General features: G+C 48.2%; 1 protein-coding gene across 1 annotated transcript; it reads left to right on the plus strand.

The window, feature by feature from the left end:
* The first annotated feature begins 14,127 nt into the window (after positions 1-14,127).
* SH3PXD2B (SH3 and PX domains 2B) lies at positions 14,128-114,679 on the plus strand. Its single transcript, XM_080804401.1, has 13 exons — positions 14,128-14,337; positions 45,130-45,210; positions 56,096-56,171; positions 62,357-62,433; positions 73,940-74,031; positions 77,996-78,021; positions 86,084-86,218; positions 90,893-90,997; positions 95,198-95,315; positions 98,146-98,372; positions 100,277-100,326; positions 101,212-101,337; positions 108,428-114,679. The coding sequence occupies exons 1-13, from the start codon at positions 14,263-14,265 to the stop codon at positions 109,970-109,972; spliced, it is 2,733 nt and encodes a 910-aa protein (XP_080660527.1). The 5' UTR covers positions 14,128-14,262; the 3' UTR covers positions 109,973-114,679.
* The last annotated feature ends 24,102 nt before the right edge of the window (positions 114,680-138,781 follow it).

Here is a 138,781-nt window from a genome sequence, read left to right on the forward strand (position 1 = left end):
CAATATGGACAATATGGTTCCTGCCTTTAGTGTTTAATTTAACTGTTCTTTTTTTTTTTTTTTAAGACTTTGTTTGAGAGAGAATGAGAGAGAGAGAGCACATGAGATGGGGGAGGGTCAGAGGGAGAACCAGACTCCTTGCAGAGCAGGGAGCCTGATGCAGCAACTCCATCCTGGGACTCCAGGATCATGACCTGAGCCGAAGACAGTCGCTTAACCAACTGAGCCTCCCAGGCATCTCCTAATTTAACAGTTCTTAGTGGCTTCAGGTAGGATCCATTTTTGTAGTTGGTAGAAGATATATTCTTCATTTGCAAAGTAGAAAGTTCCATGTATGTCCATGCTACCAGTAGTAAGAGCCATCCTTCATGGAGCGCTTGCCATGCGCCAGGCTCTGTGCCACGCCCTTTCCACCTGTTTGCTCATGTAACCCCCCCTGCAAGAAATGTCTATTGTGATCCTCACTTCCTGATGGGAAAACTAGGGCTTAGAGGGGTTTAATAACTTGTTTAAGGTCACACAATGAGAGGCGCAGAGCTGAGATTCAAATTTAAGTCTGATTGCTAAACTCAGGCTGTTTTATGATTGAAGTCTTCCCTATCAGGGACTCATGGAGCTCCTGGGAGATGTAAAGAACCACCCCCCAAGGTTACATGAAAAATACCAGTGTACCTACAGAAGTGCATTTTTCTGAAGCAAGGGTTCGTTGAGCTCATTAGATGCTCCAAAAAGGTCAAGAATCACTGTTCTGTGTCTGTGTGTATTTTTTGTCTATTTGAGCCGTCAAAGGTAGAGATGGATGTTGTCACATGACCCTCCTGTCCTGGGTTTCTTTCTATGTCTTTCTATTCCGCTTTATCTATTTTGCTGCAATGTTTTCCAGCACATCAAGGCCTAGGACTCATATCATCAATGCAAATTCTACCTCTTTCTCAATATCAAATGACTGTCTACAACTAAATAACTACTTTTGAGAATCCAAGCTTACTAAGCCCTCCTGGCTATATACCTCAGACCCCACATTTTCCTTCTCTGAACTTTGGTTCTGTAAAGCATGAGCCCTCTTCCTGCCATTAGGACCCTGGTTTGACTCAGCAGAAACCTCAAGCCCATGAGGCCAGAAACACACGTCTACAAATGAATTCCTCCTTCCTATCTATAAACATGCTTCCTCTCTCTAATTCAAGCAGACAGTAGGCTCCGGACTTCCCTGCCTCTTAGGAGATTTGAAGCAGGGCTGTTTCCTTCCCAAACCCAAGGAAGAACAGAGTTTCCCTAATGAGAACAGATTTGAAGAAGAGGATGAAAAAGCAAGAAGCGGTTCTGATGGTCCCCTGCTCCCAGCCAAGGTATGCTGGACCATCCTGAACACACAGAACCTCCCAGAACACCAGTGTCACATAAGAATGTTCTGTGATGGTGACAGAATGGGACCAGAAAGTCCACACCCAAGGAGAGATAAAATCAGAGACCCTCAAGCAATCCCTTAAATGAACAAACATCCCCTCCCACCTCACCTGAGTGACTACCACCTCCTAGGAGCAAAGTATTACCCAATCACCTAATGACCCCACTTCCCAACAGCACCTGATCCAAAACAACCCCCCCCCCACGTCCCCAAATATAGACCCTGGCTCTCTAATAAGCCCCCCTAACCTCTCTTACCCGGGTGCCACAGCTCCCCATGGTGTGTGTCCCGCTTGATGCGACAGGTGATACAGCCAACTCTGTTTGCCCACAGGTATGTGCCTGGGTTCTCTGGCTGGTGGGCATCACCAAGGGATTTCCCCCAGGGCAAATGGAGCCCTCCTTCCCCCACCCCCCCACTCCCCACCCCGGCTTGGGAGGAGCAAGGGTCTGTGGAAGGAATCTGTGTCTCCTCTCGAGCTCCACCTTGAGGAGGGATGGGTGTTCTGCAGAGACACTGGGGATTAGACTCAGAGACTCCAGAGAAGGTGGACCCTGGCCTGCAGTGTCCTCTAAGGGCCCCCAGAGATCCTATACCCCCAGCAGAGTGTGGACATGCTAAGCAGGGGACATGAAAGGACCATGTGGGCCAGAGCCATGAGCACCTTCACAAGAATGGCTGGATACGACAGCTGGAAAGAAGCTGCCCGTTAGAGCCTAGGGAAGGGGTTGCCTCGAGAGTGGCTGAGATTAATTCACCCAACACCCACCAAGTTAGAGACCATCAATAATTAGTTGATTTCAGAAAATTAAGAAATTAGGTCTTTCTTGGATACCTAGCGTCTGTGGCCTGAGTTTCATACCTACTACACTGGATTAAGTACAAAGGGGGACTAAAGGAACACCGGGTGTCTTGATTAACTACAGGACAGAGATAAGTCAGGGTTCCAGAAGACTCTGAAGCCAGGCCTGAAAGGAAGCCAGGACTCTGTGTTCACCTCCCATTGCTGCTTCTTTCCGGAGGTCTGTCTGACCCTTTTCTGTCATTTCACATGATCGGCCGCCATTCAGTGCCCCAGTCAGAGATGCTGCCTCCCAGTTCCAGAATGGACCCCTTCGTCCAGCCTGGGGTCCTGGGAAAGCAGAGCTTGAGGCCAAGGAAGGCACTTTGCTGGAGACCCAGATTCAGGGAGCAGGTGGGAGGGGCAGGAAGGGAGCCATTCAAAGATGCGTCTCCAAGTGCTCAGAGCTTCAGGTGACTGGCTTGATCCCCCAGACCCAGGGGAGGAGTCATCCTTCTGGGAGAAGGGAGGGAAAGCATCTCCAATGCCTTCCCACCATTCCTTGAAAGTTCCATCTCTGGACCTGTGGTCTGCCACCCAATCCTCTGATTAGGTAAGTCCTGCTTATCTGTCAATTCTCCACTTCAACATGACCTTCTCAGGGCAGCCAGCAGACAGCTGGTCACCTCATACACTAGTCACCGTGGTGGCCACAAATTCACATCCAGCCATGGACATGATCACAGGAACTCTGCAGACAGACGGCTTCGGTTCAAATTCTGGGTCTGCCACTCATCAACTGTGAGACCTTAAGTCCTCAAATCTTTCTGTACTTCAATTTCTTTGACTGCAAAATGGGAACAAAAACAGTATCTGCCCCATAGTCCTGCTGTGAGGATTGACTTGTATATAGATACTGCTTAGAGGTGCCTGGCCCACAGACACAAGAAAAAGTGCTCCACATTTCTCAGCATCAGGGAAATACAAATCAAAACCTCAGTGAGATACCACCTCACACCAGTCAGAATGGCTAAAATTAACAAGTCAGGAAATGACAGATGTTGGCAAGGATGCAGAGAAAGGGGAACCCTCCTACACTGTTCCTGGGAATGCAAGCTGGTGCAGCCACTCTGGAAAACAGCATGGAGTTTCCTCGAAAACTTGAAAATAGAGCTACCCTACAACCCAGCAATCGCACTACTGGGTATTTACCCTAAAGTTACAAATGTAGTGATCTGAAGGGTCACATGCACCCAAATGTTTACAGCAGCAATGTCCACAGTAGCCAAACTATGCAAAGAACCTAGATGTCCATCAACAGATGAATAGATAAAGAAGATGTGGTTCATATATACAATGGAATACTATGCAGCCATCAAAAAACCAAAATCTTGCCATTTGCAATGACATGGATGGAACTAGAGGGTATTATGCTGAATGAAATAAGTCAATCAAAGAAAGACAAATATCATATGCTCTCTCTGATAGAGGAATTTGAGAGGCAGGGAGGGGGGTCGTGGGAGGTAGAGAGGGAAAAAATGAAACAAGATGGAACCAGGGAGGGAGATAAACCATAAGAGACTCTTAATCTCAGGAAACAAACTGAGGGTTCCTGGGGGGTGAGGGAGTATGGGGAGGGTGCTGGGTGATGGACATTGGGGAGGGTATGTGCTATGGTGAGTGCTGTGAAGTGTGTAAGCCAGACGATTCACGGACCTGTACTCCTGGTGCAAATAATACATTATGTGTTAATAAAAAAAAATGCCTGGCCCAAGGCAAGGGCAATATAATCTTTGTATAAATAAGCAAATTAACAAAATGCAAATGTGATATTAATGGCAGGCTAATAGTAATATAAGTTTTTTTAAGTCTGAAATATTTTTAAATCTCCCAAAAAGCATCAAAGATGTAATAAATATATGTGTCCTGGGCCAGGAGCCCAAGTTGGTGACCAAAGAAATTAGGGCTAGTTTTATTCTGGAGGTATTTGCCATGTGACCAATTGAGAGGTTAAACCGCACTTTCGTCATGCCCAGGGTGCTATGTAGGCACAACTTAGAATCCCTGACAAACCTAGGGATCTTCGTAAAACACTTTTGGGCTGGAATTCTGATAGGCTCCCTTCTAGGAATAAGCATGGATCAGAAGGAAGCCAGCCATGGAATAGACTACAGCCTGACTTGGCAGGACTAAGCCTGGAACCCTAAAGTCCTTTATGAACGAAGCTAATATCATGTTAGGCCTCGGACTATTTCTACAGATACTTTCTCAGATAAAATGTCTAGGGAAAAAAATGAAGATATGAGGAGACAAGTCAAAAATAAACTAGAAACAACAGAAACAACAGACCACAGAAATGGTCCCATAGGATTCCACATGCTGGACTCCTCAGACACAGACGGTGAAATGTAATGTTTCATCAACTCCAAAATGCCATTAATTACTACAGAATGCATCATTTGATGTCCTACCAAAAGAAGAAAGTTAGGCTGCCAATAGGTCATATGCACCTCTCATTGCTTTGAAATTGATTTCAACCATGTGAAGAGATCAGCCAATTTCTCCTGCCTTCTATAGCATTGTTTCATGAATCATGGGCAATCCTTTGCATGGTTTCTGTATCAAAATGCAATACGGGGCTTCCGGTCAAGATGAACGAACAGAGACCAGATTTAGCCTCCCATCTACAGTAACTCAAAAGTGGGATAAGATGTATGAAACAATGGCATTCGAGATATTGGCCATCAGCAACAAAGGACAGTGACTCCGGGGAGGCAAGGAACAATTGAGGGAAGCCCCATGATGCCCCAACCACAGCTCAAGGAGGAGAAACCTTGGCAGCCTCCGTGAGTTGCAGAGTAGTTGGGATTATAGGGAAGCCAAGGCAGCTAAAGTTTTTAGGGAAAAGTATTGGAGAGAAGGAAGATTCTCAGAGAGAATTCTCCAGAGATCCAGACGGTCCGCTTTGAATCTTCAGTTGATAGTTTATCAGCACATGCCTGTGAGGAAACTACCCAAGGCCAGGTGAAGCACTATCTTCAAAGGTAAGAGGAAAAGGTGCCCAGAGCTCACTCAGGGGTAGGAGTAGGGCCTTTCTCTAACAGCAAGAGCAGAAAACCTCACAGTGAGTTTCCCACCCATTTCTTTATTTTTTTTAAACATATATTGTATTATTTGCTTCAGGGGTACAGGTCTGTGATTCATCAGTCTTACACAATTCACAGCACTCACCACAGCACATACCTTCCCCAATGTCCATCACCCAGCTACCCCATCCCTCCAACCCTTTCTCCTCCAGCAACCCTCAGTTTGTTTCCAGAGATTAAGAGTCTCTTATGGTTTGTCTCCCTCTCTGGTTTCATCTTTTTTCATTTTTCCCTCCTTTCCCCTATGATCCTCTGTCTTGTTTCTCAAACTCCTCATATCAGAGAGATCATATGATAATTGTCTTTCTCTGATTGACTTATTTCACTTAGCATAGTACCCTCTAGTTCCATCCACTCCATAGCAAACGGCAAGATTTCGGGGTTTTGATGGCTGCATAGTATTCCATTGTATATAAACCACATCTTCTTTATCCATTCACCTGTTGATCGACATCTAGGTTCTTTGCATAGTTCGGTTTTAGTGGACATTGCTGCTATAAACATTGGGGTGCACATGCCCCTTCAGATCACTACATTTGTATCTTTAGGGTAAATACCCAGTAGTGCGATTGCTGGGTCATAGGATAGCTCTATTTTCAACTTTTTGAGGAACCTCCATGCTGTTTCCCAGAGTGGCTGCACCAGCTTGCATTCCCAGCAATAGTGTAGGAGGGTTCCACTTTCCGTGCATCCTTGCCAACATCTGTCGTTTCCTGACTTGTTAATTTTAGCCATTCTGACTGGTGTGAAGTGGTATCTTATTGTGGTTTTGATTTGTATTTCCCTGATGCTGAGTGATGTTGAGCATTTTTTCATGTGTCTATTGACCATTTGTATGTCTTCTTTGCAGAAATGTTCAGTCTTCTGCCCGTTTCTTGATTGGATTATTTTTTGGGTTTTGAGTTTGATAAGTTCTTTATAGAACTTATTGGATATGCTATTTGCAATATCTTCTCCCATTCAGTCAGTTGTCTTTTGATTTTGTTGACTGTTTCCAAATGACCTCTGGACATCATTTAGGTATCTGAGAAGGATCTTGCCAGTAGTGGGGAAAAATTAACCCTAGATTAAATGCAGCTCTGCTATTTCCTTATAAAGCTCTGAAAGGATCAGATTATTTCCATATAACTTAACTGTATCCCAGAACAAAGTTCAACAATATTTATAGGAACATAAAAATATCCAGCACCCAACGGGATAAAATCACCATATCCACAATCTACCATCCTCAACATCTCCACTGCCAGTGCTCCAGACTGGGCCACCATCATCTCTCACCTGGATAATTACAGTGACCTCCTAGCAAGTCTTCCCCATCACCCCTGGCTCCTAGCAGCAGTCAGGATAGACCAGGTTATGCTGCAGTAACAAAGAACACCAAACAGCCCAGCCACTTAACCAACAATGGTTTTGCTCCACACTCACATTCAGCACAGATCTGGAGAAGGGCTCTGCTCATCTGTCTTGGCCCAGTTGGGCCACTGTAACAAAATACAATCAATAGGGAGGCTTATAAACAACAAATTGATTTCTCATGGTTCTGGAGGCTGAGATGTCTGAGATCAGGGTGCCAGCACAGTTGGAAGCTTCTGTTGTGACTTCACATGGTGAAGGGAGCTCTCTCGGGTCTCTTTTACAAGGGCACTAATCCCATTCATGAAAGTTCTGCCTCCTAAAGTCCCCCCTTCCTAATATCATCACCTTGGGGGCTCATTTTTCACCTGTGAATGTGGGGGGTGGGGGTCACATTCAGACCATAGCATCATCATGGTCTCTCCAGGATCCAAGCTGACAGAGCACCCACCCTCTAGAGCGTTGCCAGGCACAGAGTAGGTAGGGGTGAACTTGCCTATTGGCCCTTCTGCCTGGAAGCGATAACACTTTACTTCTGTTCACATGTCAATGGCCAAGCAAGACACATAACCCACCCTGGATAGGGGGTGGAAGACCGCAATCCAAGCACGTGTCCAGGAGAGCTAGAATCTATTCTCGTGCTCACAACAGAGCTATCTCTGTAAGACAAACGTCAGATCACGCTGCCCCTCAGGGTCAAAACCAGTATTCCACGGTCCCTATAAGGCCCTCTGGAAGTCAGTACCCCATTACCTCTGTGACCCCATGTGTCCTGTTTCTCTTCCCTTTCCCTGCTCCCGTCCAACCACACTGACTTCCATTCTGCTCTTAGACATGCCAGCCATGCTCCTGCCTTTGCACTGGCTGTTTCCTCCTTCTGGAAGGTTCCTCCCCCAGGCACAGGCATGGCTCACTGCCTCACCTTCAAGTTTGTACACAAAGTCACCCCCTCAATAAAGTCTACAGGTTGCACCCTATTGAAAATTGTTTCCTGCTCTCCTGACCCCCCAGCCTCCGAGTCCCCATTAGCCTGCACTACTTTTATTTTGCTCCTAACACTTTATGCCTTCTAATATGCAATACAATTATCCTATTTCTTATGTTTATTGCTAGAACATGAGTGTCACAAGAAAAAGGATCTTTACCTGTATAGTCCCAAGCAGCTCAGGCAATACCTGGTACATACTAGGAACCCATTAAGTACTGTGTATGCAAGTGATAAATACTTGTATACAAGCAATAAATAAATACGAGTGAATATATAACTAGGCTCTCCAGGCTACCTGTACTCCGGGATCATGCTCCCACACGCTTTAAAAGGCTGAACCTCAACCTTCATATTCAGCGCAACAAACTTATAGGGTAACCAAGCAGTTAGTCTCAGCTGGCTGATATGGGGTGTGAGAAGCATTGAGGATGATCAAAGGTAATTTTTTTAAAACCTTTATTTATTTTTTAAAGATTTTATTTATTTGACACAGATCACAAGTAGGCAGAGAGGCAGGCAGAGAGAGAGGAGGAAGCAGGCTCCCCGCCGAGCAAAGAGCCCAATGCGGGGCTCGATTCTAGGACCCCGGGACCAATACCTGAGCCGAAGGCAGAGGCCTTAATCCACTAAGCCACCCAGGCACCCCTCAAAGGTAGTTTTTGCTCCTGGGACCAGAGTTTGGGGGCGCCCTGGCCACAGTGACAAGCTGGCTGCCACCCAGTGGCTAAATGAGGAAATGCACCCAGCCTGATCTGGGGAATCTCTTAGAGGACCGGTGACCTCTACGTTTTAATTCCTTTCTGGGAGTTTGTCTAGGCTCTGTGAACAAGATGAGAGTCACCGGGCTTGGTCCCCTCTAAGGTCTCTGGCATCAGTGCCTATTAACCTAAAATGTGGCCCAAACCCTTTTTGCGATCAACGTGATCTTTCACACACATCCGTTTGTTCATCCATTCAGGCCTTCAACAAATATTTGCCGAGCCGTGCCAGGGGTCCAGACACGGTGGGGAAAAAGAGGCCCTGCCTTTCTTGTGGAGAGGAAAGCCATCCATTTATTCAACAGATGTTTACTTACTGCAAGCCCACAAGCGCTGTACTGCGTTGCAGGGGAGAGCTAAGGAGACAGACTGAACTGACCTCAGGACGCCAGTGTTCTATTGGCAGATCAGTAAAATCATGCAATAGTGATAGGTGCTGTGAAGGAAATGCGCATGGGAGACAGATAAGGGGGGCTGCTTTAGGGAAGGTCTCAGAAGAGAGGAGATTTAAACTAAAGCCTGAAGGACAGGAATGGACCAGTTGAGGGGAAAGCCTTCCAGGAAGAGGGAGCAGCATGTGCAAAATGGTGGACATTCTAGGAATGGAGAGAAGGCCAGAGTGACTGGAGAGGAGTGGCTAGAGGCCCACTGGGCCCCATGAGGCCCAGAGGGCAGCAGAAGTCAGACCCTGCTGGGGCTTGGCTATTGTGAGGCCTTGGCCTTTATAGATATTGTCTAACTTGTCATTTCTTTTTTTTTTTTAAGATTTTATTTATTTATTTGACAGAGAGAGAGAAATCACAAGTAGGCAGAGAGGCAGGCGGGGTGGGGGGGAAGCAGGCTCCCCACTGAGCAGAGAGCCCGATGCGGAGCTCGATCCCAGGACCCTGAGACCATGATCAGAGCCAAAGGCAGGGGCCCAACCCACTGAGCCACCCAGGCACCCCTAACTTGCCATTTCTAAAGACCCATCTAGCTGGAGACAGAAAATGGAAAGTGTCAGTCCGTTTGGGCTACAATAACAGTATTACAGACTCGCTGGCTTATAAAAACAGAAAGTTATTTCTCACAGTTCTGGGAGCTAGGAATTCCAAGCCCAAGGTGCTGATTTGGAGTCTGGTGAGAGCCCACTTCCTGGTTCACAAACAGCTGCCTTCTCACTGTGTCCCCACATGGCAGAAGAGGTGAGGGAGGTCTCTGGAACCTCTTTCATAAGGGCTCATTCGTGAATCTCCACCCTTATGACCTAATCAATCCTAGAGACTCCCACTTCCAAATAACCTCAAATTGGGAATTAGAGTTCAACACAGGTTTGGGGACACAAACATTCCATCTGTAGCAGAAAAGCATCTACTTAATGAAGAGGAGTGGATTACAAACATTAAGAAAACATCAGTCCTGTCCTCAAGGGGCATCCTGCTTCTGGAAGGAACATGGGTCAGGCACCCAACAGGTCTGAGTTTAGATCCAAGCTTCCTCACTTTTCTGTGCTATGGTACTAGGCAACTTCTCTGAACTTTGCTTTTCTCACTTGAAAATGGGAAAAAGTAACACACACTGTGGGTTTCTTGGATAAATTAGATAGAGAAATGGGTGTGGAATGTCTGGTGCTGCACATAGCTCCTGGTAGTTGATCAGACACACATCCATCCCTTTACACACATCCCTTTACAAAGTGAGGGAAGGACAGGTATAGGCACAATTTAGAAGCACAGAGTATGTAGGGCTGAGAGCAGCACTAAAGGACCCAGGTCGTGGAGGACTTGAATGCCGATCTCCAGCACATGAATATCGATGAGCAGTGGGAGCCAGTGAGGGTTTCTGAGCAGGGGAGGATTATGGACAGAGCTTCCTTTGAGGAGGAAGATAATTATGGCAGGAAAAGGGAGAAGATGCAAAGAAGCTATGCTTTCCTTCTTCCAGCTCCTAAAATGTCACTTTACCCAAGCTCCTCCCGACCCCCAAAGCTCTGCCCTGCAGCCTGGGCCCCTGGAACTTTGCTCTAAGGCCCACTTCCTTGTAGCCTATGATCTATTTCACGGGACCACAAGTGCCTGGCTGCTGAGCATTTGTAGGTTCGGCTGTGTTCATTGTGAGCATCTTGCTGTGCCAGTCAATCAGGCAACAGCCTTGGTGGGAAGAATCTCTTTCAACGTCCCCTCCCTGCCTTTGTTCTGGAAGAGGCCTGATTCCATCTCAGACAGCTGACAGAGAGAAGAAGAGAAAGATCAGGGCCTCAGCTCTCCGGGCCGGGCTCTCTGTCCCGGGGACATGGGATTTGGGAGAAGTACAGCCTGACAGTCAGGCAGACATCAAAAATCACAAAAAGACCAGAACCTGAATCAGGATGATGGACTCAATGCCCCTTGGATGGGTAGCCCTCCTCCCATATAAACCAGCCATATGGAATTCTGCGGTCCATCAGCTTTGGCATTGATTTTCTATGGTCTGCAGCTCTCAAGCTTGCAGAATGCACTTCTAGGACAGAAATTTAGAAGAATAAAGTCAGCTAAGGCAGCAAACTTACCTTTTCCTCTGCCCTATTCTCTTCACAGCCCAATCAGGGGACATGCCAGTGCTCCCAGGAGTGTGAACACAGTGAAGCTTGGTGTGAAGAGGTCTCTGGGGAGTGGGTAGGGACAAAAGCAAGCCCAGCCCTGGAGAGAACTTAGGTTCAAGTTAAGGAGATGGAGATGGATTCATTCATTCCCATAGGCATTTCCTCGGGGCCTCTCAATGCTAGTTTGTGCCAGATGCTGGGGGACTTGAGACAAATAAGACCCATTCCAACTCCTTGGGGGCTCAGAGTCTGGCAAAGGAATCAGCTCTATATGAAGTCAGTAATGGCTGTGACAAGACACAGTGATAGCAGGAGGGGGGATGGAGAAGCAATTATGTATCTGGGATGCAGGGCTTCCTGGAGGAAGTGACATCCAAGCTGGGCTTTGAAGGTTGAATAAGAGGTCACTGGCAAGGTGGGGAAATGAATCACTTACACTAAGGTATACCGGTAGGAAAAAACAGAATATACATCCTTCTAGAGATCACAAGTCGTATCTATTTTGGGGATGTGGGGAAAACAGAGGCAACTGGTGGGAGCTGAGACTGGACACAAAATCAGGGGAGAGGATCAGGACTGGGAAGGAGTAGATGTTTAATACTAATTCATGGAGAATCAGTATTAAAATTAGGTTTGAGATTTGGATGCACTTAAAGGGAGATGTTTAGCTATCTCAGATCAGCTAATAGAAAAATAACAAAAATACATGTACTTTATGTGTATTATCACATTTAGACTCTAGAACAAGCCAATGAGGTCAGTGACTATTCCTTTCCCATCTTACACATTAGGAGATAGAGTACAGAGAAGTCACATGACTTGCACAAGGTCACATACTTGGTAAATGGTGGTTGCCAGCCACTGGGGAAAGAGGTATAGGGAGTTTATTGCTTAAAGGATACAGAGTTTCAATATGGGAGTATTTTTAAAAAGTCCTATAGATGGATGTTGGTGATGATTGCACAACAACACAAATGTACTTAATGCCCCAGAACTGTACGCTTACAAATGGTTAAAATGGTGAGTTTTATGTCATGTGTGTTTTATTACAGTAAAAAGGAAGACAAAGAAAGATAAAGGAAAGGCATGGAAAGATGCAAGCATTGCATCTTCTGCTACAGGCAAATGAGAGGAAAGTCTGTCTCCCTGGGCCAGACCTGCCACAGAAGAGGCGAGCCCAGGATGGCTGAAGCCCCAACTTGGCCACTCCGTGTACAACTCGGCCAGGTTGCATAGCCTTTCTGGGAAAACCGAGGAAGCTGGCTGATTCACAGATTTCCTCTAGTGTCGGCCTTCTGTGGTTCTGCCTTATTAGGAAGGCTTGGCTCATTCAGAGGACGAGGTAAAAGGAACAGAAAACCCAGGTCTTCCACATACTGGACATTTCCAAGTAGCTTGACTTATAGCGGTTCTTCAGAAGAACATGCCTTACAGAAACGTTATCAGTGAGTGTCCTGGTATAAAACAGATGCCTCTCTCAAACCAGGGCACCAGGGAAGTTTACTAGAGTCCACTTACAAAGGTGTGAGCAGGGCTTGGGGAACCCCGGGGAGATGATACAGTACCTAGGCTTTGCAACAGCAGGACTGTTAACACCCTTAGTGGAAAAAAGGTGGTTCCAGGAACCCTGAGGGAGAAGGCATGTGGAAGGCTACCTTTGGTAAGCACAACCCTGCAGGGAGAGAACTCAGGAAATTAGACTGAGACCTCTCTCTTCTTCTGCCCTTAGTCTCCTGCTGGGGGCCTCCCATGGGCCAAGCCCAACAGGAAGCTGAGTACAGGGAGCCCATCGGTGAAATCCACACAGGCCATCCCCTGGAGCCAGAGCAGGGCGGTAAAACCTGGCAACGAAGTTGGAGGGGCAAATGGATGGGTGGCTCCAAAGTGGTCGGCACCCTGCTATCCAGGAACCTGGCCAGGGCTGCTGGGAAGTACCCTCCCCTGGAGGACCCTTATGGTCTTTCAAAGGATGACCTGGGATCCAGGGTGGGAAGGAGCCTCGGTTCTTTCTGGCCTGGAGGTGAGTGATGCAGTTTGTTGGACAAACGACTAGTGTTGTTCGTAGCGTGACAGTATTGGCCAGGCTCCTATCCATGCACTGATGTGTACATTTGTTCAGACATTTGTTCAGCGGCCACCTGAAAATGACTCTGAGCCAAGCCAGGGCTAAGCCAGGGCTAGGAGGCACTAGACTAAGAAATGTGAAACAGCCCCAGCCACCTTAGCTGGTGAAACATGCCCAGAGCCACACAGGGATGGGTTCTTTTCACCAGTTCTGTGAGTCTGGAGGCTGTTCTCAGGCACCCCATCTGTAGTATGGGCCAACCACCTTTTCGTCCCAGAGTTGTCTTGACCGTTCAAAAGGAACATTTCAGAAAAGCAGAAGGCAGTGCCTCGGCACGGAGGAAGAGCTCCACGTTTGGGAATCAGCCGCCTCTGTTCCAAGCACACCTCTGCCCCATGCTCCCATCCACAGCCCTATTATGCTGCCCTGCTACTGTTGTTGCAATTATATTGTACTTGCATTTGTTGCGATTTTTATCTTCCTCTCTCCCCATCTCTGAGTGTACACCTAGCAAAGGAAGCTCCTGGCCTCTGGCTACTCCCTGAATCCCCAAGGCTTGGGTCTGAGTTTAAAACTGCCAACATTTTATACAGTGGGCAGACATTGCCAATGGCTTCACATGCATCGTCACATGGGAGGACAGTCCTGGTTGGCAGGTGGTCGTACAAGACCTGTTCTACTGATGAAGGAACTGAGCCCGGAGAGGTGAAGCAACTTGCCCAAAGCCGCGGAACAGATAGCGGCAGAGTCGGAATTTGAACCCGGGAGCCCGGCCCGCAGATCCGGCGCTGGACCGCGGCTCCTGAGCTGAACGAATGCGGGAATGAATCCACCGATCAGTCAGTGACTGGCCAGCGGATGCGCGCCCGTCCCCTCCCCCGGACTCCGGGGCAGGGCGCCGGGACAAAGGCGCGGCGGAGGCCGGACGTGGGCCAGCCGGGTCCGCGCGCCGGAGGCGGGAACGGGGCCGGGCCCTTTAAGGGGGGCGGGGCGGCGGCGCGGGGGGCGGGCCTGGGGGCGGGCCGGGGGCGGGCGACGGCGGCGGGCCCGGCCCGAGGGCGCGCGGAGCGAAGGGCGGCGGCGGCGGCAGCGGCTCGTGCTCGGCCCGTGATCTGCCGGGGCTCTCGAGAGCGCTCAGCCCCTCGCTTTCCGCCCGCCGCAGCGCGCCCCCCGCACCCGCGCTCGGCCCCGCGGAGGACGGCCATGCCGCCGCGGCGCAGCATCGTGGAGGTGAAGGTGCTGGACGTGCAGAAGCGGCGGGTGCCCAACAAGCATTATGTGAGTGCCGCGCGGCCCCCACGCCCCCTCGAGTCCGTGCCCCGCCGGGGGCGACCGAGAGCCCCTGGGTTCTGAAAACTTCCGAACCGTCTGCTCTTTCCCCACCCTCCCCTTCTCTCCCCCCTTGGCCCTACTGCTGCGTGCCCGGGTCTCTCCCAGCTCCTCCCCCTCCCCCTCCTCTCTTTTGCCCGGGTCTCCTCCCCTCCTTCCCGTCCTCCAGCCTCGCGCCCCTGCTCGCCCCTCTGCAGCTCCTCTCCTCCTTTCCGTCTCCCCCTTATCCTCCCCCCCCAACTCCTCCTGCCCGTCTGTGGAAAAGTCTGGCCCCAGCCAATGTAGGGGACAGAGAGACAGAAAGGGGGGGAGGGGGGAGGAGAGACACAGAGAGAAGCTCCTGTTCTCAGGCTGCCCGCCCGGTTCCTCCTTGTCCAGAGACACTCAGACCCGCAGTGCCTAGCCACAGGTAGACCCTCTGGGTATCGCCAAGTTTGGCTCTGTTCTTTCGGAGGATCCAGCCGGAGCCATCTCCAAGAATGGCTCCTTTGAGTGCCTGCACCGTGAAAAGGTTTTAAAAAAAAAAAAGTCCCTGCCCTCTTTCTCCAATAACTTCTGTTTAAAAATGTAGGAAAGTTTTCTCCTGGTACCTCCCAGTGTAAAATGAGAATTTTGTTTAGAGCTGGTGAGAATGGGCCAGCAGCCTCATTTTGCAGATGGGAAGCCTGAGGCTCAAGGAAACTGCAGGTTCTAGAACGTGGAGCTGCATTCAGGCCTTCCCTGCCTCTGGAAGGTGTGCCAGGGCAGGCGGTGACCCCAAGATGGGAAATGGATTGTGCAGCAGTCTAGGTACCTGAATCTGGGCTCAAGGGGCCCTGGGATCACCTCAGAGGTTTTGGGTGGAGGTGTTCTGCGTCTGTGGGATATTGGGCCTGAGTGAGGCCTTGGGGAGGCCTTTTTCCTGGAGGGAAGGGGGCTGTGGTGTCTGTGGTGGTGAGAGGGGGGCAGTGGCAGCGCCTAGCTGCAGAGAAGTTAACCAGGAAGGAAAAAAGAGCAAGAGGGAGGGAAAAAATCCTAACAAAGAAGTGTAGAACAATGACTAGCAAAGGGCGTTGGCTGGCTAAATTCAGCTCCGTGGCCTCCCTGCAAGTCTTCTCTGGATCTATTTTCTTAAGAGGCTCGTTCTTATAAAGCAGATCTACATGCCCTCCGTGAATAGCCTATAAAATTCTGAAAGGAGATAGCCGGAATCCACTCTGCACTCTCCACGAGAAAGGGTGTGCTGTGTGAGTCGGTATTGTTATTGGCTGAGGCAGCCAGTTACTCAGCCCTCAGCCAGGCGGTGGGAAGCTATTTCCTGGACCTGTGGCATCTTTAAATAGAGTGAAGTTTCCCTTGATTCCAGAGTGGAGCTGAATTGTCTTTTTTTTTTTCATCCTTTTTTTTTTTTTTTTTTTTTGGTTAACTGCTTCAAATGCTGCCAAATCTTGGTTTCTTGTTTGAGCTTGTTGAGTGTGTAACTGAGTTGCCTTTTGGGTATGAAGACAGTTTTCACCAACATGGCAACAAGAGAAAGTCTAAAATTCTCCATGCTGCTTCCCACCCAATCTGTGAGCTGGCAGAACCAGAATAGACACAGGCACCACAAACCAGGCATCAGCATCCAGTCACTCTCTCCTCTCTGCTCCCAGCACATTCATATGAGGTTCATATGCATGAAGTTCTTGAGCCCGTTTGACAGATGAGGAGACTGAGGCTCAGAAAGGTGAGGTCCTATGCCTGAGGTCACAGTCACGGGCAGAGCAAGGGACATCAGTCCAAGTCTGTTGGATCCCCAAAAATGGTGTTCCACTGGAGCACACCCTTTCCTAGATCCATACCTTCCTAATTTCCTTAAGCAGAGTCCCCTTAAGAACCAGGAAGTCTGCCGTCATTGGTGATCCCCCTGACTAAGCTTTTCATCCTCTGCTTAGTCAGATCCATCCCCGCCAGCTTTTTGAAGTTTCTGCGGCTTTAAGGGACATCTTGCTTAGCTTTCCATCACTTTTTAGGGGCCCCTTGAGACAAGTTAAAAATACGGATTTGGGTTCAAATCTTGGTCTCCACTTGGGTGGCTGTGTCACCTCTCTGAGACTCAGTTTTCTCATCTGTACCTGGGGGGTGATGGTGCCCACTTCCTAAGGGAAGGAACCATGTGACATCTGGGCTGGTGTGACATAGCTTTGTGAGCCTACCTCCCTACTCCGTGATGTCCATGTCACTCTGATTGGGAATGTGCCAAAGTCATGTGTGGAGGGATTTCACCAAAAACTTGTTTTTCTGCATGTGGGTTTAGTCACTCTTGTTGCTCAAGGTGGCTCCCTTCCTGGTAACCAAGCTTTTGGTTCACCAGATGAAGAGGGGCAATGAGCTAAAGTGAAGCCTGAGTCGTCCACAGAAACAGGGCAGATATAGTGCCGTGATGGCAGGGGACCGGAACCCAGCAGAAAGTACTGGCACCTCCCTTTCCTGTTCTCAAGACATGGCCACCCCACCACTCTGGAATAAATGGGCACAGAGGCTGCTCTTGGTGTGGGCCTAGGCTTTCATCCCATTTGGTGTCCTCCTCTCTGAACCTGACCCAGCCACCCTGGAGAGAAAGCATGGCAAGGGGAGTTGGACAGTCCTGAGCTTTGCCATTTCGTGCTGTATGTGTGACCTTAGGCTGGTCGACCCAGCTCTCTGAACTCCATCTTCTACAATCTGCAAGTTGTAAATACTGTTCCTTCTCTCTGGGACAGAATTTCTCAACCTCAACACTGCTGACAGTGTGAGCCAGATCCTTCTTTGTTGTGGGGGGGGCTGTCCTGAGCATTGTAGGAGGTTTAGCAATATCTCTTTGTCTTCTACCCACTAGGTGCCAGTAGTGTCCCCCTCCCAAATTGTGACAACCAAAAACATCTCCTGACATGTCTCATAAGAGTTTAAAATCACACCCCCCACCCCCACCACCCCTGCCTCAACCTAACTCTGTGTTAGAATATACAAATCAGTTACAGAGAATTGTTAGCCACACCCCCTAATTTTCCACCACCCCCTCCCCCATTTGCAGCTACCTTGGCCACCACCTGTTTGCCTTGGAAGGAACTGGTCTCAGGTACTGCTGATGTCATGGAGAACTGCCCCTCAGCCCAGGGCTGGATCACCAGTTCCACCCAAAATGACACCTGAAATGCTCCATGATCAGCCGTGCCCCACCCTACCCTCCTTTACCTGTGGGCACAGATGTCATCAGTGGGCCCAGGGGCAGAGCCACAGGCCCGGTCTGCAGAATATAGGGACAGAAACCCCCAGGACCTGTGAGATCCAAACCGTTGGGTAGGGATTGTTGTGGATGATAATATCAATGATACTGTGATTCAGAGAGGCTCCCCTGAAGCCGCCTACCTCTGTCAGAGGCTGGGAGAGCGAAGGCTTGGGGAGCTGCTCCCCTTCTGTGCTAGCAAATCTCCTTGCCCAGAGCCTAGGGCTTTCGGAATGAATGGAAAGGGGGCTTTCTAGGGTGATGCCCTGGGGAGACCCTCCCTGGCTGGGTTATCTTCTGACTTGAGAGGAGGAGGAAGTGTTCCCTGGAGGTTTTGCAGGATCACCCCATTTCTTGCACTGAAGTGGGATATACAGAAGCCTTGGATTCAGAAGAGAGTCCCTGTCTGCAAGAGCCAGGAGGGGCTGGCTTGCTCTGCCTTGAGATCTTTAGATGTTAAGAGGAGCAAGGTGGTGGTAGTAGTAGTTAAAGCAGCAGTCATAATAGCTGAAATCTGATCACCTCTTGTGGGCCAGGCACTGGATGAAACTCTGTATAGTTAGTCCTCACAACAGTCCTTTAAAAATAGGTACTTTTGGGGGCACCTGGGTGGCTCAGTGGGTTAAAGCCTCTGCCTTTGGCTCAGGTTCGTGATTCCAGGGTCCTGGGATCGAGCCCTGTGTCGGGCTCTCTGCTCAGCAGGGAGCCTGCTTCTCCGCCTCTCTCTGCCTACTTGTGATCTCTGTCAAATAAATAAATAAAATCTTAAAAAAAAATAGGTACTTTTTAATACACTATTTCAAATATACAAATACATAAGATGGTATAACACTCCACTGGGCAGCTCTGTCAGATCTTCGTATTTGGCTGTTTCAGATCGTTATTTTTGGTTTTTAAGAAATGTAGCAGAAGCAAAACCCTTATGTACCCTCCCTAACTCTCCCTCTCCCCAAAATGAACTGGTGTCCTGCAGTTCGTATTTATCATTCCTGTGTCCTTTTAAAAAATAGACTATTAGTAGGGCGCCTGGGTGGCTTAGTCAGTGAAGCCTCTTGCCTTTGGCTCAGGTTCATGATCCAGGGTCATGGGATAGAATGCCGCATCAGTCAGTCTCCTTGCTCAGTGGGGAGTCTGCTTCTCCCTCTCCCTCTGCTCCTCCCCCTGCTTGTGCTCTCTCTCTCCAGATCTGTCTCTCTCTTTCTCAAATCTTGTTAAAACAATAGACTGTTAGGTCTGTTAGGATTTTTTTTTTCCTCTCACAGCTTTATTGAGGTATAATTTATAAGCCATAGAATTCACTCATTTTAAGTGTATGGTTTGCTGATGTTTTAGTAAATTTATAGAGCCATGAGGCCACTACTGTAATGTGGTTTTATAACGTTCGCATTACCCCCAAAAAGGTCCCCGGGGTTTATCTGCAATCAGTCCCCTTCCTGCCCCCCCAGCCCTGTGCACCTTTTAATGTTTTTCCCTTTTTAACACTGGCCCAAATCTTGCATGAATGTTTTAGAACTACATAAAAACATTGCCCTTTTGAGATCGATGCTGATACATGTGGCCCCAGTTGATTTTAACTGCTGTTTAATATTTCACTTGACTAGAGCACTGTTTCTTTTAGCTCCTGGTGGGGACTCCTAGGGTGTCCCAGCAGTGCAGGTCCGCACAGCTGCTACCTGCTGGTGTACCCGAGGTGGGGTCACTGGGACACTTATATCCCCCAGAGCAGTGTCTGTCTGTGCACCCCTTTGCTGTGTGTCCTTTCCAGCACCTCACATGGTCAGACTTTATAGCTTAAGCCAATCCGCTGGGCGCAGAATAGGATCACACCATGCTGTTCCTGTCTCCCTGCTCACCGGCAAGTTGAGCATCTTCTGCCTCCGTCGACCATTTACATTTCCTCTTCTGTGAATTGCCTGTTTGATCTTTTGCCCCTTTCTCAACAGATTGAGTTATTTGTCTTCTAGTAAATGGTGTGATTTTATATAGGCAAGATCCTAATCCTTCAGGTAGTTACCGTGGCGTTCCCATTCTCCCCTTGTGACTGGAGGCTCAGAGAGGGGAAGGCTTGTACCTGAGGTCACACAGCAAGGAGTGGCCACATGGGGACTGAGCCAGATGCATATGTGGTGTAGGACAGGTGGCAGCCCGGTAGCCCTGTGATCCCACCCCTGTGCCAGGCAACCTCGGGTGTGTCACTTGCCTTCTAGACCCCCGTTTCCCCTTCTTGGCCCTGCCCTCATCTCACTGCTCCCTCAGCCTGGAGGCGGGCAGCCATACCCCTCATCATTCTCACCCCCGGAAGCTCTAAGTTGATTGCCCCCCTGGAGTAATGGGGTGGCAGATGCCATGCCACCAGCCTTGAAACCTGTTTTCTCCATTCGCCAGGTGCTAGAAGCCCAGGGTCGCCATTCTGAACTGTTGGGTTTTGCCGGGTAGATCACACCCTTATTAGGTGTGACCAGCATTCTCATCTCAGTCTATAGGAGGCCTCTGGCAGGCAGGCTCAGTGGTCTGGCACAAAGCGTGCATCCGCTGCCCAAATTAGCTGTGTTCTGTGTCCAGCCCCTGGTTGCCTAGCCCCGCTTCTTTTGCAGGAACATGCAGGGCAGGGCAGCAAACTTGGATGTTGGGGATACACATGGCCTTCGCCGACGCCACTGCTAGCCTTAGTTTCTGCATCTGTAGAATGAGTACAGCGTCGTCCACCTGAGAGGAAGTGTTGTTGTGTGGTTTACGGATAACGTAGACACTCAGTGCCTTCTGCTGGAGGGATAGACGCCAGCTACTAGCACACTTCTTTCGTGCTGAAAATTCCCGACTTTGAGGCCTGCTGAAGCACTTTTGAGCTGGGCGACTTTGTTGGCGAACTACCTGAAGTTCTATAAAATGAGAGCAGGAGGGTGTACTAGAACTTATGGACGAGTGTAAGGCGATTGTGAAGATGAACTCTTGTCGCACAATATTCAGCCTGACGCGTCGTGTATTTAAGGCACTTAATCAATGGTAGTAGTCATGAAAAATAACATGGACAGTAATAATAACCACGATCCAAATCTGTGCCTCTTCCCCTGCCTGCTGCTGTGAGGCTACGCTATGTGTTCTCCAAGCTCCTTTATTCAAGAGGCACACTTGGACTGCTCGCCCCAGGCTGGACACCCAGCAGCCTCGGGCATGGGTCCTCCAGCACAATGGAGACTTCCTGTCTCCCCTGCAGATGGGTTCTTGTCACACACTCCATCTACGTCCCAGAGAAATAGTGCATTAGGTAGGCATTAAGGCCCCTTGGGTAGGTTGGGTTTTTTTAAGGACTGTTGCTTTCTTCTGACTGAAAAGCAGTGGACCTTATCAGGCACCACCCTTAGGGCTCTGGCCTTTGGATGCAAGGAGCCAGATGGGTCATCCTCAGCAGGAGATCTCAGCCTGCTCCTTGTGCTCTGGGCTCCCACACAGGCTCAGGATAAAGGCAAATGGAACTGTCATAGCTTCCGGTTACTTACGGGTCACTTTAGTTCCGACTTTGAATCTGTGTCATTCCATGCTTCTGGTGAGCAAAGAAAGCACACCAGACGGTGTGGGTTCAAATCCCTGCTCTGCCACCAACCAGCAGTGTGACTTCAGAGAAGTGGCTTATCTATCCTCTCTGCACCTCTATAAAATGGGAATAGTAACAGTTCCAATTTCATAGGACTGTTGGGGGGATTCAATGGGCGCAGCATATAGACAGGGCTCTGTCATTGCGAGCTATATTAGGAACATACAAACATAGTATCGTTTATGATAGTAAGAAGTCTGTAACCACTTAAACACTCTTCAGTGGAGAACAAGATAAATGAAATGTACTCTAACCACATACGAGGGTACCATCAAGATGGTAAAAATGTCTTCTGTCTTCTGTCATGGGAATATTAAATAGTAAAAGCTGTTTGCAGAATAACATGCTCAGGCTGATTCCCGCCTGATTACAAATCAAGGAGGAAAATATGTGTCTGTGTAAGCACAGAAATACAGCTGATAAAACATGTTCTTTCTTTCTTTTTTTCTTTCTTTTTTTTTTTTTTTTGCTCGTCTGTGCTTTTCTGTTTCCCAAATGTTCTGCAGTGAACACAGATTCCTGTTTTTAGTGAAAATTAAAAAAAAAAAAAAACCAGCAAATGCTCATTTTCAAAAAGAAGCTGTGCCAAGCTGTGGGTGGCTCCAGCCAGGTTCCCACATCCTGCTGCCCTGTCCCGTCCCAAAGCAGTGGGATTCTCCAGCTCCTCAGAGAGCCCGTCCTCGCGAGGTAGGCGTCGGCCTCCAAGCCTCTTCTCCCACTCCCGCTGCAGAGGGAGGTCTCTGGATGTGGCTTTCCAGCATGAGCCCAAGAAGTGGAAAGAAATGAGTTTAAAATACCTCGAGGGAAGGCCGGAGCAGATGCTTTCCGAGTTAAAATGCTGCTTGCTCAGCGGGTCCAGGTCCCCCTCCCCTAACGCCTGCCTGCTGCGGAAGAGGGTTGGAAAGAATTGTGGGCCGGAGTTCTGCGGTGGGCTCCGAGGTCACAGGGCACAAGAAAAGCCATCCAGATGAGAGGTTCGCCCCGCACCCCGCTCCCTGGGTGTTCAGGCGGTCACTGTTAACCTACCCCGAGGTGCACGGGGGTCAGCTGAAGGCCAGTTGGCTATCACACTGCTGGAAAAATACTAGGGGACCGACGGCACCATTCATGGTACTTCTGAACATCCAGGACACTCATATCCTGATCGCAAATGGTGCATGCTTTCTCCCTGGAAGAAAGGGCTGTGGTAGGGGGAGCGGTCTTGCTTGGTGTGACTCAGTTTTTTCCCTCCCTTTGGAGATGAAGGCCAGCTGTGTGGGTCACTGCAGCTGCAGGAAGCAGAGCCACTGGCCGAGTACCATGTCAGCCTGGTGGGCGCAGCAGTGAGTCGTGGGCACCCGTCCTTGGCCGAAGGAGAGAAAATGAGGCTTATTAAGAAGGCCATGTGGCTGCAGGGTTGTGAGTGTGGCTTCTGCACTCGGAGGCCAGGTTCTAGTCTGATTCTGTCATTCACTCTCTGTTGGCCCTGAGCCTTCTCCTCTGGGAAGTATGTGGCTTTGGTGGCTTTGCAAATTAAATGAGCTTTGATGCAGAATGCCTGAGGACAGTGCTGCTGGGACAGTTGTCCTTGGTGCTTCCTGGCCCCGGGGTAATGCCCAGAAACTGGGGCCCTGTGGTCCCCTCCCCAGAGCCCTTATCGGTGGGGTTAGCCAGATGCTGGGTGGAGCTGGCCTCACTGCCCCTTGCCATGACATGGGGACTGGCTGATGTGATAGACTCAGGAAGCTCAGCATCTTACAGCAGGCGGGTGGGCAGGGGCTAGTGTGGCTCACTCCTCTGCGACTCTCCCGGAAGCTCACAGGTCCAACCTTTGTCACATGTCCTTCATTCCTCCACCCCTTCTCCAAACCATGGGGTGTTTTCCTCCCGTACTCCCATACTTGCTGGCTCAGATGCAAACCTGCAGGTGGGCCGTGAACCCAAGCCCAGGGCCTTCTTCAGGAGGTGAAGGGAGAAGGGACTAGTGGTGCATCTTTTGTGTGCAGGGGGGCAGAGCTCTGCTGCCTGCTTCTGCGGACCTATGTCAGGCTGTCCCAGGGCTGAGGGTTGCCAGATTTACCAAATTTAACAGGATGCCCAGTTAAATTTGAATTTCAGATACACATGTGCTATTTGGGACATACTTAGACTACAAAATTATTCCTTGTTTATTTGAAATTCAGATTTTACCAGGCATCCTGTACTTTGGCAAATCTACAAAAACCACCGCTTTCCCAAAAAAAAAAAAGCTAAGAACCTTTGGACTTTGTAGTAGTGGTAATGTTTCTTGAGAATTCAGAACAAATACAGTTCCCTCCCGGGACCAGGCACTTTGAAGTGCAGGGATGATCTACAGATACACAAACCAGGAATTCAAACTTGAAGGAGGTCAGTGTCCTGAGAGAGACAGGCAGACGGGGTGTTTCAGAGCTAGTCTGGAACTTGGGGGAGTAAGCAGAGGCCTGTGCACTTGGGTTCTGGGAAACTTGGACTTGGACAAGGCAGCATGGCGGAGGTGACCCAAGGCTGATCACAAAGCTGGGGAGGGATGCCGCAAGTGGAGAAAGGGAAGGGAATTTCAGGCAGAGAACAGGAAGGCAAAGAAGTGGAAACCCCGGTACGTGGTGCTGCAGTATGTGGTGCGTTTGAAAGAAGCGGGAGAGATTTGAGTGATGCAGATGAAGCTTGGCAGGTGGGGGCTGGAAGGACCCAGGGGCTCCTGAGTGGGCTAATAACCACAAAAGAATAGAAGGCACGAACCCCACCCTCAAGATGGGCACAGCCCCAGGACACATGGGTGGGGGGCAAGGGCTCGGGCTCGGAGGTGTCCAAGAGGAAATCACTGGAATAGCTGGGGAGCTGATACTCAGGGGCCCTCCTGCTGGCTGGGTGGGTAGAAAGGCCTTCCACGGGAGAATGGAGGGGGCAGAGCACAAACAAAACATGGGAGGTGGCAGGGAGGGAGAGCACCTGTCCACAGGGCGGCTATGTGCACATCACGAAGATGAAGTCTGGCAGGAGGGCGGGGAGGGAAATATTAGAGGGGGTTGCGAGAGCCAGTAGGGATTCCAAAGTTTGGGAAGGATTAAATAACTCCAGACTTGTTTTGTTCTCAAGACTTAATAATAATTTTTTATTCTTTTTATAGAAGAGGTATCATTTATCTGAGTGCTTCTTAGGTGCCCAAGGCTTTTCATACTTTATGCCACTGAGTCCACTCGGCACCTCTATGAGATGCAAATGGCAGAAATGAACCTGGCTAACTTAGGCTGTCAGGAATGTATGAAAAGATGGCTCCGGCAGAACGTGCGGGGAAAGGACCTGGCCAGCTGGGGCTCCCCGGGGAGGAGGAGCTGCCAGGGGGCATCAGAGCATTACCAGAGGCAGGCAGCTGCTCCATTCCTCAGGCCTTTGGCCACTCAAGAGTCCCGTTCCAGAAACAGAGAGTTTGACTGGCCCAGCCAGATCACCTGACCATCCTTTGGCCAGGCAACGGATGGATATTGGGATCCGTAGTCCCCCTGAATTGCAAGTAGCAGTCGAAGAGTCATTGGAGGAGATTCAGGGTGCTGTTGCTGGAAGAAGGGGCAGGTGGAAACAGTTGATGTCTACTACATGGATACTATTATTAGCCCATTTCACAAATGTGGAAACTGAGGCTTGGGAAGGTGGAATAATTTGCCCAGGATCGCACTCAGCTCTGTGCCTGTCGTTGGCTATATAAGGGTATAGTCAGTTCTCTCCCCACAAATGAAGGGAAACATTGCCTTAAAGCACACAAGGATAATATTTTCTAGTCTGCTTAATTAAGCAGAATTGCATGGACCCCCTGCCCACTCCATTGGCAAAGAAAGCTAGAAACCCACGCAGTGGCGTCACCATTTCCTCCTCCCCAGCCAAGGTGTGAATCAGCAGCCTTTGGCTTCGGGCCACCCTTGGCTGGCAGTCCGCTGCACAGATGTGGGTTTATTGTCTGCCCTGGGCCAAGCCTGGCCCGGAGCCAGAGAGAGGCTAAGATAGCCAGACAGCCTTTGTCCCCATGGAGGTCACCATCTGTTTGGAACACATCCTCACAGCCTTAGGGCCATGATGGAGCCTGGTGTGGGGCCAGGAGAGGGTCTGAGGCCTGGGTGGCCCCTTCCTCATTGAGACAGAGAGGTGTGCTCTGGAGGGGGAAGGCTGACTAGCAGAGGAGTTCTCAACACAGGTAGAATTCAGAGGGCCCTGAACTTGGAAGGGGAAAAGTTCATCTTTATTTTCATCAACCTCCGACCCTAATCTAGCACTGCCTTCTATAGTGAATGACAGCACCAACCCTCAATGATAGTAGCAATACCTGGGACTCTGTCACCAGTAGAAATTCGCCTGTTGCTGGAGGGGAGGGGGCTGGTTGATGGGCATTAAGGAGAGCACTTGGTGTAATAAGCTCTGGGTGTTCTATGCAACTGATGATTCACTCTACCCCTGAAACTAATACTACACTGTGTGTTACCTAAATTGAATTAAAAAAAAAAAAAATTCCCTTCTATTTTCATATCCCCTTACAGCTGTTGTGTGGTCCCCAAAGATCATTTATCATCTGCTGGTAGTAAGTAGATGATTTACTAGTCCAGAATTGTGGTATTACTCAACCTACCACTAGATTTCATTATTGCATTAATAAAGGGGTACATATATTCACCATTTTGTGTTTTGAAACGTTTTTATTATAATTCAGTGTACTGTTTCCTTTGGAACCCTGTGTGCTTTATTTTATTAATTTGAAATCATTCTGAGAAGTGGTCTGTAGGTTTTGTGAGATTGTCAAAGGGGTCTGTGGCACACACACAAAAAAGAAACAAAGAAACAAAAAAAACAAGACAGAGAGAGAAAGACTTCTGGGTAGAAGTTTCCAACTTTGGGTTTGGAAGGCAGGTGGCATGGGTTTGACCGGCTCTGCTGGTTACCAGCTGTATGACCTGGAGTAAATATCTTAACTTCTCTGTGCCTCAGTTTCTTCCTCTATAAAAATAAGAGTAAGAGGGGCGCCTGGGTGGCTCAGTGAGTTAAAGCCTCTGCCTTTGGCTCGGGTCATGATCCCGGAGTCCTGGGATCAAGCCTAGTGTCGGGCTGTCTGCTCAGCAGGGAGCCTGCTTCCCTCTCTCTCTGCCTGCCTCTCTGCCTACTTGTGATCTCTGTCTGTCAAATAAATGAATTAAAATCTTTTAAAAGAAAAAAAATGAGAGTAAGAATAGCACCCGCTGTGGATTATTTCACAAAGGCTTTAGAGCAGTGCCTGGCATATGAAGATGCTAGATTCCCCACTAGTATTATCTTAACCATCATCTCTATCACCATTACTTACAAGGATAAACATCTCAAATGATAGGACTCAGGTGGTCTGGTATGACCACATATTGAGAAACATCCTCTAAACAGACCAGCCCGGGCTGCATTCCCTGTGATTTAAAGCACTTTTCCCAGAAGATTTAGATGTTTGGATATTTAGCAGTGCAGTAATTAAAACAACGTTGAGAATAATTTCGATGTTTCTCATTGGAGGTATGATTAGATAAATGATACATGGTCTTCAGTGGACCGTTAAGGGTCCTCTCAAAATGGTTTTTTCAAAGAATTGTTAATGAATGGGAAATGCTCACCCTATAATGCAAGTGAAAAAGACAAATTATGTATGCAATGTGATCTTAATTTCAGAAAGTACTTGAATGTGTAGAAAGGGGTCTAGGGAAGAGCCCCAAACATCGTTTCTGGTGGTGGAAATGTGGACAGTTTTAAGACCTCAGACTTTGCCGTCAGACGGCTTAGTGCCAGCTGGGCTGAACTAGCCCCCTGACCTCCCCCGGCCTTACCTGCTATGCTGCAGAATGGAAACAGCGATACAGTGCGGCCTCGTAGGAAGCACACCTGGACTGTTGGGTGCTGTGAGGAATTATATTCTGCTTCATGTTGCATTACATTTTTGTGTATTACCCCTCTTTGTTTCTCTAGAGGGGAGAGGACGGTATAGTATGGTAGAGGCGGAGAGGTTCCAGGAGGGAGGGAGAAGGAGGGGAGCCTGCTTCCCCTGCTCTGTTTTTCCCTGTCTCATGGACTTGTATGGGAAGCACAAGAAGCTGGCAGAAAAGTCCACATAGGAGCTCAGATTGAGGCTGGGCGGAACGGTCTCCTCCCATAGATGAGGGGCCCAGGAGGGCGTGGGCCCAGGCCTGGCCAAGGATACTCTCGGAACCTCACCATTAGGAACTGCATACAGGTTCTGCAGGAAAAGGGGCTCCTTGGCTGTACAAAGCTGGAACCCCCTTCTGCCATTGCCTTACTTTATCTGGTGCAGGCGTCCCTCTCCCCTTATGACACCTCTCCTAGGTGGCCACCCTGAGGGTCTGAGAGCTCAGTCCTTCCACATTCTCAAGTTCTTTTCTCCTCCGTGTTCCCGAGCCCCGTAGGACAAGAGGAGACTGGACTTTAGGGTACGGGGCAGTTGTTTGGGGTGTACCTTAGGTTAGTTCACCTGGCACCCTGCCAGGGCACCCAGCTTTGATACAGAGCCTCCCAGCAGACGCAGGGCCCACACGCTGGGACTAGTCGCCTGCTGGCTTGTCTTCTTTTCTCCCACCAGACCCGAGTCCCTCATAGTCCAGGACCTGACTCGGAACAGATGCCAAATGTGTTCCTTGAATGAAGCCATGACTGCCTGGGCCCCTCAGTTCTAAGGTCCCGTGATTCTAGGGTGATGGACACTGACATCAATCAGCTGAGATGGTCAGATTCCTCGTGAGGACTCCTGTTGGCATCAGACCGAGCATTGTGTCATAATTGTTAAGGCACACGCTTTGGAGGCAGCCAGACCTGGATGCAAATCCTAGATGTGTCACTTTCTAGTTATGCAATTCTGGGTGGGTTACTTAACCCCTCAGAACCTCCGGATCTTCATCTATAAATGGAGGCCTCGTCCCATACATGACACTGAGTAAACACGCACAAAAAAAGTAACTGTAATTCTTAGTGTAGTCCGCTGGAAGCAGAAGGAATCCTCCAGCCCTCTGGGATGCTAGTAGGTTGAACCATACGAAATTGTCAACTTTTTACCCACACAAATAAAAGTTTCACTTAGTTCACCCTAATGATCTGGATTTGATTTGGGCCTAAGGCATGCAGTCTGCTTACATGGAAGGGGGTTAATGTCTACCACGAGACCAGGGGTCTTACAGACATTATCCCATTTATATGTTACACCTGCCCTGAGAGACAGGAAATAACTGTTATAGCATCCTTGTCTCACAGATGGGGAAACTGAGGCTCCCAAGTAGCTTGCTTGAAGACATGGTGTGGCCAGGATTGGAACACATGTCTGTCAAACTCAGAGTCTGTGCAGTTGGCACTGTTGCTGTCTTGAGGCTGGGCTGCCTGTTCCGTGTGGCGTGGCCTCGCCTCATGGCAGGGAGAGCTCCCAGCATTCCCTGGGGCCCCCTAGCCCAGCAGCTGGCAGCTGTAGACTGAGACTGCCTGAGAGGCTCTTTGGAACCCCCCATTTCTGACCCTCCTTTAGATAGTCTCAGCTTCTACAGTTTTCTGCTACAGTATCTTTAGCTTTGTTTGGGGGGCTGGAGGGTGGCAGGAAGGATTTGTGTCAGTTACCTTTCTAAACTTTGGGAGTGTTCTTCCTGAGCCCTCTTGTTTACTTGTTAAATCCAGGTCCTGGCATCTAGGCCCAGCGTCTCCTGGTCCAGCCCTTGTCCACAGCCCCACTGAGGCAGAGCCAAGATGGCCACTAGAGGCAGGAGGCCAGAGAGGGAGCCGTTGTAGAAACCCAGGCTGGTGACTGTGTTGGCCTGAACTAAATAAGGCTATCGGCTTCTCCAGACCCAATTACCCCATCCATAAAATGGGGGTGACAAGTCCTTCCCCATAGGGAATAAGGACCAGGAGTAAGGAAGTGCTCATTAAATGTGAATCAGCGTTGTTGTCTTGTTGTTTTTCATTAAGAGGGAACCAGTGAGAGACCAAGGAGGAAGGGAATCCAGTCAGAATCTGTGTTCTAGAAATATCCCTATTAGGGTGAGCAGAGGGGCAAGAGGACTTGCAAGAACAGCCCCTGGCATCCAAAGTGCGGCGGCCCAGGCCTGAGCTGAGGCCGTGTGGTGGAGGAGATAGCCAGTAAGAAGGCAGCACAACCAGCGGGGAGGGGAGAACCCAGGACGAGAGCAGCTACTGGACTCCTTGGTCTGGCCTCTCCCCTATACCTTTCCAGCCACCCTGGCTCCTACCTCCTTCTCCACTGAGCTCCCTCCTACCTTGGAGGTCCCACGTCCATTTGACCTTGTCTTAGAAGGTCCCAGACTTTTGGGATCTTCTGATCTCTGCCTGGTAGGATCAAGAATAGCCAGGCTTCTGCATACATTATCTTTGTGCCCACCGACTCTAGGCTGGGGGAGAAGGAACAAGGACCGTTCTTTATTGAGTGGCTACTATGTACCTGGTGCTATGCTTGGAGCTTTGCATGCACTGAATCATCTGATCCTTCCCATCACCCCGTGAGGTAGGCACTTCGATTACCCCCGTTTTACAGATGGAGAAGCGGGCTGAGATAGGACCTGCCCTGGCCCATGCAGCTAGGAAGTCACAGGGCCAGGGTTTAAGCCCAGACAGTGGGAGGGGCCAGCTGAAGTTTTAACAAGCACCCCAAACGTACGCTGCAGCCAGGTTTGAGAACCTGTCAGGGACAGTAAGTGTGGTTGGGGCTGCACACAGGTTGGTGAGCTCGTCTCTCCTGTGCATCAGAGAGCACCTACTGCTTGAAGTGCTGTCTTCGGCTTCCCACGTGTGGCCTCATTTACTTTTCCAAACAGAGAGTTGTTGCCCAAAGTCCCCTGGCTGGTAAGTGGCCGAGGCAGTATTCTCAGCTCTGCTGTTCTGGGAGCCGGGGGACGTGAACACCCTTGCTTCTGGTCCGCAACTCTCACTTTTCACCTGGTCTTCTTGGTTAGGATTGGGCATTCTGAAGTAAAAACAAATCTGGGTTCAAATTCTGGTGTCCTCTGTACCCAGCTGCATGCATGGCTTTGGGCCGGTGGTCTAACCTGTCTGAATGTCAGTTTTCTCCACTGTGAAGTAGGGTGGATAGTAGGGTTTGCTCCGGAGGGTTTCCTGAGAGCAGAGGGCTGGGGATTTAGTAAGTGGTCATTAGGTGTTGGTCCTCATTCAGAAAACTACTCGTCCCTTGAGATCCAGAGCAGTCATTTCTTTCATCTGGAGAGCCTCTCTGGGCTCCCCCTGCAGAATGAGCCCTCGTCCCCACTGTGCCCCTACAGTGACTAGAGAGTGCTTCTTAGGGGGTCTGTGGCCGTGAGAGGATTCTACTAATGTCTTCTCTGTCGAGACCCGCTATGTGCCAGGCACTGTGCTGGACCCATTAGGTAAGAGCTGAGACCCCTCTGAGCACACATCCTGAGCTTTCCTCACCATGTCACACAGCCAGGGTTTAGATCTTGACTCTGTCACAGAGTCAAGAGGTAAGCATTTGACCCCTTCTGAGTCTCCAGATCTCACAACATAACGTAAATTAAGTACTAGGCATAGTCCCTGATCAGCCCAGTAAGTGTGGCCCATTTTGATTGTTTTTCATTACTTGGGCTTTATCCCTCCTGTCCCTCTGCCTCGCACATAGTGGGTGCTCATGTTGGCTGCCCAGTTCTCTTTAGGCAGCCCTGTCCCTGCAGGAGAGGCCCCCACTTGAAATCTCTCAGCTGTTTCCTGCACGGCCCCGGGCTCCTCTGAGGCCTGGCAGCCGTGGAGAGCCCCAGAAGCCCTAAGTGCCTGCCCTGGAGGCTTTCCTAGAAAGCCAGCCTTCAGGTTGGTTTCAGCAAGCCGGGGCTCCAGCTGCCAGCACCTCTGCTTGCCATTGGAAAGTTCCCCATGCTGCTTCAGGCCAGATGTGTGCGAGGACGTGTGTTGGCAGCCGAGGCCCCGGCTGGAGCCACACACCCGGACCAGTGAGCATTTCCACCAGTTCTGTGTCTCAGTCTAGAAAAATTGAGGTAGGCTGGCCAGCTTGGAAATGGCTCCTGCTGCCCACCCATCTGGATGAGACTCTGGCAGTGACAAAAAGACAGGCTCCGAGGGTGGGCAGCTCTGTGGGCACAGCATGACCTTCCTGACTTTTCCTTTCAACATAGGTCACCTCAAAAGATTTGAGTTGGCCCAGAGGAGACAGGCTGAGCCTCCCGTGCCTCATCTGTGTAATGGGGTTATCAGTGATGGTGCTGGAAGCTGCCTTTAGTCAGGCAGTGTGCCAAGCACCTGTCGTGCATTAGTTCCCATAATCCTTGGGCAACCTTAAAAAGTAGGTACTATTCTCTCCATTTTATAGATGAGAAAGTGGAGGCTCGGAGCCCTGCATTGACTTACAAAGTCACGCAGCAGCTTCAAGCTATAGAGCCAAGATTCATGCTCGGTACTCTAAAGCCAATGCCCGTCTGTTTTTTAATAACATGAAGGAGTTATTGGTGTTTGCGTGTTTGTTATTTTTTTACATTTTGGTTCTCTGCAATAAAATTCCCTCTTTTCATATAGCATTCTGAGTTTTTATGCGTGTGTGAGTTCTTGTGACCACCACCACAGACAGGATACAGAACAGTTCCATCATCCCCCCGCCCCCTCCAGAGAATTCCGTCAGGCTGGCCTGGCTCTTGAAGGCAGCGGGATGATGCCTCCACTTGTAGCTGAACTCGCTCCTGTGATGTTCTGTTTCTCTCTGTTGCCTGTTGCGAGAAGCCTGGGGGTGAGATGTGGACTTCTCTTCCAGGGTCGGGCCCCATGCCTGCGGTCTCCTCTGTCACAAAGCTGGTTCTGTTTCTTGTACCCTTGGCAGTTGAGCTGTCCATTCAGCCACTTCATGAGCATTGTTACTGTCCAGACACGGAGAGCCTTGAGTGAGGTCACCTTGATTTATGACTGTGTCGCCCTGTCTTGACTTTTTGTCTCTTTGCATGCCTGCCTGTCTGTCCTTCTGCCTTTTTGTCTTTCACCAGACATTTCCCAGGAGCCTAATGTCAGCAGGCACTGGCAGAAGCGTGGTGCCCCAGAGGGACATGACCCCTGCCCCTTCAGTCCTCCCGGGGAGCGAGAGTGACAGAACAGCACACCCAGAGGCACGTGTACTGAGAGAGGGCATCCCCAGCAGCTGTGGGAACCCACAGAATGGGAACAGAGCCGGATCTGGGGTCTCCAAAGGCTTCCTAAGCTGACATCTGAGAAATAAAGGGTTGCTAGCCAAGCAAAGGGAGAGATGTCCCTGCTGAAGGCCATGGCACATCGAGGGCCAGGAGGCAAGGGAGAGCCTGGCTGGGTCAGAGCAGGAGGCAGTCCCCTAAGCCCCATAGCACGCTGTTGTTGCCTTCCTTGACAAGGTGGAAAGCTCCAGAAGGGCAGGGGCTTCTGTCTCCTCCATGGCCAGAGCCCAGCCCTTGGAAGGGAACCTGGTACACAGTAGGCACTCTGTCTTATTTGTGGAATGCATGAGTGGATGAATGAACTGAAGTGTTGGGAGCAGGGGAGAGAGACACAATGAGATTCTCATGCCAGCCTGGCACCCCTCTGCCCGCAGGGAGTCAGAGGCCCTCGGCTCCCCCTGCAGACTCACCGCGTGCCCTATGGACAAGCAGCGGTGGGAACATAGTCCTAAACCAGAGCATCCGACATGCAGCCAGCGCCTCCAGCTCTTGTATTTGGGCCCCTTTCCAGGCATTCACTTAATTGAAAAGATTGAGGGGGGTGGGGGGAGGAAAATCGGCAGCCGGCCACCCGCAGTGTGCCACTTAGCTGTGGAGCCTGGGCTTGGTGCTTCCTGACACTGATGTGAGGACTGGAAAGTTCTGGCCCGGGGCCCAGGACACCTGAGGCCTGGCCTCGGGAAGCTAGGAGGACATGCGACCTCAGAGGCTGAGGGGGCTGGGATTCGATCTGATGTCACCTGCTCTTCCCAGCTGCAGGCCAGGTCACCACTCTGAGCTGGGGTTTCCTCCTCTGCCCTGGGGGCGGCCCCACCTTCCCAGCAGGCCACTGCTGAGGGATTGCACACTGTGTTTGCAAGGCACGGGCCCCACTCACCCTGGTCCTGCCCTACTGTGACACCCTGCTATCACCTCCAGCGTCTCCAAACCATCCCGACACTTTAGCAGCATTTCTGCAGGAACAAACTTAATGTACTCTCTCTGAAAAGATAAATACCCGGTCTTCAGCCCTTCCGGTGGCCAGCGATGCTGCTCTGGGGTGTTAGGCAATACGGACAAAGTGCAGGGTGTTGCAATTGCAAAAGGAGGTTGGGAGTGCTGACCTACATAGGCCAGATGTTGGGCAGACAGCTGGGGAGAGCCGACAGATCGGAACCAGAGGGAACTCGTGGTCTCCACGGGGAACAGCAGAATCATGTTTCCCATTAGTTAAGCCCTCGGAGTCCATCCAAGTGCCTCTGCTCCCTCCCTCTCTCCTCCACCCTTCTCTCCTTCTCTCCCTCCCTGCCTCCCACCCCCCTTGCCCTGGGCTCCTCCAGCTCAAGCCAGGGCAGCATACTGCCAGAGAGCTGGCTCTGGAGTGCAGCCAGTCACTGCCAGGCTGTCCCCAGGATCCGCCAGCCCTGAAACCCAGTTAGTATGGACGCCTAAGGGGGGGTGGGTAGCACCATCTTTTAAAGTTGGTTTCTTGAACCAAGGTCTGCATCCTTAGACATATTCCTGGGAGCCTTCTCGGCAGGAAGTAGGCTCATCTGGGACTTGAACTAGCGCCACTGCCTGATTTGAGGGCTGCACGTGTTTTTGTATTTAAGGTTGTGGCACAGGACCGCTTATGTTATCCCGGGCTCAGGCCTCGCTGCAGAAGCTCTGTGGCCCATGAACAGAAGCCCGAGCCCCTCGGTGTGCTGCATAAGAGGAGGGTTTTCCTCCCTCCATCTAAAAAGGGCTCTGCTACTCCTCAGATCTGAGGAATTCATTTTGGAACAAAACTCCTGCATCCTTAACACCTCCCAGGAGGACCCCCGGTCTGGTTCCAACCTCCTGTCTGCTCTCTGCATGGCTTGGGCAAATCCCTTTCCCCTCTCTGACCTCATAACCCCAATTATAAAGTAAGGGATGGTCTAGAGCAGGGTTTTCAAATATTTGCAAGTCTTAGAACCCCCTGCTGTCAGCCTGAAGCAGGCAAAGGGGGGCTGTGGGCAGCAGAAGAGCCCAGGCCCTCTTGGAACCTGCACCGATGTTGCGGGTGGCAGCATGGGCCCCCAGGGTCTGGTGGTTGGGCCAGTGGCTGCTGGGTTCCCTTCTATATAGGAGACCCTGAAGTGGTGCTGCCTAATGGAAACTAGGGTGGAGAGACCGGAGTCCCAGCAGCCATACCAGGATCCAGGGACTTCTTGCAGGCCAATCTGACCACTGGCTTCATCAGTTCTAAAGTTCTCTGGACAAGTCTTTGTGCAGGAGGCCCAGAGGGGCCAGAGGATCTTGCGTAGAAATTTGAACAGTGCCTTGGAAGTGGAAAGAGTCCATGACTGAGATTGTAACCCTTGGCAGGTTGCTGCACCTCTTGGCCCATCCGTATCCCCATTTGTAAATGGAAGGGTTGATCCAGATTAGGGATGCTGAGTATGCAGCACACATCCTACAATCCCTGTGCCCATGGCAGACATTGCTAATGGATCACAGATCTGTCTTGCTAATGTGCCTTTCTCACAGTCTCTGTGGGCTCAGCCTCAGTCCCCTCTGCCCCATTGGTGCGCTCTCTTTAGATATTCTCTTCCATCTCCCTGGCCATTCCAGACAGCCCACCTGCATTGTGGAGCCAGGAGAGGGCTTCCCACTTGAGAAGTGTTGTAGGCTCCTTGGCCGGCAAACAACAGAAGTCCAGATAGAGTGAGAATGGCAAGGGATTCCACTGGAACAGTACTGCCCTCATTCTCCATCCTCCCACATCCACCAGTCCCTGTGCTACATGTTCTTAATTCAGTATTCTTCTTCGGATTGACTCCATTTTTTAACTTACATTATTTTTAAAGGTGACGCTTCCGCTGTCTCCCATAAATGGAAAACCAGTAGCACTTGCTAGAAATAGAAGGAAACTAAATAGAAAGGAAGAGGAGAATCAATGTGTTCAAGTTCTTCCTAGCTAGTGTTGCCTGTCCTGAGGTCTTCTGTCTCCTCTTCAAGAAAAGAGACCAGCACATGTTGGAGAGGGTGTTCAAAAGCCATTATCGCCAAACTTCCAAAGGGAAGGGAATGGCAGAGACAAACTGTCTCTCTCTGGGATTCCCTGAGATTAGTGCTGAGATCGTGTATCAGCTCACACCAGCCCATGTAGCCCGAGTTCCTGCATACCTTGAGACACAGTGACCTTGGGAAACACTGTTACTTTGAAAAGCCCTTGGACCAGACCCTTCCCCACCTACATCCACAATCTTTCCCCAAAAATTAAAGCTCTGGCTACTGTAACCCAAACCAGGTTGTAATCGCTCTGTCTTGACTAGGGCAGCAGTCTCATCCCTCCTACATAGTATCGGCTGGGACTCTGAGCTGAGCTCTGCCAATGCTAGAAAACCCCACTAAATAGGTTTGCAAAGCAAAGTGATATTGGAGGACATTCCCCTGAGCCTCAGAGATTTTTATTCATAGGGCAGAAACACCTTCTTGTGTTTTCAAGTTCATATGATGAGAATGTATGAGATCACAGCTCTCGCGAGGCGGGGCAGCGGCTGTTACGGATGGAACGCCGAGGCCCTTGCAAGAGCTGCAGCTCTGGGCAGAGATCTGGCCCGTGGGTCTGGAGGGATAGGGATGGATGTCAGTTTATTGGGGCCCTGGGAGCTATAGAGGCACTTGGCCTGTTTCAGGCCCACCACTTAGCTTTGCCCAGACCCAGCTCCTGGCATGTTTTAAGGGACTCTCAGCTTTGTTCTGATTTAAATCTTTATTTATGGACAAACTGACCCCTTGGCTGTTGTCACTTGGAACTGAGACCTAAATTTCTGCAGGGTTAATGGGGGCCCTCCAGGCCCTGGGAGCCTCCACCTCCATGGGTCGGAGGGGCCAAGTGAGGTGAGGGTGGAGGACTTAGGAAGCACACATCAAACACCCTCCTTCGAGCACTCTCTCTAAGGCACTGGCCACAGCTGAGATTCCAAGCAACATAGATTCCATTTCTGGAGCTTTAAAAAAAAAAAAAATACTCATTTGCTCTTACAGCGCCCATAAGGTTGGAAAACAAGTATTTTTATCCCCATTTTTCAGAGAACAAAAGCTCAAAGATGCAGAGGGCTTACCCAAAATCACAGAGCTAGGGCCCCATCTGCCAACTCCCAGCTTCCTCCCACCCCCACACTCCCACCTGGGCCATCAGCTGTATCTGGACCCAGAGAAGATGCTGTCCTGGGGCTCAAGACAAGAAAGTGGGCCACAGACCCTTTTCTTCTGTCCTCCTGGGATAACAGCATCTTTTTTTTTCTGAAAATCTCAAAAATACAAGAAAGCATAAAAAACGGAATTTAGAAAGTCCTACATATGCCTACAAACCCTATATCTGGTATATATTCTATATATCTCACTGGTTTCTACATGCAACACACACGTTTATGTACTGTACAGTAAATCTGCTGCATTTGTAAATTCCATATTTGGGGATTCGCCTGCTTGTTAAGATTTATTTGTGATCCAGCTTCAATACTCGAAGCACTTCGTGGCCACTCGTAGACACAGGCGTGTGCAGAGCAGCAAAATGTGTTGTGTCACCCGCTGTGCATGTGCCCAGCTGAGGCCCAGCAAGGCGACACTCTGCCTTCTGCTTTCAGCTCTGATACTCAAAATAAGTCTTTCTCATTATCCCTTCAGTGCTACTTTTCTCTTTTTCTTCTTCTTCTTTTTTTTTGGGGGGGGGGTACTCTCTGTTGGTTATTTCACTGTTTGAAATGACCCCACGTCATTTCAAACTCGTGCCGAAGTGCCGTGTGGCGTTCCTGAGCTCAGGAAAACCTCGTCACGGGGAAGACGCATGTGTTAGAGGAGTGTAGGTGTGACGTACAGTGTCCCAGGTGGAGCTGGATGTTAATGCATTAACAATACGCATTGAACAAGGTGGCTTTATGCATGAACAACCAAGCTATCTACGAGTCCATTCATGAAAATCTTGTGACCAGGGACTTGCAGGACCCTAACCTTGTGTTTCCTCCAGGAACAGTGGTTCTGCATTTGCTAAATCAGTGTTCACAAAGACTTTCTAGAGCATAACTACCAGAAATGATGTATGTACTTGCTCATACACACACACACACACACACACACACACACACACACGTAGTGAGATTGTCATTACATTTTTTCCCCTATTCTTTTCACCTAAGATAGTGCCCAAACTTTCCTCCCCATGTCATAGTATCCTTTCAGTTGCATAAAAACCCTCTTTATGCCAAAAGGGGAATTAACTGGAAGACCCAGATCCCTGTCACGCATCATGAAAGCCTTGGGAGGGCAGGGGCCAGGCAGGGCTCTCCCTGCCTCTCCTCTCTGCGCCTCTCCTTCGTTTGTCCCTGTCTGCACACCAGATGTCTGTCACCAAATGTGGAGGCGGCTGTGGCTGGAGCTGACATCTGGTATGATTCCGGGTTCCTGAGAGAAGCCGACTGGCCTGCCCAGAGCGGTCATTGTGGCCGTGAAATAGGCAGGACAGGTGGCACTTCTCAAGTACGGGGTCCAAGAAGGACTCAGCATCTGCCAGAGGACTTTTTTTTTTTCTTTTTCCCTTTTCTATTGTCTGAAACCAGTCCAAGTTGAGAAAAGTAGCTTTTGGAGACCTCAGGACAGGGTAGTCGTCAGAGGACAGGGGTCCTGTGGCCCTGGCCACACCTTCCACTGTCCATGACTAGATGGGTTCTTTGTCCTTTGTGGGGAACCTCCTGCAAGGTCACACTGACCTAGGACTCTGGAACAGTCTTCAAGCCGTGGTAGAGGAGAGCCCAGGGTACACGAAGACCTGGCCCCAGGCAGGCTCACGGCTATGTGGTTAGGTAGCTGCATTTGGGCCAGACACAGAGCTCCCCTCCACTGAGGCTGAGCCCCAGGGATGGGGGTGGGAGGTGGCAGGGCCTTCCCCACAGACACTCACGCGGAGGGGACAGGGCCCTGACTCCTCTGACAGCTCAGAAATGTGCACCCCTGGCTCAAGCGAGCTGGGCCTCTGTTCCCAGGCCAGGCAGGGCAGTCCCTCTGACCCCCTTGGGGCCCAGAGAAGACCACGAAAGAGGCAGGGCCCTGGGGATGGAGGAATGGGGAAAGGTGAGTGGGTTATGGGAGAAGCATCCAAGAGGCAGCAAGCAGAGACCAGGTCTCCCTCAGCTTTATGCCCCTGTGTTTGGCTCACAGTGAGGAGGATAGTAATCACTTTTACCTCATGCAGGCCCCATGCAAGGCACTCTGTAGTCACATTCTCACGGAATCACCACCCCAACTCTGAGGTTGATACTATTATGATCCCTATTTTTCACAAGGAGGAAGCTGAGTCACAGAGAGTTTAAACCACTTTCCCAAGACCACGCAGCTAGTCGAGACAAAAGCAGAGGTGACTCAAGGCTGTCTTAACCCCTGGACTCCACAGCCTCCTTGTGGGCTCTCAAAGACAGAAGAACGAGTTTGCATCTGCCTACAGACCGCAGTCCAGCTGTAGGGTCCTCACTGCAGCAAGGACGTCAGGGTTAGAGGGAGCCTGGCTCACAGTCCTCATTCTGAACTTCCAACCTCGTTACCTCAGCTGGGCCACTGCACTTGTGCGCCAACGTGCCTGGCTAGGAGACTGTGAGAGGTGTTCGCCTAGCCTGCAGGCCCCTGGAAACTTGGGAGACGCCGCAGCCCCGCCATCTGCCCACCTCTACTCTAAGCACCGTGGTCATAGCAGAGCCTACCCCTCAGCCCTTCCGTCCAGCCATTCATCTCTGGACTGACTTAGAGGAAGTGAGGAAACCCAGTACTTCTGGCCCCGATGACACAGTCGCAGGGGAAGCCAGGCCTGGGGAGTCTGGGCTTTGTAAATCACGCAGGCCTGGCTGCTGAGGTTGAGTAAGAAGGGATTCCATGATGGCTAATTGCGATTCAGGGCCTCCTGTGAGGGAGCAGGAGGAAATCCTCCAGAGCCTTCAGACACCACAGTGTGAGCTTTGTTCCTTCTTTCCCAGAGGGAAGGAGTCCCTGCTGCTCCCTGAGACTCTCTCCTTCAAGCACACATGCCAGTGGGAGGGGTTGCAAAGCAGGGCACAGAGCAGAGAGGAGAGGCAAGCCTGTGGGACTATCTGACAGACACAGCTGAGTTAGGCACCCTTCCCGCAGACCTTAGGCCTGCCTCAGATAGGCACTGCCATCTGTGAGAGCTTGACCTTCTAGCATCTCAGTTCCTTTCTGATTTTTCCACGAAGTGTAGATTTTTTCCATCATGGTTTGCACTGGACATACAGCAGTCAGCAAAGACTATAGGCACTGTCTCTCCTCTCACGAAACTTAGAACCCAGTGGGAAAGCAGACATCTAGCGATGGCAGTAAAGTATAACTGACTTTGTGATTGGGAAGTGGGTGCCAAGGAGACCCAACCTAACACTGGTAGGAAGGGAGCAGTCAGAGAGGACTTTCTGGAAGAGGGAGCATTCAAACTATGCCCTGTTGTTAGACTTATAGAATATTCCACATTTTGAATTTGCCTGATTGTTTCCTTATGGTGTCATTTAGCTTGTTGCTTTTTCTCCTTTACTTTCTTATAAGTTGGAATGTAGGTCAAGAGGCTTAAGATTCAGGTTAAACGTTTTGGCGACAATACTCGACAGAAGATTTTGTAGATTCATATTGCATCACCTCGGGGTGTCCGCTTGCGATCACCTCATTACAGTTTAACCGCGAGATCTGCATTGAAAAGGTGCGTTTTTTTCCTTTGCTGAGGAAGTAATCCATGGGGTGATACTCTCACACTGGGTGACTCTCCTTATCAATGACCTTTCACCCAGTAGTTCCACATCCCTCCAGGGGGTGCGGTGCCATCTTGTTTTCACACCAATGGCTAAGGATTCTAGAGACAACACATTTTGGTCAGCACTTGTTTTTGTTGGTTTGTTGATATTTTTTATTCCAGCCATTCTAATAGATGCACAGTGATACCTCATTGTGGTTTCAGTTTGTCTTTCTCTAATGGCTGATGATGTAGAACATCTTCTCGTGTACTTATTTGCCATCTGTGTATCCTTTTTGATGAAGGGTCTGTTAGATCTCTTGTCCATCTTGTGATCATGTTGGTTGTTTCCTTACTGTTGAATTTTGAGTCATTTTTTAAAAAAATACATTCTGTACATAAATTTTCCTTGGACATTCACATGTTTTGAGGACTATTCCATGGAGAAAGGTTTGGTGTCATTTCCAGGGTACCATGACATGGACTACAGAGACCTCTGCAGGACATCTACTTTTGTTTAAAGTTATTTTAGATGTGATAAAATATATATAACATAAATGTTACCATTGCAGCCGTTTTTAAGTGTTCAGGTCAGTGGCATTAAGTACGTTCACCCTGGGACTCCTGGGCGGCTCAGTCGTTAAGTGTCTGCCTTCGGCTCAGGTTATGATCCTGGGGTCCTGGGATGGAGTCCCACATCAGGCTCCCTGCTCAGCTGGGAGCCTGCTTTTCCCTCTGCCTACTGCTCCCCCTGCTTATGTGCTCTCTATTTCTCTCCCTGACAAATAAATAAATAAATCTTTTTAAAAATTAAAAAAGAAAGTCAAGGTCAAATGTGTTCAGACTGCTTTGGTGGCAAGTAACAGACACTAAAACTGGCTTAAACCAGAGAGGGAAGGTTTTGACTTTTGGCCATGAAATGTCCAGGATACTGGATCTAGGGGTCCAAATGATGTCACAGGACTCGGGCTCTTTCTCTCCCTCTTGACTGCTTGCTTCTGTGTGGCAGATGCTTTCCACACAGTTCTCCTCCCAGTCAGCCATCACAGTGGGGAAAGGCGGCTCTTCCCTGACTGTGCCATCAGAAGTCGCAGAGTTGAGTCTCATTGACCTGGCTTGGGTCATGTGCCCGTCCCTGACCCATTGTTGTGGCCAGGGACAGGCAACAGTCTGGTTGGCCAGAGCCGCGACACCACTTCCTATCACAAAGACTAGGGAAGGTAGAGGGCTGACATTCCAAAGGAAATTAGGCACTGTCACCAAGACAAGAAAGGGAATACCAGAAAAGCAGGCATATTGATCAGCTCGTCTGCGGGAGGAACTGGCTCTGCATACCTTTTGTGCGCCAGGCATTGGGCAAGGCCCCACGTGCATCAGTGATTGCAGAGAATCCTCAAGGGAAATTACTCACCCTGTTTTAGAGACAAGAACACTGTGGCCAAAGAAGTTGGTGCCTCTGAGTCTCCCCCAGCAGCAGGGCGGGTGTCAGAACCCCGTGGGTGTGCCCTTTCACCCGCCCCTAAACCCTGGGGAAGGCCAAAACCCTGCATTGGGACAATTCTCATTAAAAGTTAGATCTGTGCCTAAAATGCAGGCACCAAATTGTGTTCAGAGCTTGATTCCAATAAACCAATTAGGACTGCTGCAGAGTCCTTGTACCATATGTACAGAACTTTAAAAATTATAAACAAGAGATCAAGAATGAATTGTGTAAGCAGGATTTTTTTTTTCCATTTATGGGAATGCTTTTTTTGTTGGCTTTAGGAAAACAATGAAACTTTGATGATCAGGTTTTTTTTCCTTTGTCTTTTAATCCATATTAACATCATTCTTGACAGATAGTTACCCAGACTTCGTGTAAGCATCCCCCAGTGAAAGGACTGTTGGTACGGTCTTCTCTGGGCCTCAATTTACCCATCCGAAAGTTGGGGCCATTGGATTGGCTGAGTCCCTTTCAGTGGTGGAAAAGCCTCCTGAGTGGTGTCCCTGCTCCTCGTCAAACCATTTTTCATACAGTGGCCAGAAGGATATATAGGAAAAATTTTTAAACACATACATTAAATCATGTCACACACCCCCACCCCTTGAAACTCTTTAATAGAACAAAATCCCATCTCCTCCCTGTGGCCTGCAAGCCCCTTGTAATGCCACCGCTGCCTGCCTCCCAGCCCCTGCCTCCCTCCTCCCCCAGCTCTGCTTGCCGTGACAGTCTTCCTGCACCTCAGACATGTCCAGCCTTTCCTGGCCTCCATATCCTTACTCGTCCTCTCTCTGCCTGGAATACTCTGTTCTCCACTCCTCTGGCCAGCTCCTCGTCCTTCAGGTCTCGGCTTGCTTCCTCGGATAGGCCTTCCCTTCCAAGGACACCCAGCTGCCCCACCTTCCCCCATCTCGTGCTCACAGCAGACGCTGGGGGCCTTCCTAAGCACTGAATGTAACTTACAGTTACGTACATACTTGCTTGTCTGCCAGTCTGTTGCCCATCTTCCCATCTCCAGGGGCAAGGTCTAGCTCCCTCTTGCTCCTCATTGTGTCCCAGCACCCAGCAAGGTGCCTGGCACACAACAGGTACTTAATAAATGTTGTACAGTGAATGAATGAATGGCAGACAGGAGCCATTCAAAATCCCTGTGCCGGAGTCTTGCTGAAGCAGAATTGAAGTCTTTTTAATGAAACTGATAACTACTCAGGTGGCTTTAGAGACAGAGTTCTCTTTTTGTCAGAAAAACACTTTTCCATGGTGATTCCTAAAGGATGCCTTGACCTGTTCTCTGGCTCCATGAGGGCCCCAGAACCGGGGAGCACAAACAAGGGCGGGGTGGGGGGTGGGCTGAAATTCCCAAATCCCTGATGTTAAATTAGCCTGTTTGGATGAACGGGGGTGGGGCAGGCATTGGAGAACCAGAGTGCAGGGTACTGAAAGTTCTTCATCTTCTCCTTTCTGCCAGGCAAAGAGCGCAGAGCTTGGCCTCTAATAAGCTTTACAACTCTGTGTGAGATGGACTTGCTGACCCCATTTAAGTTAACTAACCCCAGTTAAGGAAGTTAACTAAAGTTGCTAATCCCAGTTATGGAAGCTGTGGCTTTGAGGGTTAGGAAATTGTGTGAGTCTAGAGCTTCGTGACTCTAGAGCGCACGTTTCTTCCTCTCTGTCATGCTTCTTGGATGTAAAATGCATGTTGGATTTGGAGAGGTCATTCCTGGTGGACTTAGCTTGGCACTCAAGGGCACTTCCCATCTTAGCCAGAATTATCTTCCCCTTATTCATCTCTTCTCACCTGGAGAACCTTCTTCCGCAAGTCCCTGACCGTCACCCTGGTCTCTGGCCCCGGCCCGCACAGAGTTGTTCCACTTTGTCGCATTTTGAATGAAAGTTTCCTGATGAAGTTTCCAGGTCCTTTGAAGTGTACCACGATGACCCTAGGCTTCAGAGAGCTCTCTCATACCTCCCATCCCACAGCAGTCAGGACCAGAGTACATGTGTCAGAAACCCAACGTAAGCTGGCTTCAAGAATAATTTGAGAAGGCAGGTGTGGCCCAAGATGTACTGGCTCGGGAAACGTGACAGACCAGGAGTAGATTGAGCTGCAGGCAGAGCTGGATCTCAGGGTCAGACTGTGTTACAGGAATCTACTGATGCTGGCCTCCTTCTCGGGCAAGCTCCTTCCAAGCGGTGATGAGTTGATCCCCCAGCAGCTCCAGGTCCCTGTCCTAATAGCCCAGCCACTTCAAAGAAGAGAGCTTGACTTTCTCAGGGGTTGAAGCAAAAGCCCCAGAGCTGACTCTTACTGGCTGTGATTGGGTCAGCACAGGTCACATGCTCATTTCTCAACCAATCACCGTGTATAATGAATGGCACCCACCTCTGTATCTAAGGAGCTGTGGGGAAGGAGGTTTTCTTCATCTATGTATGCCCCTGTCCTTCCAGCCAACCCTCAGCTCGTGGCCTCTGACAACACTGAGCCCCTCGTGTTTATACAGCATTTTTGCGTTTCCATAGAGCTTTTTTTTTTTTTAAAGGTTTTATTTATTTGACAGATAGAAATCACAAGTAGACAGAGAGACAGAGGGAAGCAGGCTCCCTGCCGAGCAGAGAGCCTGATGCAGGGCTCCATCCCAGGACCCTGCGACCATGACCTGAGCCAAAGGCAGAGGCTTTAACCCACAGAGCCACCCAGGCACCCCTCCAGAGAGCTTTCACATACATACTTTTTCATTGTCAACTACCCTGCAGCCACAGATCTTTTGTGCAAGTCAGGAAAGGGTTATGCACGTGCTGATTTCTTATCCCCAGTGTCCAGGTGGTGTGCAGGGTCACTAGACCCTGCCCCTGACCTGCTGCCACTTCACTTTGCCCAAATTTGTCATTGTATGTTGTGTTCTGTGTGGGCCGTGACCTGCGACAAAGGCTGGAAACATGGCCCCGTTGCTTATAAAGTGCTTCACTGTTCTCAGCCACGTGAAATCCTCACACTGTCACGTGAAGCAGGTGCCGTCAGCCCAATTCACAGATGCAGAAACTGGCACTTGGAAAGAGAAGGGACCTGGCCTGGGGCCTGCTTGGTGAAGTGGTGTGGTGGCTTAGCTTATGAAAAGTAGAAGAGGCTCAAGAGCTGCCGTCTCAGTGACTTCTGACAATAGGCAGAGTTCTAAGAATGACTGGAAAAAGAGCCAGCCCCGGTGCTCTCTGGATTGAGTGGAAAGCAAGAAATTTCTACAGTGCTGTAAAGAACACCATCTCCTGAGATGAGCTGGGTGCTAATGCTTTCCCATTCTTGATTTCACTTAATCCTTTGCATAGCTCTCAGAGGTGGCGGTTATACCCACATTACTGGGGAGGAAGCTGAGGCCCAGAGAGAGTGAGTGACTTGTCCAAAGCCATTCGGCTGGTACCCAGGTCTTTCTGACTCAACCCTGTGTCTTGCTCCAGAGCCCTGGAGATGGAAGGCTCCCTTGGGTTAATGCCCGTCTCCTCTGTCCCCCTCTGTAGGTCTATATCATCCGGGTTACCTGGTCCAGCGGCTCCACGGAGGCCATTTACCGGCGCTACAGCAAGTTCTTCGACCTCCAGGTAAGGATTTGGAGTGTCCGGTGAGCTGTGGTGTAGGAAGAAGTTTAATTGGGCTAACTTTCATTTTGACATCAGAACCTAAACCCTCATCTGTAGCAGACACATAGTATTCTTTTTTATTTCTTAGACTTGAAAATGTCCGTGTGCTCACTTCAGCAGCCCGAGTACTGAAATCAGAATGATGTAGAAATTAACATGATCCCTGTGCAAGAATGATACAAAACTGTGGAGCACACGCTTGACTGTCCCAGGAGGGAAAAAACCTTCCTGGCTTCAGGCATAGCTTGATCCAGGTTTTTCACAGTACCACTGCACCCAGCTCCTTCCACTCATGCTGCATTCCTACGTTCACAGTATTGGCTTTATCCTCAGATCCCACGGGGTTACAAAATGCTCTGGGCTTATACTCAGCGGGAAGGAGTGAAAGGTTACTTCCCAGAAGTCCCAGTGAACACAGTGTCCTCTGCATACCATCCCATGTCTTGACCTCACATGTTCTCTTGGAAGGTTGGGTGATATTAACCACAGGCAGCCTTGTTCATATGGACCTAATCCATTCCTAAAAATGCTGGATAAAGAATTTTCAGAATCTGTATTTCATTATTTTAAAGGGGGAGGCGAGATAATAACATGCTCTTAACCAGTTTCCCCAATATCACTAAAACAATCTCAAACGCCTACGTAACAAGCTGCCAAGAGTTATTGCATAATGGAAACCAACTGAGACACCAGTTACCTAATTATTAAAATGCGCTGAACTTGTTAGTGGTATTTTGTGTTCATAAAATGCAACAAAATCAAACAGTACCGTATGTAAATTACATTTTCCTTCTGGTCCACAGCAAACGTGTAAATACACAGAAAGGCTGCATGTTAAAGATGCTAAGATACTATCTAAAACAGACTTGGCAGGAGCAGCTTAGGGGCCAGGAAGGGGCTGAACCCTAGGGGAGAGGCAAGGAAGATGACTCCCAACGCCCTTAAATGCCATGAGCAGGAGGTAGAGCCCTGTCTGAGAATGACCAAGACACCCTCTTACCTAGATGCCCTCTTACCCTCTTACCTCTGTGCAGAGCTATTACAGCAGGTCTTCAGTTCAGAGATTGAATGTTGGGGAAACACTTCTACAAGTTACTAGACTGACTTTTCACACACGGCATGTCTGCGTAGGGAGGACTGCCTATATTTTGCTTCCAGAAGCCTCTTGCCTGCCTAATACCTCCAGAAGGATAACGGGGCAGAGAACAGTGAAACTGCTACAGTCAGGATTGCTAGCCTGCAGATTATGGACATCCACACAGCAAACACCCCCTGAGCAGCTTAGGCAGGAAGAGAGGGGTAGGGGAGATTTATGGGAGGAGGCAGCTGTGCCCCACGGAGCCCAGAGCAGGAAAGGCATCCGGCCTCATGGAGGCCACGGAACTAGCAACTGAATGGCCCTCAGAGGCCCAGCAGCTCCCCAGCCGTCTATCACTGTGGCCCCAGGGTCTCCCACTGAGCCTACTTTGTTTTCCTGCTAGTCTCTCCAGACCAGCTTCCTCCCCGGACCCATTAGCCTGTATCCCCCAGACAGCACCGCAGTCCCCAAGTTGAAATGTCCTTCCCTGTCATCAGCACACCGGCGTTTCTAGGTGCTGGGTCCAGTCTCCAGAGGAGAGAATCTGATTGTCCCAAGGGTGCTGGATCCACCTCCGAGCCTGTCGGCTGTGGCCAGAGAGGTCGGGGCGTTTGGTATAGCATCATCTGGAGGAGGAGGTTGGACAAGGACGGGGTGGGGAGAAGCTTCTGGAAGCACATATGGAAATGTTAATTGCTATTCTGCAGCCCATGAGGCAGCATATCCAGGGCTTTAGACCTAGACAGACTGGGTTCAAACCTCAGCTTGCCTTTCAATTAGCAATAATCGCGCCTCGGATAAACCTCATTGGCTATGATGCTGCCACTGCGCAAAGCTCAGCTTGCCTTTCAGATCTCCGCTTGGTGTCCCCTCTCTGTGTTTCTGAGACTCAGTCTCCCCATCTGCATGTTAAAAGTGAAAACACTTTCTCGTGCATTCATGGTGACAGTTAATTGAGATGTGCCTCACTCAATAAGCACATTAACTGTCATTAGCTGTCCCTCTGTTCAGATGAGACTTGCCCGAGGTGACATCATTTGGAACTGCTTGAGCCAGCGTATGATCACGAGTCTCCCTGGCCCAAAGCCTGTCCTCCCTCAACTCTCCTGTTCTGACTCAACTTTCTTATTTCTACCAGAACTTAAAAGTGAGGTTTTCTTCCCCACTCAGTATAATGGGCAATAATTGGGGGTTTGCTATCACAGAAACAGCTGCCTCCGGCTCCCCTCCCTGCTAGTCTAAAGGCAGTGGTTCAGCCAACTTTAAAGAGTCCCAGATGAGTGGCTGGAGTGGGAAAGTCATGGAATTCCAGAGGGTCCTGCTGTCCTAGAAATGGCCGGCTGCCCACCCCCCACATCCCAGAGTGGGTATCTGGCAGAGAGTAGGGCAGACCCCACCAGCCAAAGTCAGCTGTTCCCAAGGACAAGTCAGGGAGGCCCACCCGTATGGGGCTGTGACCCCCTGAAGTAAGATGATTTCATGATCCCACCCTCCCCTTCCTCCTGTCTGGCAAGTAGCCTTGGCTTTTTCAAAAGTATCTTGGCACAGAAGAGTATGGGGAGGGCCAAGCTTTCGTGGAGGAACAGCTAGGCCAGTGTGGCGTAATGGAAAACGCAGAGGACTCAGTCAGGAGACTTGGGGCCCGGCCACCTGTGCTGTGTGGCCTTTGGCACACCCCTTAACCCCTTTGTTGCCTGACTGTCCTCATCAGGAATGTGAGGTAATGACAATAGAAACAGATAGCATTTCTGGACCGCTGACTGCTCAGCATCTCAATATATTGACTCCTTTAATCCTCATGTTAAACTTTTTAAATTACATAGATGAAGAATCTTAGGCTCAGAGAAGTTAAGTCATTTGCACAAGGTCACACAGCTAGTGAATATCAGAACTTGGATTTAAAACTAGGCGGGTGATACCAGATACCACACTCTTAGCCACTGTGCTTCTAGTGCCCTCTCTCTAGTGGTTCCTTCACAAGGTTTATGTGGTCTTAAGAGAGGTGATGTGTGTCCAGAAGGGGTAGAGCACAGAGACAGCAGATTAGTGATTGCCAGGAGCTGGGGGGAGGGGGAAAGGGAAAGAGGTTCTTTGTTGGTACTGGGTATCTTTTGGGGGTGATGAAAATGTTCTGGAATTGATGGTCATGGTTGCACAGCCTTGTGAATATACTAAAAACCACTGAATTGTACACTTTAAAAGGGTGAATTTTATGGTATTTGAGGTATATCTCAATTGATTTTTTTTTAAAAAGTGATGATATGTGTGAGCAGTTTCTGGGCTGTCAAGCCCTGAGCAAATGTCAGCTGTTGGGATTATTGATGGGCGTGGGTTGCTGCTGGGAACTGGTGTAAAGATTAGAGGAAGAGACGGTGCCAGTTTAATAGAGTGGTTAAGATCCTGGGCTTCGATCCAAATGCTGCCACTTACTGGCTGTGAGATCTTGGTTTAGTCAGTACTGTTTTAGTTGCAGATGACAGAAACCCAGTCAAAATGGATTACTCAAAAAGAACATTGATTAGCTAAATGTAACTGAGACATCTAAGTGTTCTTGGCTTCAGGTGTGGCTGGATCACTGTGTCAGTGAGGACCTGCCTTCCTCCAGTTCTCCGCATTCTTCGTGCCCAAGCAGGGTGATGGGTGATTCAGAGGTGGTCACATCTCCAAGCGGTATCCCACAGGTCAGCTCAGTGGCTTCAGGAAAAAGAACACCCCCAACACTTTAAGCAAATGTCTCATTGGTTCATCTTGGGCCAGTGGCTGGACCAGTCAGGGCCATCCTAGGGACTGGAGTAGAATGTGCGTAGACTAACCAAGGAGTAGAAGAGTCCCCTGAAGGAATCAGACAGCTGCTGCCACAGAGGGGGAGATAGCCTGTACATGACAGAAAACAACACATGCTCCTCCTGGTCGGGGCAGGACATTCCGGCAGAGGAAACAGTCTACAAAGAGGCTGCCTGGGGTAGAAAGGAGGAGCATGACTCAGGCTCCTTTGTGGGAAAAGAGACTCACAGTCACCAGCAAGAAGGTCCCCTTTATGACAGTCCACCTTCCAGTGTGATTTCCTGACCCTCTTCTGCTTAGAACAGCGAGACCCTCATCGTCATGCCTGCCACTTTCTAGTGGATCTCTGACCTCGTATTTCATTCATACTAGGGTGCAGGCTATAGAGCCCTGGGCTTGGAATGGCAAGACCTGGTGTCTGGTCCCAGCGCTGTGTTACCAGCTGTATGGCCTTGGGCAGGCCACTCAGCCTCTCTGAACCTCCCTTTCTGCCCTAGCTGGGGCCCATGCTAGAGAGTCCATCACAGCGTGCCAGAGAGAGCTGGCATCTGAGCAGGGCACGGGGACAGCCAGAACGCGCAGAGCACTGAGGGCAGTGCCTGGCAGAAATGGGGTTTGGTAGAGTGACACTGGGATGGGGTCAGTGAGCATTTGCTGAAATGCGCCATGTGCCCACTTTCTGTGCCATCTCATTTAGTCCTGAAGTCACAGACAGGGAAGCAGAAGCTCGGAGAGGCAGAGTCCCGTGCCCAGAAGCAGCATGGCTGTGATTCAGACCCAGGTGTGGCTGAGTCTGAAACCCGCGCTCCCAACCACTGAGTCCCCCAGCCTCCTTGAGGCCCAGCATTGCCTTTATATCTATCTTTTCAAAGCCAGATTTGCCTCCGAGTTCTGCGTAGAGCTGGCCTTCAGGGGCCCATCTGGCACTCCCACTAAGATGCGGCCAGATCCTGTCCTGCAGAGGGCTGCTCTCAGCACAACACAGGCCCGGCACAAACAGGCCTCAGATGGGAGAAGAGTCTACAGCACGCCATGCGACCTTTGCCCTCTGAGTTTTCCCAGGGGTTCAGTGTGTCCCCCAGGCCAGCGTCATGGTCTTCAGCGAAGCCGGGGCTGCCCTCACAGAAGTTATGTGCACAGTTAGCTATGTGCTGAGCCAGACCCGAGCCAGACCCCAGGTGTGCAGAGAGGGACCTTTGTCCCGGCCAGGGGGCCTTAGGCAGAGCTGACATCTGAGCAGGGCCTTGACAAAAAGTAAGGAGCCGACCTGCTGGCAGGATGGAGGAGTGCTTTACCTGAAGAGGAAGCCACGTGTGCAAAGATATAGAGGCAGGATTTCTAGCTGGGCATCTGGCAGAATTCCCGTGGTGGGGGACACAGAGCCAGCTGGGTCCCTCTGCCCAGCACCGAGCTCGGGGGAGAAGTGGGAGAACATTCCATCTGTGAGGACCGAGAGAGGGCTATTCCTAGGGACAGGGGCTTGCCGGGAGAGTTGTTTCTGAGGCACCGCTCATCCCAGAGATGGGAGCGGCTGTCCCAGGGCACACAGCAGAAGTCATTTGTTTCCCGCAGGGGTTGAGACAGGACCCATCTGTCCCCTCTCCAGGAGTTTGACGGCCCCAACTGCCCTTCTGAGCTTTGGCGAATGTCTGCCCAGAAGCCCCTATGCTCCACCCCAGAGGCCAAAGGAAAGGGAGTGTCTCCTCATCTTTTCTGGGGGCAGGTACAGGGGTGGCAGAACTGAAGGGCTCCCACTCCCCAGGCAGACCTGGCCTAGCCGGGAAGGCTGCCCAGCAAGATCCTAGGCAAAAGCTGGCCTCAGAATCCACCAGCCGTATTTATCTGTATTTATCGAAGTACTGGATAGCAAAGGCTGGGTCCTCAGACACACAGACACTGTCTTCTGAAATTGCAGGGCCTCCCACATGTTGTACACACTTGATGGAGTCATCCTTCCCTGCCATCTGAAAGCTGTGGCCATCTCGGTGGTGTGTAGCTGAGACAGCCCTTTCCTGCATAGTCAGCAGTTCTTTTCTTTTCTTTTTTTTTTTTTTTTAATATTTTATTTATTTGACAGACAGAGATCACAAGTAGGCAGAGAGGCAGGCAGACAGAAGGGGGGAAGCAGGCTCCTTGCGGAGCAGAGAGCCCGATGCGGGGCTCGATCCCAGGACCCTGGGATCATGACCCGAGCCGAAGGCAGAGGCTTTAACCCACTGAGCCACCCAGGCGCCCCAGTCAGCAGTTCTTGATTTCTGAAATGGAAAGGAACAACATTGTATTGGTCAGTTGGCTCTGAATCCCAGTCCAGGGGTCCTGTCACTGCCACCTAGAACCTCTATCCTAATGTCTCCTCTCCTAGACCACAGAATAAGGGAGGGCTTTCCATGGCTGACCAAATCAGATAACCACTTTTTTTTTTTAACTCATTCATTCATTCTTTCTTTGCACAGTTGTATGCCAGGGACCCAGCACCTACCAGTGAGGAGGTACTGGGGCAGGCCAGAGGGCAGGCAGACTGGTAAGGAAGTCAGACTGAGAAAACGCTGACCTGGACCAAAGGGGCCGTAGGAAGAAGAGCGAGGTGGGGAGGTGGGCCCCACCTGGCATGTCCACCAGGACGCCAGACCGTGCTAATATTTAGCCAGACCAGACTCGAGGGGACAAAATCTCCAAAGACAAGTGAGCCATGTCCAGTGGATCTGGGTATGCCATTGTGTCCTGCTCTGAGGACCACGTGGCTTCCCAGCGACCCTGCCGGCCGCTGCGCACGGCAGTCTCCACGGCCTGCTCTGGCTCTTCTGGGACGAGAGGCTTTGTGATCCTGAGGGAGTAAATGCCTCCAAGTCCAGTCTGCCACTAACACAAACCACGTGTGGCCCTCCACGCCAGCTTCCACACTGTTTTCCTTGGATAGCGTGTCTCCTTTCTCTCCACCACAAGCTGATGTGTTGAAAACTGCTGATGGAGTGTTCTCTCTTCCCCCTTGGAGGCCTGCAGTGTGGCCACTTGACGTGGCTCCCTCTCCCTTCCCATCCCCCAGACTGACTCACTTTCCTCCTCGGTTTCCAGTCCTCCTCACCCCGAGCACCACTTCCTTTTATTATCTGGGGGGCAGGGCATGGATTTTCTAGTTTCCCAGGAGAGCAGTCTACACTGGGCCTCAGCCCGGCGTGCCTCTGGTCCTGTTGCTGCAGACCGCCTGGGTCTGGGGGTTCCCATGGAGTGTCTGGAATGTGGCCTATGGGTGCTAAGTACAACAGCTCTCTGGATAGAAGCAGTTTGTGGCCTATGAGCCTGGACACACTAAGACCAAGAGCAAACTAGCTCACAGGCTCTGATCTCTGCTTGCCCATAGTCCTCTTAGATTGTTGTTCCCATTGGCAGGGTGATAAAGAAAGCGAACTAAAATTGGATATGGCTAAGTGAGGAGGGTGGATGTTGTAGTCCAGCCCTGCACCGTCTATGATGATGGCAGTGGTCATGTGAGGCTATTTAAATTAATAAGAGTTAAATGAAATTAGAAGTTTGATTCTCCAGTCTCTGGAGCCATGTTTCAAGTGCTCAGCCTTGGAGCTCCATCTAGGGCTAGTGGCTGCAGTAAGGGCCATACAGATACAGAGCTCTGCCATTACTGCAGAAAGTTCTATTGGACAGCCAAGCTCTGGCTCCCGAGGGCACTTGGATAGTCTGAGGACTTTGCTAACCTTGAAACACAGCCTTGTGATGGAATGTTATTCAGCCTTAAAAAGAAAGGACATTCTGACCCCTGCTCCAACGTGGATGAAACTCGAGGACATGGTACTGAGCGAAATAAGCCAGACACCAAAGGACAGACACCACAATTCCGTGACATGCAGCACCGAGAACAGGGAGATCTGTATAGATGGAAAGGGCAACAGTGGTTGCAAGGGGCTTGGGGTGGAGAATAAGGAGTTCGTATTTAATGGGGACAGTTTCAGTTCTGGATGATGAGGAGGTTCTGGAGATGGATGGTGGTGATGGTTGCACAGCAGTGTGAATGTGCTTAATGCCACTCGTTGTGTGGTCAGAAGGGTCAAAATGGTAAAGCAGTCTGTGGTCCTCCTTCCCCAGATGCTGACTCGGGCTCCCTGGGCCGGGAGGCTGGCCTCTGACATGCAGCGGGCCCGAGGAAGCATCAGAATGTAATTCCAGGACTGTCTGGTCCCCAGGGTACAATCTGTGCTTAGACTTCACAGCATGAAACCCAGATCTGCCGCCTCAAATTAATAAATGACATTTGGAGGGGGACACTTCTGCTCTTTGGGCCACACTCGTCTGGGTAAAAGCAAGTCAGGACAAAGGACGAGAGTAACTTCCTAAGGCGTGCTGTCAGAGACCACGGGCAGCGCTGGGGAGGCCTGTTCCTCTGGCCTCCTTCCGACAGGCACAGAAGGAAGCCCGGAAGCGGAACGGGTGGATGGGTTACTGGCGCATGCCGTTCTTTTCTCCAGAGTTCCCTTTATGGGTGTTCCAGCATCGTCCTGACAAATAAAACTGAGAAGGACCAAAAAAGACGGTGTTAGGCAAAACCCGTCATCTCTGAAAGACTCTCTAGCTGAGACCGATCGATCACCCCACTTTTCTAAAGAAAGCATGCTGTTCACCTGCGCACAAAATACTCAACTTACTTCATCTCAGGCTGATTTTTCACACTTGCGTGACACTCCAAAGCAACCCTTCACAGTGATCTTAGGGAAAGAGAGTGGGATTTCAGTTAAGGTACCTGAACTAGCCGGACCACCACTCAGCGGGGCAACGTCAGGCTGTCCATCTCTGCTCCCCAGTTTCTCCTGTCTGGGACATGGGGAGCAAACATTTGTATCACAGAGTTACTGCGAAGGTCAGATCAAGTCATGCGTGGAAAGGTTTGCTAACCGTAAACTGCCAAACAGCTGTTAGTCGTCGTGACTAATTAGTGTTTAATATTAGTGATACGTAAATACATTATATGTTTATTAAAATAAATTAATTAAAAAAATATTAGTGATATGAATAATATTAACTAGGGCACTTAGCAAACAGGTGAAGCTGTCCCCCACAGTGTTCCACTCGTCGCCTTTGTCAGTTTTTGCTGAGTGTCTACTTTGTGCCGGCATCGGAAAGCTCCTGGATGCAAAGAAAGCAGCCTGCCCACGGGCCTGCTATGGGCTCTCCAGTTGCTGAATGATGGTGGACCAAACATGTCCCATGATGTCCCAAACATGTCCCCTCGCCACACAGCACAGAGTAGGGCCAACGGGAAACCACAGATCAGACCGTGACCTCTGGGCTGCTCTGCAGGGTGCCAGGCAGGCCAAGGCAGACCGGCCTACCCAGGGGCATCACAGAGGACAGCACCAGTGGGGCAGGGAGCCCCAACCCGCCTCCCAGGCCCACAGAGCGATCCATTTTCGTTGTCTCTGCTGTGTCGTCAAGGCTGGTGATGTGACGGCAGGGAAGCCACGGGCTTCCGCCCCTGGCCGCGTCGCCTGCTGGCTGCAAGCCCATGGCAGATTTCTTCCCTCTCTGGGCTCCAGTTTCCCGGCTAATCATGTCCACCTTGAAGGAGTATTCAGAAGATTAAGTGAGAGCATGTGTCTAAAGAATCTGGTCCGTGCCTGGCACGGGTAACGTGTTTCTCTTGCCCTTCCGGCCTCTCCTCCCCCTCCCTGCGCACAAGCCATGCTTCTTCAGACTTTCTTTCCTTCTACCAGAGGGGCATCTTGAATGTCTTTCTCCTGGAGGGGAAATGATAAGCGGGCTTGTCACATTCCAGCCATCACGTGGGGGGCTCAAGGGTCCCCTTTCCCTCTGCTGGAATCCCGGGCCCAGGTGCCCGTAGGGTGGTTATGCTGCTGTAACAGAGAGCCTCTCTGTACAACAAGGGCCCGTCTCTCACTCGGGCTGCATGTCCGTCGGAGCTTGTTGGGGGCTCTGGACCCGCAGGGGCAGAGAACACACACTGTCACACACACAGAGACACACCACTGTCTGCCGTGGCCAGTCACACGGCAGAAAGAAGTAGCGGTAATGAATCACCCACCACTCATGACTCTCCCACCCCAAAGTCACACGTATCTCTTCTGCTCACATGTAACTTGGCCACATCCAAGGCCAGGAGGTGGGGAAGTACAGATCTACGGTGTGCTCAGGAAAAGAACCAGAAATCTGATGACAGCCTCTATCACTGCCACGGCCCCGCTTTAATCCATAAAGTAACACTGCATGTCAGTCTCATTAGGGCCTACTTAAAGATGAGTCCCAAGGTCGGTCAGTTCCCCAAGACCACAAACAACAGGTCCTTGGGATTTTGTCTATCAAATCAGAGAGGCATTTATCACACTAGTAAAGGTTTCTAGTCTGGGGACTCTGCCCCTGTCCTTTCTCACTCCCACAGCAGCCTACACCTACCTCTGAAGGTGCTTCTTACACCACCCTGTAAGAATCGGTTTCCTTTTCAATCTCTCTGAACTACGAGTCTTTTCATCTCCGAACCCCATGTGCCTAGCACAGAGCGGAGCCCCGATCTATCTGTTGGGCCAACTGTGGAATCTTAGCATGGCAGGGAAGTATAATCATCTCACAGACCTAGACCTAACCAGCCTGAGTCTCAGTGGTTTGTTACCCAACAAAACCTGCAATTCTTAGGAAACAGATTGACCTGCTGTCAGTGGAATTCTGGTGGCTCTGGGGGTGTTGTTCCGGTTTCCGGTCCTGTGGCTGGAGACCCCCAGGAAAACTGAGAATGGTCTCTCCCAGCTCTGAGCCTTCACTGATATGGCGGCTGTAGACAGAGAATTGTTTTCACGGAGATCCTTCGTCCCGCTGACATTGCCTTCCCCGTTAGTCTGGGTTTCTGAAAAGCTGAACACAGCGAGCCTTTGTATATCAAGTCACGTATTTCACATAATTCCCTTAAAATGTCAGAGATGCATTTATCATATTAAAGGCTTCCATTTTTGCTATTCTCCCCCTGTTTAGATGCAGATGTTGGACAAATTTCCCATGGAAGGAGGACAGAAGGACCCCAAACAGCGGATCATTCCCTTTCTGCCAGGTGGGTGAGACACATGCTGTCAGAAGGGGCTCTGGGGGATCCAGGACAACCCCCACATCTCTCAGCTCAGGTTCCTGGGACAGTGTCCTACTGACCAGAGTCCCAGTCATTTGTAGAAATTAGTGCCTAAGGATATGGGCTATGGGGTTAGATGCTACACCATGTACTGGAGGCAAGATACTTCAGCTCCAGGATCCTCAGTTTTTCTGTCTCTACAGTGGGAATAATTAGAGCTCATAAAGCTTTTGTAGTGTGTGGCATCTTTGTTTGGCTACAGTATGACTTTGCTATTGCCATGGCGTGAATTCACACCAATTTGGCAAGTTAAAAGCACCGTCATTTATTATCTCACAGGAAGACCAGGCAGGTGCTGCTGGGTTCTCTGGTTAAAGTCTTCTAAGGCAGAGGTCATCATCTTGGCCAGGCTGGGCTCTTATCTAGAGGATTAGAGAAAAATCCACTTCCAGCCTCATTCCGGTTGTTGTCAGAATTCAGTTCCTTGCAGTTATGGAAAAAGAATACGGGTTTCCTTGCTTGCTCTCAGCCAGGGACCCCTCAGCTTCCAGAAGCTGCCTGCATTCCTTATCCATCTTCAAGCTGGCACTAGGGCATTAAACCTTTCCCATGCTTTGATATCTGTCTGACTTCCCCTTCTGCCACCTGTTGGAGAAAGCTGTTTGCTTTTAAGGCCTCATGCATTACATTATACCTACCTAGCTAATCCAGGATAATTTCCCTCTCTTAAAGTGAACTGTAGCATATGCTGTAACAAGAGCCTAGGAGTGAGATCTCATCATATGTGCAGGCTGTGGGGCTCTGGGGCTCTGGGGATGAGGATGGACATCTTTGGGGGCCCATTTTAGAAATTCTGCCTACCTATCTGCCACAGTGACCAAGCACCTGCTGAGCTCCAGGCACTGTGTAGGAGTTAACACACTCATGGGTGATCCCTGCCCTTAGACATGAAGTGTTCCTTTCCCCCCAAAAAAAACTTCCTTTAGGAATAGTATTAAGTATGTCTACTGTAGGCCAGTCATGGGGCTAAGTGCTTTACATTCATTACCTTGTTTAGGCTTCAGAATAACCCTGTGCCCATTTTACAGATGAGTAAATTGAGGCTCAGAGACATTATGATCATTTGCACAAATAGCAGAGCTGGGCTTCAAACACAGCTTTGGCTGGCTCCAAAATCCATGCCTGAAGTCAAATGGCCCCAGTTCAAATGCCAATGCCCCCGCTCATCCATTGTTACCTTCGGTAAATTATTTAAGCACAGAGTTTCATTCTTCATTTACAAATTGGAGATAATAATGATACTTAAATAATAAAGTTGTTGTGAGGATTAGCTAAGTGCTAAGTGGCACATAACTAGCAGCAATCAAGCACTTACTATTATTTTTATGTACAGATAATCAGCAAATTGACAGTCACCCAAAACCACAAATATTTAGAGCTGGAAGGGCCCTTTAGATCTTTTCCATTTTGCAGACAAGGGAGCAGGCCAGAGAGGAGGGAGACTCCCTGGGTCCCCCAGGAGCCCACCCTCCCCTCCCTACTCCAGGGTTCTGCAGTCAGCATGTCAAGTGGTTCTTCCAGATATTAGCATCACGGAGCGGACTTAGAGACAGGGTAGATGCGTTTGCCAGGCCTCATCTACTGGGAGAATCATTTGCCTAAAAAAGCTAATGTTTTTAGTTCTTCCACGGAGAAAGTGTGCAATCACACTGGAATTTTTGTCTCCAGTTGGGGAAAACCCAGTGTGCCAACTCAGCAGCCAACTCGTAGTGCTCCAGAGCATGGGCTTCGAAGTCAAACGGACCCAGTTCCGTGACCTCACACAGATGACAGCCCTCTGCCCCCGAGCCTCAGTTTCTCCATCTGTAAATGGGACAATGACTCCTGCTTTACAAAGCTTCTCTCCCTGGTACATAGTGGGTTCTCTGCAAAAGTCAGAAACAGGATCCTGGGACGTCCCTTGGGAATTTCTTGGTATTCATATTTTAGAGTCCTACTTAAATAAATGATCTGTCTAAATATTCAGGTTGAACTGGACTCCAAATGTAGGCTCTTTTCTTCAAGGAAGGAAAGGAAAGCAGTGAGTTATAACTCTTTACTGGATGAAAGGCAACAACCAGCTGCGAAAAATCTTCCCAGGACAGGGAAGAACTTGAGCTGACCCTCTCCCAAGGCCCTGAAAGCTTTTGTCGTTACAGAATCCTTTTTCCACCCACAAATTTCTGAAAATGCTGTTCTCAGAGACTCAGCCCCATTTTTTCCTGCTCAGGGCACCCACTTGCTGCTCAGAGAGGTGTGGTCGGGCCCCAGGACCCCTAGAGCATCCCTTCATGGCTCACCACTTCACTTTTCCTTGAGGCCAAGGCCAAGGGCAGGGATACACGGGCAGCATGTCCCCTCTCCTAGGGGTCCGTTTTCTGCCAAGACTGCCGCGTCAGCAGAACAAAAGCAAGTCTCTTGTTAGCACAAAGGCAGGGGGAGGGGGGAACAGCCCTGTACAATTTTCCATCCCAGCAAGAGCTGGGGAAGCCAACTTGGCAGAGGATGCGGCTTGAAAAATAAGACTTACAGTTTGGCCTTCCACCACTGTGGAAAACAAAAGCCTGCCCGTTCCCACCAAAGCCTGTGCACTCCACCAAGCACCCTTTGCACTCCAGGAAGGCTGGCCTCTGGGAAATGCTCACCCTCCTTCCCCAGAACTCACACAGAAACCCATCAGGCACAGATAAGGGACCATTGCCCTCATTGGCATTGCACTCAGAGCCCCTGGCCAAGGAGGTACTGGCTGCATGGTTCTACCCAACAGCCTAGGGCTTCCAGGTCTGCCGCGACAGATGATGAATTAGCCTATCAGAGGCAGGTCTTAAGAAACCAGCCAGGCCGAGGAAAGAACACGGGCCCTTAACTGAGGAGTATGAGGCAGTATCATCTAACCGGTTTAAAAAATTAAGTGATTTGGGGCACCTGGGTGGCTCAGTGGGTTAAGCCTCTGCCTTCCGCTCGGGTCATGATCTCAGGGTCCTGGGATCGAGCCCCGCATCGGGCTCTCTGCTCAGCAGGGAGCCTGCTTCCTCCCCGCTCTCTCTCTGTGCCTACCTCTCTGCCTACTTGTGACCTCTGTCTATCAAATAAATGAATAAAATCTTTAAAAAAAAAAATTAAGTGATTACTCTTTTTGAGCACCTAGGAGGGGACAAGACCTGTGCTGGGTGAGTCATGGAAGTTACTTCTAACAGATACAGCCTGCTCTCCCATTTTACAGATGAGGAGACCAAGGCTCTGGGAGGTAAATGCATTTCCCAAGGCAGCACAGTCACCCTGGATTGGCTGAGTCCAGCGCCTGTGGCCTCCCCAGCAAGTGCCACCACGAGTCTTCCTGTCCCCCTTGCTGGCAGGCCACCTGCCATATGCCCAGAGACTCCTCTCCCACTGGGGTCTCCCGTGGGGAGAAGAGTGGTACTTTTGTTGTCCTGTCACACACCCAGGAGACCTTGAAGGTCTGGGAGTTCTCCATCCTTCTCTCTCAGCCCCTGCAGGCTGGGCCTTGAGAAAATTCTCTCCGTCAGTGGTGACTCCAGGACCAGCCTGTGCTGTTCCCACGGGCGGGTACCTGCATCGGCCTATTGTGAATTGTTAGAGTCAGGTCACAACCTCTCCAGTAAGAAGCCTGAACACCCCACTCCCCACCCTTCCTCTGATTTAGAGAAGGGGACATTATATCATAATGGGACCAAAATGGTTTTGGTAGGGACTCCTCTCCAGTTCTGAGAAACAGATTAGAGGCAGGAAGCATCTACTGTGGGAGGTTTCTCTTCAGGCAGGCATTCCTTATTTTTCCTAAAGCCTCGGGATTCTCCGGGGGGGGGGGGGGGGGGGGGGGTTTCTAAACTGCTAATGGGAGGGTGGTAATTTGATTATCACAATGACTGGGGGTGGGATAGGGATGGGCCAGGGATGCTAAGCATCCTGCAGGGTGGGGGACACTCCCACACAGGGAAGGACTGCCCCACCCAGAATGTCAACAGGGTCCCTCCCTGCTGGGAAACACAGACTGTCTAGAGGGCAGGCCCCCTGCACTGGCCCATTGAGGGCTTACGGAGAGACCACACCTATCGACTGAATAAAAGCAGGGACACCAGGTTGTAAACCACCCCCACTAGGCTGCATAATTTGCTTTTTTATGGGAAACAGCATGAACATTTTCTGATTTCAGAAGCAATACATGTAGGAAATTTGGGGAAAGTCAAAGGAGAAAACAAAAAGGCTCTGTCTTCCACCCCTTAGAGACAAGCACCTTGAAACCTGTGATGCGTTTTGTTCTAGATTTTTCTTTTCTAATAAACATGGTGTGTCAGAAATTTGACTGACTCATAAGCAAAATTAAAACAATCACCATAATAAACAAAGGAGACTCCCTGTTATTAAAGAATTTGAGGAATATGCATTTTATCTCACTGTGGGTTATTGTTTTCTTTTAAGTGGTAGAAGTTAAGCAGGAAAAAAAAAAACTTCAACATTAGGTTGACCATATCTACCTAATTTCCTAATTGTGCCCTTTTGCCCAAGAACCCGTGGTCAGATTATTTTAAATGTTAGGTTAATCCTTTGGCTTTTTGGGTGCAAATCTTCCTTACCAGCTTGCATTGCAAATCTTGGAGTCAATAGGCTGTTTCCCATCATCCCTTTCAATTCTATCTTACACAAACTCCTTTGGAACTTCCCTGCCATTCTGTTCCTGCTCACCCAAGCTCTATTTGTGGACGTTGCAGCCCCCTCAGAGCCATGCAGGAGCACTGGTTGACCTCTCCTTGCCCTGCCATCCTTGTGACCTGAATTCCTCTCCTCGACCTGCCTCCTTTGAACAGAAGTAGGGGAAGCTCTTCATAGCTCTCCATACTCTGCTGTTGGAAAAGCTGTGGTCTCCCTGTACCCTCTTCTTTGACCTTCCCCCGGAGACCTCCTGCACTCTGCATAAGCTTGGCAGAGGGGCTTGCCTCCATCCCCCCACCTCCTTGCCCCGCCCGCACCGTGTCTTATTTCTGACTTTGCCTGCCCCCTGCCTGTGCCACAGGTCCAGAACAGTGAGGCCAAGCCATCTTATTGGTCAGTGCATCCACCTGGCTACCATCTGCCCGTGACTCTCCCCTGTTAGACTCATGGGAGCCTACCAGTCTGCTTTAAACAAACCTCACCCAGAGCATTTTAGCATGTTGGATCATCAGTGGCATTGTTTTTATACTTGTCTCTGCGTGTGACCCACCCACACATTCCACTGGAAGCTCTGGTACCACATCCAGTGCTCAGGATATCACCAAGCAAGCAGTAGATGGAGTCTCAGTTAATTTTCGGTGAGGGAGGAAGGCTTGGAACCCTTCTGTTACAAACAGCTGATTTGAGGAAGCGATTGGAAGGATTTATCATCTTGGCAAGTGAAATCCACCTTCATACATTCATCAGGTATGAGTGCCATGTGGTGAGGGTACGAAATTGATCAAGGTCCGGTCAGAGCCGGACCTTGTATACAAGCCGGACCTTGTGTACAGAGCCCCCGGACTGGGAGGAAAGAGGAAGCTCTAAATCGACAGTGTGTGCGATCAGAAAGAGACAGGAACTCTTAATCCATTTGAAGTAGGTCAGAGTTTCTCAACTGGGATGGTGGGTGAAGCTGGATAAGAAGGTAATCCAGACAGAGGGAAAGGCACAGAATAATGAAAGAGTGTGGGGTATTTGCAGAACGTAAGACCAGACTAGGCATAGGAGGACAGAGGAGAAAAGGAGGTTGAACTGTTAGGTGGGATATATCATTGTCCTCTCTACTGCTTACTCCATCTGAGAACCCAAGAGTTCAATCATCAGATCTAGCCTTTCTTCTTCATCTGGTAGGAGCCCCCTCCTTTCCCGGGATTTATCCAGCCTCTCTCATCTCACCAAAACTTGCCTCCTGGGCCCCACTCCCTCAAGCCCTTGCACTTGAGCTGTGAACAAGTCTTTGGAGGACCATGCATGGGGTCCCCTAGGCCCTGTGGCCATCCAGCAGGGGATATCAGCGGAAGCCAGGAATTTGGGTACCACTCAGACTTACCACAGGCAGCCACATCCACACCCTCCAGGTTTGCTGAGAACTTATCATCACCCCCTTACCATACAATGTGTGCTCTCCTCCTCTGCAGGCAAAATTCTCTTCCGACGGAGCCATATCCGGGACGTGGCGGTCAAACGCCTCATACCGATTGATGAGTACTGTAAGGTAAGTCTAAGAAATGCTAACACTTCCCTGTGTCTCTTGCCTTCCCTTTGAGTTGTTTCTTTTCTTCTTTTCCCTTTCTGGCTACAGAAATAGTCATTGTGAGCAATTCACAGCTAAAAGAAATGTAAAATCAGAAAATCAACCACCTATGAGTCCTCAGAGGCAAAAATTATTAAGGTTTCTACATGTTTCCTTTCTAGTTTTTCTCTCTATGTGCATTTCTTCATGGTGTTGACACCACCCCATATGTGTTATTTTTGTGGCTCTTTCTTTTTTAATATTGTGATATAAGAATTTCCCAATGGTATAAAAACATCTTCTTGAGCCTAATTTAAATGACTGCATAGTGTTCCACTGAGTGTTAATATTCCAGAAGTTACTCAGTCCCTGTCATTGGACGGGGCAGCTGGCTTCCAATCCCTTGAATGTTCTAAACCACAAGGGGCCTGCCTTTTGCTTAGATCTCCTTTGATTTGTGGCTGTGGTTGGGAAAGAAGCCTGCTTTTCCTTTGTTTAGGTTCCCTTATCTTAAGTATTTATTTCTCGAACTTAAAATCATAGCAGTTCTGATTGAGAAGGGTGGAAATAGCAAGAAATGCCTTAACAGTGGGGCAGCAAATGCTCTCTCTCCCAGAGACTGGAAACAGCAAGTATATTTGTTCTTCTCACTTCTGTCTTAGTTTTCCTGGAGGTTCTAGCCAGCGTAAGCAGGCAAAAAAGAAAATAAAAGGCATACGGTTTGGAAAGGAAGAAATAAAACTGCCTTGATTCACAGATGATATGATTCTGTTGTAGAAAATTATAAGGGATCCACAAGAAAAAAAACTACTAGAACTAATAAACAAGTTTAGTAAGATCACAGGATACGAGATCAAGATAAAAAAATCAATTGTGGAGGCACCTGGCTGGCTCCTTCGGTGGAATGTGAGACTCTTGATCTCAGGGTTGTGAGTTCAAGCTCCCATACTGGGCATGGAGCCTACTTGAATGAATGAATGAACGAATAAATAAATAAATAAATAAATAAAACTCTTTCCTTATAAAAAACAGTCAGTTGAACCTCTAAAGACTAAGCATGAACAGTCCAAAAATGAAATTAATCATTCTACTCACAATAACATGAAAGAGAGTAAAATACTTCAGAATGAATTTAAGAAGTACAAGGTTTATACATTGAAACTACAATACACTGTTGAAAGAAATTAAACCAGCTCTGAAGTAATGGAGAGACATTCCATACTCATGGACTAGAAGACTCAACAGTGTTAAAATGGCAATTCTTACTACTCAGGCATCAAAAAGAATGGAATCTTGCCATTTGCAATGACACTGATGGAACTGGAAGGTATTACACTAAGTGAAACAAGTCAGTCAGAGAAAGACAAATACCATATGATTTCACTCATATGTGGAATTTAAGAAAATAAAACAAACGAGCAGTGGAGGGAGAGACAGAGAGGCAAACCAAGAAACAGACTCTTAACTACAGAGAACAAACTGATGGTTACCAGAGGCAAAGAGGTTGGGGGACGGGTGAAATAATGATGGGGGTTAAGGAGCACACTTGCTGCGATGAGCGCCGGGTGATGTATGGAAGTGCTGCATCACCGTATCATACCCTAAAACTAATCTTACACTGAATGTTCACTAACTGGAACTTAAAGAAAAACTTTTAAAAATCTAGGGAAATAAATTAGAATTTGGGGGTCAGGATGAATTTCTTAATGAGAACAATGTGTGTGTGTATGTGTGTGTGTGGGTGTGTGTATTATATATACTTGGAATTTGTAGAAATTGATGTGAAAAAGACAAAAAACCATACAAGGAAAATGGGCAAAGGACAGGGTTGGAAATATAAAAAGAAAAAACAGGGGCGCCTGGGTGGCTCAGTGGGTTAAGCCTCTACCTTCAGCTCAGGTCATGATCTCAGGGTCCTGAGATCGAGCCCCGCATCGGGCTCTCTGCTCAGCAGGGAGCCTGCTTCCTCCTCTATCTCTGCCTGCCTCTCTGCCTACTTGTGATCTCTCTCTGTCAAATAAATAAATAAGATCTTAAAAAAAAAAAAGAAAAGAAAAGAAAAAACAAAAACAAACAAAAAAGCCCAATGACAAACAATAACAAAAAAGATACAAAATAAAATAAAATAGCAGTTCTTCCCCAGTTGATCTATATATAATCTCTGTCAAAATCCTAGTAAGCTTTTTTATAGAAATTAACAAGCTGATCCTAAACTGTGTGGAGAAATGCAAGGAACCCAAAATAGCCAAAACAATTATGAAAAATAAGAATAAAATTAGAAGCTTGTAGTACCCATTTCAAAACTTGTACAAAAGCTACGGTAATCAAGACAGTGTGGTACTGGCATAAGGGCAGGCACATAAATCAGTAGAACAGAAATGAGATCCTCGAAATAAACTTTTGTGAAACTTATGGTCAATTGATTTTCAGCAGTAGTGCCAAGAAATTCAGTAAGAAAAGGATAATCTTTTTAACAGTGTGGGATAATAGAACATCCATACACCAAAAGGAAAAAAATTAAGTTGGATCCCTACCTCATACCATGCACAAAAATCAACTCAAAATGGATCACAGACCTAAACATAAGAGCTGAAATTATAAAACTTCTAGAAGAAAACATGGACGAAAATCTTCATGATCATGATTTAGGCAGAGAGTTCCTAGACAGGACACCAAAAGAGAAAAATTGATAAATTGGGCTTCATTAAACTTCCGAACTCTGTACTTCAAAAACATAGCGTGAAGAAAATGAAAAAACATGTCACAGATTAGGAGAAAATATTTGTAAATCATATCTCTGACAAGGGACTTGTATTGAACCTATATAAAGAACTCTTAAAACTCAACCATAAAGATGATTTGTTTAAAAACAGACAAAAGGGGGCGCCTGGGTGGCTCAGTGGGTTAAAGCCTCTGCCTTCAGCTCAGGTCATGATCACAGGGTCCTGGGATCGAGCCCTGCATCGGGCTCTCTGCTCAGCAGGGAGTCTGCTTCCTCCTCTCTCTCTGCCTGCTTCTCTGTCTATTTGTGATCTCTGTCTGCCAAATAAATAAATAAAATCTTTAAAAAAAAAAAAAAAACAGACAAAAGGGTGCCTGGGTGGCTCAGTCGGTTAAGCGTTTGCATTCAGTTCAGGTCATGATCCCACTGGGATCAAGCCCCACATCAGGCTCCCTGCTCAGCAGGAGGCCCGCTTTTCCCCCTCCCCCCACCTCCATTTCTGTTCCCTCTCTCACTGTGTCTTTCTCTGTAAAATAAATAAATAAAATCTTTAAAAATAAATAAATAAAAATAAAAATAGACAAAAAAGATTTGAGTAGAAATTTCACCCAAGAAGATGCATGATGGTTAATAAGCCTGTGAAAAGGTGTTCAGCTTCATTAATCATTAAGCAGTGAGAAATCTGCAGAGCCATGGGAATGGCTATAATCCACAAAACAGCAAAACCAAGAGCTGGTGAGGATATGGAGAACCTGGATACATGATAGCACGTTCTGGTGGGGACACATGATAGGAAGCCACTTGGGAAAACTTCGGCACTTTCTTCCACAAGTGAAATTGACCATGTGGCCACTCTTAGGTATCCAGAGAATTGAAAACATGTCCACACAAAGACTTGGATGTATATGTTTGTAGTAGTACCAGTTCATAATAGCCAAAAACTGGAAGCAATCCAAATGTCCATCATCAGGTACATAGATAAAGAAAATTTGGAATATCCATACAATGAAATATTTTTCAACAATAAAATGCAGTGAAATCCTGATAAATGCTGCCAGTTGGATGAATCTCAAACCCATGATGCTAAAAGAAGCCAGATAGAAAAGACGACATGTTGCATGATTCTATCTACATGAAATGTGCAGAAAAGGCAACTTTATAGAGACGGAGAGCAGATCATTGGTTTCCGAGGCCTGAGGACAGTGCAGGCAGAGGTGGACCACACATTAGGTGGGGGAAATTTTTGAGGTGATGGAAAAGTTCTAAAACTAGATTGTGGTGATGGCTGCACAACTCTATAATTTACTAAATGTCATTGGATTGTATCCTTCTAATGGGTGGGTTTTATGATACATAAATTATACTTCAATACATCTTTAAAAAAATATAAAGGGGGTCATGCGGTGTGGGGATAGATGGCCCTTGTCTTGGCAAGAGACATCACGTGGGCAGAAAATCACTCCTGATCACTCCTGTCTTCTCCTTGCCAGACATGACCTCATTTCACCCCTCCAACAACCTTAAGAAATAGATTTTATTATTCCCATTATGTAGACGAGGAAACAGAGGCCCAACAAAGTTCTCTCTCTTTCCCTGTGCCCAAAATGAATAAATAAATGTTTTTTTTTTAATCCTGGAATAAAAAGACATAGCAGCTGCCTACATCTGACTGGTACTTGGAATGGTATAGAGATCATGAATTCACCTGGATTCTGGATTTGCCGTAGGGAAGAAATGGCTTATGTCGTGTGAGCCATATGGAAGTTACCACTCCCTACTATTAATGCATCATAAGGAGCAGAACAGATATTTGGGGGTTTGGGTTGGCCAAATTCCCCAGCCTGGCTTCAAGGGAACTGCCCTCCTGGAAGGAGATGAAACCGTCTATTCACAAAGTCTGCAAAATCTTTTACAGACTACACAGATTTACTTAACATTTGAGTATCTGTTATTAACATTGTTGTGAGCTGACTTAAGCCAATTTAATCTATAACTATTAGCTTTCTTTTAGTAGAAATTGGTAATCTCCTATAGGTAAAGATAGACAAAGGCTGTGGGTATCCCAAATCTAATTCCAACTAGGAAGAAACTTTCTGCTCTAGTAGTTCTGTTATAAAGTTACAGTAATTAACATAGTATGGTTTTGGCACAAAGATAGGCAGACCATTAGAACAAAATAGAGAAGCCAGAAACAGACCTGTGTGTTTTTGGACACTTTAATATTAGCAAAAGCAGCCTTGCAGGTTATTGAGGAAGATTGGATTCCTCAGTAAGTGGGAATCCTTATAGGAAAAAACAAAACAAAACAAAACAAAACGGTAACTAACCCCTGCCTCACACCACACATGTAATCATTTCCAAGGAAATTAAAGACCTAAATGTAAGAGGCAATAGTATAAAAGGTTTTAGAAGATAAAAATGGGGGGGGGGCTTTATAATCTCTAGATATAGAGAGATTTTTAAAGGCACAAAGTATCAACCGTAAAAAGACAGATTTATTTGACTACATTAAATTTAAGACTCTGTTCATTGAAGAACACAGTGAAAACAGGACTTGGCCAAATTCTGCCACATATACAAGCATTTATTATCAAGCAGCTCCCTAAACAGCCTCTCAAGTTGTTCTGTAAGCTTACTGAAATACCCTGTCGGTCTGACACCACTTTGCATGGACATTTCCTCGAGACAAATGGAATGATAGCCCAGTGCCGGGGTCAGCTAATCCCACCCTGTCTGACAGTAAAATCCCCTAGAGGAGACAGAACACAGAGGACCCAAAATCCTAGACCCAGTGCCCCATTTTGGAGGATGGATTTGCCACGTTCATTTCATGCAAGGACCAGAGTAGCTGAGAATATTTCTAGAGCATCCCTCATTTCGCCAGTAAAGAGTATCATTTCTAACAACTGTTGTGTTGGTAAATAAAGGCTGTGGTGTTGGTCAGAGGTCAAGATAACTGAAGCCATGAAGTAGCCTTTTCTAGAGTGAGGACTTGTGAGTAGAGCTCTTTACTTGCCAAAGTGTTCATTTTTGATGAAGATTCAGATTTTTACTAACCGTTATTGGGGTGTAACTTAAATCTAACATACACACATACACACACAGACAGACAAACACATGAGTGTGTTTGCCCATACTGTAGTATTTTAAAGTAAATGACAGGCAGTCTAACGGCAGTGTTTACCAGACTCCTCCTGTCAAGATTTTTACTGTATACTACCACCTGTATTGTTCTTCTTATTATTATCATTATTGTTATTTTTTAAATTAACTCACTTTTTTAACTTCTTAAAAATATACTTTCTGGAGGAAATTTTATAATACAACATAATATAAAATTGCTAAAACTTGCCATAAAAATAAAAGTAAGAGCAATGAAACAATAGCAACAAAGGATATGTCTTTAAATCTAGCCATCTTCTGCTGCCTGCCTACCAAAGGCCCCTCACTGCCTGGTCCTGCTCTTTTTCTTTTTTCTTTTTAAAGGCTTATTTATTTACTTATTTATTTTAGAGAGAGCATATGCCGGTGAGGGCTGGGGGAGGGGCAGAGGGAGAGAATCTTCAAGCAGATCCCTTTCTGAGCACGGAGCCCCACACGGGGCTCAATCCCATGACCCATAAAGTCATGACCTAAGCCAAAACCAGGAGTTGGATGCTCAACTGACTGAGGCACCCAGGACCCCCAACCTCGTCCTGCTCTTAAGAGGCAAGTTAGGAAGGAAAGCTTTTTCTTCCAGGAATTTCCCAGTTTTAGGTCTTATGTTAAACCCTTTAATCCATTTGGAGTGGGTTTTTGCGTGTGGTGTAAGATAAGGACCCAGTGTCATTCTTTTGCATGTGGCTATTGTTCTCCCAGCACCATTTGTTGAAGAGACTCTCCCTTGCTCATTGTATTTTCTGGGTGTCTTCTTCAAAGACCAGTTGCCCATATGTGTGGATTTATTTGAGGGCTCTTGGCAGTGATTTTGTGGATGTAATACCAAAAGCAGAGGCAACAAAAATAAAAATAAATAAGGGGAACTACATCAAACTAAAAGGCTACAAAACAAAGGAAATAGTCAACAGAGTAAAAAAAGCAACAAACAAAATGGGAGAAAATATTTGCAAGCCATCTATCTGTCAAGGGGTCAATCTTCAAAATATATAAAGAACCCATATATCTCAATCGTAAAAAAGCTAATAACCTGATTTTAAAATGGGCTAAGACCTTGAATAGACATTTCTCCAAAGAAGATACACAAATAACCAACTGGTATATGAAAAACTGCTTAATGTCACTCATCATCAGGGAAATGCGTATCAGAACCACAATGTCAGGATGGCTATTACAAAAAACAAAAACAAAAAACAAGTGTTGGTAAGGATATGGAGAAATTGGAACACTTGCACACTGTTGGTGGGAATGCGAAATGCAGCCGCTATGAAAAACAGTATGGAAGTTCTTCAAAAAATTAAAAATAGTGCTGTCATATGATCCAGCAATCCCACTTCTGGGTATACAGCCAAAGAAATTGAAGTCAGGGATCTGGAAGAGAGATTAGCACTCCCATGCTGGTGGCAGCACAGGGAAGAAACTTTCTGCTTCACTAGACCTGTTACAAAGTTACAGTAATTAACGTAGTATGGTGTGGGAACCAAGTGGTGGAAACAACTTAATGTGATATATACATAGGACAGAATACTAGTCCGCCTTCAAAAAGGATATTCAGACATACGTCACAGTATGGGTGAACCTAAGGATGCCGTGAGAAGTGAAATAAGCCAGTCGCAGAAAGATAAAATCCTACATGATTCCACTTCCGTGATCTGAAATCATCCAACTCAGAAGCACAGAGCAAATTGGTAGTTGCCGGGCGCTGGAGGGACAGAAAAATGCAGAGCTACTAACCGATGGGCGTGAAGTTTCGGTCAAGCAAGAGGAGTAAGCTCTAGAGATCCCCAGTACGACACCCAGCCATACGGTATCCCATACTTAAAATTCGTCACGAGGATAGATCTTGTGAGTGTTCTTATCACACCAAAATAAAATTTTAAAAATAGAGAAGTGGTCATTCTCTGGGACATTCATTTTGAAGTTCAAGGGGACTTGAAAGAACTGAGAAAACTCAACCCCCTCACTGGGCAAGGCATTGTTATCTAACAGGGCTGTGTTGCTAGCTCTGGAATCACTGCCGGGAACCACCACTCAACCGTACTTAATTGATACAGTACCGAGAGGCAGAGAGTTAATGTTGTCAAGCAGCTAGTGTATGATGGAAATCTTAAAGCCACTTCTTCACTCATTCGGTAGCACGACCTTCCAAGGGGGTGTTTGTGATTTCCATTTTACAGATGAGCAAACTGAGGCTCAGAGAGGTGATGGGACATGGCCAGAGCCAGAATCAAGAGCTGGGTCCATCTGAACTTTTATCATGACTCTCAGCAAACGGGACTCGTTCTGCTCACCTCTCCTCTCGTCCCTGCCATCGACCAGCCACATCTATCCATAGGGCCAGGATTCTATCCAGAGTAGAAACGAGTTTTCCTGGAACTGTGGTTCTTTGTTTTCACTGACCAAACACAAGACAATTCTGGAGTATTTCAGAAGCAGAATTATTTCTCTGCCCCAGGTCATGTTTTTACTGTTAGTCTGTCCTTCCAAAATGAAAGGGGCAAACATCAAAGCGTTGGGTGCCGCCTTTTATTAGGAGCTTGGCTGTATTTGATGGTTTGGGGGTTTGGCTTTTACTTCCTAGGAATTGCTCAAAACCGAAAGGGAACTTGGCATTGTCAGGAGGTTTCCGTGGGCCTCGTTGTCCCTTCCCTCACTGGTCCTTTCAGAGCCTCTGCTCATTTCAGCAGGGATCACCCTGGGAGGCCCCCCATAGGTGGAGGCCATGGCCACCTCAAGGCCTACCCTGCTCCCCCCAGAAAGGGCCATGCGGCCACACCTAGCCTTTCCCTCATGGCAATGATCCAGTGAATACACTAAACAGGTTATGAGAGAATCCCCAGCACTTTCTAGACCTATAGGGAAGGTACAGGGGAAGAGCCTCATAGCCATGCCCTCCGTGGATTCAGGTCAAGGAGCTGGAGTTGGCCAGCCCTGGGCTCTCCAATCCTACCTACTTCACCAGAGCTTCCGTTTCCCCATCTCTGAAACAGGCCAGCCTTCCCAGCATTACATGGAATGACACAGACGAGGGCGTTTCGGGAGCCATCGAGTGCTGAGCCGACATAAGAGAATGGTGTTACTGCAGTCTGGGGGCAGCCGCAAGATTTCTGCGCATAAAGCAGCAGCCAGGACGCACCACGGTCCAGCATATAATCAGCTCCTTCATTATGTGGTTCTGACTGTATGAGCTGTGGGATTTCAGAGGAAGGAGAGACCCAAGGGGGCCCCCAACACAGCAGCTCATCCCAGGTAGAATGAATCCTCCAAACCAGAAAGAGAAGGAGGTCAGAAGCCAGAGGCGGGGGAGGGAAGCGCCTGCTCTCTCCCTCTTGGGCTCTCAGCCTCCAGCCTGGAAAAGATCAGTCCCTGGGGATTGGCTGCAGAACAGGAGCTACGTCAAGGCTAATAAAATCAGTGAGCCACAAAATAGCAGGCCCTTCACCCCAGAAGGTAGAGCTTGGACAGTGACTAGGGAGGTCACCCTACTAAAACATGTCCACCCACCTCACATCTTCTTCTTTAGAACTGAGACAGCTTGAACCTGGGCATTTGGCTGAAAGCCTGAGCCAGACTCAAAGGCTATATAGGGTCAGCTACCCAGGTGACCATCAGTGGGTGAATGAGTAAACAGAACCTGGCCTACCCATACAGTGGAATATTATTCAGCCTTGAAAAGGAAGGAAAGTCCAGCACCTGCTATGACATAGATGAACCTTGAGACCATTAGCTAAATAAAAGCAGCCCGGCACAAAAGGACAAATATTGTGTGATACCACTTAGACAAGGCGCTTAGAGTCGTCAGAATCATACAGACAGAAAGTAGAATGGTTGCCAGGAGCTGGAGGAAGGGGGAACTATTTAATAGGTACAGGGCTTCAGTTCTGCAAAACAAAGCCTTCTGGGGATGGAAGGTGGGGATGGTTGGATAACCAGGCGAATGTACTTAATGCCACTGAACGGTGTGCTTAAAAATGCTTAAGATGATGGGGCATCTAGCTGGCTCAGTCGGTAGAGCATAGGACTCTTGGTCTCCAGGTAGGGCATGGAGCCTACTTAAAAAGAACGATCAAGGGGCACCTGGGTGGCTCAGTGGGTTAAAGCCTCTGCCTTCAGCTCAGGTCATGATCTCAGGGTCCTGGGATCGAGCCCCGCGTCGGGCTCTCTGCTCAGCAGGAAGCCTGCTTCCCCCTCTCTCTCTGCCTGCCTCTCTGCCTACTTGTGATCTCTGTCAAATAAATAAATAAAATCTTAAAAAAAAAAAAAAGATCAAGATGGCAGATTTTATGTGTATTTTACCACAATTAAAACTTCTCAAAAATCAGAAAAATAAATCAAAATAACCCCTGAAGGCCAGAGGAAGGTACCAGTGGAGACCCCCATCTGTCTCTCCATTAGTCCAGCCCAGCCTAGTAGTGGGGATGGAGTATCATTTTGCAGAGGATGAATGGGAGGTGAGTTTTTAGGGACTTGTTATATAGAAAATAGAGGACGTGTTTATCTCCATTCCCAACTCACTTAGCACCTGCAGGAGGCACATGAGAGGCACCCAGGAACGAGGCCTTCTGTGGAGAGGAGCAGAGTCCTGCATCCCTCAGGAGCATGCCCTGGTGGGCTGAAATGCCTGGCAGAATTGCACGTGCTGTTTACATCTGTGCATGAGCGCAGGCGCACTCCCTGCACAGACGTTTGTAAGAGAATGTGTGCGTGACGCAGCTCTCCTGCCCCGAGATCTGCGTCCTTGGGACCTGGGCCAGAAGGGGCTTAAATAAAGATCGGTTACACTGAGCTCTTTATTCATGATGCAGCATCGTTGTAGTTTCTTATCCTTTCAGGTTGAGGGTGCGTCCCATCCTTCTTTCGTATTGGACACGTCGACCCAGAGATCCTGTCTGTTGAATCACTGAATGGATACCTTTTGGGAGCTGAATGGGCACAACGAATGCCTGGTCCCCTTTGTGCCCTCCACCCGTTCCTTATCCAACCCGCTGGCAGACATCTGAGGCTCCTTTAACTGATGAGCTAGGGTGGCAAATTAGTACGGACTGGGGCAGTGACAGATGCCAGATGTTCAGTAACCTGGAACTTTTAAACTCTACCCAAATCATAAAGCAGCACCCTCGCTGTAACATGGCAGATCTGTGACTTAAGACATGCATGTAGGCGTGTTGGAAACCAGCTTAGTATTCACCGGTAGGCAGCTGGGTCAGTAATGTATGATGCATTTGGGCAGTAGACACACTCAGCATCCAGTACACGTGAAGTCATAGCAGAATAATGACATGCATGAAGTCCCCAGTTTCATGTTTTAGATAAACGTAATCATGTTATTTGCTCAGCTGTGCCCATAACGTGTATATGCGTGTGTGTGTGTGTGTGTGTGTGTACACATTGTGTGTGCACACATGCATGTGTGTGTGGTCCCCAAAGCAGCACATTCTCAGACCCTACCCCAGATCTACTGAATCAGAGCATCTGGGGGTAGGACCCAGCTGTCTGGTTTCACAAGCCCCCCCACGTGATTCTGATCATACCCAGGTTTGAGAAGTCCTGACTCGTGCCATTCCTGATACCCCTTTCCTTTCTTTGGACTCATTCGTGTCTCTTCTCCAGGCCCTGATCCAGCTGCCCCCCTACATCTCTCAGTGTGATGAGGTGCTACAGTTCTTTGAGACAAGACCCGAGGACCTGAATCCGCCCAAAGAGTAAGTTGGCGTGTGGACTTCCCCAGAGAGTGCCCTCACAGCCGTCCCTGCTCCCAGGCCGGTTCCAAGAGGAATTAGAGTAGAGCAAAGTAAAAATTAAACTTGACCACCCTGATTGAGCCCTTGTGGGGTCTTGATCCACGTGGCCCTCACCGAGGAAGGAAGCTGGTGCAGGGTCACTACTGGAATCCCCTACACGCCTCCACCTCCCAGGCGTGCCTGGAGAGTGCTAAAAGCAGGAGCCTGGGCTCTGTTGGGGTGGGGCCTTGCCCACAAGGGTAAAGTTGCTCTTGAAGGGTATGAATGAATGAGTGACAAGACCTGCTCGAGGTCTCAGCACTTGTGAGCAACAGGGCCAGGGCCAGGATTTGGTCCTGATCATCCAGGGTCTAACACTGTCCAAAATGCTCACCCTAGCCCCTGCAGCAGAGCAGAAAACACCCCCCGGGTGCCTGTCGGTGCGTGCCCAGTGGGCCAGGCGGTCCAGGCACACTACAGAGACTCTCACCCCCTGCCTGCTGGCTTTACACACCAGGAGTTGATGGCACCCGTGGCCCTGCCAGCCCGAAACACTGACATACGCATCGTGCTTTTTAATAAGTTTAATTGAGGAAACCACCGTGTGTGTCTGCAGAAAGAAGCTCTCTCTAATGGAGCAGTCACGGGGCGGGAGAGGAGGCCAGCCCACTGGTATGGGGTGGTCATGGGTCACGCACCTGTCCAGAAGGGCTGAGAAGTGCCAGCCAGGCTCTTTGACCAGAGAGAGAGAGAGCAGGTGCAGATGCACACGCATGCACACATATGCACAAATAGAACAGCCACTAAAACTAAAAAACATAGCCTAGGCTACAGCAGAGAAAGCACAGTGGGCCAGCTGTGATAAGCTGACAGCATCCTGCTGGAGGGTATTATCTAGTTGCAAGAGGCTTCCTGTGAAGAAGGAAGAGTTTCCAATCTCTCTGTCCCTTCCCTGCTATATGATGACCTTCAACAGGTGTCGTGACTTCTCTGAGCTTCTGTTTCCTCATCCGTAAAGTGGCCTTGGCTAAAACTTCGATCAAGTCTTGGTTGTGAGGATTCAACACCATCCTGCCTATAACGAGAGCCTGGCGCATGACGGGTCCTTACCTGGTGGTGCCTTCCTGTCTTTAAGCCAGGCTTTGACGGGGAAGGAAAGTGGGATGGTTGCCGAGGACCCAGGGGATGGCTCTGGGGCCACAGCGGGCAGTGAGTCTCACTCAGGTGGGCCTTGGTGGTGGGTTGAGGGAGGAGTGAATAGCAGCGAAACAGCTGGTCCCTGGGTCAGGCTCCTGAAGCTGATACCCGAGGTAGGGTCTAAGATGGAAACTGGCAGCAGTCTTTAGGGAGACAGAAGATGGATTCCACATGGTGCTGTTGACGGAAGAGTTTTTGCTGCCATGCATAGGAAAACTTGGGACCACCCCAAGCATGTCATACAGATACATACATAATGTGCCTGTGTGAGCCCACACGTGCTGCCGCTGCTTGAACCCAGGAGCCCCCTGCTTCCCCTGACTCGCAGCTCTGGCCAGGACGGCAAGACAAGCCACAGGAATATAGGGCAGGCAGGAGCCCAGGACTTCAAGGATCCCAGACCGTGGCTTGGATCACAGGCCTTGATGGCAACTCAGGCAGATGGAGCTTTACGCAGAGGCGACCTTCAGGGACCTCTGTGGGTGTGTCTTGGAGCCGGCGGCTAAGAAGGAGACTTCACCTACGGGCCAGGCCAGGGTGTGGTCAGGAGCGTGGGCCCCAGCCGGGCTTCCTGGGTTCTGATGTTGGGTGGGGTGCTTCACCTCTGTGGGCCTCCGTGTCTCCATCTGTGACATGGAGTGACCCTCAACGATTATAGTGAGGGTTCTTCGGGTGGGTCCAGATACAGTACTCCAGCCAGCACCCTGTACCCTGCAAGTGCCAGTAAATGGGAGCTAGATTCTTCCACTGTTGCCCTCCCCCTCCCCCCACAGGGGCAATGAAGTTTAGCCTCATGGAGGTAATGCGCGTGGCCCCGGGACAGCACGACGGAGCAGCGCAGCCCAGCTCTGGGGCCAGGCCCTGCTGCTCCTCCCAGACGTATGGGAGTACAGCCCCTTTCTCAGGGACTGGCTTAGCCTCCTCACCCTCTCCTGTGAGGCCCGCAGTGACAGAGACAGGGTCATTACCCGGTGGCGAAAAAGCCAGACTTGAAAATCAGACCGAATTTGACACTTCTCCGAAGAAGATACACAAATAGCCAGTAGGTAGAGAAGAGAAGCGGCCCAGCATCCTTAGTCACCAGGAAATGCAAATCCAAACCACAGCCACTAGAATGGCTGGAACCAAAAAGCAGATAGCAGAGAGGGCTGTGGAAGATGTGAAGAAACTGGCATCCGGGTGTGCTGCGAGCGGGCCCGAATGATGGTGCAGCTGCCGTGGGGGGCGGCCTGGTGGTTCCTCAAAACGGCGAGACCTAGAGTTACCATGTGACCTGGCATTCCATTCCAGCGTAGAACCAAGAGAAATGAAAATATACGTCCACACAGAAAGCTGTGTACAAATGTTCCCAGAAGCATGATTCGTAAGAGCCAAAACATGGAAACAACCCAAACAAACAACACATCAGCGAAGTGTGGTTTACCCACACAACGGGACTTTATTTACCATAAGAAGGAATAAAATACTCATCCATGGTACAAGGTGTAGGGCCCTTGATAACAGGCCACCAGAAAGAAGCCAGTCACAAAAAGCCTTGTACTATTATGATCCCATTCATATAAAATGTCCAGCATAGACAAATCACCAGAGACAGCAAGCACAAATTAGTATTTGCCAGCGGTTGGGAGGAGTGGGAACAGCGAGTGACTGTTTATAGGTCCAGGGTTTCTCTTTGGAGTGATGAATATTTTCTGGAATTAGATGATGGTGATGATTACACAACCTTGTGAATATCCTAAAAACCAGTGAGCTCTACACTTTAGAAGAATGAATTTTATGGTGTGTGAATTATAGCTCAATTTTTTTAAAATTAGGTAGATCTGCTGAAAATAAATAAAAATTTAATTAAAAAAAATTAGGTAGATCTGGGTTCAGCTTGCTACTTGCTAGCTGTGTGGCCTTAGGCAAGTTACCTAACCTCTCTGGGCCTCATTTTCCTCATCTAGAAAATGGGAATTAAAAGACTACTTATTTCCAGGGGTTAGTATGACTATTAAATGAGTGAACTAAAAGTACCTAGCAAGGTACTGGCACGGGGTAATAACATTTAGTAATTATTAGCTAATGTTACTGCTGCCATGACATCTGTCTCAACCCAACCATCCTATTGCCTCCCTTTTCCCTTTATGATATAGGAAACCTTTTTACTAATGGGATAATTTACCTGAAAGTATTCTGTAATCCTTGATCTGTAATATTGTATCGGTAACGCAGTTGCATGTATACATTTCAATGTGGTTGACAAATACAAGGGAGTCATTATTCTGTATGAATTCTAGCCCACAGCAGTGTTCTCTATGTCACCGCAAGAGAGATGTGTTTTTTTCCATTGATCTCCAGACTTCTACCCAGTTTTCCTGCGTTCTGCTTACCACGTACCCCCAGAAGCTTTCTGCTCCATGAGTACAGCGCAGGGCAGCCCTGAGAAGCGAGGCAGGGCCTCTGCTGGGCCTGATGAGGTGGCATCTGGCTCAGTGCCACATGGGGGCCTAACGACATCAGCCCCTCCCTAGGGCCCCCTACTCTGCAAATAAGAGTAGAGAGGCTGGTCTCCTGGGCACCAGAACACTTACAGGACAAAGGGAGCAAATGAAGAGGAATTCTTCCTTTTTCAAAGAGTCTGGGTCCCTGAGGCTGCCTCTGATTGTATTCACTGGCGATGTCATGGGATGGAGACACTCCTGTTCCTAATGGAGTAACTCAGGTCGGTACTAATTCATTCTCTCCCACCCCCTTCTTTCCTGTGCAGGGAGCATGTTGGGAAAAAGAAATCTGGTAAGAATATTTTCCATTTTCATTCATTCAATGTTCAACATACCCCTGCTGAGCATCTGTGATCACTGGGCCCTGGGCACTGCCCAAGGGATACAGCATGTGACTGGGTGGGTGAGTGGATGGATGGATGGATGGGTTGATGCCTGATTGATTGGTTGATACTCCACCCTGCTTACCCACCACCACCACCCCCACAAAAAAAAAAAGAAAGAAAGAAAGAAAGAAAAGAATTGGAAGTTGTTACATCCTATACCAAAAAGTTACAGACTGGATAAGCCCTGCTGTCTTTCCCTGAGACTGCCTCAGAGGAGTAGGGGAGCCTGACACCCCGACCGCCTGTAGGGGGTTAAGTGCGTCTCTGCTGTAGGCAGAGAAATGTGGTGCCTCACACCTGAGAGCGTTCTTCCAGGGTGTGGAAGGGGTCAAAAAAGAAGGGATGCTGGGTCTTGCAGAGTGAGCGGGAGCTTTCCCCAGAGAGAAGGGTGGTTGGGGGTCGAGGAGAGCTGCACAGGCGGGCGGCCTAGCCTCTGTTTTTCTGTTACTCGGACACTGTTCTGGGCAGAAACGGCCGCTCTTCCCAGCACCTCTGGCGTTCACTCTCTTCTCAGGAGCTTCAGTTCCCTCCCTTCTCCTCCCTGGGAGCCACAGTTCTTCTCTCTAGAGAAAGAGAAGGTGGGGATTCGGGTGTACACAAAGGAATGACTCAGTCCTTGCAGGCCTGGGGTTGATAACTTTAGATTCACAACAGTCTGACCTTTTCTTCTAGCGACCCAGGATTATCTGCCTCACCCCGCCCCCCACCCTGATATCTGCAGAGTCCCCTGCCCACGACCCCCACACCTGGAGCCATTATGGTCTTCAGAGCTTCCAGAAGTCTAAGTTCTTTTATGTATCTAGGGCTCCAGGAAGATTGAGGGCATTGGTAATGATGTAGGGAGAGAGGGGCCAAGCAGAGATTCCAGATGTGAAAAAGGATGCCTCCTCTCGTGGCCCCTCAGTTCCCTTATCTGTAAAATGGGGATAATAATAGTAACCTGTCCTGGCGGGTCATCGTAGGATTTATAGTACTAGGTATAAAGCATTTGGAACAATACTTGGCATATTTTAAGTGCTCCGTGTATACTGCTGTCTCTATACTGCCACCATTAATTCAAAGCACATGGGTGTCCCTGTCCAAATTCAACGGCTCTGGTCCCTTTACTGCCCCCCTGGGTACAAGGCCTGTGGTCAGCTTTACAGGGCCCAGGCCGTTCTTGCAAGGGAGAGTGGAGAGAAACTGGGTCTCTTTCCCTCAAGGCCTGGCATCTGGAACGAATGCCCGCCTTTCCCCCAACCAGTCTGTTTATAGCTCCACTTCTGGGTTTAATAGGTACTGACCAGAGCCACGGCATCCTGTTAGGGCTGCAGATGGTCCTTGAGCTCTGAGCGTAATGATATGTTTCTTAGAAAAGAACAGAGAGAAGAGCAACAGCCACTCTTGGGCTGGTCACAGAGTTTCTGGCTTCGAGTGTGCAGAGACATTCCTGAAGGGAACGGCTAGAGGAGGAGAGGAGAGAGACAGCTCTGGTTTGCGAAAACCAAAATGTCTGGTCAGAACAGGCTTGATGACGGGACTGGTCTAGAAAAGAGAAGAGGCTCTAATTTGTGGTGACGGCTGTTACATCATTCACCTGCAATGATGGGGGATGGATTTATTTATAGTTCAGCTGAATGGAAAATAGCATCTTTCTTCATTTAGGCTAACGACCCATGCTGGGATCAGCCTTAGCTTCTTATCTGACCTTTGAACACTTCCTTTATGTTAGAACTAGCCTTCTTGATCGACTGTGAAAGGGATTTCAGATTGACAGCCCAAACTCTGAGATTTCTGTGCCAGAACTCTGAATTGGAGAAAGCTCATCTCTTTCCAGAATTTGCTAGTCATGGCTGGCTGGCTGGCCTCTGCAGACTTTGGCTAATGTGGAATCAACTTCTGCTCATCCGGCAGGAAAAAAATCCTCCCACCAAATTTAAGAGGTCATCCGATTATTTAAAGAGCATCTTTCTTCTTGATCTTCCTACCTTTATTGCAGTATTCTCTGATTTACTGCCTTTTTCAGCAAGACTAGCAGTAGAGTAAATTTCTGGAAAGAAAATGCCGCTTTACCATTACTCACTGGTCTGGCTTGGGCTGCCATAAGGAAAATACTATTGACTGAGTGGCTTAAACAACAGAAACTTATTTCCTCACAAATACGGAGCCTGGATGTCTGAGATCAAGGGCCAGCACCATCAGGTTCTGCCAAGAGCCCTCGACTGCTGCCTTCTCACTGTGTCCTCCCATGGCAGAGAGAGAGAGAGCAAGAACAAGCTCTCTGGTGTCTCTTCTAGTAAGGGCACTGTCCCCATCATGGGGGCCCCCCCCTCCTGACCTCATCTGAACCTAATTATCTCCCAGAGGCCTGCCTCCAAATGCCATCCTACGAGAGTTAAGCCTTCAACATATGAATTTGGGAGGGAAAAATGCAGTGCATGGCAGTTACCATTAAAATTCAAGACATGTCACCATGAATCAAAACATTCCGGTTAGAAAGTTCTATGGTGCCTCGGGCATTGTACCTCTTGAGAATATTTTACGGCATTTCCTCAGTATTAAAATCACCCTTCCACTGCTGACCTGTTCCTTCTCTCCTTCCTGCTGGACCACAAGAATGACATTCCTTACAGAGGAATACTTAGATTTCAAACTTGCAGCTCCCAGTACTTCGCTACCCGTGTCAACTTCTAAGCTTTGCTATTAACTCTGCATTGTAGAGCTTGGGCGCAATATCACAGTCCACCAGCAGGTGTCTCCACCTAGCGCCTAACTGGCCTGAAGCTAGTTTGAGAATCCTGGTCAGTCAAAGGAATGACATTTCATAAACTGAGGGCTCTGGGAAAAATGAAGGCAGAAGAACTGGTGCTGGAAAAGCAGCCCCAAGCACTCTCTTCCAAACCACTTAACGGCAGGAACTCCAATGTAGTAGCTGTTGTTCTAGAAAAACAAGGAGAGGTCAGATGCAGACGTGGCCCCTAGCGAGTCTTGGAGAAAGTGCCAGCCAGAGCCCTGTGCCCAGTAGCAGATCTGCTCCTGCCGGCCCAGAGTGCTAACCTTGCTCCCTGACCTCCGTGTTTGCCTGGATTGGTGTCTCATTTGCCGTGAGTCCTGTGATTTTCTGATTCTTTCACTGTTCTTCATTCTCCCACATCCCCTTGGCGGCCTGGTTGGGAGAGTTGGCACAGAAATGAATAGATCAGTCCATTGATCAAAATCCTGAAAATTGGTTGTGGTCCAGATGTACCGCCATCAGTGTTGTTCAGACTGGGTGGCAACAATGAGCTTTCTGGACCGAGTCACCGGACTTAATTGGACCCTGCCTCCATCAAAGCTCTGTCCCTGCTTAGAGGCAAGAAGGAGTCATCTTCAGTTGCCCATGAGATGGCCAGGTGCCTGCCATAACTGTTAGCATTGTGTGCTCTTAGGAGGAGGCCTAGAGCCATGCAAAGCAGAAGAGATTCTAGAAGTTTCCCTTTGTCCTTTGTCCTTTCACTCCACAAATACCCATTGAGTGTATACTAAGTGCTGAGTGAAAGAGACAGACACAGTTATTGATTAAGTGTTTATTAAGTACCTACTGTATGCCCGACAGTGCTCTCTCTAAGCCCCTGGGGAACACAAAGTTGAACAAGATGTGGCAAGTATCCCTACAGTCTGGTAGGAGAAATAGATGGGTAGACAAAATAAAATGTTGTAAGTGCTCTAAAGGAAGGCATTTTAGTTTATTTCAGGGGTAGGAAGTGCTTTAAAGGTGAGTTTTAGAATATTCTTTTTTTTTTTTCCTTCAGATATTTATTGAGTCTAGTAGGTACCATGACATTCTAGGCCAGGAGTTGGCAAACATTTTCTCTTATGGGCCAGATAGTAAATATTTCAGGGTTTGCGGGCCCTGTCAGTAATAATAATTTTTCCTCTGCCTTTCTCCTTTACAACCCTTTTAAAAATACAGAAGGTTTCCTGGAGTGCCTGGATGGCTCAGTCAGTTAGGCGTCCAACTCTTGATCTCAAGAGTCATGAGTTCAAGTCCCGCATTGGGCTCCACACTGGGCATAGAGCCTACTTAAAAAAAAAATCTTTCCTAATTCCCCTTGCACCGAAGCAGACTGTGGGCCTGTGAGCCTTTAGAAGGGAATACAACAGTAAACAGGAGACTGAGTCCCTGCGCTCATGGGGCTTATGTCCTAGAGTGGAATAACAGACAAAAAGGAAACAAGTAAATACACGGACTCTATGATTTTTTTTAAACACTGTGTTGAAATAAAACTAGGTGAGGCACTCAGCCCCACCATATGAGTTGTACAGAATATTGCTCTTGAATTCGGGACTGTCCTTTCTTTTCCCTTATATACATTAAACATATGTGAATCTTAAAAAAAAAAAAAAAGCTAGGTGAGGCAGTGCAAGGTGATCAGAGAAGATCTTGATGAGATGCCATTTGAGCAGGAACCTAAACCATGCATTTACCTGTGTCACACGGGGGACCGTGGAAAAGAAATGATCAGAGGGATTGGGCAGGACCCCCTAGGCCACTGGGCTTTTCCTGAGTGAGGTGGAGGCCATTACAGGGTCGTGAGCTTTGAGGAACGTGATCTAACACATCTTTTCAAAGGATCGCTGTGGCTGCTGTGTCAGGAACAGATTATAGCGGTCAAGGCTGGGGCAGGAGACCAGTTAGGAGGCTAAGAATAGGTGGTTCCCATTTGAATGCAGGGGAGAGGAGAAGGCATCCCGAGCGGGGAAAACAGCCCATGCAAAGGCACCTTCATGAGGTTTTATAGGTACACCAGGGATGGGGTAGCCAAAAGACAAGGCCATTAAGGCCAGCAGAGTTGATTGTAGAGAACCTGAGGGCAATGGGGAGCCATAGCAGATGCTGAGCAGTGAGCAGCGTGATCAGAGTAGCATTTTTGGAACGAGCACGCTACAGTATGGAGTCAGAAACAGAGGGGCAGGATAGAGACCAGTTACACGCATCGTTCCCACACCACCACCATCCCGAAGAATCCTCTCTCAGATCCTGGTGCAGAGGATGGAGCTCCGTGAGGATGTGAGTCAAGTCAGGGGACTGGGTGCTAAAAAGAAGGTCCACTCCCATCCAACCTGTGGCTGGGTGAGAAAGAATCCAGACCTGCCTCCAGGTGGCAGCAGAGAACCCCCAGGCAGGAGCACAGCCATTCCCAGACCTCCTGTGGGGAAGACTTGGACACGTTTCTAAGAATTCACCTGGGCAGTGGGCACAGGTTCCAATCTGACTGTGTAGTGGCTGCTTTTCTCCCATCTCTCCAGTTCTTCCTGTCAGGTTGAGAGCCAGGGAAGCACAGTTTCCTGGATACACAGTTTTCCTGAGCGCCAGATCGGAAGGGTAGCAGCATTCCTGGGGTTGTGATCCCTAAGGCAGGCTGCATCCTGGGTTAAAAGCTATAGACTCTGGTCTCTACCTGTTGCATCCCCTGGGGAAATTGTCCCCAGCTTGCAGTGGCCAGGAGCCTCCAGCAAGCCAGTGTCTGTCTCCTCTCCCTTACCTGATAGGACCTCTGTGGGCACAGTACCCAGTGGTCCAGGATACTGTCGAGACTTCTGCTGTCGGGAGCTTCCAATCTCCTGGGGGCAGTGGGAGGGGCAGTAACCAGCCTGATCAAAAGCTACTACTGACAGGCTCCGGTGGCTGGGCTGGCTGGGGTGCACTGTCGTGCTGGAGGCCAGGAGGGCGTCAGCCTAGCAGCCTGACCTTGGGGGAGGTGCTGGAGGAGGAGAGAAGATAGCCCAGAGCGACACAAGGAAATCAGACCCAGCCTGATTGGTCCTGGGGGGACACTCATGGGGCGCACAGGGAAGGAAGGAAAGCAGACCTCAGACCACCCTTCCTTCCCTAGCATCTTTTCTTTCCTTATCTGCCTGCACCGTGCCCCCACCACACTGGAGAGCCTCTGAGCCGGGTGAACCTGGGTCCAGTCCAGCTTTCTCAGCACCCAGCTGTGGGACCCGAGGCAAGTCACTTAATGTCTCGGAGCCTCTCTTTTCTCGTCTGTGAAAGGGAGGTGGCCGTACCCGCCTTCCAGGGTGTTTGTGTTGACATAGTTTATGTACGACGTGTAGTTATGTATGATGGCTTTCATGCGAAGCTCCTTCCCTCGTTACCTGCTCCTGAACCTTCAGTCGACATCTCCATCTCTCTCCTCTGCTCTCTTTCTCTGTTCCCATGCTTTCTGCACCCAGGGTGGCCCTGGGACCCTCCCCAACTCCTGTTTCCCGCCATTACCCTCAGCTGGGAAGAGCCAAGAAGCGGTGACACTTCACCCTGCTACAATGCCCTATTCTGGTTTTCCACATCAGAGATTCAGAGCACATGGTTCTAACAAAGGGCTTTTGTGCTGCTTCTGGATGCCAGAGGCTGGGGCGCACTGGTGTGCTGGTAAATAACTTCACAACCAGCTTTCTGATCGAGAGCCCTGCTTTGTAGCATTTGCCAATATTGATGGTGTAAATACTCCCAACTGTGGCCAGGTTCAAGCCACCAACAAGGCGTCACCCGACAGAGCCAGGAAGGGACCCACAAAATCGGCTCAGGGTGAGGTGGCCCTGGCACCCCACTCCATTACTGAGTGTATTTGGACACAGAAACGCGGGATTTCCTGGATATTGCAGTTGTTTATGGAAACAATAGGAGGCAATACTGTGAGTCAGGACTTGCACAAAACCAGGGCCTTGTGGACACAAATGTCTACCTTCCCACCCCCTTCAGTCTGCTGCTCTCAGAGGCCTGTTTCCTTCTCTTTGAAATTTCTGAACTCGGATGTCCCTTTACATCACCCATGTTGTAGGATATCTTCCTTTATTAATCAGGTATGTCTTGGTGTTTCACCGGGACCACACAACTCCAGAAGGTACCATCCACATCGCATCCTGTGGAAACTGCCTTTTCTGGAGCACCTGTCCATGCCCGTCTCTTCCCGCTGCCACTGCCATGGTCCAAAGCCACCGTCATCTCCTACCGATGACCCCACGACCTGCATCTGGTCTCCTGCTTTCTTTCTTGCCAGCCTCTAATCCATGCTCCATGTGACGGCCAGAATTATCTTTCTGAGGATGTAAATCTGTTCTTGTCATTCCCTTCTTAACACCGTCTAGTGGCTTTCTACTCGAGGGTTAAAAAAAAAAAAAAAATCCAGGCTTCTTACCTGTCTGTTCTGACCCATGCCTGCCTGTGTGTCCTCATACAGGACTGCTCTCCTCGCTCACGCCACCCCCTTGGCCTCCTCCCAGGCCCCTTCCTATCTGAGAGGTGGTCTGCGTCATTGTTTCCCCATTCTCTCATGTCTCTATTCATGTCCCCTCCTTAGGAAGGTCTTGCTGACCACCCCATTGAATGTGACATCCCCTTTCCGGATCGTTCTTGGTCCAGCATCCTGGTTGTCTCCAGCAATGCAGCTATCAAAAATTAATACATTACCTTGTATACTTACTATATAGATGTTCATGTGTCTCTCTCCCCAAGTAGGTGAAGTTACTTGAGCCTGGGAGTCATCTGTTCTGTTCACTTTAGTGCCCCCAACATCTAATAGAGTGTCTGGAACGTCACTGGTGACATCCTGAATTCATAGATGAGTGATTTGGGATGGGTGGATGTTTGGTTGGTGGATGAGTAATGGCAGAGGAATGGATGGATGGATGGAAGATTGGTAAGAGGGAAAGCATTTTCCTACTAGGCTGTTGGCTGCTTCGGGGCAGGGACCATAATCTTAACCGACTCTGAATCCCCAGTGGCTCACACAGTGTCTGCATTGAATAGGCACGTGGTCAGTTTTGGTGGCTCCATGGGCAAATTAAGGAAGAGTGAATAGATGAGGGGACCTTTGAGATAAGTCCTGTAATAACTCTTTCTGTCTTTGAAATGTTCTCCTGACCCACTCTACTCCCCCCGGCTCCTGCTCCTTCACACGTGGGTGGTGGCTAGAAGTGACATCTGATGAGGTTTTGTATCCACAGGGGGTGACCAGACCTCGGTGGACCCCATGGTCCTGGAGCAGTATGTGGTAGTGGCTGACTACCAGAAGCAGGAGAGCTCAGAGATCAGCCTCAGCGTGGGGCAGGTGGTGGACATCATCGAGAAGAACGAGTCAGGTAGGGGAACCAAGCTGCCTCTCTCCCTGCCCTATGCGTTCACTGAGTCCCTAGGACAGGAGAGAAACACAGAAAGTGCCATGGCTGACCCGAGCTGGGCAGTTTCCACAGATCCAGCTGACACCCTGTCAGAAAGCTACCCCTGTTGGATCACAGTGCTTGGACATCACTTAGTCACAACGCACCAGCACCCTGCGGTCTCCTTGTTACTGCTTTATTCTGAGGGTCCCATTGCATGAACATGTCTTCTGGTTTCCAAACACTTGGAGACATGGGTTCCAGCATTCCCCTGGATGGAGCCCTGAAGGCTCCGTCAATTGTGGGCTCTGATGGGACGGACACATCGCCTGTCTCCTCAGCCCCTGTCATCACAGGGACCCCTGGTCATGTACACCAGCCAGGTCTGGGATGGAACATGGTATGATCGGACACTTAGCCTGCGTTTCCATCTGAACTCCGCATTTCACAGCAGTCCAGCTTGCTGCTTCTCTCTGACCATCAATTCTCTTGTATGCAAAATAGAAGCTTCAGGACACCTGGGTGGCGCAGTCGGTTGAGTGCCTGACTCTTGGTTTTGGCTCAGATAACGATCTCGGGCGGTTGTGGGATCAAGCCCTGTGTCGGGCTGCGTGCTCAGCCTGGAGTCTGCTTGGGACTGTTTTCCCCTCTCCCTTTGCCCCTCCACCTTCCTCCCTCAAAAATAAATAAATAAATCTTCTAAAGAAATAGAAAAAGCTTCTACCTCAAAGAGCTGTTATAAGGATTAAATGAGATGCTAGAGTGTGCCTACACCTAGGCCCAGCACACAGTAGGTACTCAAGAATGTGGGTTTTCTTTCCTCTTGCCTTCCTTAGCCACAAAGCAGCCATTGACAAGGAGCAAGGAGTAGGGGATGAGCAGATTCTCTCCAGGAAAAGATGTAGCAAAACGCACTGGCTTTGTTGTGCCTAAAATGCGACATTGCCTAATAATATCATTAGCAGGCCAATCTCTGTGACATCCCAGTGGCTAGTAGTTTGCATCAGCATCTGGATCATGTTACTGTTAGTCATGAGATCAGCATTAGCCAGCCAAATTCTTTAATTAATATAGCAACTGCCATCCCCGCATCACAAGCTGAAGAAACAAGACTCCGGGTCCCATGCTCGCTCACCCAAGATCTCACAAGTTACCGAGCTGGAATTATTATTTTTTTTTTAAAGATTTTATTATTTATTTGACAGATCACAAGCAGGTGGAGAGGCAGGCAGAGAGAGAGAGAGAGGAGGAAGCAGGCTGCCTGTTGAGCAGAGAGCCTGATGTGGGGCTCGATCCCGGACCCTGGGATCATGACCCCAGCGGAAGGCAGAGACTTTAACCCACTAAGCCACCCAGGCACCCCACTGAGCTGGAATTCTAAACCAGTTCCCACTGGCTCCAAGGCCATGTGACTCTCTAATTCCTGGGAATAAGTATATACAGATGATTTAAATCTTGGGAATGAGTATATGCAGATTATGGGTGTGGCTAGGGTGTTCCGCAGGGACTAGTAAGGAAGTCACCCCCACCGCCCTGAGCAGCCTGTGAGCCTGAAGTCCAGAAGAATATATTGCCAGGAGAAGAGTAGGAGCCAGGATGGGCTTTTGAGAATAAGGCTGGTATGTCCAGAGGCAGTGGGGGAAAGGGGGCCGGCAGGAGGTCACATCTTACAGTGGCCAACAAACTGGCAACAATTATTTTTAATTATATTTTACCGACCCAAGTAATATGTAGGCACATTCTTCTTAAAACATTAATGGTAGGGGCGCCTGGGTGGCTCAGTCAGTTAAACGTCTGCCTTCGGCTCAGGTCATGATCCCCGGCTCCTGGGATTGAGCCCTGCTTCAGGCTCCCTGCTCAGCAGAGAGTTTGCTTCTCCCTCTCCCTCTGCCTCTCTCTCCAGCTTGTACTCTCTGAAATAAATAAATAAAATCTTTTTTAAAAATTAAATTTAAAAGAACATTGATGATAAAGTTAAAATCTGTTTTTTCCACTAGCTTCAACCTTAGTCCCCTTTCCAAACCCCAGATAGACCTTCTTTCAGTTTACTGTGGATCCTTCTTGATAATGTATGCACATATATGTACGTGTGTATGTGTCTTCATGCATATGCATGTATACATGTGTCTGTGTTTGTATGTGGCCTATCTACATGTGTGCACGTGTGTGCCCATACAGAGATACATAATCATATGCACACACGATAGTTTGCGTCTAGTGATATGATTCTGTAGTTTTTTTAACCCCAGTGGTATCACTCTGTACATTTTGATCATTTCAATCTGCAACGTGCTTTTTAGTCAACACTTAGCTCTTCTTCCTTCAATATCTGCATACTCTCTGATCTGCATAAATCATATTTTTCTCTAGCGTGAACAGTGTATCTGAGCACACTGGCGAGTCCTTCTTTAGGTTAGGTATGACACATAGTACTGAACCATAAGCACACATATTTTGAACTTTAAGACACTGCTTAATGACCTGCCTCCAAACTGGCCATGGCAATTGACCCCTCCCCATGGTAACGTGAGGCGTTAGTGTGTGGATGGTTGAGGGCTAAGCCCTGGAGGCTAAGACAGCCTCTGACTGAATCCCAGCTCTGCCACTTTCTTTGTGACCTTGATCAAGTCCCTGCCTCTTTTAGAGCCTCGGCTTCCTCGTCGGTAAAATAGGGCAGTCACATGCAGCTCCCAGGGCTCGTGGGAGGATCCAGCCGGTCAGTAGTAAAGGTGAAGCTCTGACCTGGTGTGGCACACACTGCCGTCATTGTTGTTGTATTGTGACAGTTTGCTTAACCCCCACACAAATACCCACAAAGAGGAGTTCTTAGGAAGACAGACGACATACCTTCCAATTTCTGGATGTGCACTGATTTGTCTGCCCTGTTCACTCACTCACACACACGTACACGGTGCCCAGCCACCAAAACTTGTATCTTATTTTTTTATTTTATTTAAAGATTTATTTATTCATCTGAAAGAGAGAGAATGAGGGGCAGGGGCAGAAGCAGAGAGAGAATCCCAAGCAGACTCCCTGCTGAGCATGGGCAGGGCTCGATCCCACAACCCTGAGATCACAACCTGCACTGAAACTGACAGTCAGATGTTTCACCCTCTGAGCCACCCCAGGCACCCTCCCAAAACTTGTATTTTAAAAGGAGCATCTAGCTGAGTAAAGCAGCTGACTTCTGCCTCAGGGAGGTCAAAAGCAAAGGCCTCCCTGTAAGACCAAGCAGGCTGTTCAGTAGTCTGCCCCTTCCTTCTCTTCTTTTTTGGGGTGTCTAGGTCTTGGAGGTGTGTGATCTTGGGGAGCAGATCCTATTTTCCTCTCTTTTTTTTTAAGATTGATTTATTTGAGAGAGAGCCTGCATGCATGAGAGCTGGGTGAGAGGCAGAGGGGGGAGAGAGAGGATCTCAAGCAGACTCCCCACTGAGCGTGGAGGCCACTGTGGGGTGCAGTCCCAGGACCCTGAGAACATGATCCAAGCCAGAACCAAGAGTCAGGTGCCTAAGGAACCAACTGAGCCACCCAGGTGCCCCCAGATCCTGTTTTTCCATTGATACTGTGCAGAGCACATTGGGCCATGTGGTAATTTACTGTTGCCATTGTGACCAATCACCACAAACTTAGTGGCTTCAAACAGCATAAATTAATTATCCTATAGTTCTGTGGGTCAGGAGTCCAAAATGGGCCTCACTGGGCTAACATCAAGGCTTTGGCAAGGCTGAGTTCCCATCTGCGGGTTCTTGATAGGATCTGCTTCTTTGCCTTTTCCAGTTTCGAGAGGCCACCGCATCCCTTGGTTCATGGTCCCTGCCTCTGTCTTCAGAGCCAGCCGCACTGCATCTCTCTTGTCTTTCCTCCGCAGCCTCATCTCCCCGGACTCTTCTTCTGCCCTCCCTGTAATTCCACGGGGCCCACACAGATCATCCCAGATAGCCCCCCTATTTTAGCTTGGCTGCTTTACGACCTTAATCCCACTCCCTGCAATCTTAATTCCTCTGTGCCACAGAATTTACCATAGTCACAGTTTCCGAGGATTAGGACATGGACATTTTTGGCAAGTCATGATTCTGCCTACCAGGGGGTACGAGCTCTTTCTCTAAAGAAGGAGGGCCTGAGGGTCTGGGTGAGAGGCTTCTCAGGCAGTTACATTCCAGCCAGCTCGACCCTGTCACAAGCAAATGCAAGATCAGTGTCTCGGCTAAGTCATGAGAACGGCGGCTTCAGACATCAGACAGCCCTGAGTGCACCTAGCAGCTCCTGCCTAAGCCATGTGAACTTGGACAAGCCTACTCGCTTCTTGGAGCCTCGGTTTCCTCATCTGCGCTATGGGGATGAGAATGTGAAGATGAGATAAAATAGTGCAAGTGAAGGAGTTAGTGCATACCTTAGTGCAGATAGCCACGTTCTTTACTCTGGTCACTCGGGATGACCTTTCTGTCCCCTGTCCCAGACTCAGGAGTGGATTTCTTTTTAGGCTGCCCTGAGCAGTTGCAGGCAGCTAGAACGGGGAGTTGTGTTCCACAGTAAAATGGTGTCTCTTTCACCCTACCCCGAGCACTGACTCATGCAGGGGCTGAACATTACTATATTCTGACCCCCAGGCTTCACACCCAGCACAACTAACCTCAGTCTGCACTCTGATTTCCCCAGGTTGGTGGTTTGTCAGCACTGCCGAAGAGCAAGGCTGGGTCCCCGCAACCTGCCTGGAGGGGCAGGACGGTGTGCAGGATGAGTTTTCCCTACAGCCCGAAGAAGGTAGGAAGGAGCTGGAACCTTGTGCTTGCCAGAGACACCTGTGCTGGTCATCACCCACCTAGGGACCTCCTTACCCAGCCCCTCCCTGCCCTTCAGCCTCTCCCCCCAAGTCTCAATGGCTCGCTGGCCTAAAACTAGGCCATGGGCTTGGGGCTGACAGCAAGCCTGCGCTTTCTTAGGGTTTTGGGGAGCCAACCCAGGTGAGCCTAGCCAGAGCTGGGACCCTAACACCTTCATGGGACCCCAGGAGGGCCCCAGCTTGATCACTGTCAGCACCTCGCCATTCCTCCCTTGAGCTATTCTGATGGCCAAGATGCTGGGGCTCCTTCCAGCTCATTTGTGAGACATCTGAAGCTTTCTAGAAACATCTGTGCTTTCTCAGTGACAGGACTGGGCATCAGGATTAGGGCCAACCTTTTCCACGTAACTTCCCGTTACCAGGAGAACTTACCTCCAGGTGTCCCAAAGGGTGCTTCCTGCAATGCCAGAAATACCATCACACGACCGACTCTGATTTCCGCAGGAGGAGCTTTCCTGAAACCAGAGGACAAGTTCATCTTAGCTAATAAACAGAAGGCTTTGAGAGCTAGACAGAGCTGAACGTGGATCAGTTGCACCATTACAGGGAGAGTGGGGCCAGCAGCTTCACCTCTCCCTGCCTTAGCCCCCTCCTCTAAAAATGGAGATGATGGTGTCTATCTCATGGGATTTTTTTTTTCTAAATTAAATGAGATTCCACATGCAAAATGTTCAGCAATAAATAACCAGGAACAGTTCATAGATAGCTATGCCTTACCCAGGGCTGAACATTTGGGGCTTTTAGCTGACTGTTTTGGGGAAAGCACAAAACTACTCTCTGTGTTTATCAGAAAAGAGGGTGAGAAGAAGGAGGATGTTTCTGTGCCCAAAAGTTAACAAACAAATGTGTAAATGGTTTTTCATTCAGTTTTATTATGGCCAGCAAAGCAAACCCACAGACATTTTACTCTGAGGGTTTGCTCTGTTTTGGGGGGCCCTCCAAAGCACTAGGGGCTGGGCCAACTAAAAGAATCAACTCAGATTCAGGAGTTGTGATATACTACATGGAAACTAGTTCCCTTGGACAGTTAACGATGATCATTACAGGCATCCCTCTATAAGGGATTGATTATTAACCCCATTTTACAGATGAGTAGATAGGCTCAGAAAGGTAAAGACACCTGCCTGGGGTTACACAGCTAGAAGGTGGGAGAAATACCACATTTTCCTGAGTCTGTACATTTTTCTTCCCCCTGACACAAGGGCTTCTCTTTGTGCCTCTTTATAAGTCATGCTACTAATAGGATTAAGTCCACTGGTGGCCTCTACACCCAAGTCCAAGGTTAATAATCAAGAACTTGGTCCTTTTAAGACACCTGGGGCTTGGCATAGGCTCAAAAATAATTACTCCTAAATGGAAACATGCACTCGGTGTACCCTTTGCCTCCAGACACTGGAAGTGCTTTATCTTCACCTCTGCCTTCTGCCCTTTACTTCTACATGCTGCCTGTCCAGTCTCATGGAGGTACTGGTCTTTGCCCCGGCCCGTGGGCCGCCGCCGGACTCTGGGGGACTTGTATGCTATCAGCTGGCGTCAAGGTGCCTACCTTGGGGTTTTCTTCCCTGGTCGGTTTGGAGCCGGTTCCTTGCATCTGCATGTGCCTTCCTGCTTGGGGACTGCCCATGCCTGTTGCATGTGAGAAACAGTGACCTTGTCTGTACTGTGTGTGTGTTGGCATGTTGGCCTGGGCAGTATTTCTCAGCCTGGGGCTCTAAAGTCTCCCAGGTGAAAAAATTATGCCTGGGGCCTGTCTAATGCTGAGCCAGTGACCTGTTTCTTTCATCAGACACGTTACAAGGGAAAGAAAGCCACGTCAAACTATCTTAAGCAAAAAGGGAAGTGCACCAGCTTGTCACTGAAAACTCTGGGGAAGGACTAGCTTCAGGCATGGCTGGATCCAGAGGCTTGAAAACATAGTCGGGACCTGGGACTCACTCTCCCCACCTCTGCTCTGCTCTCTGCCTTACTGACACTATTTTCTCATGACAGCAGTTGTGGGCCCCTTTCAGGGATTCAGAGATACCCACCCAGGGAAGTGCTTCTCCCTCAACACAAGTCCTAGGACTGGGGCTGACTGACCCACTTGGGTCACATGCTCTACTGGAACCCATCACAGCGGCCAGGGGAAGAGATGAGAAGCAGGATGAGAAGCAGGCAGCGTCAGCAGGCACCTGCCAGCAGTCTGCATGGTCTCCCACCTTAAGCTTTGTTAGGGATCGCTGAGTGTTTCGTGGAGCCCGGGGACAGCCTCCTGGTGCCAGAGACTCTCCCTGTGTAATTCAGATGAAGGATGGGGCCCCACGGGCGTCCAGGGCCCACAGGACTGCCTGCATTTAATCTCGGATCCAGGCAGCACCCCTTCCCACCCAACCAAATAGAACTTCCGTGCATCTGCGGGCTTGAATGACCCCCCTGGCACCCCTCACAGCGCCCACCCCCCAACCCTGCAGCCACCATGAGTGAGGGAAACAGCTGACTGCCGTACACAGGATCTGCGTAACTTGAGTCAGCTCGGCCCCCACAGAGCCGGTCAGTGGGCTAGATCAATCAATAAATAAACTCCCTGTGTGTCTACTGCCTCCCTTGACACCAGTTGGACAGGCCACAGACAGCCCATGGTGTTTTCCCAAAGCGGGAGAGTTGGCTCCAATCCACTGGCCGTCAGCGCAAGCCCACAGCTGGCTCGGTCACTCCCTAGGGGCCAGAATGTAACCAAAACAGGAAAGCCCTTCTCTCTCCTCACCAGGGTCCCCTGAGACACTCATCCATTCTCCACTGCTGACAGCGTGGAGCCTGGGAGCTCTTCTCTTGTTCTCTGGAGGGCCCTACCACAGTGTGACAATGAGCAGTCTCCCAGCAGAGCCTGAGCAGTGGTCCTGTGGCTTTGAGGGGAAGGAGTCGGGAACCACAGAGAGGGAGGTGGAAGGGACCCCAGTTACATTAATGAAAATCGAAGCAGGCGGTGATTCTACCATATGTGTGTGTATGTATATATATAAAAAATCATGATGTCACACACTTAGAACTAAGACAGTGTTAAATGTCAATTATATCTCAACAAAAAAAAGCCAAAACATTAAAAACAAAATTGAAGCTTCAGGCATGGTTGGATCCAGGAGCTTGAAAACAATTAATGAAAAACGAAGATCAGTTACCAGCTAGGTAACAAAAATTGCTTTAAAAATTAAAAAATAAAGATGGGGCACCTGGGTGGCTCAGTTTGTTAAGCATCTGCCTTCATCTCTGGTCATGATCTTGGAGTTCCGGGATTGAGCCCCATGTCAGGCTCCCTGCTCAGCAGGGAGTCTGTTTCTCCCCCTGTTCATTCTCTCTCACTCTCAAATAAATAAAGTCTTCTTTTAAAATTTTTTAAAAGAAAGAGAGGGAGGTAGGGAGGAAAGAAGGAAGAAAATTGCCAGCTCTTGCTTCCTTGATAGTGATTTAAGCCTGAAACCATATGCTGCCAAAAATTCAGCTCATCCCTGACCCCCTGGCCCCTCTACCAGCAAAACTGTGGAGGAGCCACAGATGAGTTAACCCCCTCTGGCATGAACAAGTTGGCTCTCACCAGGCCCTTCATTTACTAAACATTGACTAATTTACTAAAGTTACACAGTATTCCTGGAACCATGCCCAGTGCTAGAGGCAGGGGAGTGAACAAGACAGACACAAATCCCTGCCTTCGTGGCGTTTATATTCTAGCAAGGAACACAGACACAGAACACAATAAATAAGAAATTATATGCTGTGTTAGAAGGCAATTCCTGGTTTGGGGGTGGGGGGATAAATCTAGGTAAGGGGATGAGGTTGTCATGGGTCTGAATACTGCATAAAGCAGGGTCAAGGAAGGTGACTTTGAAGCACAGCTTTGAGGAAGGTGAGGATGAATGTGTGACACTGAGGGATTTCAGAAGGACTGGGACCTGACCTTTGTCCTGCATCCTGTTCCTGCTTGGACAGGGCAGTCCAGATCCAAATGAGGGCCTAGAGGGTCCCCAGAAATTTCTGGAGGAAATCCAGCTGATGGGCAAGGCATCTCGTGGATTACAGCCTCGGGATCATCAGCATCCCAGGACTCTTAACCGTCCTTGACTTAACCCCCCATCCCTTTGTTCCCACAGAGGAGAAGTACACAGTTATCTACCCATACACAGCTCGCGACCAGGATGAAATGAATCTAGAGAGAGGGGCCGTGGTGGAAGTCATCCAGAAAAACCTGGAAGGCTGGTGGAAGATCAGGTACCTGCTGCAGCTGGCTGGGTTTTAGGTCACATGGTCTTTGGGTGCCCAGGGGTCTGTAAGTGATTGCTGATGGATGGGGTAAGGTTTTCGCCTGAGCCACAGAAGGATGCTGCTTGGTGTCCTTTGACCTCCCTCCCTATCCTGATCCTTCTTTAAAAATCTACAATAAGCAAGACCTCCAAACACACAGATGGCCATAACCCGGTTGAGCAGGACTGGTTTCCACCTTCACATAATTCTCATAAAGAGAAGCTGTGCTGCCCTGTGTGAGTGATTTCCCACCCCAGCCTCGCTCTGACACCAGTGCAATTCGAAACGCCACAGGGACCATAACTCGTCCTTGGGCTGATCACATGCCCTCACCTCACGGAGTCCAGTGGTCAAAGCAGGAGACCAGCTTTCTAGCTCTCTGTCACAGCCCTTTTGCCTGCTGTGATGAGTCAGCGCCCCATGAGTTTGTAGGGTGGCGAACTCATTCTGGCCTGCGTGGTACTTTCCCGGTTTTGGTAATGGAAGTCCTGGACACCCCTCCTCAGTCACCCTAAGTAGGCAGGCTATTTCCATAAGAAATGAGGACAAGGAAAGAAGCCTGAGGTCCCTGGGACCTGGTGTCTGGTCAGCAACGTGAGGCGGGGCATTAGGACCGCTCGTCGGGGGCCGAGCCTGTGGCACTTGGTCTATTCACTTAGCGTGCGCGCGCACACGCGCACGCACTCATGCACACACACACCAAGAATGTGTTCAAGCCAAACCCTATTCTGGGAGTTGGGGAGTCAACGATGAGAAAAACACTGGTTCACAGTGGAGGCACAGAAGTCAGGCTCTGTTCCGGGGTGGGGATGTGTGGGGACCCAGACCCCAGAAGAGGGGCTCCTCAGCCCAGGGGTCAGGAAGGCTTCCTGAGAGGGGGGACTGGGGAATTGTGGTTTGAAGCAGGAGTGGGGACAGTGACACCTAACATAAGTATAGATGGTATAAGATACGTAACTAATTATCCCAGAATTCCGTGGCTCTAGAGTTCAGGTGTGGCTTCACTGGTCCCTCATGAGGTTGCTGTAGGGCGTTTTCGAGGCGTGCCATCATCTGAAGGTTCGACTGAAGCTGGAAAGGGACAGAGCCAGGATTTAAACTAGTACCTTTCTCCCCCAGAGCCCTTCCCCCTCCATGTGTTAGCTCTGCTTACAGCTTCGTGACCGCAGATGGTCAGCTGTCTCGTACCGAGGGCCTGCATGGGACGTAGCACGACGGTTTCCAGCAAGGACAAGATTTATTCCCTCTCAGAGGGTATTTTAAGACTGAAAGACACCAAATCCTGCAGATTTCTCTCCTAGAAATTGGCTTCTAGTTATCAAGGACCTTTTTTATTATTGAAACACAGTGCCATTTAGTTCTTAAAGTGATTCCTGACAAGAGATTTGGCCTTGCCGTATGTTCTCTCTAGTCATTTAGGTCTTCTTGACCGTCCCAAAAGGCGTGGGCAGTTTTGTGGGCCCGACCAGTGGGTTGCTTGTAACTAGTTAACACCAAGGGAATGATGCCCTTGAGTTGCGTGTTTTCCAATTTCTAGAGTGTAACTGCTCCCATCGGGTGACTTCAGGGCACCCATGCAGCATCAGTAACCGGGGGTTTGGGAGAGATGGACACGGTTGACCGTCACAAGCTGGTGCAAGTGGGCCCCAGCGTTCCTCTGGTCCAGAAGGACCCCTCTGGTCATGCTATTACACTGAGCTCTGTCGTGCAGAGAATTAAGTGAGCATCTCACTCACTGAATCCCTTTTGGAATTCAGTGAGCTCTGTGTCAGGGTCACAGTCACTGTGCAGTTCAGGGACCGCCAGCTAATTCTGAGCAGGCCCTGGCACCAGCCCCTGACTGGCTTTGCTCCCCTGTGAAGGGAACACATTTTACCTACATGTTAACCAGTGTGACTGGAGTCCGCCCTGCCCGTGCAGCCTTTGTGTCGGAAGCTGGGGCTGCTGGGAAGAGGCAGCGACATGCAGAGGTTAGGGGCACAGACTAGGTCTGCATCCATTTCTGCCGCCTCCCAGGGTTGAAATGGATGGATGAAATATGTCCCAGCTATAAAGTGGTTAGAACAGACTGGCACGCGGGAGGTGCCCACTAAGTGCCAGTTATCATGGTTGTCGTCGTCATCACTGCAGTGACAGTAACTGGACAGTGAGCGTAGTGGGTGTTTATGGCCGCTGGCCTTTGCCAGGCCCATGGGGACTTTGTCCACTCGTCCTTACATTTCTTCCTTCAGTTCACTGGCCCCGAGGCTCTTCTCCATACAGTGATCCATCCGGTGCCATCTCTGCCCGAGGCGCGCGCGGGCACGTGTTGTCCCTGGGGACACAGAACAGCCATAGCCAAGTGTGGCCGTGTGTCGTAGGTGCTGGGGGGGGGGGGGTGTGTTTGGGAGACAGTGGGGCACCATGGAAGGAGGGCTTCGTTCTCTGTGAGGCTCAGGAAAGGCTTGAGAAAGGAAATGACATTAATTAAGTAGAGGTGGGAAAGAAAAGCAGGAGGAGAGAGGGAAGGTGCTTTCCAAACACAGGGTTTCCAAGTGCGGAGGCTGGGGGAGCAAAAGATGGTAGTGTATTTGGGAGACTATAAGCCTTTTGGGGTGGGAAGGACATGGAGGTTGCTTGAGGGATGAAGCTAAGGAGGCCGGCAGAGGCCAGGCTGGAAAGGCCTTGAATGCCGAGCTGAGGGCAGCAAGGGGTGTGCCAGCCTCTGACCCATCATTCCTGCCATCTGGGACTTGGAGCACAGCTTCTTCCCATGGGCCTGGCCAAGCAGCCTGTCCAGCATCCTTCCTCCTCCCAGGTACCAGGGCAAAGAGGGCTGGGCCCCAGCCTCCTACCTGAAGAAGAACAGTGGGGAGCCCTTACCCCCAAAGCTGGGCCCTGGTTCATCCACCCACACCGGCGTTCTGGACCTGGATGGAGTTTCCCGGCAGCAGAGTTCAGTGGGCCGGGACAGGGAGCTGCTCAACAACCAACGGGACGGCCGACTTGAAGGCCGCCCAGTGCCTGATGGCGACATCAAACAGAGTGAGTGACTGCCCCCCGCCAAGCTCCGGGGAGTTGCATGGCTACTGTGTGCCAGGCTCCGTGCTCCTCACATGGTATCCCTCATCCTCACAACAGTCCTGCTGCCCCACACCCTGTAGACAGGAAAACATGCACAGACATCTTAGATAGAAATTCTAGACCATGGTTTTCCACCATCTCGTGGTGATCGCAGGAGCTACTGTTCCTCAAGCCCTACTGTGTGCCAGGAATCTTAAAATCAGTCTCTTTAGCCCCAGAGACGTAAGGTGGTTTATCCAGGGCCACCCAGCTAGTGAGCAGTGGGGCCGAGACTTGAACCCATGCCCACCTGACTCCAGCACGTGTGCCCTCTCTGCATGGCCACACTTCGGTGCCAGAAGTTGTTGACCTTGTGTTGAGTTCACTCTAACCACAGTTCTTCACCCATCTTCCTTTCTAGCACCATGTTGACATTTCTTTTTAATGTTCCCGACGCACCTAAGAGGCGGGCTCCTTATTTTTGTCTGCGACCTACACAGGACCCTAGGCTCAGGCACGTGGCCCTGGCCTGGTCACAGGGGCCAGGAGGAATCTGACTACTGGGAAAGTCCCCTACCCTCCCCTTGGCTAGGCTTCTCCAGCTATTTCTGGTGGCTCAGCAAACTTCTAGAAGTCAGTGAATTCTTGAAACTCAAGAATTTCTCAATCCTCTGCTCAGCTGATTTCTCAGAAGAAAAACATTGACATGCCATGGGGGTGGGGGGGGTTGGTTTTGGCCAGCCCCTGCTCTCTGTGGTTCTGTCATGGACAAGAGCCCAGGAGGATTCCCATTAACACTGGAACAAATGAGAATCTGAAACCCAAGTCTTCGTGAGGATATAGGTTCAGATGCTCAGGCAAAGACACTCCCGGCACCCTGCCACACACACATACCCCCCCGCCATAACAGAGGCTCATAATTTAGATGTTTGTGTCTTTCTCACAAAACGGTCCTGCTCTATGTGCAGAGCCGCCACGGCAGCTCCGTGAGGCAGGAGTCCTGTCACATGGTGTCTGTCTTGTGTTGCCCTTATCTTTCTGGTCCAAGATGGCCCCCACTCATCCAGCCAATGAAGAAGGCAGGGAGAAGTAGAGGACTTGACCCAGAAGCTACACACTTTGCTCTCTGCCATGTCCCACTGGCCAGAACTGAGTCATCACCTAGCAATACCTAGCTGCAAGGGAATCTGGGAAAGACTGTCTTTCTGTAGGCAGCGGAGTGTCCATCTAGAACCATTGCTATTGAATTCGAACAGAAGACAGAGGAGATAGGCATTTAAGAGATTAGTAGTCCTCTCCACATCCCAACTGCCAAACTAGCCGTCTGTGTGGACCCATGCTGAGCCAGCTCATGGGGTGACCCATGTTCTGCCTTGAGCCGGGATCCTGGACCACTGCAATTATCCTCTTGACCCAGAGACCCAGAGTGAGGGCAGCCCAACTCCAGAGCCCTCGATGTCATCAGTTCGGATTTGTTTAATTTTTTGGTATTGCACGCCCTTTGGGTGCCAAGCGCCTCCGCCACGGACCCTGGGAGGCCGGCATCATCCCCCTTCTACAAATGGGGCCTGTGGGTCACAGTCAGATGACTGGTGGCAAGCCAACCCCCATGTTACACTGAAGCCTACGCTTTTCTGCCTCCCTGGAAAGCGTCACATCGCTCCAGCACATGGGCAGTCCTGCGGGTCCTGAGCTGAGTCTGAGCCGCCCCTTCCCGGTCAGGCTGGTCCTTCCCACGAGGAGGGTCTCAGTGGCTCAGTAATACCTGCCCGGAGCATGATGCCTGGTCCTCTGTAAGACAGAACGGATCTCTCCTGGTGTCCCCCTCAGGAGTCACAGCTGTAGCATTCTGCATGTGTGTGCAATAAAATCTCGTCTCTTTGTAGGATCACCCAAGATGAGGCAGAGACCGCCTCCGCGCCGGGATATGACCATAGTAAGTGGACTGTTGCTGCCAGGAAGCCAGCCCCCGACCTGAAACGGGACCCTCACACCCACCTTGCCCTTTCCAGAGATGCTCTCTTTCCCCTCCACATGTCTGCCCCATGAAGCAGGCCGTAGACGTGCCGGTCCCAGCAACAGGGGAAAGGCTAGGGTCCCAGGGGAGGCAGGGAGAGGGGCGAAAGTTACCTATGGCTTTGGGACAGTTAAGTCCCAGGATGTGCTCTCTGCTTCCTGAGCCACTTTGCTTTATCTTCGATCAGTCTTCTCAAAGAGGGTGACTTGAAACCAAAGCTGGGGTGAGGCACAAATATTGTGAGTAGTACTATGCTGGTCATTTACTGCCCAACTCTGTTTGTAATTCTTCGGGTACCTTTCTAACCATTGAAAAATGAGGCTTTGACCATTTATTGTGCACCCGCTGGGCACCCTGCAATGTGCTGGGTGCTTCACGACCTTGACTTACTGAACGCTTACAGGGACCTACCAAGTAGATCTCCATTTTACAGGAGATGAATATGAGGCTCCGGAAGGGAAGGGATTTGCCCAAATGTGCACAGCACACATAAGCGTATTTCCAGCCCAGATGGGTCTGACCTGCAAAGCTGTGTTCTTTCCACAACCCTCGCTTGGCCTGCCCCAGGTTGTCATGACTGTAGGTAAATGTCCCATGTTTCTCCTCACTCTGAAGCTGACAGGCCAGTGACCCATCCAGGAGATAAGGATCCGAGCAATCCTCTGTGTTTTGTCCCTTAGAATCCAAATGGGTCCAGCAGCACCCCTCAAGGGTATTCACGTGCCCCAGACCCTTAGCACCTTCCCCCTTCAGCCAATGGTAACAGATTTACCCTGGACTTAGCACTGTGTTTAATTGTGCCAGCCTCGTGGTCTCAACCTGCCCAAGCCTCCCATTCCACCCCAAGTGGAGGAAGAGTATTACACCATTGCCGAATTCCAGACGACCATCCCTGATGGCATCAGCTTCCAGGCAGGTCTGAAGGTCGAGGTGAGTGGACCTCATGTCCCTTTGCCTACTTGTGATTCTCGAGCCGTGGTACCACCCCTGCTTGTCTCATTTCTCTCTTCTGACCTCTCCCTTCTTCCTTCTTCCTCTTCTCTCCTTTTCTCTCTTCTCCCCTCCCTTCTTTCTTTTCTCTTCCTTTTTCTTTCTTGCTTCCTTCCTCTCTTCCTTCCTTCCCTCCTTCTCTTCCTCCCTCTCTCCCTCCCTTATATGACAGCCTTACTGAGGTATAATTCACACCCATACAATTCACTGATTTATACAATCCAGTGGTTTCTGGTACATTTAGAGAGTTGTGCAACCATCACCACATTCGGTGTTAGAACATTTTCATCGCCCAAAAAAGAAACCCTGTACACATTTACTGTCACTCCCTGTTTCCCCTCAGTCCCTCCCAGTCCCCCTGCCCCCAGCCCTAGGCAACCACTAATCTGCTTTCTGTCCCTATAGTACTGTGCTTGTTTGGGACATTTCGTGTAAGTGGAATCCTACACTATGTGATCTTTTGTGACTGCCTCGTATTCTGTTTTTATCGCCACCTACTTCCCTTCGTGCTTCTCTCTCTCCTTTTCTTCCCACTCCTTTGCGTGTCTGCTCTGTTCCTGCACAAAGGCCGACATAAATCCTTCCTGCTCTTCCAGTTCTTTTCTTTCCTCACAGAGTTAGAGCTTGAGGCTGTCTCCCGTGTTTCCTGGAGAGCCTGTAAGGAACGGTGAACTCAGCCCTTCACACACAGCCTCTCTCTCAATCTTTTACTCATGCGAGGCAGGACCATTGACAATCCCCATTTTTCGGATGAGGAAGATTTGGCTCGGGAAGAAAGGTGCTGTCCGAAATCACACAGCGAAAACATGGCAGAGCCAAGATGTGAACCCATGTCTGTCTCCAGATTTGGAACCAGGAAGGTTCACATTCCTATTGTTACTTATCTTCTGGACATTTGGGAGCTCCAGGAGGGTGGAGATGGTTTCTGGTTTTCACTCCTGTATCTCTACAGCTAGCACAGTGTTTGGAAGGAATATTGTTGAACTGATGACAATCTGTCCCCCCACTAGCCTCCTGCTTAACATTCAGAAGGCCAGGGAGTGTCCTCTTCATTCTTACCCATAGCCCTAGCATCGGGGCCGGTCCACAGTAGGTGCTCAGCAAACCGTTGCTGTAGGAATAAATGTTGGGATGACTGAAGGAAATAAGGAGTAAATGGGTGACTGTTGTGTCAGTGTTTGAGTGTGTTGTGCCCTGAGGGTGTTTAATCACTCTCTACCAGATCTGCAAAGCACCGACACCTCCTCCCTTTCTCTACCTTTCCCCTCGTGCCCAGGGGGACCTGTGCAGTCAGCTCAGCAGAAGGTAGCTTCCTAAAGATGGATCCTGGGCCTCACTACCATTGATTCCGCCCAGGCCTCTCCAGAAGCTTGTCCTCAAGCCAACTGTCTTTCAACCCACTGAAGGAGGGCTGTCTGTAGGGATGCTTAAAGAGCTTGAGCTAAAGTCTCTCAAACTAATTTCTATAAAATGCAAATCCCAATCTATGTAGACAGACTGAGGGGAAAACAGAAATACCCACAAAGTTCTAAAAGGCCTCTTATCTGTTTGTCCTGCCCTTTTTTTTTCCTTCCAGTCTGACCTTTCCAACTTCAAATCTACAGAGAGAACTCACAAGGCATCTTGCTTGTGCTACAAGATCATTCTACGCCCAAGTCCCCCCATTTTGCTGTCGTAAAGCTCATACATCCAATTCTCACACGAAGCATGTGCCTTCTCCTTTACGTCTTTTCATCTCTAGGAGCTTCCTCCAAAGCCTGTTCCCATTGCTTTTCTGCGATCCCTGCTGGTCAAGCTGGCCCTTCCCCAGCTCTCTTACTCTTCCCTGCCAGGAATGACCTTGCTGTAACCCAGCTCCTAGCACTCCACCTGCCTTCTCTTAGAAGGCAGTCAGGGTCAGTTTTTGAACTGAACTTGGCATCTCAAAATCCAACTCATTCTTCAAATCCCTGCTTCCTCTGTAAAGCCTCCCCTAATTGACATTGACTTCTGTATATGCTTTCTTTTTTTTTTTTTTTAAAGATTTTATTTATTTGAGAGAGAGTGAGGGAGAAAGCACAAATAGAGGGGAAGGGCAGAGGGAGAAGCAGACCCCCCACTGAGCAGGGACCCCCCCCCCGCCATGTGGGGCTCAATCCCAGAACCCTGGGATCATGACCCAAGCTGAAGGCAGATGCTTAACCGACTGAGCCACCCAGGTGCCCCCATACATGCTTTCTTGACATCATGAGAAGTGAGTGTGGTTTTCCCCTCCTTCTTCAGTGACTTTGTGGGTTTTGTCTTCCAAAGTGAAAGTCCTCTTCCCTCAGCGCTTGGAACAGCACTCTGTTCTCCCCTCACATCTAGCACCACTGCTGAAAAGCTGCTACCTACCTAATCCTTGTTCTCTTGCTCGGTACCTGTCATTTCTCCGATTCTCTCAGGAGTTCCTCATTATCTTTAATACGCTGCAATTTCACTAAAGTGTGTCTTGGTGTGACTTTTTTTTTATCCTGCTTGGCATGTGGTGAGCCTTTACGATCCTGGCCTCAGGAGATCTTCCCAGATAATTCCTCACTTTTACCCTGTAAACACTGCATCCCTTCTCTCTCTCTACTCTTTCCTCCCGGGCCGGTTATTATTACGCAGCTATGCGAGCTTCTGGCCCTGCGCTCCACATCTCTCAACTTTCCTTTCACATTTTCCATCTTCGTGCCTTTGTGCTGCATTCCTGGAGCATTCCGCTTCACCTTCTAGCTCATTTGACAGTTCAATCTGTTGCCTATTTTAACTCCGCAATTGTAATTTCCACTTCTGAGTTCTTACCAATTCCTCTTCCGTTTGCCTCTTCTTGTTTCAGCATAAGCTGTTCTTTTAGGAATGCGATGCCCTTCTGTACCTTCTGTACTAAATACATTGAATTTAAGCTCCTATTATTAGAGTCCATTATCTCCTTCCTCAGCTGTATGTCCTTTGCCACGGTGCTGGTGTTCCTGTCGGTTCTTCTCATGGTGTTAGTACTCACCTTGGGCTGCACAAGGCGAGGCAGCAGTCAGACAGCCCAGCTGGGGCGTGTATGGAAAGTGCTGGACACCTGCCATGGGTCTCAGGGCCAGGTGGGGGGACTTCTGAGCCAGCCACTGAACGGGGTTGGGTGTCCCTGATCCATAATCCCACATTCACTGCATGTACTTGGGAGCAAATCACCTTTATTCTGCCTGTCCTGTAAGAATGGGGTAAGGGGCATGAGAGCACCCACAACTGGCTGCTTCTGCTGCCGTATGTCAGTTAATTCCTTGTCACTTGATCCGGCACCTCCCCATCCCTGGGTTCCACCACCTTAAAGTCTGGGGGACCTCAGCCTTTCTCCACCTCCTATAGCAGGCACCCCTGCAACAGTCGTGGGCCACAGCCTCCCTCTGCTGCTTCTGTCCCTCTGTGAGTCCTCACAGTTCCTGGTCCACTAACTTCCCCCTACCCTACCTCCTCCTTCTGAGCTTGGCTTTGTACTCGTTTATTTCCCTGGATGTGTTGCATAAAGGGGAAGCCGCTGTTCACTCCATCTCTCTCACTGAAACCAGAAATCCAGCTTGCATAGTATGAAGGTTTGGGGTTTTTTTCCACCCCCACAGAGCACTGAAAAACACGATAAAACCACCCTGTCCTTTAAGACAATGAGTTTCCAGCATCTTGTACAAACACACACCATTGTTCCATGCATGCTGGCAATCTGAACATTTGCCGATAGGCACCACCACTCCCTGGCTCAGAATGTTCTGAAATCAGCCAAGGGCAGCCCAGGATGTCATGGACAATGCCCTGAAGCTGTGGACTGAGTCTGCAAGCTACAGGGAGTTCAGGAGGTCCCTGGGGCTTTCTGAGCCTCCCTCCTGGCCCCCTCCCCGCTTCAGTGAGAACCAGTCCCCTTTTTTATTTCTAGCTCTGTCCTGTCTTTCTTCGCTAAAGCTGATCCAATAAAAAAGCTCACATACCCAACATTCTTTTAACCAAACCTTGAAACTTCTCTGCTGATTGTTCCATGACGTCAGCCTATGGCTCTGCCAGTGGCAGCTCAAGGGACCCAAATGGGAGGTAGTTACCACTACAGTTTTTGGCTTTACCAAGTATTCTTTTCTCAAGAGCCATTCTGTACTTGCTCACATTTTCCTCTTTCCCACTTTTGATTCCTGGTTCATTTCAATCTCATCTTGGCCTTCGGAGTTCATTAATGGATCCACCATGGTCTAGCAGTAGAGCTACTAGGAACAGCTTAGGTCCTCCTTGCCTGGTCTTTGTATGTTTCAGACGTATGTTGATGATAATGATGATATTCTGTGCCAGGGACCATACATGCTTGATAACTGGTTTTCATAGAAGCCCCAAGACTTCTATGATATATTTAGCCCATTTTACAGATGTACCTGAGACAAAGAGAAGTTAGGTCCATTGCCCAGGGTTCTACAGCTGGTAAGCGGTAGAGCTAGAATTTGAACCCAGGTCTCTGGTTTTAAAGCCCAGGCTCTTTTCTTTCCCCTCCATTATTGTGATTTGGCATTTGCTCTTATTCATAACAGTTCTTGGCTTTTCTCTAGTAAATGAAAACTCCCAGAAATTGTGATCAAGAACACAAATGTTTCGAGCTTCTGCCATAGTATTTGCATAGAGTGTAAGCTCAGCAAATCCCCTTTTATATATTTCACTGTGATTATTGTCCTCTTTTCTTTTTCTCACATACACAGCGTTGTTGAATTTGTGGCTGCGCTGACAGTAACTTGTATGCCCAGAATCCCTTTGTTACTGGAGCTACCGAGTGTTGGTGAGACACTGGTCACCGTTACGTAAAGGGCTGGCCTTTATCAGCACCCCTTCTGGGAAACCAGTGGGACACATTAAGTATACACCTGTCACACCAACCTGCCTTGTCCGTGATCTGCCCTGTGATATAATAATAGGGAACATTTATCTTGCAGCGCTTATATTGCCTGCATTAGCTTGTGTGGTCATCAAGAAAATCCCACAACTGGAAAAAAAAAAAAAAGAAAGAAAATCCCGCAACTGTGTGTTACTGTTCTCGCCAGCCTCCCCATCCTGGGCTGTGGAATCTCAGCCCCATGGCTTGCACAAGGCCCTGCGGGCAACAAAAGATGGAGCTAAACTAGAACCCAGGCTCTGTCTCCTGCGCCGGGTCTGCTGCTGCCATTCCTCTCCGGCTGGGCTGGGCAGAGGAAGGCGGTGGCAGGAACCCACCCGTGGCCCCCTTCGCCCCCAGCCCTTGCCCACCTCAAGCACAGCTCCTCTCCAGGCAGGTCCCCTTGCCCAGGCACTGTTGAGTAGTGGTAAAGGCTCAGATTCTGGAACCCACCAACCTGCCTTTGACTCCCACCTCCACTGTTAACTTTCCTCATGACTCTCTGCCAGTTCCTCGGTTGTCCTGAGGCTCAGTTCTGCATCTGTAAAATGGAACGATAATCCCATCTCATAAGGTGGCGGCAAGCATTCATCAAGATCTCTTACGCAGAGGGCCTGCCAGGGAATCGCAACATATTAGTTTGCTCCAGCTGCCATCACAAAATATCACAGGCTGGGTGGTTTAAACAACAGATTTATTTCCTCACAGTTTCGGAGGCTGGAAGTCCAAGATCAGAGTGGCAGCAGGTTCAGTTTCTCAAGAAACCTCTCTCCTTGGCTTAGAGGCAGCTGCCTTCTTGCTGTTGTTTACACGTGGTCCTCTCTTGTTCTGTATGTTCTCTGGTTCCTGATCTCTTACAAGCACATCAGTCGTGTTAGCTAAGGGCCCACCCATATGACCTCATTTTGATTTAATTACCTCTTAAAAGGTTCTGTCTCCACATCCCGTTACATTCTAAGATAGGAGTTAGGGCTTCAACGTAGGAATTTGAAGAGGACACAGTTCAGACCATAACACGCAGCAGACACACCTTTCAGTTAACCAGCCAGACAGTACGGCACAAAGAGGAGACAGGAAACATGAGACCTTAAATTTTGTGGGTGATTCTGCCCACTGTTCATTCAATGGGTGTATATCCCAGAGGGAGAAGGAGAGAAGATGAAAATTTCTTTTGCCTTCATCAGCAGGGGTTCCCGTCTATCTAAACACTAGCTGAGTGTGATTCCCATGTTCAAGGGTATGCATTTTGGGGCACCTGTGTGGCTCAGTCAGTTAAGGGTCTGCCTTTGGCTCAGTTCATGATCCCAGGATCCTGGAATCGAACCCCACATCGGGCTCACTGCTCAGCTGGGAGTCTGCTTCTCCCTCTCCTCCCTGCTCCTGCTCTCTCCTGCTATCTCTCTCTCTCTCTCTCTCTCTCTCAAATAAGTAAATTTTTTTTTAAAGTATGCATTTTTCATACCACATGGCCTCTGAACACCAGCCAAATGCGTCATCTGGTGCTCAACCAAAAGAGCCATGATCAAGGCTAGCTTTGGCTAAATGGATTTTGCCTTGTACTTCTTTAGAAACATAGCAGACACTGCTGCTAGCCTGACCTGCAGCTACAGGTCCCTGCATCCAGCAGCCTCCCATCTCCTCCACCGGCCTGAAGGCACCTGCCCAGAAAGGCTGGGGAGTTAATGCCCCGGGGTGGAGGGGCAGGGACTAGGCATCGGGAGGTAGATGGCCAGTGCCTCAGTTGGGATGAGTCTGCTTGGTCTTAAAGGGTCCCTGGTCGATTAAATCCCCACGGCTCAGAACAATAAGCTTAGAATTCACTCTCTCTTTTCCCATTTCTTTACTTGCACTTCTTGAAATCATCTCTCAAATTAATTACCTGTACCCAAGTTTGTGTCTCCAGGACTGCTTTGGGGGATATTCAAAATTAGACAAGAACCTACCCCGACATAAGCTGTTTCCAATACATGGGAAGGTCTTCAGAGATGGTCCACCCCAGCCATTGTCTGGGAATCTGCTGAGTGAAAAATCCCCACTTCTAGATTCTAGGAGGATTCTAGATTCTCGGTTCTTCCTGAGTATTCTGGTCCACTGGCCCTGAGACTTTGGCTACTAAGTGTTCTCCTCTTTCCTCCCCTCCAGGTGATCGAGAAGAACTTGAGTGGCTGGTGGTACATTCAGATTGATGATAAGGAAGGATGGGCCCCGGCAACCTTCATTGACAAGTATAAGAAGACCAGCAATGCCTCAAGACCCAACTTTCTGGCTCCTTTGCCCAACGAGGTGACCCAGCTCCATGCAGGGGATGCAGCAGCCGTGGAGAACAGCACGGGCAGTGAGGCCATCGGCCCCTCCCGGCCCTTGCCCGATGCACCACACGCTGCTGTGGACTCCGGGATGCCGTGGTCCAAAGACTGGAAGGGCGGCAAGGAGGCCCTGAGGAAGGCGTCTTCCGACATGTCCTCATGCGCCGGCTATGAAGAGATCTCAAGCCCCGACCTGGAGGAGAAGCCCAGCCTCCCTCCCCGAAAAGAATCCATCATCAAGTCAGAGGGAGAGCTGCAGGAGAGGGAGCGGCAGAGGATCGAGCAGCTCAGGGGCTCCTCGCCCAAACCTCCGGGCATGATTTTGCCAATGATTCCAGCCAAACACACGCCCCCAGCCCGGGAGAGCAGGAGACCAGAGCCCAAACCCGACAAAAGCAAGTTGTTCCAGCTGAAAAATGAGATGGGGCTAGAGTGTGGCCACAAGGTCTTGGCCAAGGAGGTGAAGAAGCCCAACCTCCGACCCATCTCCAAGTCCAAAGCTGACCCACCGGAGGAGAAGCCAGAAGTTATTCCCCAGAATCCCTTCTTGAAGTCCAAACCTCAGGTGAGGCCCAAGCCAGCTCCTTCTCCGAGGACAGAGCCACCTCAGGGCGAAGACCAAGTGGATCTCTGCAACCTCAGGAGCAAGCTGAGGCCCGCCAAGTCCCAAGAGAAGCCCTCGCTGGATGGAGAGAGCAGCCCCCAGGCTGCCGGGGGCCCAGATGTGGCCTTCAGCCGGAGTTTCCTCCCAGGTGATGGGCCTGGCCACGCCCAGGACCGGACGGGCAGACAGGATGGGCTCAGCCCAAAGGAGATGTCCTGCAGAGCCCCTCCAAGGCCAGCCAAGACCACAGATCCGGTGCCGAAGAGTGTGCCCGCCCCTGTCCAAGAGGCCCCCCCGCAGAGACCTGTGGTCCTGCCCCGGAGACCACCACCCCCTAAGAAAACCTCTTCGGCCTCCAGGCCCCTCCCAGAGGTCAGAGGGCCACAACGGGAAGCCAGTGAAGGCAAGGCGGCTCCTGCCCCAGGCCGGGCCCTGCTGGTCCCTCCTAAAGCCAAACCTTTTCTTCCTAACTCCTCAGGCGGCCAAGATGACATGCGAGGCAGAGGTGGTCTGGGACCACGGCTGGTGGGCAAGATCGGAGAAAACAGAGAGAAACTAGCTGCAACCCCTTTTCCCAACGCTGATGGCCCGAAGGATTCTTTATATGTGGCGGTGGCCAACTTTGAAGGAGACGGAGATACCAGCAGCTTCCAGGAGGGGACGGTGTTCGAGGTCCGGGAAAAGAACAGCAGTGGCTGGTGGTTCTGCCAAGTCCTAAGCGGGGCCCCTTCCTGGGAAGGGTGGATTCCTTCCAACTATCTCAAAAAGAAGCCATAGCCACCTCCTTCCCTGCCTGGCAGTCCCGTGCATCTCTGCTGGCTTTACCCACGTATTTAATATGCCTCTTAATTTATCATCCTTCATGCAGCTTCAAAGGAAGGAAGACTCTGGAGCACTGTGGTTTCTTCCTTCCCTTGGGTGGAGAGCAGTCCCCCTCCCTGCAGCATGACCTGGAGGCTCAGAGGCCACACCCCCTGCTTCCTCTCCAAGTCAGCATCCCTGCCTTAAGGCCAGTGGCATTGCCACCCTCTGTAGGCCACCTAGCAGCAGGACCGTGACTCTCCAAGGCCTCCAAGACCAGAACCCATTGTCTGGAAACTGAAGAAACAGTCTCATTGCTGGTACCCCACCCAGTCTGTGATGGCTGGCTCCAACTTCTCCATCTTTCTAAAAGTCCAGGGACTTTATTTACTCCGTTTCCAAAATGGTTGGTACCAGGAAGAATTCCTGCCCTGGAAGTTGGCTCCATTCCCAGTCCCAGAGAGATGTCCTCCTCGAGGCTCTGGACCCGTGAGCCTCTCAGGTTTGCCAGATGCAGCTGCCCCAGGAGTGGGCCTGATGGTCCACTGAGACATTCCGCCTCCCATCTTCTGGGACCCTGACAGATCCCAGAGGGGTGCTTCCAGCCCCAGCATGCTTCACCATCCTGCACAGGGCTTTTTAAATAGAAATCTCCACCCCACCTTGGGCCATTTCACGTTTGTCTCCGTAGAGCAAGAATCTCGAAGTTGCTTTGAAAGGAGCCGTTCACAATCCATGCCCCTTGGGAGCACTCCTTCGCTAGGTAGCTAGTAGGTGCCAGACTCAGTCCTTGGCACTTGACATTACTGTTTTAATCCTCACATCAATCCTTTCTTGGGATATTGCACCTGTGATGGACAGAGAACCTCGGACTCTGTGCCCAAGGGCACACTAGTTAGGAAGAAGAGGAAAGAGGACTTGAAGCTGGCCTGACTTCCATGCCCGTGCCCTTCCCCCAGTAGCAGGCTAACCGGGCAGGGAAAGGGAAGACGCTAAGTGCCAAGAGCAGGTGGCCAAATGGCTTGCTTGTGTTGTGGGTGAGGGAGCATTGGTGTCTGCTCCCACACCCACCACCCCTCCGACCCACTGCAGCTCACACCGAAGGCTGCCCCGCACCCTCCACAGCTCCTCTTCCATGGTGGGTGGCGGGAAGTGGGGGAGTTTGCCCAGAGCTCTGGCAGTTGCCACAGGACTTTGTTTCCTGCTGCTGTGCAGGTGCCTCCTCTGGAGGATAAAACTTGTGGAGCTGAGGTGGTCTCCCATTTCAGCCTCCAGGGGCCCTGATGGCTCAAAGACTTGCTGCTTCCTGCTCTCTGGCATTCCTAGAGTACTTTTCTCTGTCTCCTTTTTGTGCGTGCACTCTCCCTGTCCGTCCTCTCGCTTCCATCTGGACAGACACAGTTCACTGAGGCACACAGAGGCACAGCGACATTGCAGAATTAGAATCAGGACCCAGGGTTTCCGGCTCCCAGCCCAGAGTTCTTGCCCGTGGACCAGGCTGCCTGGCAGGTGGGAGGGCAGAACCCTTCTTCATCCCACCCTGCCCTGCAGAAGAGGACCCATCTGCTATGATGCTTTGAGGACCACAGGGCCAGCTTTCCCATGGATACCCACTGTCCGCCTGCAGTGCCAAAGATTTCAGTGCACACAGCCCTCTTCTGCTCTTCCTACCCCCCCCAGCCACACAGACTCTGGAGGCTTCTACAGAAGAAGGAGCGTTCTCTGATTCACGGGAGCATCTTTATTCCTTCCTTCAGTCGGTCTGTGAACCCCACCCTGAGGACCTGGGGGGCAGGGCCCTGAGGTGCCTCTAGCAGTGCCCACTTGCCCCTTGGCCCTGTGCCCAGAACTGTGGGGGAGGATGGCTGTTGGGGGAAGAAGAGAGGCTGGGAGAGGGCCACCCACGTCTTCGAAGTCCCCTCATTTGGAAGGAAGCCCGTAGCATGTTTTCCAGAGTTTTTTGACCCACTTTGGCTTAAACAGCTTTTATGAAACTATTATGCAGAATTTGACTACATTTCAAAAGACAGGACTCAGCCTTTTTTTTTCCCCCCCGATTCACTCTCTGCTTTCTGTGACCTTTTCAAGTATTTTGTGAGCACCTACCACGTGCTCGGCGCCAGGCAGACCAGGACCCGTGTGGCTCCCTGCCTGGCTCTGAGAGCTGAGGTTTTTGTTTGCTGCTTCCACACAAAGGGTTTGTCTTTGGCCTCATTCCCTCCTCCTGAAGGTCAGCTGAGTGGGAATAGACTAGTTCCACCTTTGTGTGGGCAGAAGTGTTCCTGCAAATGAAAGAACTCGCCTTTTTATTACTGTTATTGTTACTGTTATTGTTATCCTGACGTGAACTGAAGGTACTGAAGCCACATTCCTCTCTGTTCACCCTTCTTTGCTCAGGACGCATTCATGGCCAGAGGACTCCTCTCTCGGGCTCTGTGTGCCACATGGCATGAGCGACCAGAAAGGCGGGGGGCGGGCGGGGGGGGGGTTGGTTGTCTGGTCGCCGGTGGCTCTCCCTGGCTGTCCAGGCCTGATGACTTAGCATCACAGCACCCAGCCCTGTGGCCGCCATCTTGTCAACAACCTGATGGAGGCAGTACAAAACTCCCCTGAGGTTATGCCCACAGAGAATGTCCCAGGCCACAGTTATAACTCCCATGCCAAGCTCCAGGCAGGTCCCTGGTGTTTCAACTCCCTCCTCTAACTTAACCCTGACGACAACCCTCTGAGGTGCCTAGGATCAGCCCTGAGCTGTGGGGAGAAAGTTGAGGTTCACAGGGTGAAGTCACATGCCCAGTCTCATCCAAATCATGAGTCCGCTGAGACTTGAACCCAGGGGTGACTTCTCTCCAGTGCCCGTGCTTTTTCCTCTGCCAATGGCAGCAAAATGTGCATGGCATTTCCAGGGAAGCAGGTGACCCCTCCTCGTGACTGAGGTTTTCCTCCCTTCACCCCACAATCCCCATGGCAGTAGGTCCCAGGCCAAATGCCAGCCCAAAAGGCGAGCAGGTGAAAACCACAGCTTACGGTGCCTCGAAACCTTTGGAAAATCCGAGTTTCAGGATCCACCACTTGGCAAAATAGACCTTCGCAAAATGTTTCACTCAAAATCCCTGCCCTTTGGTGGGTTTACATCATTGTCCCAGGCTGAGATGGAGGAGCTGGGCTCCGACTTGAACCACTTTTAATGCCCTACCTCACTGAGGAATTGCTAGAGCCCTTAGCGAGTTTCCAGTGATCACTTAAAGCCTCACCACAGGGCCTCCCCATGTCACCAATTTCTTAGGCAAAGTTCTTGGCCTTAAAACATGTCCGACCCCACTGGGGATCTCAGTACCAGGTGGAGGGTAGGAAAACCGACTTGCCACGTGAAAGGGCAGGGGCCGAATCTCCCCAAGTTTTGGAAGGTCCTGAGGCTGAGGCATGGACTGTGTCAAGAACAAAGCACTGAGTGGGATAAAGAAGTTGCTCCCGCCCTTGACATCATCAAGAACAGGAACATTTTTGGCATGGCTCCCATCCTTTTATTGTGCCCAAGTCTGTCAGGGGTGGGCCAGGCTGCTCCCTGGGAGGTCTCGCCCTTCTCTTTGGACTGGCAGTGGCTGCATAACAGCCTGAACCATTCGTGGCAATCTTGTCACTCGACCTTTGTTGTCCAGGCCCGTCTGTCGGAGCTTTTGCTGCAAACCAGCCATACCGTACGATAGACCAAAGATGACCTAGTGTCAAACTCTGGCCCAGAGGAGTGGGAACTTGGCTCGCATGGACACCTGAGGGTTTAGGATGCCCTCCGTCAGCCTAGAGGAATTGCTCCTAACTTGGCTGAGGTTCTGACAGACGGACCACAGCCTGTGACAGACCCAGAGTTAAAACCCAGAGGCTCCACAGTCTTCACCTGCTGGTGGACCACCTGCTGAGGACCCTTTCCCACAGACTCAAACATGCAGCTCCTTAGGGTAATGTCTGGTTTCTGGTGCTACCGTCATCATGTGTCGGCATTCCCTCTTTCCTTCCTGTCTCTGTCGTCTACTCCAAAGTAGGCTTCTCAGCGCCAATCAGGACAAGTGACTCAACTTCTGTTGTCCTCAAGGAGGCCAAACCCAGTGCCATAGCCAGTAGCCTTCACTTTCAGGCCTTCTGTCAACATACAGACGGAGGTACCCCACCACCACCACCAGGCTTGTTACAGCAATAAGCAATTCTGACACAACTAGGTGTCCATAGATTTTTTTTTCCCCCGTGTGTGCCTGTCTATGCCTCTGTGCCCCTGTAACTGTTAATAGTGCCCATTTCACTTGTACAGGGGAGATGATAAACTATGGTCACCTTAGCTATCCCTACGTTTCCTGCTTCCAAGCACCACCAAGTCACTAGGCCACTTCGTGTGTCCCTCCAGGAATAACAGTGGGGCTCTGACAGGCCCACCTCCTCACACCTGCTCATAGAGTGACGCTGGAGATTCCCCCGAATATCACGGCCCTCCTCATACCCTCTTGGCAAACTGGCAAATTCTGGTGGTGATTTTTGTTTCCTGTTAACACACAAAAATACACGAGGATATATAATGTGAGGGGGGAGGGGGTGGCAAACGATTAGCTGTAGCATGTATAGACTATATACCGTTAGACTTTTTCTTTTTCTTTTTTTTTTTTAAATAAAAATGCTTGACTGGTTTCAAGCTTCATTGTGAAGAGGCCATCTCCATGGATTTCATTTGGCTAAAGAAGAGGCGCATAGCTTTGTGCCCAGGTGTTTGGGGCTCGAGTTTGGGGATCAAAGAACAGAAGCCAGGGTGAGTAGGGGTGACTTCTCTGGGTCCTAGTGCATCTTAATTCTTTGAATTACGGTGTCCAGAAGCTACAGGAAAGTGTCCTTAGATCACGGGGTGTCTCCCACATAGTCTCAGCTCTGTGCCTGAAGATGAAAAAATTCACACATTTAAGATGTCTTGAACCTCTCACAGGTGTTACTTACTGCTGGACTAGAGCATGTGGTGGGGAGGAGGGGGGCAACCATGGCTGGGCTGCCGGGACTGCTCACGCCATCTGCTCCAGGGAGCTAGAGGGCATTGCCTGATGTGTTATTACCTTCCCAAGGGCAGAGGCAAGGCCACACCAACCCCCAATGTGGAGCCTCCTTGGCCTCAGGTGAATCATTAAACAAAATGACAGTGCCACCCACCTGCCTAGGGAGAGAAGAATAGACCCAGCAGAGGCTCTGGACAGAAGAACATAGAAAGGGGAAATTTACATTCAATATTCACCTTCCCTTTCAAAGAATGCAACGAGCTCACCGACCTTGTTAAGAATAATGGTCATTCCTGTAGTAATCTCTGGTCCCCTAAGAAGGAAAAATCATGATGCTCTTCAGCCCCCCATCCCTTGGGAGCCTTTTCTCCCAAATCTTCCAAACTAACTGTGGTCGTTCATAAGAACGCAACTGGTCATGGCATGGGATTTGTGAGGCAGGCATGCAGGGGCACCTGACCCCTCCCCTCACCAGATGGGATAGGGACTGGACCACGGTCAGGAACCAAACCTTAACTACTTTCAGGGGCTGCTTACTCATCGCCTTCAGGTCTCCGTTGGAACTGACATGTTCGCCTTTCCCTTTATAGTGGTTCAGAAATGCCAGGCCAAACACAATCCAGCTGTCACACACACCTTCACACACATTCCCTCCCACTCGCCTTACCATGACCCTGTAAGGGGTCATGGTAAATCTGTGTGTCCAAGACTCAGGTGGTGGGGCCGCTCTTCTCCAAACCCAGGGTGTTTAATGTCCATCGCTTCTCTAGATAGTATCCATCTGGCCCAGCTGTTCCTCACCTTCTTGCAACCTATGCCTCCCAGTCAACGGCTCTCAAATTTTAGTGACCATACGACTTAGCAGGGAGCTTGTCAGAGTCCACACTCCTGGGCTGCAACCCCGGAGAGTCAGAATCAGCAAAAACCTGCATCCATTAAAACTACATTGTGAGGAAGTGGTCTGCATATTCCACTTTTGAGAAATGGCCAGACTCAGCACATTGCCTGGGGTAGTCTAAGTGTTCAAAATGGTGCTTCATATGGGATGCCTGAGTGGCTCAGCTGGTTATGTGTTCTGCCTTCGGCTCAGGTCATGATCCCAGGGTCGTGGGATCAAGCCCTGCATTGGGCTCCCTGCTCACCAGGGACTCGGTTTCTCCCTCTCCCTCTGCCTTTCGCCCCCACCCCCCAGCTTATGTTCTCCAAACCCCCCCCCACAAAGTCTTTAAAAAATGGTGCTTCATACACTATTATTAGCCATGTCACCATTATTTTTCTGAGCATTTACTGTGTTCCAGGCTACAACACTTCTATTTCATCCTCAGAATGCTCTAGGTAGATATCTGCATTTTATATATGAAGGCACTATGTACATTTCAGGAAGGTGAAAACACCACACCAAAGTGTCACAGAGCCAGCACATAGTGTCTGGTCCTAAAGCTGACTCATTTATCCCATACTATGTCCCCTCCCAAATGCAATCAAAGTCTGTATCTCATCGTGATACTATTAGCTCCCGGATTCAAAATCTTATTCAAAAAATACTTTTGAATAAAAGTATTTTATTCAATACTTTTGAATGAAAAGTATTCAAAATACTTTGAATTTTAATTATATAATTCTATAATTAAGGCAAAAGGTCTAACTTCCGTTGAGTCCAAGCTATCGGCTGGGTACTTAATAGATATTCTCTCTTCATCCTTCGCTACAGTGCCAGGTAGGAATTATTATGCCTGTTTTATGGATGGAAATTAATAATCTAAGAGATTAAGTTTATCTATAGTCACAGCTAGTAAGAGGATGAACTTGGATATCTAACTCTAAAGCCTGTGACCTTAATAGACCATCACAGCTTCCAAATTTATAATCCCCCCCCCCCCGCCATTCAGCATTTTTCAAAATGTGTTTTCCAGAACATATGTTCATAGATATTCTGAAGTAAGTGTTCTGTGGACACACCAGCCATCTCAAAGCTTCACATAATAACGTGCAGTGTGAACACCTGAGAGGGGGCTTTTTATAGTGGGTTCCTCAAACAGACTTGGTGGTGAAACCATTCATAGATCATCTAGCAGGAACAGTGTTTCATGTCATAAACTCTGGAAAATGTCAAAGTCTACGATTCAACTCTCCCTTGAATTGTGTCTGAGCCACCATCCTTAGCTGATTCCTTACCCTGACGCCAGCTGTGTCTCTGTCCCTCACTGCAACCCAGTCTTCAAGGCTAACCTTCACAGCATCGTCAGTACAAAATACTTCCTTGAATGGAGAGCTGCTCATGAACGTCAAGGTTACCTACTGGCTATTGGTCCAAACTGAAGCAATCTGAATGTGTTTCTCCATGGTGAAATTGCCCCACGTAGGAAACTTCAGAAAATAGCCTGAAGGAATGCAATTTGTTTTCTGCCTTATAAACAAGTTCTCCTTTAGAGACCTGTAAATTAATAGCAATGTTCAGAACACTCCAGTGCAGGTTAATAAAGCCTAGGTTCTCCTCCAATTCAGACTCAGATCCTACCATTAACTATGTTCTCTGGCTTCCTTTCAACTGCATGGAACTTGGCCACACTCATACAGTATAGTTTACAATAGTCATCATCAAACAGTTTTCAGTGAGTTTGGTCAATAAAAAAAATGTAGCATATATATGGTATATAAGCATACGTATTACTAAATGAATATATCATGTACTCTTTTTAGGTAGTAAATTCCTACCCTCCATGCTTGGTGCTCCTTTCCACTTGAAGGGGGCCCCACGAGAATAACACTCCAGTCTTCTCTCTCCCTAGGTGAGAAGAGGTAATTCCCCCGATGATTGATATCGAGGGGAGCAAGAGACCGGAGAGCATAGCACATGCCTCCTTCTCTCCTGTTTGGGGTCAGATGTCCTCGGGGATCACCTCTTCCACCTGGTCCCAGTCAGCGGGAGGCTTAGTGGTAAAAGGAGCCCCCACAAAAGGCGTGAGTCCTGTGCTTTTCAGGGAGCACGTCAAATTCTGGGATGCAGGCGAAGGAAACCCATGACTGCTGCATACCTCACCTAAGCCAGATTCTCCCACGCTCTCTCAAGAGGAAAGCTGACAGTGTGTTTTTCAATTCCCAGGTCCTTCTGTCTCTCTCAGGTCTAACTTCCAGTGTGGAGAGAGGCAAGCTCTATGTTGGGCTCCTTAAAAACTGCCTGTTGGCTACTGATTAGGCTAATTTTAACTAATTTATTATAGTAGTCTTTATATATTATAATAAAATATGTACTATAATTAAAAGTGAAAGATAAGCTAAAAAATACATAATAAAAAAAGATAATTTTTCACTACTGTGAGATAATAAAGGATTTATATCAGTTTCTGCCCCCAGTTCCCAGCACAGAGCTCGTGAAACGCTCGTCCAGAATTTCCTGAGTGACAAGAGCTCCAGGAGCATCCTTTGTTTTAATAGCTGGTCTTTGACCCCAGTTCCTGACACAAGGCTCCTGAAACCTCTGTAATTTCCTAGGTGACAGGAGTAGCTCTTGCTCCAATAAGGTGCTTCTGGGGAGTTCCTGGATGGCTCCTGGAGGGGGGGGGGGGGGAGCTGGTCACCAGAAAGACCAAGCCCCGATCAGGAGCTGGGCATTTCCAGCCCACCTTCATTCTCTTGAGACGGGAGAGGGGCTCAAAATGGAGTCCATGACCATTCGTGCCTACGTGAGGAAGCGTCCATAAAAATCCCAATAGTATGGGGCTTGGAGAGCTTCTAAGTTGGCGCACACACCCACACCCAGTGGGGGATGCACGCCAGCTCCGAGAGGACAGGAGCTCCTGCCCTCGGGACCCGCTCAGACCTCGTCCTCTGTATCTCTTCCTCTGGCTGCTCCTCTGTAGCCTTCATCATATCCTACAGTAAACTGCTCAATGCAAGTGCTTCCCTGAGTTCCGTGAGCCTCTCGAGCAAATTGTTTGAACCTGAGGACGGGGTCGTGGAAACCTCTGATTTGTAGCCAAATCAGACAGAAGTTGTGGGTAAACTGGGGACTTAATACTGCAGTTAGCCTCTGGGGGGGTGGGGGATAGTCTTGTGGAACTGAACCCTTAACCTGCGGTATCTGATAATATCTCCAGACAGACAGTGTTAAAATCAACTTACGTTATAGGACACCTAGCTGGTGTTGCAGAGAATTGCTTGGTGTGGGGAAAGAACCCATATGTTTGGTGATCAGAAATGTCAGAAGGGAAGTGTTTTGTGTGAGTAGTAAAGGAGACACATAGGAAAAAGAGATGCAGGAGACACAGGTAGAAAGGAGTTCTGAACACAGCTATGCTCCAATGACTTGTTTTAAGCACCTTCTGGGATGGGTGGACCCCGTTTTGTAAAACACCAATAAAGGAACAATCGTGGCCTCTGGGGTTAAACAGACCCAGGCTCTGATCTGCACTTGACCTCTCTGACTCTTAGCATCCTCATCTGTAAAATGGGAACAATAATGCCTTTCTCGGGCCATTGTGAAGATTAATGGAAACAAAGTACACTTAGCACTTAGTAGGCACTTCTAATAGCACATCATAAGTAGTATTGTTTGTATGAAGAGTGAAAAGAATGAACAGTTTTCAGATGTTTTCATTGCCCAGGACAGGAGTTAGCAAACCTTTTCTTAAAGAGTCAGATAGTAAATATTTTAGGCTTTGGGAGCCAAGAGTCAAAACTAGAATGTTATGCAAGGACTTACATAACTATTTAAAATGTAATCATTTGAACACGTACAAACCATTCTTAGCTCTGTGAAAAAAATACCCAGATGGGTGGATTAGCCCCGACGACCACAGTCTGCCGATCCTTGGTCTAGTCTCTATTCATTTTCTATTTTATTACTTTTCTCTAAATGGAAGTTTTCCAAAGTGTGTTTATAGAACGTCAGTCCCGCATATGATCATGAAAAAGCATCATGTGGTGAAACCCATTTGGCAGACACTTGTATAAGGATCCTCCAGGCCTCTTTCCTTGGAGATCCGTGTCACACGCTCGCATATTAAAGGCTCTTAGAATCTTGCAGTAAAGAAGCTGTTTACCCTGGTTTAAGCCAGAATTTCCAAAACGTACCTGATAACAGAATTCTCTTTCTCATGTAACAGCTAAGAATATCCCATAGAACATATTTTGGAAAATTCCACTATAGATCCTAGAATTTAGTCATTATGCAGAATTTCACCACATTAAGTTGAATTTGTGCCCCATAATGCATACATCTGAGGAATCTGACTTGGATCGTATGTGTTAGTTACTATCGTCAGCAGATTAACCAGGCCAACTTGGTCTCTAGTTTGAATCAGCTATAGAGTTTGTTGATTTTCTTCCTGTGTTTGTCTTAGGACTGCGACACTAGGACCGCGACACTGTTCACTTGGAGAACCTTAAGAAAGTCCCTCTTAGAAGGATCAAACCCCTGATAGAACACCTGCCTTAGGAAGTATGCAGCAGTGTGTTCTTGGAGGAGATCTGAGAACCAGGATTTGCTAAACTACTGTCACTATGTATTCTTTTTATTGCGGTGAGATACATATAATATTTATTATTTCTGGCATTTTTAAGTGCACAGTTCAGTGGTATTAAATACATTCACTCTATTGTGTAATCATCACCACCATCCATCACCAAAACTTTTTTATCTTCCCCAACTGAAACTCTGTACTCATTAAACAACTCCCATTTCCACTTCTCCCCACTCCCTGCTCACCAGCATTCTACTCTCTGCCTCTGAGTTTGACTCTTCTAAGTATCTCATGGAATATACAGTATACCATGTGGAATTATACAGTATTTATCCTTTGGTGGTGGGTTTACTTCACTTAACATAATGTCTTTGGAGTTCATCTATATTGTAGCACATAACACTTTCCTTCCTTTTTAAGGCTAAATAATATTTCATTATGTTTCTACCACATTTTATTTATTCATCTGTCATTGGATACTTGGATTGCTTCTGTCTTTCAGCTATAGGAAATGTTGCCATGTACATGAGTGTACGAATATCTGTTTAACTCTCTGCTTTCAATTCTTCTGGTATATACCCAAGAAGCAAAACTGCTGGAGCATATGTAATTCTGTTTAATTGTTTAAGGAGCTGACATACTCTTTTCCATAGTGGCTGTACCTTCACTGTTTGTTAATTTCCAGACCACATTTTTTAAATAGAGATATAACTGACATGCAACAGTTTCAGAGGTTTAATATAATGATTTGATATTCATATAGATTGTGAAATGACCATCACAATGTACTTAACATCCGTTACCACACATAGTCACAGGGTTTTTTTTTTACTTGTGATGAAAACATCTAAGGCATACTCCTTTAGCAAATTTCAAATATAGAATGCAGTATTATTTTTTAAAAGACTTTATTTATTTATTTGACGGGGAGAGAGAGATCACAAGTAGGCCGAGATGGGGAAGCATGCTCCCTGCTGAGCAGAGAGCCCAATGCGGGGCTCCATCCCAGGACCCTGAGATCATGACCTGAGCCAAAGGCAGAGGCTTAAACCCACTGAGACACCCAGCCGCCCCTAGAATGCAGTATTATTAAGTATAGTCACCATGCTGTTTACTACATCCCCATGACCTATTTATTTTATAATTGAACTTAGTACCTTTTGACCCACTTCTCCCATCTTGCCCACCCTCTACTACCTACCTCTGACAATTACCTGTTTTCTGTATCCATGAGTTCTGCTGTTTTTTTAGATACCACATATAAGTGAGATCATAAGGTATTTATTTTCCTGTCTGACTTATTTCATTTAGCATAATGCCCTCAGGGTCCATTTTTGTTGTCACAAATGGCAAGATTTCCTTCTTTTTATAGCTGAATTATATTCCATTGTATTTATATGCTACATTTTCTTTATCCATTCTTCTATTTTTTAAAAAGGATTTTGTTTATTTATTTGAGAGGAAAAGCAAGAGACAGCACATGTGGAGGGAGAGGGGCAGCAGAAGAGGGAGAAGCAGACTCCCCACTGATCAGGGAAGTCGATCCAGGGCTCAATCCCAGGACCCTGGGATCATGACCTGAGCTGAAGGCGACGTTTAACTGACTGGGCCACCCAGATGCCCCTATTAAGTCAAACTTGGTTCTTTTCTCTTGGTTCTAGCCCATGGAATTGGAAGTACTGGCCTGGGACCCCAATTTACTTGCTAACAGAACTCAGTTGTTGAGGCCAACATTCAGATAATCTAGACTATGCTTCTCTATCATTTAAAAAAAAATCGTCAAAGTGAAAATGCAAAATTTAAGCATTCTCTTGGAGAAGTTTTATACCCAAGTGAAGAAACATGGTCTTCCTACTTAATACTAACCTGTCCCTCCCTAACTGTGCCAGCCCCTAGGGATGAGCACACAGACGGTCTCCAGTCGGACAGTCTTTGTGCCACAGCCTTTCCACTCCTCATGAGCACCCTCCGCATAGAGAAGGGTATACAGAAGCTCTGTGTGTGTTCTGGAGATTATTTGGAAAGTGCTGGGATCATCCAGTGACTTCCTTTCACAACTGGGGCTGACTCCCCAAAAGCACACCACAACACTGTATTCAAAGATACCCGAAGCTGCTTCTGGAATTTCATTTTTACCCAAAAATTGGTGATAGGAAAAAAAAAGTTGGGATTAGAGATTCAAGCACCTTAATCAGTCAGTTATCTTACATACTTTCATATTAAAACAAACAAGGATACGTTATGCAGTAGAATATAAAAACTGCCTGCATTTTTGCGATAAAATTGCAGACTTCAAAGAAACACAGGCTTCAGTGGGCTGCTTTGGGCCAGGCCCCAGGCCACAGTCCCCTTGCGGGAACTTAAGTAAGTAAAGTTTGAGAAACCAAATGATTCATCACTCCTGCCACTGGCAAGTAGGGCAAAGCCAATTAGGAGACTCCTTCCAGGTATACTTTTCTCACTGGGTTCATTATCAATCAAAACCAGACACCCCATGGAGGATGAGCCATAGAGATTCTCAGGAATACACCCGTGATAGCGCTCGAGTGTGGACAGAAAGGGCTTATTTGTCAAAGCAAATACTTCTGAGAAACTCCTGCTTTTAAAAACTCTTCATTCTTCTGGTCACATGGTGGGGAGCACTTCTACTCAGTTCTCTCTGTACTTAATTATCTTGAGAAAATACTGGATAAGTTTTCAGCTAAGTGGTACAAGTTTGGGGTGGGAAGGGAACTCCTGAATTCCCGAATATTCAGAATCGGAACTAGGGACTCATACAAGACCAAGGTTGAATGTTCATGTCCTACCTCCCCAAACCCTGTCTCTTCCTACCCACACACATACATAAGCGCAATGAACAGGACGAGGGCTCCCCGCTCTGCTCTTAGCACTCATCATTGAAAGCTGGATGTTCCTACATTAACCAAAGTGTCCCTTCTACGTGGCCTGAAAAGACAGGGGCCCAGGAGTAGGCTAACAAGTGGCTCTGGCAACAGGGAGAAGAGAAACCAAGCCACCCACCCCTTGCAAATGCCTTCTTTCAGTCTATGGCGACGATGAGTCCCCTTCAGAATCAGAGTCTGCCCCTCACCTCCAACAGTGGGTCAATAACATTCGCCAAGAACACACCATGGGTTGCGTGGTTCCCTTGCCATCCACATCAATGGAGAGCCCAGTGTGACCTTGGTGAAATTCCTTCACATGCCTCCTCTCTGCCTCTAGCAGATCCATGACAGAGAACTTCAAGGGGCAGAAATGCCTTGGCTCAAGGTAGCTGAGCCTAGGTCCTGTAGAAGACAGTCCTGAAAGTTCCATTTTCATGCATAAAAGCACAGGAGCAAGCAACCTAATCCTGGGCCTTCCATGGGCCAGACCTGGTGCTGGGAGCTGGGCAGAGAGAAATGAACAAGCATAGTCTAGCCGGAAAGACTGACCTATAGACAACTGCAGGGAACTCTGGAGAGAACTATAAGAGAGCTTCTGGACAATATGTCTGAGGGACACAGAATGGGAAAGGAAACCCGCCTGGGGGTAAACAAAAAATTACTAAAAGCTATCTGAAAAGCCAAAAATAGGGGACCCAGTAGGTGAGGGCCATGTTTCCAAAACTTGAGCTGAATACACATTCACAAATGGTACTATGTCCACAACCCACCTCTACCAGCAGTTACTTAATATTTTACTTTAAATTGATCAACTCAAAGGTTAAATATGTTTCTTTGAAGGGACGCTTTACACTGGGACATAAACAGAAGGTAACTCTAAAAGTAAACACAACGAAAGCCAAACAGTGTCACTGAATCCCAACTAGGTCTAGTTAGTTACCTATTCACAGTTCAGACCCTGAGGCCTGCGTGCTCTCTCTTTCACTCTCGCTCTCTGTTAACAGGACATCAGCACTTATTAAGGAGGTATTAGAGACAAGCTAACACCAAAGTGAGATTATATACCTAATTGAAACAAAAGAATGGCAAGAGTACTGAAAGTGGTAACTTGCAGACAGTAATTCCCATCATTTCATGCATAGTAAAGTACCACTCCAAATTGCCTTTCTCACACTTTAAAATATACTGGATTAATTTTAATGTTTTCATTAGGTTAGGTCTAGGGGCCACAGGACAATTTAACCAGAACACAGACTAGAGGTGGTGGGGGAAATGTGAAAGGGTAGACCTGGCACGGCGGAAGCTGGCAGCGGGAACGGTGTGTACATTTTCAGAATTGCAAAATGTAATTTGAACAGGACCACCCTCATCTGATCACCCTTTTCTGGATCTAATTACACTCAATGAGGTCCATGGTAGAAATCATTTTTATTTTAATTGGAAGTCTTTGATCCTCTCTTCGTAACACTACTGAAACATAATAAGATTTTTTAAAACTCCCTTTATGTGGAAGGAAACAAAAGGGAGAATTCTTTGTAGGGAATGTTGCTGTAACACTTACCATATTGCACGGTAATCCTGTGTTTATGTGTCTGTCTCCCCGGCCAGACTGGGATCCTTCCGGGCAGGGATGTCCTGTTACTTTTCTCTGTCTCCTGAGTATTTGGGGGAAGACTTGGACATTTTAGCCCTCAGTGTCTGCTGAGTGAATTGGCCCCACAGGTAGAATGGTGGGAGGGATGGGAAGAAAAGACCCAAATACTCCAGTATACTTCTGACCAATGTTTTCTTAATGTGAAGCAATGTAGCATGGTAATTAATTCGTTTAGACCTGAATTCTTGCCCGTTAAAGATAATAGCAGGGTTGGTGTAAGGATTAAATGAGCTAATAGATGTAAAGTGATTAGAACAGTGCTGGTACATAGTAAACAACTGATGGTAGCTATCGTTGTTACTGTTGTAATCATATAATTACACACGCACACACGCACACACACGAACTGTCAAATGCTTTTACAGAGCAGACATCGGGACTCTTAGCTGCCCACAATCTACTTTCATTTCTTCAAGTAGTACCGCCCTAATCTTCCTCCGGGGAACCAATTTTTACCCTACTCTCCATCCACTTGACTTGGGTGCGACAGGTCTGAGGCCAAGAATGAGCACGTGACCCAGATCTGGTCAATCAGGAGAGACCAATCTCCTGGCTACAACTGGCTCAGCTTTGGGCACATGACCCAGGCCAAGCCAATGAGACTCGATCTTTGTGGAGTTTTTGAGAAGAGGAACTCATATATACTGGGTTTCCTAAACTGGCAGAATTCAGCCTCCAGATGCTGGTGACCATGCTTGGCAGCTCACGTGCAGAGCTTACCTGAGAATGAAGCCCAAAGCAAAGAAAAGCAGAGAGCCAAAAGAGGTAGAGAAAGAGACTGGTTGGCACCGTTTGAAACTCTGGATCTAGCTGTGCCTGAAGGTGAATGGATGAGTGGGTGTTTGGTTTTTTCTTGAGATTTCATTTTTCATATTTGTCCAAGAGAGAGCACAAGCAAGGGGAGCCACAGGCAGAGGGAGAAGCAGGCTCCCCGTTGAGCAAGGAGCTGAACTGGGGACTCCATTCCAGGACCCAGAGATCCTGATAGGAGCTGAAGTCAGACCCTTCACCAACTGAGTCACCCGGGCACCCCAGATGATTGGGTTTTTGTTTTTGTTTTGCTTAGGTTGGTTTGAGTTTCTGTTCATGGTCTCAGAAGAGTCTGAATATACATAACTAGTTAGGGAGAATGTGTGTATCTTCAATCACTTTTTTGCATCAGGCTTATTAAGAGATTGAATTTCACCAATTTGGTTCACCAAATGGGCACTGTGAGGGGTGTGGGAGAGCAGGGAACATAAACATTAATAAGACTTTCCCTGCTTTCAAGGTTCACGTCTACAAGGGAATACAAACTTTACAGTCCTACCATAATACATGCTGTAACTGGGAGGCTACAAGAGTGTCCTAGAAGAACAGGAAATAGAGGAAGACCAGTTCTGCCATAGGACCTTTCTGGAAGAGAAGGGAGTATGGGCACTTTACCATAAAACAATTGGAAGACATTTAACAGTGTTCTCTGGTAGCCATTCACAGGATGCCTATTTCAATTAGCTTTTAATCACCCACAGCTAGTGTATTGCTTTAACGAGGGCCTCATTTTACCTTCAGGAATGCAGTGCTTTATGCTTGCTCTGAATGTGGACTCACCTGCCTTGTGATACCTAGAAGCCTCCTTCTGAGAGCAGTCCAGGTATGACGAGGGGGAGGTGTTTGATGGGGAATTACCGAACAGAAGCCCTAAGCCTCACATGCCTATGGACAGAGCATGTAACTCAGTTAGGGCTCTGCCTCTTGTCAGAGGGTGTGTGATTTCAGCTAGGGGGTTATGAGGTAATGGTACTGTGTTCCCTACTGCTTGCTTTTGAATGTAGTAAAAACACCAAGCTCTCCTACCCCCAGCCCCTCCGACCAAAGCTCAGATATACAAAATGCCTCTTGTAGCTCTGCTGCTTCTCTTACTCCTCACCTGCCCAGGAGAGTCTAAGTCCTTTAAGTTGGCAAGCGAGGAAGGCTATTCCCACGTATGCCAGGGATTGCTTGAGGTGCTTGGGAGACAAAGACAAATCAAACCTGCTCCTCCTCTCAAGCAAGAGAAACCCCACTCAAACAGATTCACAGGGAATGAAATGTACAGGGGAATAAAATTCAAATGTATTGACTAACAGAACTCAAAGTTCTAGGGAGTAAATTTAGGCATCACTGGATACAGGTCAGATGATTTTCAGGATTCAGTTTTTTCTTCTCTTCTCCGCTGTATTTCCCTCTATGTTGGCTTCCTTCTTGGATAGACTCTCCCCTATTGGGAAGTGGTCCCAATTTTTCCCTTAATGGGGACTCCAAGCAGCTCCAAGTTGACTTCATCCCACAGGCATGCTCAGAAAAAAAAAAAAAAAAGGGAGATTCTTTCTTCTACGAAACAGTTGTTGAAAAAAAAGCCCTGGATCTATGACTATTCTAGACTATGGTTGTCTCCCAAAGTGAATCATATGCCCTTTATAAATCAGTCATGGGTTTGGAATACACTGATTGGCTCAAGTCTGGGTGTCAGGACCACCCCGGAGTAGGGGATGGAATGAGCTCCATGAGAACCATATGGATTGAGTCATGAGTGGGGGAAATTGGGTCTTCAAAGGGAATTCCGTGCACTGTTACTGGAGGAAGGATGAATGAATACTGGGCAAGCACAAAGTCCACAAACTAAAATCTAACCTTCCTTCAGCTGTCGCAATAAGTCTGTTGTCTCTATAATACAGTATTCTGTATGGGGGTCCAGAAAACTGTTGGAGGGCAAGACTTCGTGGGGTCTCTTCAACATAGAGAGAACACTGCGGTTTTCAGGATTAGTAGAGTTATCCAGAGAAAAGAACATCTGCTTATTTGCAGGCTTGAGAAAGAGAAGCCATAAAGTAGGGGAAACATTCCTTGGGAAGACCCAGATCCATCTGCTCGAATTATTTGCTTAACAAGCAACTTTCTGGACTGGGTCTCTTGAAAGGTCCCACCGGCAACCCTAGGAGACTCTGGCACAAATAAGCAATAGTTGTCTTTTGAGACGTAGATGAATGTGTGGCATTCCACTGTAGGCATCTATTCCTTGTCATGTCCCTATGCTTTCTTCCTTTATGAAAAGATAAAAGTCAGGTACTTAAACTAGGGAAGCCTCCACAAGTAGCGATGATGTGTCAGTAAAGCAGGCTGAAGCAATCAGCCTCTCTCTTTGCTACTTGTTAGCTGGCACGTTGCCCTTTTCAGAGGTGAAATCATAGGAAAAAGCAATATTTTCATCCCTACTAATTAGCATCCTGGCTTGCTATACTTTAACAAGTATTTTTCTAACTAGTGACCATGTATTCATGTTGGCCACCTGTGAAATTATTTTTGGCCCCAAGTGTCCAGCCCTCCCTGTATCCACTCCTTTCGCCTGGGGTTTTTCACTTTCTCTCACTAGGGACAGAGCGGATTTCTCCACCCCTTGACTTTAGGCTTGGCCATGTAACTTGCCTTCGCCAATGGGATGTTGGCAGATGTGCCACAAGCCGAGATCTCAACCTGTGTTTGGGCAGTTGGCTGTGCCTTCCTGCACCACTGCCTTAGCCATGAGAAGAACATACCCTGTCTAACACATGGCTCCAAGGGCAATGAGCCACATCTGAGGCTGGCCTTGACTCAACCCTCCACCTGGAACAAAGTCCAGTTGACCCTGACTGATATTAGCTAGCCTCTACGGAACTGAAGACTATGGGAATGCATAACTTACTTGGAAATAATTTCAAACATATCAAAAAATTGCAAGAATAGTCCAAAGAACATCTTTATCTGGATATGCTAGTCATTAACATGTTGTCCCATTTGCTTTGTCATTTGCTCTCCTTCTATATAATTTTTTTCTGAAATATTTGTATCATGCATACATTCTGATACATCTGTATCATACCTTTTCATCCCTAAATCCATCAGTGTGATTTCCTTAAGAATAAGAACATTATCTTTCATAGCCGCAGAGCAATCGTAAACTGTAGGAAATTTCACATTGATACAATATTTCTACCTACTCTACCATTCATATTCCAATTTTATCGATTGAGTCAATAATGTCCTCTATATAGAATCATGTCTCTTTAGTTTTCTATAATCTGCAACAGTTTTTTACCTGTTCTTGGACTGTAATAACGTTGACATTTTAAAAAATACAATCTCTCCCTTCTTTTTATTATAGAATGTCTTTCTTTTGTGTTTAGTACTTTCTCGTAATTCCGTTCAGGCTATACGTCTCCAGTTAGAGTACCACAGAGGTGATCTTGTCATTCTCAGACAATCCCATGTGAAGGCACATGATGTCCATTTAATCAGTTGGTTGAGGTATTGTGTGTGGTTTTTTTTTTTACTTCTGTATCATTACTGTTTCTCCACTTGCAATGAGTAAGCAATCAGTGGGGTGCTATTTTTAAGACAGTGCCAATGTCCAGCTCTTTATCAAATTTTTCTGCACATATTTAGCATCCATTGATGATTTTTGCCTGAACCAATCTTTGCTGATGTCTTAGCTCAGGCTGCTATAACAAATACCAGATACATTTCTTTCTCACCGTTTTGGAGGCTGGATGTCTGAGATCAGGTGCAAGCACGGTCAGGTTCCAGTGAAGACCCACTTCCTGGTTTGCAGATGGCTATCTTCTCTTTGTATCCTCAGCTGACAGAGACAGAGAGAGGGCTACCTCTCTTCCTCTTCTAATAAGGACACTAGCCCCATCATGGGGACTTCACTTGCACAACCTAGTTACTTCCCAACAGTCCTACTTCAAAAGAGCATCACCTTGGAGCTCTGACATATGAATTTGGGGGGTACACAAACACTCATCCATTGCTACCATTGCGCTTGAACCCTGATGACTTGCCAGCTCCGACACCTCCTTCATATTCACCAGTCAGTACTCCGCTTTCTATTGTAAGCAAGAGCCCACTCCGTGTCTCATCTCTTTATCTATTTCTTATGTGTATATATTAATGGATTTCTATTATCTTCAAGGATTTATAATTCATTATTGTCCTGAATTATTTTGGTGCTCCAGTTGTCCTAGACTTGGCCAATGACAGCCCCTTCAGGCTGGCTGTTGTGTTCTTGTGACATGTCTCTGTCATTCCTTTTTTGGCACTTTTTAATCTTGTGGCAAAACAAAATGTTTTGAGCTCACTTTGTACTTTTTCTCCTTCAGCCCTGGAACAACCCATTTCTGCAAGGAGTCCTGCTTCCTGGTAGTGTGGAATGGTATTAGAGCCAAAGATCTGTGTATGAGACATGCTAATAACTATTTTGCTTCTAGCCACGTACACATACATAATCACATGCACACAAACTTGTAAAATATCTTATATGCATACACATATAAACATACGTACATAAACATATGTGATGGTTAACTTTATGTGTCAGTTTGGTCACAGGATGACCAAATTAAACATTCTTTCTTTTTTTGTTGTTAAGATTGTATTTATTTATTTGACAGAGAGAGACACAGCGAGAGAGAGAACACAAGCAGGGGGAGCGCAAGTGGGAGTGGGAGTAGCAGGGTTCCCGCCAAGCAGGGAGCTCGATGTGGGGCTTGATCCCAGGACCCTGGGATCAGGACCTGAGTTGAAGGCAGATGCTTAATGACTGAGCCACCCAGGCACCCCAATTTCTGGGGGTGTCTGTGAAGGGTGTATCTGGATGTGATTAACATTTAAATCAGTGGACTCAATGATGGAGATGACCGTCTCCAGTGTGGGCAGACACCATAAAATCCACTGACAGCCTCAATACCACAAAAGGCAGTGGAAGGAGGAATTTGCCCCCTTTGCCGCCTCGCTGGGACAGCTCATCTCACTTCTCTGGCCTTCAGACTGGGATTTACACCATCAGCGTTTCTGTGTTCCAGGCTTTTGAACTTGAACTGAGTTATACCACCAGCTTTCCTGAGTCTCCATCTTACAGACCATAGATTAAGGGACTTCTCAGCCTCCATAATCACATGAGCCAATTCCTCATAATGATTATATGTAGATATAGGCAGATAATCAGATATCAGACGTATTTTTTTTTTCCTGGAGAACCATGAATAGTACAAAATACATGTATACAGATTTTTTTTTTAAGATTTTATTTATTTATTTATTTGAGAGAGAGTGAACGAGAGAGAGCACACAAGCTGGGGGTGGTGGTATGGGGGGGCCAAGGGAAAGGGAGAAGCAGACTCCCCATTGAGCAGGGAGCTCGATGCAGGGCTCCATCCCAGGACCCTGAGATCATGACCTGAACTGAAGGCAGACGCTTAACCAACTGAGCCACCCAGGCGCCCCTACACATTCTTTTTTTTTCTTTAAGATTTTATTTATTTATTTGACAAAGATCACAAGTAGACAGAGTGGCAGGCAGAGAGCGACAGGAGGAAGCAGGCTCCCCGCTGAGCAGAGAGCCTGACGCGGGGCTTGACCCCGGGATCATGACCTGAGCCCAAGGCAGAGGCTTTAACCCACTGAGCCACCCAGGCAAACCCTCCCCCCCACACACATTCTTATACCTATTTTAGAAATCATGACCTCGTACCAACACTTTCAATTCTATTCTGTTTCCCCCATCCTGATTTTATCTCTCTTTATCCACAATGAGAACAATGGTTCCAACAATATCAAAACATCTACTCATTTGCTCAATCTTATAATATAAGACAGTTTCTGAATTATTTTGCTCATATCAGTATTCAAATCAAATCTAATAAAAAAAGAATTCAGGATTTGTTTGCAATTTCTTCCACAACCCCAACCTTGACCAAAACTGAGGACAAATACACAAATGGTGTATACATAAGTCACCTGAATCAGTTCTTTTCTTCCTTTTTGTGTGATTTTATTATTCATTGGAAATGCTACTGAGTTCATTTGTTTTGGTTTGCTTTCAGTTTTAGGTGTTTGTGGTCTCCTCATTCTTGTTGACTTAATGTCATTCTTTGAGTATATAAAACATTAATTTGCTTCCCAAAGAAAAACCACACAAAAAGAATAGTGAAAGAAAGTCACTCTTTCCATATTCTTTCTACTTCATTCCCCATGCCCAGTGTATTCTAAAGATTTTATTTATTTTTTTGTCAGAGAGAAAGCACAAGTAGGCAGAGGGGCGATAGAGGCAGAGAGAGAAGCATGCTCCCCGCTGAGCAGGGAGTCCCATGTAGGATTCGATCCCGGCACCCCGGGATCACGACCCGAGCTGAAGGCAGCCACATAATGGACTGAGCCATTCAGGCATCCCAGCCTGGTGTATTCTAGATAGCCAACTTCCCTCCTTTCTGTTGTGTTGTCTCTGTGGGTTTTTATGTTTTGTTTTGTTTCAGTAAAGATAACCAGATATATGTCCTTTCTCTTATGTATCCTCTTCCTATATATGCATTTTGCTTTTCCCACTGAACAGTGTTGTTTGGAAAGCACTCCGTATCAATTCACAAGATTGTTCTCATTCTTTTTTGCAGCTGCTGGGAACCCACTGTATGCTTCATAGTTTATTCTTCTTATCTCCTATGTGTAGACATTTAGATCATTTTACATATTTTGCAGTTACAAATAATGCGGCAATGGTAAACTTTTCGTGCACGTATTTCACTACTCTTGGAGGTACGTCTTCAGGGAAAACCACCAAGAGTGTGCGTGTTGGGTTCTAGAGGAAGGGCATACAGGATATTGTTAGATATGGCTGTATTCTCTTCTACAGTGGTTTAACTGTTTTGCATTCCCACCAACAACATACGAAGAGTGTCTGTTTCCACAAAACCTTACCAACAGAGTGAATTATCAATATGTTGAATTTTTGTCAGCTGGTGGGTGAGAAATAGTACCTCAGTGTGTTTTTTTAAAAAAACGTTTCACAGAGAGATAATTTATACAGCTGACTTTACCTGCATGGGTCCACTTACATGCAAATTTTTTCAAAACTGTACTGTAAGTATGTTTTCTCTTTCTGATGATCTTCTTCTTCTTCTTCTTCTTCTTCTTCTTCTTCTTCTTTTAAAGTAATCTTCTTCTTTTTTTTTTTTTTAAGTAATCTCTACACCCAATGTGGGGCTCAGACTTGCAGCCCTGAGATCAAGAGTCGCATGCTCCACCAACAGAACCAGCTAGGTGCCCCTCCTTATTTTTATATTTTCTTAATAATATTTTTTCTCTTGCTTACTTTATTGTAAGAATACAGTAGGCATTACATAAAAAATATTCGTTAATAGACTACTTATGTTATCAGTAAAAGCTTTTTGTCAACAGTAGGCTATTAGTAGTTAAGTTTTGGGGAAGTCAAAAGTTATAAGTGGATTTTTGACCACATAAGGATCAGCGCCTTTAACTCCCATGCTGTTCAAGGGTCAACTGTATATCATAATATTCACCCATGTAAAAGATAGAACTCAATGTTTAATAGTAGGTTTGCAGAGTTGTGTAATCATCATCATAATCTGACTTTAGAATGCTTTCATCACCCCCAAAAAGAAAAGTCATGTCCGTTAGAAGTCACATCTTCCCTCCCCCAAGCCCTAGGCAACCACTAATCTACTATTTGTCTCTAGAGATTTACCTATTCTATACATTTCAAATAAAGGAATCATACAATAGTCTCCTTTTTGACTGGCTTTTTTCACTTAGGGTATCTTCAAGGTTCATTCATGTTGTAGTATACAGCATATGTTTCTTTTATATGGCTGTATAATGTTCTACTGATATATGGATATATCATGTTTTATTTATTCCTTCATCAGTTCATGGACATTTAAGTTCTTTCTACTCTGGGTTATTATGAATAAAGTTGCTGTGAACATTCATGTAGAAGTTTTCATGTGGATGCATCTTTTCAGTTGTCTTGAGTATATACCTAGGAGAGGAATTTTTGGGTCATATGATAATAATATGTTCAACTTTTTGAGGAACTACCAGAATTTTCCAAAGAACCTGCACCATTTTGCATTGCTACAACAATGTATGAGGGTTCAGTTTCTCCAGATCCTTACCAATACTTGTTACTGTCTGTCTTTTTTATTTTAGCCAGTCTAGTAGATGTGAAATGGTATCTCATTGTGGTTTTGATTTGTATTTCTCTAACAACTAATGACGTTCAGTCATTTTTCCTGCGCTGTTGCCCCCCCCATATGTCTTCTTTGGAGAAATTTCTATTCAAATTAAATCTATTCAAATGTGAAATCTTTGACATTTTTATTGTGTTGTCTTTTTGTTATTGAGTTGTAGTATTTCTTTATATGTTGTGGATATTAAACCTTTATCACATATATATTTGCACATATTTTCTCCCATCTGTGTGTTGTCCTTTCACTTTCTTGATGGTGTTGTTTTCAGCACAAAAGTTTCAGTTTCAACCCAAAAAAGCCGCTTTCTTGCCATTAGACAAGATGTCATGCAGTCTATGACAGTTTCTAACTAAGTGGGTTGTAGAGGACTTGCACTTACAGGTACACCTCTTCCACCAGGGGTTTTGCCTTCCAAAATCTGCAAAGGCTGGAGTAAAGTCTGGTCCTCGAGGCAAAATCCAAGGGTCCAGAGTTCGCACTGGCAATTTGGGTTGGTTGGTTTTGTCAAGAACCACATCACTGGAAGTCCAGCAAAAACTCCTGGTCATACTGCTTCTTGTCTTCAGTATCAACAAACTTCCAGGAATCTGTTTTGAATGAAAATGTCACCTCTTCACCAGAACTAGAAATCCAGTGTATCTATTTTTTTTCTTTTTTGGTTTGTGCTTTTGGCCTTATACTTAAATCATTGTCTCACCCTGGATCATAAGGATTCACCCTTATATTTTCTTCTAAGAGTTTTGTGGTTTTAGCTCTTGCATTTAGGTCTGGTTCATTTTTAGTTTAATTTTTATATATGATGTGAGGCAGAAGTCTAACTTCATTCTTTTGCATGTGGATATCCATTTGTCCTAGAACCATTCCTTGAGAAGACTATTCTTTCCTCATCAAATTATTTTGGCACCTTTGTGGAAAATCAATTAACCACAAATAAAATGGTTTATTTCTTAACACAATTCTAAAGTTCATTTTATTTCTTTTATTATGATTGTTAAACATATTTTCACATGTTTAATGGTCATTTTGGTATCTTTTGTGCGGATAAGTTGTGTGGTCATGTCTTTTGCCAAATTTTCCATAGGATGTCTTTTTGTCTTCTTTCCTCAGATTCTTAGAAGTTCTTTGTGTATTAGAGATATTCCTCCTTTATCTGCGATGTAAATTACAAATATTTTCTGCTTGTTGGTCATTTATCTTTTAACTTGGCTCATGGTGGTTTTGGTCAAGTAAACATTTTTATTTTTATGTAGTCAAATGAATCTTTTTTCAAATATTACATCTTGATTTTAAGACACAGTTGTAAAGCCTTTCCCTATGTCCAGATTATAGAAAAATTCACCCATGTTTTCATCTAGTCCTTGTCTGGTCATCTGGTTTCATCTTTTATGTTTAAAACTCTGTTTTATCTTCATTGTTGCTATTGTAAATAATTCTTTTTACTACAATGTTATCCACTCATTGATTATCGTGTGTATGATAACTATTAAGGGGCACCTGGGTGGCTCAGTCAGTTAAGTGTCTGGTCTTGGTTATGGCTCAGGTCATGGTCTCGGGGTCATGAAATGCAGCCCATGTCAGGACTCCATGTTCAGTGTGGAGTCTGCTTGAGATTTTCTCTCCATCTCCTTCTGCTCCTCTCCCCAGTCATGCACATGTGTTCTCGCTCTAAAATAAATAAATGCAGAAATAAAATCTTTTTTTAAAAGAAAACTATTAATTTTTGTATGTTGATTTTATATACTATACCTTGCAGAATTCTTGTACTGCTTGAGATAGTGTTACTGATTCTCTAGCTTTATTTTATTTTATCTACTGTTTTCTAATAATTATTTCCTGCTTTTTTCTTTATTATGTTCTTCCTTGTGGTTTCTTTCTCTTTTTTAAAGTATTTATTTAATTGAGAGAGAGTGCATGGGGGGTGAGGAGCAGTGGGAGAGCAAGAGAGAAACTCAAGCAGACTCTGGCTGAGTGTGGAGCCTCACACATGGCTTGATTTCACACCCCTGAGATCATGACCTGAGTTGAAAACCAAGTCAGATGTTCAATCAACTGCACCACCCAGGCACCTCTTCCTTGTGGTTTCTTTTGTTCTTTCTCTAACTTAAACTGGAAATTTAATTAATTTTAATTTAATTCAATTTATTTAATTTTATCAATGTAGGCTTAGGAATATGAATTTTTCCTGAATATATGAATTTTCCTTGGAATATATGTCTTACGTATATCCCATAGATTCTGATATGCAGCAATTCTGTAATTTCAGTAATTCCCTTATACTCGATCATTGTTAACTATAAGGTTTTTCAATTTTCAGGTAGAAAATTATGCCAGTTATTAAATTATTGCGTCTCAGATCCAAATTCACTCTTCATTGCCTGCTCCGTGAAAATGGATATGGGCCCATTAAATACTGTGCCTTTGTCAGTTGGCACATGTTTGGCTTTGACAGTAGAGGGCACTGGAGAGACACTGCAGGAAGAATTCCCATCTGCTCACTCAGTAGGCTTCCTCAGCTTGGGTGGCTTCTCCAGGGCCCAGCCTCTGAGGTATGTGAGCCTGTCCCTTGTCTAGTTCCTGCAGTGCAGAGAGTTTCTCTAATGCAACTCCTTCAGGATACATGGCCCCATATGGGGCACAGTGCTTTCTTACAAACAAACAAACAAACAATCCCGAACTTAGGGGGAAGAAAAAGACTAATGGGATAGAATTGAGTATAGAAGTAAACTGATACATTCATGGTTAATTGGTTTTCAACAGGAATGCCAAGACAATTCAATGGGGAATAGAATGGTCTTTTGAACAAATGGTGGAATGCTGTAAATCCACATGCAAAAGAATGAAATTGGACCCCTACCTCACACCATACTAAAAAATTAACTCAAAGTGGGTTAAGGACCTAAATGTCAGAGCTAAAACTATCAAACTCTTAGAGGAAAAGAGGTGTAGATCTTCATGACTTTATGTTAGACAGTGGTTTCTTAGACATGAGCCCCAAAGCATAAATAACCAAAGAAAAAATTGGAAAAATGAACTTTATGAAAATTAAAAACTGTCATGCTTCAAAGGACACTATCAGGAGAAAATATTTGCAAATCATATATCTGTTAAGGGATTTGTAGTCAGAATATAGAAAGAACATTTACAACTCACTAAAAAGAGACAATACTATTTTAAAATGTGCAAAGTGAGTAAACATTTTTCCAAAAACTGGTATACAAATGGTCAATAAGTACATAAAAAGGCATTCAACATTATTAGTCATGAGAAAGTACAAGTCAAAACTATAATAAGATAACCTACATAACAAAAACAGCTGTATCGAGGTACCTGGGTGGCTCAGTGGGTTAAGCCTCTGCCTTCCGCTCTGGTCATGATCTCAGTGTCCTGGGATCGAGTTCCCGCATCGGGCTCTCTGCTTGGTAGGGAGCCTGCTTCCCCCTCTCCCTCTGCCTGCCTCTCTGCCTACTTGTGATCTCTGTTAAGTAAATACATTTAAAATAAAAAAATCTTAAAAAAAAAAACAGCTGTATCATTTCAGATTTCCTTATAAATTGCTGGTGGGAATGTAAAATGGTACAGACATTTTGTAAAATACTTTGTCAATTCCTCAGAAAGTTAAACATAGAGTTACCACAGGCCCAAGCAATTCCACTCATAGGTATATACCCAGAACAATTGAAAACATATGTCCAGACAAAAACTTGTATGGGAATGTTCACAACAGCATAGTACCCCCAAAACAGAAACAACCTAAATGCTTATCAACTGATAAACGCAATGTGCTATATCCACACAATAGAAAATTAATCATCCAGAAATAAGAATGAAGTACCGATACATTAAACAATATAGATGAACCTTGAAAACATTATGCTACATAAATGAGATCAGCCACAAGAGACCATCCACTTATATGTAATGTCCAGAATAGACAAAATATAGAGACAATAAGTTGATTAGTATTGCCTGGGCTGGGGCTTTTAGTTGGGAGCAAATGGGGAGTGACTGCTAATAGGTATGGGGTTTCTTTTTGAGGTGATGAAAATATTCTCAAACTGATTGTAAATATACTAAAACCCATTGAACTGTACACTTTATTTTTATTTTAATCAAGGTATAATTGTCATATAACAATCTGTTAGTTTCAGGTGTACAACATAGTTATTCAATATTTGTATATATTGCAAAATCATCCCAATAAGTCTAATTGACATCCATCACCATACATGGTTATAAAATTTTTTTCCTGTAATGAAAACTTTCAAGATTTTGGGGTGCCTGGGTGGCTCAATCATTGGGTATCTGCCTTCTTCTCAGGTTATGATCCCAGAGTCCTGGGATCAAGCCCCGTGTCGGGCTCCCTGCTCAGCAGGAGGCCTGCTTCTCCTTCTCCGACTTCCCCCTGCCACCCCGCTTATGTTTCCTCTCTTGCTGTCTCTCTCTCTGTCTCTGTCAAATAGATAAATAAAATCTTTAAAAAAAAAAAAACTTTGAAGATTTATTCCCTCAGCAACTTTCAAATATGCAATATAGTATTCACTATAGTCATTGTGCTGTACATTACAACCCCATGACTTATTTCATAACCGGAAGTTTGTACATTTCAACCCCTTCACCTATTCTTCTGCCACCCCCAACCCCCACCCCCACACCTCTTGCAACCACCAATCATTCTCTGTATCTATGGGCTTGGAGTGGTTTTGTCTTTATTGTTGTTTT

This window comes from Martes martes (assembly GCF_963455335.1).
Source record: "Martes martes genome assembly, chromosome: 5".
Lineage (NCBI taxonomy): Eukaryota > Metazoa > Chordata > Mammalia > Carnivora > Mustelidae > Martes > Martes martes.

Coding starts and splice junctions, on each gene's coding strand:
- SH3PXD2B (XM_080804401.1), top strand. CDS start 14,263: ATGCCGCCGCGGCGCAGCATCGTGGAGGTGAAGGTGCTGGACGTGCAG. Junction 14,338..45,129: donor GGGTGCCCAACAAGCATTAT/GTGAGTGCCGCG, acceptor CCCCCTCTGTAG/GTCTATATCATCCGGGTTAC. Junction 101,338..108,427: donor AGGCAGGTCTGAAGGTCGAG/GTGAGTGGACCT, acceptor CCTCCCCTCCAG/GTGATCGAGAAGAACTTGAG.